This window comes from Clinocottus analis, unplaced genomic scaffold (assembly GCF_023055335.1).
Source record: "Clinocottus analis isolate CAN_PGR_092001 unplaced genomic scaffold, fCliAna1.0.p SCAF_12, whole genome shotgun sequence".
In the NCBI taxonomy this organism is placed as follows: Eukaryota; Metazoa; Chordata; class Actinopteri; order Perciformes; family Cottidae; genus Clinocottus; species Clinocottus analis.
In genome coordinates, this window is record NW_027175843.1 from 791,583 (window position 1) to 932,758 (window position 141,176).

Sequence of the window (141,176 nt, forward strand, 5' to 3'; positions counted from 1 at the left end):
TTAATATGTAACAATTATAATAATAATAAAGTAATGCATGCAAGAGCCATGTTGTACTTTGATTTTATTTATTCATATTTTTTTTTCATTGTGTCAACATATAATCCCCATCAGTAGTGTGACAACACTCCTTGTAAAGCTTCAGTTCTTTTTTTTGTAGGAAATATTTTGGTTGTTTTGTGTTAAACACACATTTTCTACACTTTAACTAGACTGTTCTAAGTATCTAAATTGAACCAAGGCCTTTGAGTTGGGATATGCAGCAAAAAAAACAACAAGTATGTGTTTGTGAAATTGTATGGGTGTGCCCTTCAGCTCTCACTCTTCAGCTTTGCTTCCTCTTTTGCCGATCTTTCTTATGTATGCATGTCAAATATGTCCACATCCTAATTTTGTCCATACTGCTGGTTCTGCATGTAAGTAGTAATTAACTGTAATTACAAACCTTTGGGTCGTTTTGCTGGTTCTCACTGTGCCGTTTTTTCTTTTCTTCTCTCTTTTTTTTTTATAGTGTCAGGAAAATAGTCAAGTTTAAATTAAGTCTGTCGGTCGTACTTTTGAAATTGTGCCACAATATACTGCTTTGTCTGCATCCTGTTTATTTCTGCTCGGGCTTCCTTTGGCAGTAAAGAGAAGCTTTAAATAGTTAAAACGAAGGAGTAAAGAAATGCACAATTCTTTACAGTAGAGACAGTTGCGTGTTCAGATTAAATATTTCACCAGACGCATTATGGACACGCACGCCGGTGTGTTTAGATAACTGATGCTCCCCCTTATAATGTGCTCCACACTTTCATTGGAAGTGTTTAAAAATATCTTTTAAGACATCCACTGTCCCGTTGGGTCACCTGTTCTCACTAACTTATTTAAACCCGCAGAATGAATCTTATTCAACATTATTTTCACAAGTGTAATGATCGTTGGGCTGTGAACTTAATTTCCAATGCTGAGTTAATTCATTAGCATATTATATTGTGTACCTGAGGAGTCTGTAACACCTGACGGTGGATGGAGGGGGCGGTGTGTACCTGAGAGTGCAACTATGACTCAGAGGTCACGCTCGCTATCCGCTAGTGAGTCCTGTGAAATGGGTTTCCTCTCTTGTCGATGCCAGGTATGTGTTTTCACATGTTGCTGAAGTTTACTGTAATTATTTTTGATAAGATATGACTCCAGCCTCCAGGGAATCCCAGTCACTGCCTGTACTGTAGTGGACATGTTATGCTGGCTGTGCAAATATAACTGGTTTTTCTAGGATTAACACCATTACAGGGTGAGTGTTTGTATGGAACAAAGTAGTTCTTCATTGGTAGCATCCCTGGTCTACGATTAGCATGAACAAAAGTTCAGAACCTCTTGTGTTTGTTTGGGGATTACACACCCGCGCAGAGTTTAAAAATATATATGTAGAAAAGGTTATTTTTAATTTTTCTCCGTTATTGATAGGTCATCATAATTGTTTTCACGGGTGAATTGGTTTTGTATTCTTTCACTACTGTAGAGATCTCCTGCTGTGTGCATGCTGCCATCGTAGCTATGTTTTATCACACTGTGTAAAGCTGTGGCACAGTGAACACTGTATTTGTAGTGTGTGTACAAGTGTGGGGAACAATGACCCCCCCGCCCGGCCCCTTTGGTGTTTATCTGGCTTCCATTTTTTTTTAAAATCGGTTTCTTAATTATGTGCATGTTGCTTGCGTAACAAAAATAAATTTCCTGTCACTAGTAAAATATAGTAATTTAAATTTAGCGTTTTCAAACTCTGCTGTTGTGACTGCAGTCTCCTTCAAAGTCTCAGTGGCTGAAGATTGAAAACTTTATGAGCACAATGCAAAACCTCAAATTTGCATGGATCTTTTCACGGAGATAAATGTGAAGGCCGCTCAGGTCTTTTTGCACAGCTCACAACATCAATGTAGATCTCCCAGGGTTCATGCTTCTGCTGTCAGGACACGAGGAGCCGGCCCAGGCCACTCTGGGTTGAGCTGATGGGTTGTCTTCGGCGGTCCTCGTACCCGATGGGGTGTATGGGGTCACTTGACCTTCAACCTTGGGGTCAGGTGACTCTTTGAGGCCATTGTGAGGAGAGCAAATGTCATAAGAATGGGTTAAATGGGCGAAGCCGTGAAGGTGGCATGTCCAGGCATGCTGCCTTAAAGGAAGGGAGGAAAACAGGGAGAGGTTATATTGATTGATGAGAACTTTTCCATCTGGACTTGGAGAAGTGATCAGCTGAAAATGAAAATACACAACATGCCATGGTTAGTAGTGGGCGTGTTTGCACAATTATTTTTAAGGATAGACAAGCTCAAAAGTTAAAATTGTACAATACAGTCTAAACATTGCCATGAGCATATGACATTGAAGATAAGGAAGTGATCGGGCACATTTTATGTTGTTTCCCATGTTTTCACACGTTACATTGTGTGGATACAGTGCTCTGCCACATTGTCAACAGGAAGGGGAATCAGCTGTTTTTAGCTGTAGTCTGTAATTGTATTTTTTTTTTTTTTTTGGCAGGGTTGTGCACCCTGACAGGTGATTTGAACCCTAAGAGCCAATGACTAACACAAGGCCACAATGATACACTCCTGATGTTAAGTTGTAAATAAACTAGTCTAATTTGTGGCATATCAAATGTCTTTATTATTGCTTACCTTTTGTTTTAAACAAACTAAAAACGCTGAACAAATATTCCTCCATATTGATCTCTGAACTAATTCAGGAGCAACATTTTATAATGTTTTTACATTCAGACGGTGACATATATTTTGCGTCGGCTGTGCAGGCATATTTTTCAGATGCTAGAAATGATTGTAAAAATGGCACTAAATGTAAACTACAGATTTATTTAGACATATTTAAGGGCCAGGCTCCCACTCACACTGGGACGTGCAGGTAATGATGGCACTAAGTGAAGCTAATGGGAATCCCAGGTAGCATAGCAAGTACAATCCATCTTTCCTTCTCTACTTCATACGCAGGTTTTATATTAAGTTCTCACCGTTCAGTCAGCTGTTGCTTTAAATGTGCGCTCCATCACAGTGAACAATTGGTGGCTGTTCAGTCAGTTATGTTATCGTTGCGTAATGTCATTTTGGTTAAGTTTGATGTTTGTGGGACGCTGACCTTTTTAAAAAGTCAGGTTACAAAAGCTACTTTTTATTTGAAAGAAACAGCCACACTAATTGTGTGTGAGTGTGAGAGAAAGTTTTGTCTGTCATTTCTTATTTTAATGTTTTGGAAGGGCCTATGTTAGATGTGTTGTTGGGTTCTGGCCGTCAGACCAAGGTCACGTCTGCAGGTCCATTGAGACCTCTAGTGGCAACACGTTTGTTTCTCCTTCAGGATTATTGTTTTAGTGACATGTTCTGTTCAAAGATATTTGTTGTAGGATTCACATATGTTGTTGTTTACAAGGACAGCCTGAAACATCTTGCTAGAAATGTTGCGCTACTTTTTTGTGGTACTTTGATACCAGTGGGCTCGTAGTCCACCTGATGGACTACCGCTGTTTACGTTACAGACAAGCTATCTCTTGTCACAACTTGTAATTTGCAGTTTCTCCCAATATGTTGAAACTCTTGCTTCATTAAAGGGGTCAAAGTGTCGCCATTGTAAAACTGTTTTGTAAAAGGTATTGACTTCATATTTCCTCCAGACTGTGATCTCTGTTGGGTGCACAATTAGCTGAGGACAGTGGCGAAGCGATTGGCTTGTAACCCAAGAGACCACTGAATGAGATACTGCACTTCCCCTCTGACATCAACCATCTTTGTGGCTCTCAGAAAGCTCACTTTACAACCCGTTGTTTTTGGAGCACCTGTCAGGAGCACAAGTGGAACTTCCACAGCATTTCGACCAACTTACTGCTTTGTTGACACAAAACTATGTGAATTATTTATTTTACCATATTACTGTTTGATAAAAAAAAAATGTAGCTCTGAATTTGCACTGTCCACTCAGCAAATGCTGGTAAAATATGCAAGAGGCTGATGGACTTTCTCCACTCACAAGCCAAACAAACCATTGTAATCTATCGAGTGGCTCACATTTAAACTTTCACTGGCCAGAGGACAAAAAGTAAATGTTGCACTCTGTTTCTAAACAGCTTAATTCAACCATGTCAGATTTGCAAATGCAGTTTTTTCCCCTCCTCGCAGTTTAAGATGTGTACAGCTTTCACTGCTGGCAAACAGACTTTTGGCCTGTGCAATGGTTCTGCTATTTTATTACTAAAAACACAATCAATTGAAGATGTGAAGCGACTTGAGGACTCGTGGACAAAGGAGTCCCTCGGCTGCTCGGTTCCAATGAAGGGGAATCCTATAATGTTACAGCAGACAATGGTGTTTTAACCAACAGTGTGTTTCCAGTTGTGTGGCAACACAAGACCCATGAGGAAAGTCTGTCTGAGGTTTGTGAGGAAGAATTGAACTTGTCTGAGATCTCTGACCTCGACCACCTCCAACTGTGGGATGATGTTGGGTCTTATTGACCCACATGAAAGTCCAACCTCACATTTTGGCTAAATTGGTGCAAATCTCCAGATTTTTCAGGAGTGGAGGCGGTTACCACAGCAGAGGAATCCCCTCAGTGTTTAATGTTCTGTTGTCCTCATGCTTGTCTGCTTCTGTGTGTTTTTTCAGGTGGTGAACCTTGAGGAGTGGACAGAAGACTTAAATCTGCTGCTGATCGTCTGGATGTCTTTAGGGAGATAAATAATGGGTAATGAGTCTGTCGCCATCTGTGAGCACGCTGTCTGGACCAGCAGCCCGAAAGAGTGAAGACAAATGACGCCGAAGACGACGCGAGTTGGAAGTGCAGGGCCCATCACTGCAGCTCTGGTGAAGCTGTAGCAGCACGGAATGGTTTGTGGGTTACACTGAGATGCAGGCCATGCTGTGCTGCCGCAGTGAAGCCTGAACATACGACCCGGCCGTCGCCTCGTTTGCTGTCTGAATATTGCCACGTCGACCATTGTTTGTCTGATGATATAAAAAAAAAAAGCTGTTTGGGTGTGCCTCTCTTTTTGCTGGTCGCCTTACTGTAGCAGCACGTAAATATTGGAGTTAAGACTCTCGCTGAAGCCTCCAGTATTGATCGTGCTGCTGAAGCAAAGCTGACCGCTCACAATGAGCTCCACCGAGTGCACTGCATCTCCCCGGAGGGGCCAAGCGGGGACGCACAGCGGGCGCCAGAGAGGACCTTCCAGGTACATTGTTTACACCTCCAACACTTAAAATACGTAGGTTTTTTTTAATTTTAATTTTTTTTTACATTTCACTATTCTGTCTGTTTTCACTTTGAGAAATAAAACGTTGAATTGGCTTTTTGTCTGTAATGTGTTTTGAACATGTCGTGCTGAACTTTGTGTTTAACACAATGCCGTTCCATTGTGTTCATGGTCTTCACGCTACACTACACGTTTTGACTTGAGGCCGCTCTGGTCCGCCGGCCACGAAGAAGAAGTCACGCACATGTAGGCCCGCGTGCCTCGCGCAGCGCTATGGGACGTCCGGCCTGTTCACTGCGGATTTATATTATTACATTCCTACTGTGGTGAACACAATTATATTTATTTATTTTAATATAAAGAATTATTTCAGTTAGTAAAAGTAGAGATTTTGTTTCCCTTTGGAAAATGTTTTATAAGAGCTATTTTTGCTCTGACGGTTTTTAGGATCTATTTTCTCGCTCACCGCCCAGCCCCTTTACATTATTGTGACCAACATGTCTGATATATTCTGAGGTTCACTGCGACGCACTGACGAATGATGTGTTGTCCCGTAACGTGGCTAAAACCCTCCATTTTAAGTGGTGTCGGATGCGCACGCAATCCCGGTGACGATAATCTCCCGTCAGATTTATCTAAATAAAAATGAAATCATGTTTTCTTTTTACAGACATTTGATACAACACGGCACCTGTACGTAAATCTGGCTCTTATAAAATGTTCTCATATGAAATGTGAACTTGTGCTAAATACAAATCTTAAAACGCCTTAAACTGAAGAGAAGAGTCCGGTTACACTTGTTTACAAAGTCGCTCGGACACTTTCCTTTTGATTAAAAAAAAAAACATGAAATGTGAACGAAACACAACTAAATAGTGATCATATTTTATATTTTGTAGATTTTCTGATGACATGGTGAAATATTAGCCTCTGATTTAAGCTGCAGCATTTCTTTTGGATTGCCATTTGGCCTTGCGGGCCTGTTTATTGATCATTCGGAATTATTGTATTTGTTCTCGCTACTATAATTACAAATAAACTGGAATTATAATATATGACAAATGTGGATCAATGTAAAAAATTATAATGGAAAGAAAACTGTCAGATTTTTGCGCATTTGAAGGATTTTATTGTTTCCTCCGCAGCAAAGCCTGCTTTTTGTTCAAATGGAGAAATATTCACCTCTACCAACATATTGTTCTATATTTATAACAAAATTAGCCTTTATACGGAAATAGGCTTTATTTTAAAATACCACTATAACTGCAATAGGAACATTTTCCATATGTGTGAATACAAACCACGTCAACGTAATTTATTACCAATTATTTAGCAAATTATAACTTTATATTTCCCTTTCTCAGTGCAGTCATTTAAATTGAACGTGGGATCATTTTGCGTATTAAAACCTTCCATCAACGTGTGGAAGCTGTCTCGAGTGATGCGGCGGGAAGTTCTCCACGTTGTCTCACATCGTTCAGATTGTTTTATTGTAAACATTTACCTGCTTTTATACCGGTCGTGCAGCTTTTAATTACATGCAGGCTGTATTTGTATATTGATTATCACGACTCTCTTGTACTTTGGTTACAAAACACATTTTTCAGAAAACGTGAACATTAAAAAAAATGAACAGGAAATAAAAAGATGCTTTCGTCTCAGTAATAATAAAACGACTCTTCACTTGAATCGGTGTGAAAGTGTGTAACAGTGTAAACACTGTGGAGGCTGTTCAATTAGTATCCGGATATTTAGTTAAGTGATGGATCGCATGCATGGGGACATGAAGTGATTTTCTATTTTAATTATTGTTTTATTACAGCTCGATGTCTGGCCGTGCAGCCTGGCGCCACGTCATTGTTTAAATCAGAAAAGTCTGCAGTTTTTCCACAATATTTGTGTGTGTGTGTGTGTGAATGAATATATATATATATATATATATATATATATATATATATATATATATATATATATATATATATATATATATATATATATATATATATATATATATAAAAAAAATTTGGATTGAGTTGACCTTTTTCAGTCTTTTGCGTGCAGTGCAAATTAAAATATTAATGCAGAGTGGTACATTTATTTTCATCCTATGTTTGCCTGGCAACAGAAGGCTATATATATATGTACATGCGTGCCATGACGTACATCCTGAATTATGGTCAGTGCTGACATCACGGATTCACTGTGTAGTCTGATTTCAGGATTTATGTTTTTTCAAAGATGCAGCTCTATCCGGGAGAATGAATAAACTAACAGAAGGATCAATGCACTATTCACTGTTTGTCCTTTTGCTCTGACCCATTTTAATAAAGACCGTTGTTGGTGATTTGCCAAAAGTCTCACTGCTCTTCCCTGGATTTGAAATCATTTGAAGAATTTCAATTCCGTTTGCTCACACACTTGCATTTTGATTTCAGTCTGTTTTTCCCAAATTCAAATGCATATAGCAAAAAATAGGCCTGTATTTTTTTTTTTTACTTTAACGGGCTTCAGATGTCTGACTTTATAGACCGGACAAGTCATGCAACGAATGAGTCACATTTACCTCCGCAAATAGCTCGTGTGTGTGGAAATAGAGCGAGTGCACGCGTGACAACCACGCAGCCTTGCTTAGGTTTTGTTGTCAATGATATAGGGGAGAAGAGCAGTCAGCTGTTTGGGTTTCAAGAAAACATCATAAACATATGAACCGTGTTCTTTTTCTTCTCCTCCTCCCTCACTGCAGCCTAGTGAATATTTCACACGCGGGCCCTGTTACGCAACGTGAGTAACCTTGAAGAGGTTGCAGCATCACCGAGGTGCGGACGCGCTCTGCGGGGAAGAAGCGAGGATTACTCTGTATATTTGGTTTAAAACACACACACAATCACACACACACACACACACACACACACACACACACACACACACACACACACACACACACACACACACACAGTTCACGTGGCTCGATCGTGTCTCTAATTTGGCTGACTTGGCATGCAGCACTTAATATTAAAAAAACACACTCACGGATGTGACTTCAATCTCTTTTTTATTTATCAAAACCATCACCGTGGACGTTTATAAATGTGTCTTCTATTTAAAAATAATAATAATGATTGAATCTCTGATGCAAACATAAGGCTGCAACCTCTGTAAGGTTTGATCATGGACTCTATGGCTTCATTGGAGGTTGGGCAAAACGAAAGGCAAAACCAGGAGACACGGTAAACAAATGAGTAAACAAGTGTTTCCATGTACTCAGGTGCACAACGGACCCGAATTGAATGCACTCTGACGCCGATGTGCAGCCGCGAGTGCACGGCGGAGACGTCAACAGCGAGTCGTGACAGCAACTTATGAATTCGCAATCGAATTGCCCAAGGAGTTCACTAAGTCCCACATATACTCGTTACCTGCATCCATCAGATTCGCGCACGTGCCAATCACTTCCCACAGGTACGCGTTGGTGTGGGTCAGGTATGAGGAAACGGTCGCGAGCAATGGTTCATACGAGGGCGCGTAGGCTGCGAGGTCGGGCGGCTGCAGCAGCAGCGTTGTTGTTGACAGCAACAAAACCACATTGAAGGCGATCCATCTCGGCGCTGCCATCCGGGAGCCGCCCGTCCGGTAGGCGCCGTTCTCGTGCGGGACCGAGATCCTGTCCACCTCACGGAGCCTCAGCGAGTCCCACTTTTTAACATCGAAATTGCGCACAACGGGGGCGACGTCCGCGTCCTTCCGGGAGGGCAGCGCAGGCGGTGTCGCGGGGAGCACCTTCAACTTCTCCCGAAACTCCCGCATCTGCTGCAGGAAGCACAGCGGATCGTCGACGCTCCTGAGGGACTCGGCGAAGCGCAGCGCCCGCTGGTGGTCCTCCATCGTGGCGCTCAGTCCGGTGATCACCGGGTCGTATTCTTGCAGCACCACCAGCTTCAGGGTCTCAAAGTCGGAGAGGATTTCACTCTTTTTACATTCGATGGTGCTGATGAGTTTGTCGAAGTAGTCTGTTACCTTCTCTGCGTCCTTGGTCACAGACAGAAGCGCTTTCTTCTTAACGGCTTGCAGTGTCTCCAGGCAGGACAGCACGTCGGTGCTCTTCCAGCTCTCCAGCCCGAGGAGCAGCACTTCAAACGCCTTCTTCTCTCGTTCGTGCGCCTCCTCCAAGGAGCAGAATGCATGCCCTTTGTGGTCGTCCGTTGTTGCGCAAAACCCACAAATTAGATTCAAGTCCGTGACGCAAAATATGTTTAGTGGCTGGCCGCAGTGTTGCTTACATTCAGACATTTTAGGCATGAGCCTTATTTTGCTGAATTTTTCCACTATCCCCCGCAGAGAGTAGTTGATCTGCAGGCTGTTTGCGCCGTTGTGAGGGGTCTCTTTGCGGCAAGTGGGGCACCTGAAAGGCGTTCTGAAAGCAGAACCTCGGTTCCCCTCCAATAGCCCCTCCAAGCATTTCTTGCAAAAGCTGTGGGAGCACAGCAACACCCGCGGGTCGTCGAAGAGACCGCAGCAGATTGGGCACGTAAGTTCCTCTTCCAGCTGCTCCATGGTCCCTGCAAAACACATCCACGCGTCAAAAGAAAGCCAAAATCAGCTGGCAACGCACCCACACGGGTGCCTCACGAGGCAACACAGGCAATACAGTACACACGACAACGCCGTGGCATCGCAAAGGATACAGGTTTTGCAGTCATGTTCCAGCTGCGCGCGGAGTATTCCCATCCCGAAAGTGAAACTGACTTGGATCGCCGTGTCCGCGTAAAAGCTTGGCACGAGCCACGCCAAAAGCCTCCGTTTGGCCGCCTCGCAGTGCACAACTCTCTTTTTGGGACGATTTATGTACCCAGCTGACGTCGAAAGAGTCGTGACACAGCTTGATATAAGTCAACATCGTTAGTACCTTTACAGACTTCAGATTGTAAAACAAACAGCCCCCCTCCCTCCCATAACTTTGCGTTACAGAGCAGCCAGGCAGAGGTGAGCGGGGATGAGCCCTAAATGACCGCCGTCCGACCAATCCAATGCGACAAATCATCGACAGACGGGGTTCGCGTTGCTCCTGTTGGCGCGGTACTGAAGTAGGGCTGTGACAGATTTCGCCAGCGCATAGTAACATGCAACCACTGGACCAAAAGAATCACTCACCAGCTGCTGAGACGCACGGCGCGACGCAATCATGGCGCTTGTTGCTGTGCAGACTTCGCCCTTTCCGGGTTTGGAGTTAACCATTTCGGTGGCGCACGGGCGGAGAATCTATTCGCACGGATTCGTCTGCTTCTGGGAAAATGTAAAAACAAAGGAGCGGGCGCTGTTTTGCTGATAACAACAAAGCCAGTGCTTTTTTTGTAAAGTTTTTGAGGGCGCTTCATTTTGGACGTCGGGTGGTTTTGCGTTCTCGTCCCTCTCGGGTAATTTGCAGAGGATCCCTGCCGGCCCGGTGGGGGAGGGGCTGTTGCTATGCAAAACATTACGGCGTGAAAAACTGTCAACGGTTTTAGTTTTGGCGTCACATGTTTTGACACTAACCAACTTCAGTCGCTTGTGTGGGTTTCGGCTCTGTTTGTCGATATATAAACAATTAAAACGATAAGAAGAAGAAAAGAAGAAAGCGCAAGTGAAGGCGCCCTGCAACGTCAACTGATTTAAACTTAAATGGCGCACCTAATTGGCACAACATCTTGGCACCAACAGAGACAAACTTCACTAAACGTCAGCAACATTATATCAGCTCCATGTTTCAGCCTCTGGGGATGCTCATCGATTATTAACAGGCATCTCCAATTCAGCATTTGCCCAGTAACAATTTATTACATAAAAAAAGCATACACACTTTCATCTTACTTGTGGTTATGTAACATCGATACCCAATAGTTACTTAGTCACGTGTGAGGAAATTGACCTTGATTTTCTTCCCTTGTTTCCATGCCATCAGGAGCAACTGCCTATCTTAGCCCCTGTGATTGGATACAGTCGGATGGTCCAGGGCTTATGCAGCGCCCGCCTCCGCCGCCGCGTGGCGCTGTTGTGCCCGCGGAAGCCTGACGTTTTGACGCCGAAGAACTCTTTGGTCCGACGGTGCTCGACTTTGTTTCCGGATGTCATCGGGAGCGAGAATGGCCGCGATGTTTACGTGTTGTCTAGGCTGCTGCGGAGACGGCGGATCGGGGCACATTCCCCTCAAAGAGATGCCCATCGTCCAGCTAGACACCCACCACATGGGTGAGCGAGCCTGCCTCTCTGACTGACACAGCCGGGGACGTCTGCACGCGCTCTGTTGGCTGTGTGCGCGCGCGCCTGTGTCATGATGGTTCGCTACTTCCGCCGTTAGCATGAGCTAACCTATAGCTGCTAACCGAGTTAGCGTTGTAACCTTTGCAGCTCAACGTGTTTTTTTGGGGGGGCTTTGAGTGGTGTAGCTTCGTGTTGTAACACTTCCCTTGTAACGTTAGCTCCTGTAACAAGACTCAAAGTGACGGCAATTAACGTTTCGTATTTCTTTAACTAAGCTAAACTTTTAATTCATTTGACTTGTGTAACTGTCTGTTCGGTCCATAGCAATATCAAAAGCCATACATTAAGAGTATGAGCAAACAAATTCACGACACCTTTTGAACAATGGACACAGGATGTTCACTGAGAAGCTCATTTCTTGGTGAAGGTGCGCTGGAAGATTTTTCTCCTCGCCCACGATCGGCTCCCACGTGACCTGTGACGTCAGAACGCCCCGTTCATGGTCTTGAACTGAGATTTAAAGATGGAGAGTCCACCGCTGCAACGGATTAGTTTGAGAAGTCTCATCTGGTGTCAAATGAGTGACTGTCCTTCAACTTCAAGCATTAAGAAGTAACAAATAGAAAACAAACCCACCTTGATGAGTTGATGTGGATTATGTACCTCAGTTTTACCAATATTGTGCAACTCAAGTACTTATAGAATCGTATACAACTTCCTCTACCCTGAGGAATATCTTCTTTTTTTTTAAAAATTGCACATGGAGATTATTTTAAATAACCAACAGCAATTGGATTGGTGCTAAAATTATTATTTGGTAAACAAATTAACCTGCAACAACTCATTTGTCATTGATCGAACGTTCTCTGTTTCCAGCTTCTCCGATGAGATTCGCCACTTCTTTTTTTTTCAGACCTTTTTGATTTTGCAAATTGATGATGTCGTTGCTTTGTGTTCATCTTTTTTTCCCCCAACTAGATATCTGTCTGACTGCCTTTTTGTTTTGCAGGCACAGACGTTGTCATAGTGAAGAGCGGCCGGAGGATATGTGGCACTGGAGGCTGCCTGGCCAACGCTCCTCTGCACCAGAACAAAAGTTATTTTGAGTTTAAGATCCAGTCCACTGGTAAGCACTTGTCTGACGACTAACTAGTCTCCTCACGCTGCCGCCTTCTTTTCCAGACAGATTGTCATTTTCTGGTGCATTACTTGTGGGAGTTATTGATGCTGACACGCTGCAGTTTTCAGTAGCGGCGCAGTCTTGTGACTGCATGCTCACTGGGGGAATTCTGTCCAGTATTTGGATGTGCTACCAACAACGCATCGCCACCAGCGCTCAGTTGTGACTGTGCTACGAGTCCAAATCTTATTGATTTAATTAAAGCTGGTCTTTGTCATGAATATAAATACATTTTAGTCTTTGTGGTTGAAAGTGCTTCTGAGGAGAAGACTCAGTGTTGTGCTTTGTGTTCCAGGTGTGTGGGGGATCGGTGTGGCTACACAGAAAGTGAATCTTAATCAAGTGCCTATGGGCAGAGACACAAACAGCCTGGTTCTGAGGCACGATGGGTCTGTGTACCACAATAATGAAGAGAAGAATCGCCTCCCCGCCAACAGCCTCCCTCAGGAGGGTGACATCGTGGTACGAGCAACACTTATTACTTCACCTCATCCTGAATTTGTGTTTGATGTCCCGCTCTTTGAAAGATGGAAGTGTTGCCGGTTACTCGTGAAGCTGGAAGTGAAGAGCTTCTTTCTTTTCTACTGCGCCTTGTCAAACACGTGAGAACTGACAGGCAACTGGAATGAGTTGGGCGAGCCAGTCCGTATGCTAGAATGGGCTGGACAGCCGTGTGTTTGAGACCCTCCGTTGGCACAGCACAGGCGTGGACACACTGTAAACTGTGCATGACTAAACTTGTGTCAAGAGAATAATTTTTCTCACGAGACCAGGTATTTTCACAAGCAGCCAAATTCAGGTCTTGAACTGAAAATATGATGTTTAGAAATAGGTACCAGTTACCAAACTACACATACGGAGGTTTCATTTTGATAATCAAAACATGTTCAATGCGTTATCACATGCATACATTCAGTGACTCATTCGAGTGTTTGTGTTCCTCAGGGCATCACATACGACCACGTGGAGCTGAATTTATACCTGAATGGAAAGAACATGCACTGTCCTGCCTCCGGGATCCGAGGCACTGTCTACCCCGTTGTTTATGGTGAGTTTATTTGTTGGCTCCATGTGATGATTAGCTTACTAACACTTTTTAATCTTGCAATCAATTTTTCTAATTGAAAAAAAAATAATAATGTATGCAGACTTTGAGCAGCTCTCTCAGGAATCCCATGAATGTAGTTGCTGTTTTATTCCACTAGAGGGGGGTATTGCACTGCTCATTTGGGGCTCATTAGTTCTTTAATTTAAGAGTTTTTCACTGGCATTTTTAACCACAAATAGATCCCACACATCAAGAGTGTGTCTACTTGTCCAAACGAAGCCTTTAGCAGGAAAGGACAGTGTTCCCTCTGAGATTTAAGACGTGCAGGTTTTATTGTGATCTGTCTCCCCCCTAACCTAAACCCTTCTTCAGGTCCATCTTTAGTTAGTTTGTGAAATCAACCCCCAATTTCATGTTGTAAAGTAAACATGTAGGCTTTTGGTAGTTTGCCTCGTCCGTTTCTGTCCCACAGCAACACTAATGCAGTCAAACTGTAACTCGTGACTCATTTGTTTGAACGCTTTGCTGCTAACACCCTCTGCTGTAAAGCACTTCTAATATTTCTGGGCTAGAACACATATCCATGTAATCAGAAAGTCACCCTGGATGTTTTCATTTATACAATCTCTCGATAGATAGATAGAAAATATACTTTCTTATATAGTACTTTCAACCAATAATTTGATGATGTGTCGTATGTGTGCAGTAATATAATATATGTTTAATGGGCATATTAACTATTTAGGAAGTGTTTATATAAACCGAACTCTACTATGGGATTATCATACTGCGACTACTTGCATTTATACTGATGCTGCCATAAACTATAGATTGTTCTGTCGTTGCACTTTGAGTATATATTTAGATTGAATTTAAATGGTAAAATGTAATGAGGCTGGTTATTAAAAATCCAGAGTTCGTAAGATACTCAACCCCAACATTAAAAGTGTTCACAAATGAGTTGTTTGAGCCGCAGTGGTACAGATAAAAGCCTCTCAGTTATAAACAATACAAGACTATAAAACATAGAGAGTACAGGTTTGGCACGTGCAGTAGTTTACAGGTCCTGCAGGACACCTCTGCTTTTACTAAACCTCAGGTTAACAACTGGAAAACGGTGTCACAGTAAATGGCCGTGCCAGTTGGCTTGGGAGAGGTTTGGTCCTGAGGGGACGCTTCTTTACCCGAGGACCGATTTATAATCCATTTGAGTTTGAACAAACATTGTATGCAGAGAGATTATGTTCCAATAGCTGCTGTCACAAGGCACTCGGCTTAATTCCTGCAGAGCAAATAACTTTGCAGAATAAACAAGAAAGAATTGTTGGAATGTTTGCTTGTGTCTGTCATCAGTTCACTTTAAGTTTACTTATTCAGTATCGAAAGGGCTAACCCAAGTTTTAACTATAAAGTACCATAAATAAAATGTTGAATGGGTCTTTTTTTGATCCATTTGAAACCAGTGTTATGTTTGGCTTATATTTACCCATCAGCACTGACTATGGATGCATAATGTGGCCAAGCATCACACATTTGATCTAATTGTGCAGCTAAAAGAACATCATGGGTTTGAATATCTGACTCCTGGTTTTTGCATTAACTTCTGAGAGTTAATGGGTTAGTTTCTGGGTTCTGTGCAATAACAGAGATGTCCAACTGTTCTCTGTTTTTGCATGATACCAAAAAAAAAGCATTTTAAGAGGTGAACGTGTATACAATATCTAAGCTTGTGCTCATGTCTTTCCCTTCTTCTGTTCCAGTGGATGACAGTGCCATCTTAGACTGCCAGTTTAGTGACTTCTATCACACCGCTCCACACGGATTTGAGAAGATCCTCTTCGAGCAACAGATCTTCTAAAGGAGCACTTCAGCCTCTACGTTGTCTCCCTCTCCACCATCTCATAGCAACCTCTGTGACACTTCAGTTTGACCTTGATTGGATAAATCTGTGTGTGGCGTAAATGCCTTTTGCTTTTTTCCCCCCCTGATTACTCTCTCTACTGATTGTCTGAATCGACGTTGGAGTATCCTCGAAGGAGTGGGGATTTCTGATCATTGGTCGGCGATGACGATGCTGATGGTTGACTGTCCAAGCATTACCTCGTGTCAGTGGTAATCCCTCTGTATTAACTGAGACACTTTCAATTGCTGCTTACACTCTCAGTCTGTGTGTAGACGCCGGATAGTGGATGTAATAGTCAACGGTTCCCCCTTTTCAGAAGGAACAGAAGCCATGTTTCATTGACATTGCTAGATACATGTGTTTTTGATTATCTCCCAAATGCCATACTGACATCAACGTATACACACTATATTTATTTGTATTTATTTGAGTCACAGACCAAAGTGCTATGTCTTTTTGGTATAAGTTTGTGAACGGAATAAGGATCAGCTGGTGACACTGAAACACCGGTCAACAATATCCCATTCACTTGTATGTTGCCTTCTTTATTTAGAAAATACCGTTAAAGTATGGACATTGCAACACTTTTTAAATTCATGTCACTGTTATAATTTTAGTTGACACTGGGGTGGTTTAAATACTGACAGTAGCCCAGGGGACAGACAGGTTGACTATTCACTGAGGTGGTGGTGCTTGAAAATGTTATACAAAGTGACAACGTTTCTTAAAAGGCCCACATTCATATGTATTGTCTTGATTTCTAAATGACTTCTCTAGATCCCTCCACTCTTCTCTCCCCTGATGTATTGTGTCCTAAATATCTGATGACCACCAGAGCCGGTGCTGGCAGTCTCTGATTAAAGATGAGTGGTTAGAAATGTCAATCTGTTGTGTTGTTTTGACATTGCATATCCGTTGCCGAAGTGTGGCAGTTAACTATTTCAAACGCTTATCTTTATTTGCACTAATGATGACTATGTTGTACAAGCGAATCCAAATACTGTTGATTCATTAAACTTTTGTGTTTTGGAGGCACGCTTTGGTTTGAGTCTCCTTTCTGCGCCACCCTCGCTGTTGTGCGGAGAAATGACGCGCGAGCTGCGCAGCTTTCTGACATCCCGCCTGCTGTGGACAACAACAAGTCAAAGGTGAATTTATTATTACTGCGTCGAGGAAACCTCGGAAACCTCGGAAACCAGCGGTCTACCCGTGCGGGAGGCATGCGGTAACTCCTCCCCTCACGCGGCGGGCTGTTACGTGCCCTGTCCCCCCCCTCCCTCCTCCGGAGCCAGCAGCAGCGCAGCAGCAGCACAGGAGCTGCCGAGCCTCGTCTCTCACGGAGGAGATCCCGAAAGCCGGAGCTAATTTAGCTATACCTCCATACAGCCATGGCAGAAAACGCCGGCTTGGATAACCACCGCATCAAGAGCTTTAAAAATAAAGGGCGCGATGTCGAGGTGAGCTGACACGCCGATACGAGCGTAAACGAGACGGACCGAGTTAGCGTTGCATTGAAAAGACGTAAGTCCGCGGGCCTCGTTGGGGAGCCTGGCCCCGGCTGCAGCTGCCAGCTAGCTAGCTAGCTAGCTTATAAGCTACAGTCAAGATTTCGCCATCAAAAGTGTCCACTGGCCTGTCTTGCTAACGGCGAATACCCCTCGCAGTTAAGCTGTTGTGGTGATTGTTGTTCAGTTAATACCGGTTAGTTCCCAATACCGGACTGTTAGTGTATGTGTAAAGACTTAGTAACATCACAGTTGGACCGTCTCAATTCTGAGAATTTAAGAGCAGGCGATGTAGCTAGCTGTCACTGCCAGCTAGCGTCGGCAAGCTAGTCGGATGGACGCCGGTCGCGAGCGCGGGTGGGCCCGACCGGCACCCGAGATCTGACGTTTGCTGTGTTTTACAACCAGCGTACCTCAAGTAACGACCGACACCGGCTTGGTAACGTCACATACACGTTTGTGGTCATCCGCAAACCATCGTTTTATGTTGAATCGCAACGACCGGTCCACATCCACCCAAACCAAACACCGCCCCTCCTTGTTAGCTCGCTGTCAAGCAGCTAGCGCGTAGAGCCAGGTGCGCTAACCCGAGCTGCTAGCCGAGCCTCCAAACGGTAACGATGCGGTGACCTTAGTCTTACGGTCTGCTTTGGAGAGGAAAACGGCCCGAATGACACCATTTACGGTCACGAACGTACTGTCTGAATCCCTCTGAGAGACTTGGACGACATCGATTTAGCAGTATTAATAATAACCTGGTCCAACGATATTATGTTATCCGGCACATTTCTCAGTGGTTACACTTTGACTTGACATTGCTGTGTTGACATAAAGGTGAAGCACATTTGTGATTTGCTTCACCGTCAAGTCGCAGAGTATCCTAGTGCCATGCAACTGCTGTCAAATCTAGCACGTTACAGTGAAACGAGGGCTGTTGCAGCCAAATTCAACTAACAAGTCTGACTTTAAGTATTTTTGGACAGCATTTGTCTGTAATTCCCATTGAGTATGATGACAAACCATTTGTCAAAGGCTGTGCTCACATAAGCCAAGATGAACGAAGCTATCAGGGTTGGATCCGTCGATGAAACTGTCAAAGTAACACATATCTAGACTTGTTGAGGGTATATTGTATATATATATATATAATCATTAGTCCTATGGGTTATGTATATACTTTGCACCTTTACCAACAATAACTCAATAAAGATATGTTAAACATGGCCCTTCAAAATCTGTCAGGATGATGCCCTTTCACCTTGAAATGCTTAAAAGAGCAGACTGATGCCACATAGGTGGTTGTTTTGAAACTTGGAGTGAGTGGGACAAGCACATGGCTACTATGACAGGCTGATTTCGCCAAGTGCATTCCTGATGCTATTTCAGGCGTCTTCGATGTCTGACCTGGGTCCCCTTAAGAGTCTCTGCATGATTTTGAGTTTTCCTAAAGAGATGAGTCAGACTACAGGAGGGGAGAACATGCCAGTTTGGGTTTTATTTATTTAGGTCAGGCATAACAGATTGCTCTTCATTTCTGACATCGGTAGGAGCAGCTTTGAATTGCAAAGCAGTAAAGTCTCACATGGTGCGGGCCATAAGCTCCTTTCTTTTCCATGATATAATATAGAGCGTGCTCATGTCTTGGATTGGTCAAGCGTTTTAGCCTGAAATATCATATATAGCTTGTCGTGTAGAAATGCTGGTTTCATTAAGTGAGTCTTTTGAGTCCTGTGCCTTGATGGGCTTCAACAATTTAGTCTTTATTGCCGTATATTCTTTGTTTTGGGACGGTTGATATTTGGGGACATAAACCAAGCACATTAGGCAAATTTAAGCCAATTAAAGTGAATTTCATTCTTCTTGACATCCAAGCTGGATGATTATTATGTTTGATGTTCAGCAAAACATCAAACATAATAATCGGTCTGTTAGTTTTAAGGGACATTTTAGTTTTTAGCTCAATGTAGTGGCATGCTTGTTTTGGAGGGTTTGGGAGACACCTCTGTGCTCCACAGCCTCTTGAGTTATGACTGCCCCAGATTACGTAAGGGGCTATTTAGGAAAGCAACATGAACCTCTTCAAACAGTCACAAGATCTTAAACCATTTCAAACTGTTCAGGATGAAATGCAAAACCACCCGGCAGTCTTTCCTCACTCGTTCTGTTTTTTTTGTTGTTTTCTTCATCTCTTACCTTCAAATGTGTCTGTGTCTAAAATGGAAAATACAAGTCATCTACTCGCCCCATGTTATAGTTTTGTCATTTATGAATGTTTATGAGAGTCCAAAACATGTTTTAGTAATGAAGTGTTTATTCTATTGGAAAATGGTACAATTGTATTTGATGAATTATTAGATAATTTTGCGTGTATATTTTACACTGGCTGAATATTTTAAATATGTCAGAGAAAGCTATTAACTTACTTTGGGTTTCTTTCATACAGACTATGAGAAGACATCGAAATGAGGTGACTGTTGAGTTGCGAAAGGTAAGAAAAGACACACGCACACACACACACACGTGCACACACACGCGCCCTAGACCAGTCGAGTTGGAAAACAGCTAAAAACTCAATAAGTACAGAGTTAAGCATTTAAGTTAATGGCATCTGGAAACTCGAGCTGTTTGTGAATAATAGTCCTTAAGCCTCAAGTGAACTGGCTCATTATTTAAACATGGGATGTATCTATTGATGGATCTATTTCTGTTGAGTTTCTTTAATTGTTTAACATTTTCTGTAATTTAATAGTGGAACCAAAAGATTTTGTGGCTTCTCTTCTGATTGCAATTGTTTGTCACAGGGGGAAATAAATAGGTTGTTTAAAAGATTTACAGAATAGAATAGTAGAATATCTTTAATGGGGTACAAGGAATTCTACTTGGCGTGTATTCAATTTGGCCAACACACAATAAGTTCCCGAATGATTTTGCGCTGCAACAAAATTTCCCGGGTTCCCGTGTTTGTAGTTGATTTGCTGCTCTCATAGTTCCAGCTCAGAGAACTAAAAGGAAAGAAGAGCTACCATTTTTTTATGTGCTGCTATTGTCTGTGTTGATTGTTGGAGCAACACATGAACAAAGGGGCACATACTTTCAAACGACATGGCACAATGTGCAGTTTGTGCACGTGACATCTTTTGTTGTTGTTGTGCTCCTTTTTAAGGTCTAAACGCACAGAAAGCGACACATCGCCTGCTGTACATGACCGGCCTCAATTCATGCCCCAACATCGCAGAACTTTAAGGTTTTTTTTTAACTTGACCTAAATAATGAAGGTCCCAGTTAAAGAATCTAAAGTGGATAGAATCAAATATTTATCTGATGTGGATGAACATTGAACTCGATAATGTGAAGTGTGTATTGGCATCACGTTATCTACTAGAGAGACTACGTAGCATTCTGTTTAAGTTGTTGGAATCTACAAAAACACTCGTGCAGGTTTACAGCGGTGTCACAGAGTGAAGCTCATAAATTCACCTTCTGCTGAGCGCACGGTCCTGGCACACAACCGACAACCAAGTTTATTTCTTGGCCGTACATCAAGTGACAAATGGAATTTCTGTTAAGTAGTGATAGCTGATGTGACCTTCTGCTGGCAATGTTGATCATTTCTAACCCCTGAAAGCGACAATATTATGCGACAGTATTATGAATGATTCATTAATAATGTATTTCTTGAAAAACATGTCGTCCTCTGAGATAAAAAGCCATAGATTTTCCTTTTAGCTCTTTCCAAACGGATACTGCGGCTGCAGAAAAACAGCTGTGGTTCGCTAGGTTCCAAAACCAAAACAAGGTTGGAGTAAAAAAGTCAAAACAACCTCCCTTGTAACACTTATGGTGCGTGTTCGGCCGTATAAAACAATTGTTGCATATATTCAGTGTGTTCGAACCTTCACTGCACCATGGGGCTTAAAAGCCAGCAATTAGATTAAAATACCAACTCTGTGTTTACATCGACTTCAGCTGAACACTGTAGGATTTTCCACATAGTTTAATTGTATATTCTTGGCAATCACAGAAAAATTGAGAATGTAATAAATACATTGAGATCATCAAGAATTTGTGCATTCAAATTGTCAACAGTCAAATTTGAATTGATGAAATCGTGAGACCGGTGAAGAGTCATATAATATAATTTGTAGTTGTTAATGTCCTGGAGTAGGAAAGACATCTGCAGGTTGTGGAAGAGGAAGCCCTCTTGTTCAGGGACGTGCTGCCACACAAAATGATATCGATCGAATTGAACCTTTTTGCACAGTGAAAATGTGTTTGTGACATCCCGTCATGGCAAAAAAGTGACAGGCTGTCAAGAAAATGCTGGCGCGTAAACACCATGTTAGATGGTGCGCAGATCCACTTGCATGTCTTGGTAGATGGCCTTCTAATGATTAAAAAAAACACAGAGGCATTCTGCTTTCAGAGAAAGTCTGAGAATAGAGGCAAACGAGCACGTAGAGACATCAGAGTAGCGCGGACGTTTTGGAGAACGCTGACAGAGCCGGGGATGTTAAGACATAGGACGTCATTGCTATGAAATACTGAGGTGCTCTCTCGTCTAGCACATTCCTTCTGGCTGGATCACAGCAGAGAGAAGCACTGCACCGGTTGATTAGTCATCAGTGACGCACATCAGCATGATGCACTGGAATGTAGGGCAAGGGAATCTCCTCCTACGCCGACGCGGATGCCCTGTTTATTGATGGGACATGCGGGTCTTTCTCCTCGTCTGCATGTGTTGTCTTGTTTCCATGCTGAATACATGTGGGTTGAGCAGGTTAGAGGATTAAGGGTCAGTGTCCCTCAAAGATGTGCGTGTTTGCTGTTTGGACTAGCCTGCAGGCAGATTTCTAACATGTAGGCTACATTCCATGAAGTAAAAGTTTCTGGGGGGGTAATTGTTTTTGAGGTGGGCATGGATTCACTGTCACTTTAAAAATTCATGAATGCATTAATGAACACTTTCATCTCCTCTCTTCATTGCCTTTCTGTCTTTTTTTTTCTTCCTCTTGTCAGAACAAACGAGACGAACATCTACTGAAGAAGAGAAATGTCCCGCAGGAGGAGAGTCTGGAGGACTCTGATGTCGACTCAGACTTTAAAGGAGTAAGTGTGTGCTGCAGCGGGAGAGATTTATTGAGACTGGACTGTGTGGTTAACAAATCAGAAGGGTTAAAATCAAGTGGGCAGTGTATTGGATTCAAGCTGCGTGTGATGCACACCGCTTCAGCAACAATGAAATGTGTCTTCAGGGAAAGTTCTGTTTCCACTGGGAATGTCTCCAAAATAAAAGCACGGACAGTGCAAATGATACATCAATGCATGTTTGTGTTATTTTTGTTGTCGGTTATTATTGGTTAACTTCACGGTGAGACTGAAAGTTAATTCTCAATCTTGGAAAGAGCAGATGACACAAACATCCCATGAAATCCCATCAGCCTCCGAGGAATCTCAAAGACGAATATCTGAAGCAGATGATTGAAGGAATATTTTTAAAGATATGTTTTGTGTAAAAAAAACAACAACAACCCTCTAATTATTTGTATTTACTGGAGAGTGTAATGTACAAATATATCTGCGTCTGTAGTGTCGGCTGTATGTGGGAAGAGATGTAATTATCTCCAAAGCCCTTGACTTTTAACTATATACGTTTAATAGATAAACTAATGACATGATGACGTCTAGCCTGCAGGGTGAGCCAGTGGTGAGAAGGGAAAAGAGTCCTGATCAAAACAATGAATGACTGTGTGCCTCCACACATCCAAACTGTTTCATCTAAAGTTATTGTTCTCTCTTGGTATTAGCTCTATGCAAACACTCTGACGGGAAACAAGAGGGTGGAGCTCATTGTAAACTGGCTCTAAACATTTTGCATGTTGCTAATTTTCATGTCATGCATCAAGGTGCTCAACTTTGAATGCAGACTTGTAAACAAAAAGCACATTTTTGTGACGCTGCAAATGTATTTATAACACCTGCTCATGTTTTTCATAACATAATAACGTGATATTATTTCATGGAAATTATATTTGTGCAGAATTATATTTTAATTTGAAACACTAACACCTGAATGGGAAGTATTCAGTGTCTTCAGATTGAGTGTTTGAGTAATTCACCTTTGACTCTGCTGATATTCCTCTACGTTTCTCTTTGTTCAGCAAAACGTGACGCTTGATGCCATCTTACAGGTGAGCGTTCAGTCTTCTGTTCATAATGAGCTAATCCCAAATGTACCAACAATGGCTCCTAAACGGTTTGTTATGTCCTTTACTACCTGTCACTGCAGAACGCTACCAGTGACAATGCACTGATCCAGCTCAGTGCTGTGCAGGCAGCCAGGTAAGTGACTGAAGGAGCGCATTCACACAGACAGCAACTGTTTAAAACATGAAATAATTGGACATGAAGTTCTTAAGGATTTCTTTTTCCTGCTTTCTGTCAGAAAACTGCTCTCAAGTGACAGAAACCCTCCCATCGACGACTTGATAAAGTCTGGCATCCTGCCCATTTTAGTCAAATGCCTGGAAAGGGACGACAAGTAAGTCTTCTCAAACGCTTTGTGTTTGTCTTCGGTGTTCGTCTGCGCTGCGATAAACTGAGCGTCCTAGACTGCAAACTGCTGCGATAGATTACTGACGCTAGTCAAGTCACAGGCTTTCTGTGTGTGTGTGTGCATGTGTGTGTCCCACTGTGTCTACACGCGAGAGTGTGTGGAAGCACGCAGGGCCGTTAGCTGGTCCTCTCAGGCCAGGCCAAGCCAAATATAACGGCATTCCTGTCTCTCGCAGTTCCCATATTCCCAGGACCTTGTGTTCACTGAGGGGTGAGAGTTGTGGTGGAAGAATTTGTAAGGACCCACCATAGCAAACAACTGCAGATAGCAAAGTGCAAATGCAGCAATGCAGTATAAAGCATGCGCCTCTATCAAGAGAACGTGATTGTCTACTATGTTGCCATAGCGTTATGGTGGAAAGCCAAGCCAGCTCGGCCTCATGATGTAACCACGATGCAAAGTACAGCATGAAGATGAGCCCCGGGAAATTCCACTATTCTCTCCTTGGCGGCGGGTTACATCACATCACACCCCGCTTCCTGCTGTCCATCCCTCGCGCCGACGCTCGAGACACCAGGAGGAAATCCAAAGGCAGTGCGTTACCTGATGAAATATTCAGTGGAACAGACACGCTCAACACCCTTTGCCACGATTCTCCAGCATTTGGCTGGTGGGTGGCGTGAGGATCATCTGCGATTGTGTGATTTCTAATATTTTGTGTTTCATACATTTAAAAAAAAAAAATCTTTTGAGAACAGTTGCAGTGCCAAACCGCTAGATATCTACACCGCTGAGCCGGTGCCGGATGTATTCTCGACCACTCAGACTGTTTTCACCAGGATTTCATATAGATAGCGATGATGAATCTTTTTTTTTTTTTTGAATAATAATGAAAAAATTTGCCGGGTTCCGATAAGAAAGAAGCTTTTGATTAAAATAGTTTTGAGACACATTGCTCTGGAAAGCCCGTTTGGTGCTGGAAGGCCAGAAAAAGATGAGTGTGAAAGGTTCAGAGGCGGAGGGGGAGGGGGGGGGGAGGGTCACATAATGGCAGCTGAGAATTCAGGAAGTTTAACATCAATATTACGCATTCTAACTATCCCTCTCTTTTCTGTCCTTCTCTTCTGTTGAATCTAAATGAGCTTTCTTTCTCTCTTTGACTTGTGCATTAACTGGTTTGGTTTCCTTCGTCCTGCAGTCCGTCTCTTCAGTTCGAGGCGGCGTGGGCTCTGACCAACATCGCCTCTGGGACGTCAGCGCAGACTCAGGCTGTCGTCAAATCCAGTGAGTCGACCCCGAATTCTGTCCTCTGTGTTTTATACATATATACTGTCTGAAATCTGTTTGTTTTTCACTCAACGAGGCAGTCAGTCTTTTTAGGGGGATTGTTTGTTTATTAGATAACTGAATAATTAGTTTTGAAGCAAAGCCAACATGACTGTCTCTGTAACAGATGATCACATGAGGGCTGATCATGGTTCCCTCCGGAGGTGATATGCAGTTTCTTAAACCACGGCACACAGTATGCAACTGATACTTCTACATATGAGATATATTTTAGCATCTAAATGACAATTCTCCACCAGATATTTTCTTATTCTGCTTGGCCTAAGTAACTTGAGTTTAGCTAATATTCGGAGGATATTCTGGGAATTGAGTGAGGTAATGAATAAGTAAGGAGGCGTGAGGGAGACCTTTTTGGCCTAAAGTCATGACGTACATGTCCAAGCTCAGCCCTCTGAGAAGAGCTTTAGAGGCAAAGGAAGAAATCCTTTAATTGTGACTCTTGGGAGTTATCACAGTCATGGATTTGGGTTTTATTTTGGCTCTCTGACTATGAGCAACAGGGTTTGTTTTTTTTAATATTGACATACGTCACCATGGGCAAATTTTAGATGCGTTGATGTTTGTTTGCAGATGCAGTGCCGCTGTTCCTGCGGCTGCTACACTCTCCCCACCAGAACGTATGTGAACAGGCTGTTTGGGCTTTAGGGAATATTATAGGTGAGTGGTATCTCTTAGTTGAAGTGTGTTTCTGCATTTATACTGCATGCAACTGTTTAGAGTAGTGTTGACCTCTTCCTCCTGCCTGCACAGGTGACGGGCCACAGTGCAGGGATTACGTCATCAACCTGGGCGTGGTCAAGCCCCTGCTTTCCTTCATCAACCCATCCATCCCCATCACCTTCCTCCGCAACGTCACCTGGGTCATCGTGAACCTCTGCCGCAACAAGGATCCACCACCGCCGATGGAAACGGTGCAAGAGGTGTGTGTGTGTGTGTGTGTGTGTGTGTGCGTGTGCGTGCCAGACAGATGGATGTGTCGGTGTCTCTGCAGGCTGAGTCACACAGAGTTTTTGCAGCATCTCATCAGAAGCCAACGCAGCCTCCTCACTCAGGGGAATTTCTGACTATAAAGCTCCTGATGTGACATTTGAAGTCTGGATTTGACAGCTATTCTCTTTGTGATTTTGTTTTGGTCTTCTCTCTCTGCCCTGGTTTCTGCCGTCATCAAATCCTCATATTCCTCTGCCTGCATGCACTCACAACCTACTTTTCTTTCCCCACAGATTTTGCCCGCCCTCTGCGTGCTAATATATCACACGGATATAAATGTAAGTATCGGAGCGACGGGACATTTTTTTTAAATCCATGGTACAGGATTGCTTAGTTTCTGTTTCACGAGTTTTGTGCGTCTGCGTGTTCAGATCCTCGTTGACACCGTGTGGGCTCTGTCCTATCTGACGGACGGAGGCAACGAGCAGATCCAAATGGTCATTGATTCTGGAGTCGTTCCATTCCTTGTGCCTCTCCTCAGTCATCAGGAGGTCAAAGTGCAGGTGAGACTTTGTGTTATTGATTTGAATTTGTTCGTCTTTTGGCTTTTGTAGCGACACTGAGATGAATCTTTGCATTGCAGACGGCAGCTCTGAGGGCGGTGGGGAACATCGTGACGGGGACGGACGAGCAGACGCAGGTTGTGCTGAACTGTGACGTCCTCTCACACTTCCCCAACCTGCTGACGCACCCGAAAGAAAAGATCAACAAGGTGCCACAGCCTCGTGTTGTTGTCTTATGGCATCGTCTGGAAGTGGCAGTTAAAGTGTCCACGGCTTCGATTTGCAGTGAAGTTCATGATATTTATGAGAGCTTTTCTCCAGTAAAGTTAGGAAGTATTTATCTGCTGCAGGTTTTTTTATTGCATTTATCCCCTTACTTATTCACTTTAGCTGACAGTCGAGTTGGTAGGTACATTTGTCATTGTTTATAATAAACAATATATATATATATATATATATATATATATATATATATATATATATATATATATATATATATATATATATATATATATATATATATATTTGAAATTTATTTATTTATTTTATTTTTACCCTGATTGATTGCAAGCTGATTTAATTGTGAAGGGGCTATAGCCAGATTATATCCACAACCAAGTGTAAAAGACGTATGGAATTGCAGGGTAACACAAAAAAATATAAATATATATTCCACAAAGTATTTGGAGAGTGAATCAACATCTGTATTCTATGTTTACTCGTCCAGTAGAGAAGAAAGACTGTGAGTGTGATGTGCAGCCGGTTCTGAGCATTTGTGATTCGTCCGTTTGCAGGAAGCAGTCTGGTTCCTCTCCAACATCACAGCTGGGAACCAGCAGCAGGTCCAGGCTGTGATAGATGCTGGACTGATTCCCATGATCATCCACCAACTGGCCAAGGTTTGTGCGAGGTGGAGGAGCGGAAAACAAATCCCTTATATTCATTTTTTCCACAACACATGGTGTAACACAGACTGTTGGCATCCACTGCGAGTGTTCGGTTGCTTTGACTCATTCTGTGTTTTCGAGCCAGAGAAGCAAAACAACTCTTGAAGAAATTAATTGAACGCTGAATTCAAACGTGGCCTAGATTGTCTGTGCGCCTCAGCGTTGTGCTGCTTTATGAAAGACGGGCTATATGCGCATCTCAGTGACAGCCTGTCTCTCCGCAGGGTGACTTTGGTACACAGAAGGAGGCAGCGTGGGCCATCAGCAACCTCACCATCAGTGGGAGGAAAGACCAGGTGAGCTGTGCTTTGGGACCAGTGAGAAAGACACCTGGGGCTTGTTTGAATACATTTACTCTTAATGTGTTTTTATTTAACCTGCAGAAATGCAGCATGTCATATCATCATGCAATAAGTACATGTTTACTCGTCCTCATTATTGAAGGATGAAACTAGGTGAAGTTGATGCTTGTGATGACATTACAAGGCGTGTTCCACACTTGTAACCATGTACCTGTGTTGTAATCAAGTATGGATGTGGTATGTGTGGGTTTGTGTAGGTGGAGTTCCTGGTGGAGCAGAACGTAATCCCTCCCTTCTGTAACCTGCTGTCGGTGAAAGACTCCCAGGTGGTGCAGGTCGTCCTGGACGGCCTGAAGAACATCCTCATCATGGCGGGAGACGAGGCCAGCACTATCGCCGAGATCATAGAGGAGTGTGGAGGTCTGTGTCTGGCTTCATCTGTTTTAATTACCTCATGAATCTAAGTTTCATTTTTATTCTGGGAAAATTGGTTTAGGTTGTTGTTTGTGTGACTGGTTGAAAGATGCGTTTGATCTAATGTGTGTTAGGATTGTTTTGAAATCTGGACTCGATTACTTTAGTCTTGATCTTTTATGCAGCCTGTGATATAAATGTGTTTATATAACTGTTGAAAGGTGGTTTGGTATGTGGTTAGAGACATCGTTTTGAATTGTTTGAGATCGTTTTGATCTCGAGTCTGGGCTTGATTGCTTTGGTCTGCGCCTTTACATAACTCGGGGGGAAATTCATGGTCTTCCCACAAGTTTTTGCTGAGGGAAACTGCTTGATCACTTCCGTGATTAGTCCATATTTCGACCGCCTTCTTGATTGCATAATTAAACTGTCTATGTTCCTGCAGTTTCCAGCGTTCATGTTGTTCCTTAATGAAATGTTGTCATTGTTTTGTTTTTTCAGGTTTGGAGAAGATTGAAAATCTGCAGCAGCATGAAAACGAGGATATCTACAAACTAGCCTTCGAGATTATTGATCAGTACTTTTCAGGAGAAGATGTAAGTTCATCCCCAGTGACCATGGGTTTGTTTTTCCTGCTCGGTCAACACATGCGATCTCACAGAGTCTGTCCCCCTTTTTCAGATCGATGAAGATCCCAGCTTGATCCCCGACTCAACTCAAGGAGGGACCTTCAACTTTGATCCGGCATCCAACATGCAAACGAAGGAGTTCAATTTCTAAAAAGCCAGGATGTTTGGTTCAAACCAGCTGCACGGGTACTCTGTAATCACCGCAGACATTCATCCATCTCTCCTCCAACCTGGCAACCTGGTACCGAAGGATTTACTTAGCATCACTTCAACATGGAAACTCACCACTGAAGGATTTACCCACCCACCTCTGCACTGCGGGGTGTTTTTGTTTGTTTTGTTTTTGTTTTGTGAATGGTCATCCTTCACCGTACACGGCGACCCTGAACAGGTGTCCTGGTCCGTCAACGGGCTCCATCAGCACCTGGCAACCCGCATCAGGAGGGTTGTCGCTATTCTCTGCCAGAGCGGCGTCTAAATATCACAGAAATAAAACCAGAAGGAAGAAAAAGCCTTCCTGGCAAGATTTATTTGCCAAATGTCAAGTCTTCACAAAGACACAACAAGACACACAAGAGCATTTTTAGACACACACACACACGCACACACACACACTTTTTGACACTTAGGATTTGTGTGCATACTTCTGGTAGAAGCCATCATATCACTTATGGGGAAGAAATACTGCTGTTTGTTTGTGGTTTATTTTTGTGCTTTCCCTCCCCTGGATTGTCCTCTGGTGTTACTTCACCTACGCGCACGCACACGGACATACGAGTACACACACGTCGACACACTTTAGTCACACAGATTCCCGATGGCCGGGCACCCCGATGACACCCTCTCACCCAGTTTAACGAGTTGATCCCAGAGCTTAGCCGCGATTAACCGCGGCCCTCCAGGAGCGTCCGGAGGAGGGAGGAGAAGGGCTCCAAGGCAAAAAGAGGACTCGACTGACGGGACTTTTGACTCGATGACGTCACTTTTTTTTAAATGTGACAACTGTTGAATTATCAAGCTTAACAAAAAAATCATAAAAATGTGAAGAAAATGCCATAATTATTTCTTTCAACCGTAAAAACCTGCTAACGGCTAACTGCTTCTGGTTCAGCAGAGCGGCGACAATTTATTATTATTTTTTTTTTACGGATGTGAACACCCGTCATGGGAGGAGGCTCAGAGACTTCAGAGAAGAGGAACATGTCGGCTCTGCAGGACGTCCCGGAGCGGCGTGAGCTCGGTCACGTCCTGTGATCCAGTGACGCGCTCGCTTGGGACTCTCCTGTAATGTGAAACTTTGAAAGGGAGGGAAGGGAGGCGGGGCTAAAACACACGAAAAAGCCAAGCTAAAATCTACCCAAATTGCTTATCTGACCTTTTTGAGCTCATTTTAATTATTTTGAATTCTGTCTTTCAACAGCTATATTTGGGGTTCATGTCTCAGCTTCTTCTGGTGGAGTCGGCGGAGCTTCCATGTGTCTGTTTTTAGTCTTATGCACACGTCTGAGAAGGCATCGTGATGTCTGCCTGCAGAACGGGACCTACGCTCATCAAGACTAGACTTGCATCACGAGTACAGGTCCCGACTACTTTTCGATGAAGAGGTCACATGTCATCACTCAATTTGAATAATTGTACAAAAATGTGATGTGAATCTCTCCTTGCCGTCTAATGAATATATGAATATATTTACATAAAGCCTGTACAAAGCTGCTGCAGCTGACAGTCATTGGATGGACGATAACTTTACTGTCAAAGATGGCTGGGGAGGGTTTTTTTGTTTTATTTTGTTTGTCGAAGCAATATTTCTTTGTTTCGATGATTTTATTTTTTGACTTGCATATGTATTGTGATGACATGCTGATGAATTGGAACAGGCTGTTTTTTTTTCTCTTCTTCTCTTCGTAGTGGTGACGGGCTGTTTAAGATGTGCCGTCCCATGTCCCAGGTGGCGTACGGGGTCGGGTTCAAGGTGCCGAACCCTGAACCCGCCCCTGGCCCTGGTCTGGAAGACTTTATGATCCTCTAGTTGGCTGCTAACTACTGAGAGGGGGTCAGATCAGGTGGGAGGGGGGTTTAAATATCGGGTGGGTTGTTATGAGAAGCCCCGGCTTGTTTTTGGGACTAGCTGTTTATTACTGAACAAAACTATAGAGGGTGTACAGTCATGAACTAGCAGACTAGACCGAGCCACTTTAAAGATTTACAATTTCGTTGCCTTGTATCTGAATTGGATACAAGCTTATGTTTGTTGCAAGATTTTTACTTGCTAATGAAAAGTTGTTTTAAATAAAATAATAGGAGAAAAGCAACAGACAGCGTTTTGGCCTCTGATTGTTTATATCTTTTTATAAATTTTAGATTGAATTTCTCTCTTTAAGGTGGCTCATTGATGCTTTCAACTCTTGTGCATATTAAAGACAAGATTGAGTTGAAAATCATTGTGCCTTTTGTTTTTCATTTCAACTAAAACTAGGTTTTATTGAATAGAAACAATTCTTTGAGCAACTGGAGGATTTTGAAACGGGAGCGACGCTAATATGTGGTCTCCCTGTTGTTTGGAGTTTGCCATGGGAATGGTCAATGCTGCTCTCCGCTGAGAGTTACTGCTCCCCTCCCATTTAACTTCACTGGACATTGTAACATGCATTTCCTCCCACTCATTTTCCCTCCGAACGCCACAAATCACCATCGCCATACTTCAGTCAGGGGATGTCATCTCATCTCACCTCAGGACATGATCTGTGTTTCTGATCCTAACCAAAATAAACTTGCTGTTTAGCCGTTGGATCCTCCGTGCTTTCAAGTGTTGTGATTCATGCATACAATTAGTCAAACTCGAGCTCCATAAGAGGGAATGTGAGAGAAGCGTTTAGCGGGGATGGAGTCCCATAATTTGTGCGAGTAGGAGGAACTCCCTTTCCCACTTGAGCTCATGAGTTTGCTTTCCCTTCTTCTCCACGAAGAAGATTATGATTGATCATCTTGTCAAACAGAAATGTTAAGTACTGCCTTTCAGTGGCACATCCTTTACATTTCAGGTGAGATCTTTGAGCATATAATAACGTATTTGCTGTTCGGCTCTTGTCTTTCTTCAGGTGATGATTGTGAACTGGCAACCCGAGTATATCGGGCTGCACTCACTGGCAGATTTGGTGCTAAAGATTTGGTTACAAACATCTCATTGTGTAATAAACATGATTGTTTTGTAAAATGCACATTTTTTTCCGTCCCCTGTGTGTGTGTTGGAGAACACGTTGACGTCGGGGACAATGATTAATTCACCCTGCCGATGCTGAATTTGGGTTTATTGCAAAGTCTGTAACCAAAATGTGCAAAAATAGTAAGATAATTTGCCTCAAAGTGGAAAATAAACGCTGCTTGATCCAGAGTCCCAGGCCCAGGTTTATGGTGAGGTAATTTAAAAGGTTGCATCTTTAGGGGTAATAAAATAAAAGCAGCTCATGGATTTTTACCTAATCAATAGCTTCTGTGTCATAAAAATCAATTTTAATTGCTGATTTGATGCCTACAGTGTGGAATAAAAAAATAAAAAAACAGCAAACCTGAGGCTGTATTTATTAAATGAGATGAACTCAGAGTTAGGATTGGAATTTTATTCATTGGATTTAGCACTTTCAACGTCCAACTTGGATGATAGGTCTTTTTAAAAAGTACAATTATGACAACTGAGCAAACCATCTGCTGAGCTAGATTATGAAAAAAAAAGTAAAGCTCCAAAACGACTGAATGGAGTTTGTTGGGAAAATATTTTGCCATTTCACTTCTGGGAAAAATATATACAGACATTAAAAACTATCAAACAAAACTCTTAATACTGTAATACAACCGAACACTGTATTATTGGCTATAAGACCATGAAATGTGGTAGAAAAAGTCTGGTGAAATTGTCCTTCACCGGCTTCGTGGGCTGGATTCAAAGTGGACCATCGAGTCTGAGCTTTTTTCCGCAATCGACTATTCTGGTCTTTTAATCACGTGACCCGATTTTTTCCCCCCCCAGCCACTTAACCACTTCCGGAAACAAGCGTCAGTTGCAGCTGAGTGTGTCGGCTCCAGGAGAGAGAGAAAACACGAGCGGACGTCCCGCCACGGACCCGTTAACGACAGAACAAGACCTTTTTTAACAGGTGGGTTTACCGGACATGTTTAAATTGCTCTTCTGTAGCCTGCACAGCTGTTGGGAAGCTGTTTTCTAGGCTACTTTTATTTTTATTGTTTTCTACCGGTTCCCGGTTGTGAGCTCAGAGTCGAGGCACCAAACCGATCCGTCTAGTAGCGACTGGGTCCACTTCGCTGTGTTGAGTCAGCTGAATACGTTGTTTGTCACACAGGTCGACATTAGCCGGTGTTAGCTCAGCAGCCCGTGTTTGCTTTACCCAAAGAAATGATGACGGAAGCCTTATGGGGTCATACGCCGTTTTTCACCCTTAACAGCCTCAGTGAAGCGTGTGTGGGTGAACATGCATCCTCAAACAGATGAAAACTTTATTTACACGTGACTGTGAAGCTGGAAACAAAAGCATCAACACTAATACTCACAGTTCCTGTTAGATACATGACTTTCAAGGGAGTTTAAATATATTTCTTAATACATTTGAATCAAATAGCTTCATTGGGTAAAATCTGAGAAAACGTCTCTATTTATTCTTTCATGCTTTTAGGTTGTAAAAAAGTAATGCTTCAAGCTTTAATCAACATTTACAGTTTATGTATGGCACGTAGATATGTATGTGTGTATGTATACACACACACACACACACACACACACACACACACACACACACACACACACACACACAGAGTCCTGATCTGTTTGAGCTGAAGTTACACCACATAACCCAATGATTCATGGGTTTAGCATGACATCGTGGGCTCTTAAAGCTTTATGGTAATATGGTAGCATTATGGTAATATGGTAGCATTATGATAATACTGACATTACATAGCTTTAAGTAAAAGGTAAAAGACAGGACCCCCTGCCTAAGTTATCCAAAAAAACAATGCTGTGTGTGTGCTTGAAGCTTGTTTGTCACAAAGTATTTCAAGTTTAACAAAAGACCGAATGCTTTGAATAACTTTGCTAATAAATGCTTCTTTTTATCCAAAGTTAAACTGTGTTCCGAATAACATATAGATATATTTTACAATCAACACTTGAAATGATGCAGGCACTTGCAAATGACACGGGAGTACAACATGTAAACCATACGTTTGGTGTTTCGAAGTTATTTTCTAAACTCCTATTTGTGTGTTCAGGTGCGTTGACTGAGTTCATGTTGATACGGTTGGACACGTGTCTCTGATGCTGCTTGACTGTGTGTATGTTCATCATCAGCAGCACTGGCAGCTCCTCCTGCCGCTGATCCTGCCTTCACATTGGGGTTCACTCCTCCACCGCGCCGCCCGCGCCTCAGACCATGGTGGATGTGACCAAATGGCCCGTTTTCAGCCTGATGGGGACCCAGGAGCTGTCCATGATAAGAAAAGCTAGTGTGTTTGGAACGTCTGCCAATGAGGCCATCTACGTCACCAAAGACGACGAGGTGAGGCGTCAGAGGGGAAGACGGGGTTGTGGAGGTAAACATGCGAGGGAAGCCATCGTCCTACACTACTTCACATTACTGTAATTTACTTCAGCACATTGTGGGTTGTGTTTAGCCCATTAAAATCACTGTTATTACTAACCACAGCAGGTTAATCCCACTCTGCACTACCAGCCCTTAACCAAACAGCAAGCAGGCAAAGTTAGAAACAAGCTGGTGAACATTATGGAGCATTTAGCAGCAGAGCTTCAAGGAGAGTGAATATGAGACTTTCATTCATCATTTAGCCAGAAACATGACTCCAAATGAATTAATCTGGCTAATGTTGCTCTGTGTCCATATATGGCTTACTATTAGCCATAACAACTTTAACGAGGCAAAAATATGTCAACGTTTTGTCTCCGGCTGTTTTCTCTGCCCTCTAGTGGCCAAAAAAAGTAATGCATCTTCAACGATATGGATTTAGGAGTTGGCTGCAGAAAAGCATTTCAGTAAACATAACGTGAATTCAGGAGCTTCTCGCTTAAAACGTTTTGCATTCTGGCAGCTATATTTCCTTAAATAATGTTAAGATATAACTTAAAATATAAAATAAACAGTAGGCCAGTGCTCAATGCATCAATGCTGTAGCTCTATTGTGTGTGTGTGTGTCTGGTGTTGATCTTAGTGTGTCTGGAATGTGACCTGTCACCTACTCGGCTGAAGGAGACGGTCTCTGCTGAGCCCTGCTTACCACTGATCCACCTTACATGTTCTCTGCCCCCCCCCCCCCCCCCGCCCATCCCCTCACCTCTCCAGGTGTATGTGTTCGGGTTGAACTGCAGTAACTGTCTGGGAACGGGCGACAGCCAGAGCAGCATCGTGCCCAAGAAGCTGGACTTCCTGAGCGGGAGGAAGGTGGTCAGCCTGAGCTACGGCAGCGGCCCCCACGTCCTGCTGGCCACAGAGGGTACTGCGCCCGCTAATCCCGCTGCCCGCAGATGGATTAGAAAGTGCTGCAGAATGACTAATCTTTTGTTGCGCTTCAGACGGAGAGCTATTCGCCTGGGGTCACAATGGTTACAGCCAACTAGGAAATGGGACAACCAACCAAGGAGTGGCGCCGGTGCTCGTCTCTGCCAACCTGCTCAACAGGAAGGTCACAGAGGTCGCCTGTGGCTCGCACCACTCGATGGCTCTGACTGACTCTGGAGAGGTGAGAGTCTGTTTGAAACCTTGTGTAACGACATGTGATTCAGCTTTTGCCGAAGGCAGTGCTGAGTCACACAGACCACCGAAGGACTTTAAGTCCAATCGCAGCAGGAGCTGATCCCCCTGAGCTGAAAACTTATGAAACCAGCTCAGCTTTGAGGACACTATTGTGCTTCAAACTGCTCCAAACACAGTCGACATTATACTGTAACGTGCTGTCATCAACAGCCTGTTCCTATTTGTCGTGGTTGAAAAGAGGCTCTTGAATTGTTGGTATGAATCAAGAAGGAAAATACACATATTTCCCTAAATTTAATTATTTTTTTCTTTTAGTTACAGTGATTTTTTTTTTTTTTATACGACTACATTTCACCACATTGTGTGAATTTATCTGACACAGTCGGTACAGCAGAGTCTATAATTCCAGTTAAAATATATGAAAAACATCATTATGTGTCACATTGCATCAACAGGCTGCTGTACATGTGACGATGATAATAGTTGTTGTGTCATCATAACGGTCTGCTCTTAGATGAGATGATTAATCTTCTCCGCTCTGCCAGGTGTTTGCGTGGGGCTACAACAACTGTGGTCAGGTGGGCTCCGGCTCCACGGCGAACCAGCCGACCCCCCGCAGAGTGTCCAGCTGCCTGCAGAGCAAAGTGGCCGTCGGCATCGTGTGCGGGCAGACGTCGTCTCTGGCCGTGGTGGACAACGGAGAGGTGGCCGACTGACACTGCGCCGCTGGACGCCGCGTTGTCGCACGCCGGCCACCGCACGGCGCTCACGCTCTCGTCCCGTCTCTGCAGGTGTACGGTTGGGGCTACAACGGGAACGGACAGCTGGGACTTGGGAACAATGGGAACCAGCTCACTCCCTGTCGCATCGTAGCTCTGCAGGGGTTGTGCGTGCAACAGGTGTGAGACTACACGAGCAACTTAACAACGCATATTTGTGCAACTCACTCGGAGAGGAAATACATTGTATGATCATTTTTTATGAAAAAATGTGAACAATTCATTCTGTTTTTTTTTGTTCTGTGAGGGGATACAAGAAGTCTTGAGGACAAAATGTAATTTTAAATCTTGAAAAAAATGCATGTGAGTTTAACACTCAAACACACGCGTGTGATGTCACCTTCTGACTGAGCTCTCTCCTTTAAAACAAGTAAGATGAAAACCTCCATCACATGAGTCATAACTTCCTTTGCGTAGGCAACATTCAAAGATATTCAGTTCACAATATGAATCCTCACGTTTGAATGCACACGTATGACAAACATCTTTAGTTTTATTCAGTGTTGGAACTGTTGGTGTTGCATCTAAAGTCCCCCGCTTCCTCCAGATCGTCTCCGGCTACGCTCACTCCCTGGCGCTCACAGACGAGGGGTTGCTGTACACGTGGGGCGCCAACACATACGGGCAACTGGGCACCGGCAACAAGAGCAACCAGCTGAGTCCGGTCCAGATCATGACGGAGAAGGAGAGGTGAGCAAGACGCCGCCGCCGCACACACACACACATAGACACGGCAGAACAAACCCGCCTCCTCATCTTCTTTCGGCGCCGCCAACTCTTCCTCCTCTTCCTCCCCTTGACAGGATCGTGGAGATCGCCGCCTGTCACTCCACGCACACGTCGGCTGCTAAGACTCAGAGCGGCCAGGTGTACATGTGGGGTCAGTGCCGCGGTCAGTCCATCGTGCTGCCGCACCTCACGCACTTCACCTGCACAGACGACGTCTTCGCCTGCTTCGCCACGCCCTCCGTCATGTGGAGGCTTCTCTCCATGGGTAAGACGACGGGCTCGCGTGCCCATAACGCGCTCGTTAAAAGACCTTTCACACGTCTGAGTCCACACCTGAGCTTCCTGTTATTGGTGCTGCATGCTAAAGCTAGCATGAAGAGTTGTTCCTTTGCACAGGAATGTCCTCGTTCTTCGTCCACAGGAGACATTTGTACTTGTCATAGAAGGAAAAACAGCTGACGCTCCATTCAAATGTCCCAGCATGCATTGGCAGTGAGCCAGCATGCACGATGCTGCGGCATCATAATTCATTTTGTTTACATCTGTGCATGTTTGCTCCGGTTCAGCCTTCGCTCAGAAGTTAATTGGAATGATTCATTAATTGGAATAATTAAATTGATAATTTGACGTATAATTAGGATATTTTAACTGTTTTGTAAAGTGACTTTGAGTACTTAGGAAAGCACTATATAAATAAAATGCATTATTATTTTTGTTATTTATTTTTACTGCCAAATTGCACATTTCTTAAACTCTTAACTTACATGAAAATGATTCATTATTATCTCATAAATCCTCATTTAGAAGATGAGAGAAACTGTGGTCCTTCCTGTTTCACATTCAAACCACTGCTGGTTTCTCCTGCGCGCTTAATGTGTGTGTGTGTGTGTGTGTGCGTGTGTGTGTATGTGTGTGTGTGTGTGTGTGTGTGTATGTGTGTGTGTGCAGAGCACGATGACTTCTTGACCGTGGCTCAGTCTCTAAAGAAAGAGTTTGACAACCCCGAGACGGCCGACCTCAAGTTCTGCATCGACGGCAAATACATCTACGTCCACAAAGCGGTTCTCAAAATAAGGTCGGGGGCGTTTCATGTCACAGCTGTCGGTTTAAGTTACGACACTTAAAGAATATAAATCATTTAAGTTAACGACAACATCTTTATGTGTCCTGGAACGACCCGCCGTGCAGGTGTGAACACTTCAGGTCCATGTTCCAGTCGCACTGGAACGAAGACATGAAGGAGGTGATTGAGATCGACCAGTTCTCCTACCCGGTGTACCGCTCCTTCCTGGAGTTCCTCTACACGGACAATGTGGAGTTGCCTCCCGAGGACGCCATTGGTCAGCACAGCACACGCGTCACAGCCTCACCTTTCCTGATTCACCTGGCGGCGTTGCGCGCTAACGTGCTAACCTGCCTCTGCTCCCGCAGGGCTGCTGGACCTCGCCACGTCGTACTGCGAGAACCGGCTGAAGCGGCTGTGTCAGCATATCATCAAGAGGGGGATCACCGCGGAGAACGCCTTCTCCCTGCTGTCGGCCGCCGTGCGCTACGACGCAGAGGTCAGAGGTCAACACCTGTCTGCCGGCTGTCATCCGTTTGTTTGCATTTCAATGAGAGATTCAGGGCTGTCGGTTTGAAACCGGGATAGAAACGTCCGTTAGTGAAACAGAGAAAATCCATTGTCCTCGTTAACTACACAAATGCATCCCAGAGTTTATGTGACGCTAATAAGTTCAGGTTCAAGCCCTGTACGTAATAATGTTCAATAACAGAACTGGAAAAACAATAAGCAATGTCATATTGAAGAGACTCATTTGAAAGGTATCCACCTCATTTGTTGATCTCTGGTAACTGAAGCCTCACATTATCTTCCGATATGATTTTAGAAAGTATTTTTGCACAGAAGGAGGACTGTGTGCAGCCGGCACGGCTGGGTTCAGAGGTCAAAAGAGCAGCCGGCTGTTGTTTTTGGACGGGCCCATATGTCAAGTATGTAGACGCTCACTCATTGTGACACCAGCAGGAAAAGACCAACCGGCCCCAGAGCTGCTGGCGCTGGTCACAAAACCGGCTCCTGAGTTATTCTTAGTATCTCGTGAGACCGACAAAAAGCTCTTTTATGTTCTAATGGCTGCTCTTCCCTCTGACCTTCAGGACCTGGAGGAGTTCTGCTTTAAGTTCTGCGTGAACCACCTGACTGAAGTGACCCAGACCGCCGCGTTCTGGCAGATCGACGGCGACCTGCTCAAAGACTTCATATGTCGAGCCAGCCGCTGCGGCGCCTTCAAGAACTGACTCAGGAGATGAGACTCACACACGACAGCCTTCACTGACGGGCGCTTACACAAACTTTACGTCTTAAGATTAGCGCCGTCGCCTCATTGCTGACATTCACCTCATTCCAGCGTGTTTAGTTCAGTCTGTGCAGACTGACGCGAGGCCGCGCTGCTGGACAGGTGGAGTAGTTCTTTGCCTCGCTGCCTCTTCGTCTCCACAGCGTGGAGCAGGACGCAGCTTTCACCTGATCATCGCGAGTCTGTTTAACTTGAAGGATTCCCACCGGGCGTGTCGTTTTCCTGTTACTCTGTTCAACTGGCCAAGTCACTTCTTTAGTGTTTGCACTTTGCTTGAAGCCGGATCCTGGAGCAGCTTGGATGTGCCATCTGGAATCCAGATTTTTTGAGGTTTGAGGCTGTTTTTTTTTTGCACTTTTAGATGTCTGGATGGATTTTGAAGACTGGACACTGACATAAAGAATACAGATTCACGCCTTTTATGAAGTCTGTTCGTGACAGACTCTCGTCAGTGGTGGTTGAACCCAGAGGTCTCGGCTGTAAGGAAACCCAAAGAGAAGGAACTCGGGTTTCATTCCTGTTCAGAACCGAGTGACTCCTCCGTCTGTAGATGTGAAACAGATCGCCTGCGCTGCATTCGCTTTATGGAGTCTATAGGTTGGAAAATGCTAATTTGTGCAGCTATAACGCCATTGTGCTTCTTTAGTTTAGTATTTCTAGAGCTCAACACAGTTCACAGGCAGCTGAACCTGCTGGTTGCCAGCTGAGATTAAAAGCAGCCACTGCAGTGAGTTTAAAGAAGTTCATGCTGCTGATACTTTTTCATCCATTTGACACGTAATGTATGTTAAAGAATGTTTTACAGAGTTAAGAGTTCATGAAGTTGTTTAGTGACATCTGCACTGCTGCTGTGAGCATTTTAAAGAATATATAAGAGCAACATTTCTATGCAGGAAGTTTTTACATAAAAAAATAATGATGTCGATGGATTGATACGGATTTTTATGAAATGCCAGTAAACCTTTGTGACCTTTACAAGCAGATGAATAAAAAGACATTTGTGTTTTCTGTAAAGTCTTTTTTTTAAGTGTAACATATTACAATTATGACAGGATGTTCATGTGTTGTAATAATTTCAATAGATTGTTTCACTGGATGAATTATTTCACTGACGTGAAATGAAGCACGGAGATGAAAAACTAAATGGCAACAAGTTTTAAGGAAACAAACATTAATACAGTTGTTTATAACAGTTATAAAAAAGTACCTGAACAAAACTAAACATGAATTCTTCTTTTGAACAATAACGTAAAACAGATTCCTGGAGCTTTGTTTCTGCTCTTCTTTGGTTCAGAGTAAACGTGTTTAAGTCTTGATTATATTTACTCCGTTTGAGGAGGACGGACCTTTTGAGAGAAGAGAACTTTGACTTCTGACATTCACACATTCATTCACACATTCATTCACACAGTAGATTCTTCTACTGCAGAGCTACAATAAAACTTCTTAAAAGTACATGAAGACATCCTAGTAAAACAAAAGGAACAAACCAAAGAAAAAACAGTTTGGTTCGGATCATAATGTGGAACTTTTTCAAGACATAATTAAACTCTAAAATCCTTAAGTACAGGTTTTTAAACATTTTGGATTATCAGTGCTGTATAATAGTGCAGTTTTGCATTTCCACATTTATCACATTACATTAAGGCTTAATCAATCAAATATATTTGTATCTATATTAACATATATAAATATACAAATTGTATAAAATGCTAAAAAAAAGTCAATGCCAGTCATTTCAAATAGAATCAGACAAGAGAAGCGTGAACTAAACGCTGATCGTTCTCACGGTTTCTGCTGCCGGCCGCGTGTCTGCAGCGCGGAGACGACTTCCTGCATGGCGGCCGCCGCCTTCAGCAGCGCCGCTTGTTTCCTTTGTAAGTCTGTGGAAACAAGACGTCGTTCTTTCAGAGTGCAGCGCTCACACGAACAATCGTAACTGTAAGTCAGAGCGCCGTCGCAGAGAGGAGGAGCTTCACGTCACCTTCCTGCTGCTCGGCCACGAGCGCCGCCAGCCTCCCGGACGCCGTCATCACGGTGAGAGCGCGATCGTAGTCTGTGGAGAGAAGAGCGAGAGCTTTCATCTTGCGGCGTTCAGCGAGGCGACGAGTCAGAGGCGACGCGTCTCTCGGGCCCTCACCCTCCTGGCTGGCTCGGTCCGACTGGATCCTGCTGGAGACGGCGTTCATCTCATCGATGAAACCGGCGAACAGGGCCTGAGTGCAGCCCGCCGCGTTGCAGCTTCTCCAGAAGCTGGAGGACTGGAAGCCGGGCTGCAGGTCCGAGGGAGGCGGAGCCAAAGGAGGGGGAGGGGACCGCGGGAGGGGAACGCCGACGGGCGGCGCCGCGGAAACGAGCGAGCTGGTGCACGGAGGTGAGCGGGAGGGAGGCGGAGTGGTGTGGACCGGACTCTGAACCGGACTCTGGACCGGACTCTGGACCGGACCGGAGTCTGGACAAATAAAATGAAGTTACGTCATCACAGCTCAGATAGCGAGTGACAAAACTCCTGTTTGTTTTTTGCAAACTTCATTCAACAAAAACAGCATCCAGTTTCCCAAATATTATTCATATCAAAGGCCATATTCACACACACACACACACACACACACACACACACATTTGAGTACATGTCTTACGTGTTTTTTTAAATAAATACATGTAATGTGAAGGTCTAACATCACACATGTGGATGTCTGCTGTGTCAAACTTGGCTCAGTTTGTACATTTAAAAACAAGACGTGTACATAGATTTGCACTGACAAATTCGGTTTGTACATTATTGTAGAATTTGGCCAGTATTCATGCAGTTTATTAGTATATTATAGTTTGTTCATATTAACAATAGCTGGCTGACAAATAGAGAAAGGAGCTCCGTTCAGACTACGATTACCTCGAGGGAATCTATCAGAGCTGCGCTGGCAATTCTTATTATTTTAAAGCTGTTATTTCGAGATCATGAGTTAATTATTTAAATTCCCTGAGATAAAAAAAAGCTAGTTTCTCATGATAACGGGTTCATTTATGGAGAATCTCAAGGAAAACTGCAATTTTCTGCCAATTCCTCAAGATAATGCGATGAGCACGTGGTTCTAGGAGGAGAAACAAGGAGAGAGAACGAGCTGCTGGTTTGAACACGTCGCCTCGAGGTGATGGAGCTCGCTCTCTGTACCTGAAACTGGACCTCGGTCTGGTCCCTGTGCCGATGCCTCCATCTTGTACAGAAACACGCACGGGGACAGCGACCGGGTTGAGACGCCGGCTGAAGACGAGCGAGACGCAGGAAGCAGCAGACTCTCCGACTCGGCATCCTGAGAGGAAGAGAACAACGTCTCATGTCGGGAGAGTTAACGCCGCTCGAGTGACGAAGCACCGAGTGAGAATCACAGGAACAAGTTTAAATATCTCTTATATGTAAATATAAGAGCTTCAGGACGAAATGAGAAGAACTGCTCAAGTGTTGAGAAGAAAAACATCCACGTTGCAGACGATACAGTCTGCAACAACTCACTGAAAGCACGGCTGGTTCCTCTCCATCATCTCCACGGACGCTCCGGTCCACTGGAGCTGCTACAGAAGACACAAGAGTCAGTCCTCATATTATTATTATTATTACATAAACACTGAGACGGCCCACTGTACCTGAAGGGGACCCAGTGGGACTCTCGCTGTCTTTTCTGTGTGTGTGAATGACATCAAACAATTATTATAATAAACACTGCTGAAATTAAAACCGTTATTTCATTTGAAGTAGCTGTTAACTGAGATTGAATATTAATGTAAAATGAAGGACTGCAGTAGATTAAATGGAAATAAATGGAACTGTGTTATGTGTTTTGTGTCGTGTCAAAGCGAGCGTGTGCGATGTGGAAATCACACTCGCTCAGTATTTTTCAATGATGTCTCTACGAGGAAATGTGACTTAGACGTGTTTTTCAGGAAGATAATTTCAGCTTTTAATTTATAGATATTCAACTGTTTTCCATGTTTGAGCTGCAAAGTCACGAGTAGCTAATAAATAAATAAAGCAAATAAATGCAGTTTGTTTCCTTTGGAATAGAAACTTCACTGTCTGAGTGTTGTGTGACAAAACTATGCACACACCCAATTCATAATAATATCACAAACTAATACAAATCTTGCAAAAGCTAAAAACAATAATGAGTACATAAATATGCATTTTTCTTTTGGATTAAATTATGGTGTATTCAGTAATTGAGGTGGAAAAACAATGTGAATGCAATTCATAATTTCAGTTCAGAAAGGTTTGATCTCACCTGCTCAACTGACGCACAGCCAAGAGAGAGGAGGAGGAGAATAAATTAAGGAGAAGAACAAATATTGTCAGATTATTGAATATCTTCTTCCTCTCGTGACGACGTCATGATGAACAGGAACAGACGTACTTGGGTTTCTGGAACAGACGTTGCACTTTCGGCGAAATCCGTGTCTATGGGGGCGAACGCGCCCATGTCGGACTCAGAGTCCTCATCTGGAGCAGAAGAGACATGGAAAACATCTGGTGAGCGCTTCAAACGACAGTAACACACCGGTTACAGTCTCCTGTGTGGAGGAGCGCATACCCGGGTTTGAAGAATCATCCGTTTCCTCCTCGATCAACGCCCGGACTTTACGCTTGATGGGCCCGCCCTCCCTGCGGCAGAGAGGTCAGACGGTCAGAACTGTTCGTTCTGTTCGCTGATGAACAGCTGATGGGAAGCAGGAAGTGACGGCGCTGCTTTAAACCAAAGCAATGACGCAATGACAGAGACAACAGTCTAGGTAGGAGGTGACCCGGAAAGAAAGCAAAGAATTGTGCACGCGGTCCGTCACTTGAACTCACTTCACTCCTCTGACCTTCACGACAAAGGTCACGAGGTCACGCTGCAGCGAGCATTTAAAGGCCTCAGGCCCTCAGTCGCCTGAGAGCAAGACTTCCCATCTAATGTCTGATGGTTATGTGCGTAGATAAGAGCCAATGGCCTGTATCTGTAAGCAGTTTGTACCGTAGATCATGAAGGTCTGAGGACCAACACAGTTCAAGACATGGTGCAGGATTCTGTTTCCTTTCCTGTTACTAAAACTTCACGTTTTGAATTTGCAAACAGAAGATGTACAGTGAACAATCTGGAGGAAGTCACGCATTCAAGTGATCTCACACTTACTTGTGTTTGAAGTTCAACTTCCTCTGTTTCAAAAAGCAAAAACAAAATGATCATAAATCACTGAATCACTCCACAAAGCAAATTTTAAAAAAAGCACTGAGAATCTGTATGTCAGGTGACTGTGAACCGTGGTCATACCTTGACAGATGGACGCGTGCCGATGCTGCACGAGTCGTAGTCGCTGTTGTACACGGCCGGCCGGCCGGCTGCCGTCCGATCCCCTGAGAACACAAACACAACCTCAGTCACCTTGCAGACACCTTGCACCGTGCAGATTCTATGTGTGTGTATGTGTGTCAGTGAGTCAGAAGCTGTCTGAAGTGACACTCACACACTTTAAGGAAATGCCTGGACAAGAAATATATCATGAAGTTGTGAGAGAGAAACATGGCACCTGGAGGAAAAGTGTCCGAGGTGGAAGGCGTGATGACAAACAAATAAAGTTGAATAAAATAAGTTGTGTCTTCTGAGACTCACGTACAACAGATGTGTTTGAAGTTGTTATTATTTATTTAAGACAACGTGCGGCGGCGTCAGGACTCACCGTTGGCGATGCTCTGATGTGACGCAGGAGCGTGTTGTTGACAATACAACCTAAACACACACACACACACACACACACACATGAGCGGCTGTTACCACGAGCAGAGTAGAAACACACAGATGTCTAGTGACACGCTGATGAAGAAATGTTTGCAATAGTTTGAACATACTTACATGACAATGCTATGGGACAAACTGTCCAAGCTGATATTTCCTTCTGTTTTCTTACAGGCAATGCAATACACCTCGTGAACAGAACGGACATCATTACTTTCTAAACACGGACTCTCGACCAGGACTTTTGAGATTAGAGAAATAATAATTCTGTAAAGCCTAAAAATAATCCCAACGCTGCTTCATTACTCATCTTGAGCCAAACATGCACCTACAACATGCATCCGGCTGCCTTGAAAACTCCCTCAGGTGCAAAAAGTGCAGAAATCCGCCGCTGAAAATAGTCCCCAAACGTTGCTGAAACGTGCATTAAAAAGAGTTGCTGACCCTTCATTTAAGCTTTGAAGTTCTAAGTGATCTTCTATCCATGTAACAGATCTTCAATCTAACCTTCGAGGATCCGGCTTCACTCGCACTCTTGGAAGTGGAGGCACCTCCGTTTACAGGGAAGCTGTGTCCTGGGAGGAGTAAAATATAAATTCAACACACAACACATAATATGTTGTACACTTAAAACGTGTCGAGAGGAAGGAGGGCACCTACTTTGTGTCATTTGATGGTGATAGGAGCAGAACAACCTGAAGATTGTTGAAAAAAAGAACATTTTAAAACTGTTTAAACTGTGTTTCAGGGTTTTAGATCTCAACATGTAGACGTATGAACAGTAATGTTGGACTGACCCGTATTTCCCGTGCTCTGCATCCTCTACGTTCTTCGCTCCGTCTTTAACAGCACACGGGTAGTGGTAGGACTTCTTGCAGCGTTTGTTTTCACACCCCGCAGTGGCACCCTTCTTCTTGCATTTGTTACAAATCTAATGTCAACAAATTAGAAAAACACAACATAAAAATCGCTTCCGGCACATTATCAATGGATCAGAGGCCAAATCATGTGAAAAAAAAACAACCTAAAATCAGCATTCTTTACCAGTTTGCTTCCTCGTTTCACCTCGGCCAGCACATCCTTCACAGTGAAACCAAACAGGTCGTCAAACTGTGGAGAATGACGGCAATAAAGGCCAGAGGAGAACAGCTGGAGGGAAAGAAAAAACACAAAATGTCTCGGACAATAACACTGAAATTCAGAGACCGACATTGGAGGTTAGGTTAAAGGAGGTACATCCGAGGTGTGTAACAACTTGTATCACTAAAATGATGCACAACCTGTTTATGTCACACTTTACAAATGTAAGGATCTGTTTTTATAGCAGTTTACATATTGAAAATTGCGACATTTATGAATATCATTATGTCATTGAAGCTGACTTTGATGTCACTTTTCTCCAAAACTGTCCAGTAAAATCTCACGGGCATGTTCATGTGCATGACAGAGGTCAGCATAAACAAAGCTGCATTGTAAGTTTACTTTACAAGTTTAAGGATTTGTTTTTATAGCAGTTTGAATATTGAAATTGGTGAAGTTATGAAGATCATTATTACATGTAAGCTGACTTTGAAGTCACTTTTCTACAAAACTGTCTAGTAAAATCTCATGGCCATGTACATGGAAAGAGCTGGGGTCAGTCTGAACAATGCTGCATCGTACTTTTACTTTACAAATGTAAGGACTTCTTTTTATAGCAGTTTGAATATTGGAAATTGTGACATTTATGAATATCATTATGTTATTGAAGCTGACTTTGAATTCAATTTTCTCCTAAACTGTACAGTAGAATTTCAAGGCCATCCACATGGACATAGCAGGGATCAGTCTGAATAAGACTGCGTTGTAATTTTAATTTACAAGTTTAAGAATCTGCGGTTTGAATATGAATAATATCATAATTTCATTTGAGCTTACGTACCGCCCCTTTACTCGGCGGATGTGTGCTCACTGGTCTGCAGTCTCAGGTTAACACACTCGCTAGAAGTGAATGATTAATCAAAGCGACAGACGTGTTTATTATATTTACCAAACAGTTTTGGTGAGCCGTGACGTCATCTTTCGTCGACAAAGGTCCGGTCGCTTCGGTCTCTTCGCGCCGCAGACAGAGTGCGCAGCGCACCGTGTGACTGCCGTCCATTTCTGTCGGCGAACCGCAAACACAAACACACTCTTTGTTTGTCCGAGATAAAGTTCGTTATTGTGTAAAAGTTTTTCTTTAAAAAGTAGCCGAGCAGCGGCCGCGGCGTTACGTCGGGACGTCCCAAACTATCGAGTCCCTAACGACTTCCTTTGCCTTGTTTACCCGCCCTTTACCTTGCGGGCGGTTGCCAGGTTTGATCCGTAATATCCCCCGATCTCCAAACATCACACAGACCAATCGCTTCTCTTGAGCGATGTGGTCTTTTATATAGTCTTATATATAGTCTTTTGTATATATGAATGTTGCCAGAGAACTTATTGTTCTCATTCATATCATAATTCAACTGTCAACAGATTCCCTGTTGTAATGAAGTAAATGCACATTTTGACATCCGGTTTTTGTCACATCCATATATTACTTTTTTTAAATTGTTTTTCCACAGAAAACTGTAAGTGGAGTTTGCATGCTGTAGTCAACAAGACTAGTTCGTTTTTTGAGATTTTTATTTTTATTTTTTTTTACTTTACTTAGGTTTCCTGGCTAATTTCAAAAAATAAAATGAAAACCGATTTCAATCGGATAAAGGGAAAAGAAACGCATAAATTAAGCATAAATGGTAGGTTTTGCAAACCTGGCAACCCAATTGGCCAGTTTCATTTTCGTTTCCGATCCAAAGGGGGGTGTGTGTGTGTGTGTGTGTGTGTGTGTGTGTGTGTGTGTGTGTGTGTGTGTGTGTGTGTGTGTGTGTAATACTTAAAGTAAATGCTTTGTTTCATCCCCAGTGAAAGACATGAGAGCAGCTCTCAGCAGTCAGCTGACGCGCCTTCACAGATCAGACAAGAGACCAGAACTGAATTGAAGCTGTTTATGTAAAAAAAAGAAGAAGAAAAGTAACAAGTCACAAAGTAGTGACGTCACCAAACTAAATGTACAATATAGCATCTCAAATAAACATTTCATGACAGACTTAATGAACAATATCTACATTCAGAACGTGATCCTCCACAGGGAATAAGTTAGCGCTATACAGTGATCTCTGATCATCGACACGGGGAAACGTTTTAAACTGCAGCGTACATGAAAACTCACAGAGTTAAGACCATGAGGCCAACAGAGACCCCGAAAGACAAACCTCAGACACAACATGTGGGCCGCTGGTGGCAGGACAGGTTTCTAATGACCACAGTGAGACCAGCGACAGACAGGCAAAGTAAAAAAAAAAACAGCGAAATAAGCACAAAAAAAGGGTCTAAATATATGTGGGCTTTTTCCATTTCTTCAAAATAAATACAACTTGAAAAGGGAAACGCAGAAGACTCCCAGAAGACATTCATTCAAGCTCAACAAGCTGTACACCTCCGTTGTATTTACAGTAACAGTAGAGTTATAAACTCCTGCTGGGGTGAAACGGTGCAGATGAGCAACACAAAGACAGCTGACAGACACACAACCACTACGCTTTCTTCACTTTCAATGTGAACACAAATAGATGCATTAACTGAGATCAGTCCCGCTGGCCCATTCATACATCTATTACATTAGAAACACAGGGATCCCCAACAAAATGTACAGACAAGTGTATGACGAGGAAGATCGCTTCGCCATACAGTGAAATGACTCTGATGTCTTCATCCATCCAGCATTCGGTGTCTTCGCTGCAGCACAGTCAAGTCTAAACCACGTGCACGTGTATGGCACATCATCTTAACAACTGGTGCATGTGTATGATTTGAATTTTCTTTTTAAAAATACAGCTTTCTGTGGAAACCTGACATGATTCTTAAGGGTACCGATGTTGGCAATACAGCACAGATAGCAACGTGATGCTCGTGGTGATGAGGGCAGTTTGGTGATGTTTGGTGAGAGTCTGAGGGTTCAGGGTTTGACCTCAGAGGTCGTGTAGGTTTCACTGCAGCTGGACGATGTGCTGAGGTTACCAGAGCCGCTGCCTTCTGGGGGAAACACACACGTACACGTTGAGGATTAATGTCCGACGTACTGACGCTTAACACACACCTGATCACCTGTCACGCTCTTTATCTGGAGCCGTTTGTTTGAATACCTGAGCTGGTGAGAGACTGGCAAGACTTGGACTTTTCAATGAGCGTGATGAGATTAGCAGCCGCGATCCAGCCCTCCGTCGAGCTGCTCAGGTTACGTACAAACCTGCAGAGCCACACACACACACACACACTTTCACTGCAGTGCAATGCAACGTCACTACTGTTCCTCACGGGCAGCAGCAGGACCGTGTTCTCACCAGCGCCCGTCATCGGCCTCTCTGACCAGTTGCACCAGCTCCCCGCTCTTCACCGACAGCTGCTGAGCGTCGTCCTTCTCGTAGTCAGCCGTCACTCTGTATTTACCGGCACACTGTTGGAGGTTGAGATCAGGAAACAGGGAAAGATGCATACGAAAATGAGATATAGGTTGCATTAACACGTGCCGTAGTATTGTGCTATGAATGGACGAACCAATCATGTGCCAACTTTAAAGCTGCTCATCGACATTTTAAGACAAAGTTAGCAAATAGTTGGTGAACATAGGGGATCATATGTCAGCTTAAATATTATGAATCAAACCAGAGTTCACCTGCGGCTATGAAGCGGCCGATTGTGTAAAATGTATGCACCTCGACAGTGTGTCCTATCGTCTCAGTGTTTTATGTTTGAATAACATCTATTTTGTCGGAGCATCGATGAAAAATCAGTGTTCAGTTGAAATAGATGCATGTTTTATTATTTGGAAGAATACCAATTCATCCAAATCCAGATTGAACACTGTTGTGTACCCATTGATTTTCTTTAGTTTTAATGAGAAACTATTTCTACACTTTAATGTGTGATAACGACAACGGCCAGCAGATGTCGCCATCTCACCACTAAGGGATCTCACCACTAAGGGGCGATGCCTGTGTTATTTTTATATATATATATATATATATATATATATATATATATATATTTATATATTAGGCGTTCACCCAGAGTTAACCCCGACTGCCATCATTATGTAGTCATTTCACTATCTTTTTTAACCGTTAATTGCAATTAAATCACAGAATAATTGCTCTTCATACAGCTGACGTCTTGCTAGTTGCAGTAAATACACCTCGATGAACACAGAACAAGGCGGCGCTTAGTTTCCTGATATATGTGGGACTTCCACAACAAGTCAAATTCATAAATAGTGGTTATTTTTTCCATTTGTTGATGATGGAAATAAGTGGAATCAAACGCGAAAAAACACGAGTAATGCAACACGGAAATGTGCATCCGACTCACCAGCTTCTTGCCGTTGTCGTCCTCCGGGTCAGAATTGAGAGGATCGTCGGCGCTGGAATAGCCGTCGTGCTCCTCTGAGGCGTCCAGCGACAGGGAGGTCTTGTTCCAGCCTGATGGGAGGACGGAGACGCAGAGGGTTAGTGCACAGCAACAACTACCTTCAGCTGCTGTCAAACACCTGCAGGGAGAGAGATACGCTGTGAAAGAGGCAGAGGAAGAACCACAAAAAGCAAAACAGAAACCCCAGCTTGACACAATCAGCTCCACAGCGTTACCCAGAACTCGCGCAGAGTCGGGAGGCGGGGCATGCACGGACAGATTCATAACGCCGACTCAAACAAAGAAAAAAAGTGGCAGAAAAGTCCTCCATGTCAGCGAGTACTTATATGATTTTCGCTGAGCCTGCAGGAAACGTGGAGATGTGAGAAAGGCGGTGTCTAAAGGGTTTGTAGGGCCCAACACAGTGTACCTCTCCACTTTGTCTGTAAGAGACTAGGAGTGCTGCGCCACCTGTCCCTGCTCAGCTGGAGGGGTGGAGGACCTGCATCAGAGGAACAGGACAATAGAAACACATCACTCACCCCGCAGCAGCCTCAGCCAATGAAACTCATCGTCGGGACAGACTGAGGCTGAGCTCGGGCGTCGGGGGTGAGCCGCTAACCGGACAGGCAGAGTACGCACGTGAAGGAACTACACACCTTTGAAGCCGAACGGCGTGGGGTCGCTCTGGCGCTTCGTCTTGTGATCGGGACTCGGGGGAGATCCTGCCACGAAGAAGAAAGAGGGAAGAGCGTGTTTGTCAAGGCAAAGAAAAGTAACTGGCCATCAAAAACTAACATGTTGATAAGAAAAGCACAAACGTCACATAGTTAACAGCAACGTTTCATCTCAGACGACAATGACACAGACTAAACTGAGATAAGACGACTGATACGCAGGTCGAAAGTTGATTATGATACTGAGAAAAGCTGCAAAACAGCTCAATGTTGTGATGCCTCTTGAGTGGAAGAGACACCAAAAGAGCATCAGCAACACTTTTACCTCCAACTGGGCTTGTCCTACTACTACAAGTCAAAGCTGTGTAAAGAGTATTAAATCTAACCACCAGGGTCTCGAGCTGTGTGATACCTGCTGAGGGGAAGATCATCGTGGATGGTAAAGTAAGACTTTTGTCGTCAGTAGTTGAGGACTCTGTGGAGGGAAGCATGCAGGGTTTGACCTACTGAAGTATATCTTTAATCATGTTGTCCTTCAGAGGACAGCCGACTTGACTTAAGTTAAATGAGAAGTTCGATACCATTCTTATGTCTGAGCAGTAAAAATTAAGCTACTGCTTCATAGTAGCCGGTTAGCTTAGCATAACTACTGGAAATGGGGAAACGGCAAGGCTGTTAATTAAATCTGCAGAGCCAAAGCTCACAGGCTTTATGGTACGAGCCGGACGGTTTCCTGGCCGAGATCATAAAATAACTTCCAGTAAGTTGTCGTCTCCGTACAGACAGTTGGAGCATCCTCTAACTTCTCATTTAAGTCTCGGCAAGAAAGCGAATAAGTCTAAATGATGATGACGATGTGATATGTTGGGTATGAAATGGACTGAGTGGCCTCCGGTTACCTTTCTGGGCTTTGAGGTTACTGAAGCCCTGTAAAGTAAAACGCTTCTTAGCCACAGCAGCTCTGTCTGAGGCCGGACTCGCCACGGCCTCCTCTGACCCCGAGAACCAGACGGGAAGGGGACGAGAAAAGAGGACGTTAAGATACAGAGGAAGACAAGGAATACACAGGAAGCATGGTACAGGATTCAGTGGGAAAGACACAAGTTAAGACATCTCTCGTCTCACCTTTTCCTGCAGGCTTTGGTAACGAGGAGGAGTTGGCGTCGGCGCTGCAGGGCTCAGCTTTCTTCTCCTCTCCCCTCTTCAGGCTCCTCTGTCCAGACCTGAACGGGCTGCAGGACGACAAAGTGCAGCATGAGCTTTGTCATAAGCAGATTCATATGTAAAAAGGCCTTTCACAAATCAAACTCTGCATTTAAGTGGTAAGAGAGAATAACATTAGGCGGGCAGTCCAGACTTACCTGAGACTGACCGCTCCACTGGTTGCAGGAGGGGACTGGAACACCTGGTCTGGCGCCCTCTGCTGGCTGGCTTTGGAAACAAAGAGACGGAGAACGACCGCTTCAAAACACCCACGATGCAACATTTATCAGAGCCTGTCCTTCTGTCATCATGACTGATAACACTGTAAGAGGTCCAGTTTGTGCTTGAACATGGATATCAGTGTGAACATTGACTCATTAAACGTGTTTTAACGCGTTCTCGCGGTACCTCTGCAGGCCTCCAGCTGGGTCGTCAGAACCTTCCTGATCTCGTTCACCCAGGTGGTTTTCACTTCAGCCGTTGGCGCCTGAAACAGGAAGTTAAGAAGCTGTTTGATGCTTACCACTGTTACCTGGAGGTACACATCCAAACATAGAACATTTCACTTCAAAAAGAAGCCCTCTTGTTATTTAGTATTTTTCTATTTTGCAACAGATTACATAAAAAAAAGACAAAACAGCGCACAGAGCTGATGGCTGAGCTGCACACAGAGGATTCAGGCTTCGGCTACAAAGATGCTACTTGTCAGAAACATCAACACTGTTGCTCTCCAGGTGTTGAGGTACCTGAACGATGTAGACCTCTTCTCTGGAGTTGCACCAGATTTCAAACTTCTTGTTGTCTCCCTTTGCGTTCTCAGTGATGCCGACGGCGCTCATCTGTTAAAGAAGACGGGCGTGGTAAAAACATTTCATAAACACAGACAGACGGCCGTGCAAGAGGCGCTTCATGCGCTCACACTCAGAGACTGCTTGAAGCTGTACGAGGGAGCCTTCTCGTAGCCTTCGCCGTACTCCTCCCGTCTCTTGCAGAAGAGCAGGGCCTTCTGGTGGAGGAAGAGGTGCCTCTGCATGGGCTTGAAGCGCGCCAGGTCCTTGACCTTGGCGTGACCTTTCTTGTGCTCCGTCCACACGCTGAAGGAGCCCTGCATCAGCAGCTTGCCCAGCTCCGTCATGTTGCCCTGAGAAAAGACAGAGACGAAGCTAATGGACCGCATGCTGCTAAAGTTCTGTTTAGAGGTCATAATTTAATATTCAAACATGTCTGCGTCTGTTTTCTGTCTGTGCTCCATGTCAGTGTTCATCTGGAGTCACATAGATTGTAGAATGTTTGGTTTGATTAATTTTTATGTCTAAAAAAAAATGAAACCATGTTTTTTAAACAATATTTGACCTGTTTATACTTTGTTTTGTCATTTATTTGTAATGCAATAGTAAAATCCGCCTTTTCCTTGTTGAACGTTTCCATCATTAAATCACAGAAGCTCCCCATGACATCATACTTATGCATCTATCTGCCTTTATATACATTATATTTGTCAGAGCCCTACATACACTGTTCTGTGATTGATGTCTCACCTCATATCCTGTGATGGCGATGAGGTGCATGGAGTCATTGACAGCCTTCAGGATGCCCAAGATGGAGGTCAGAGCCTCCTGCAGGTCGTCGGCGCCCTCGCAGCTCCTGCTGTACTTCAGCATTTCCTGTGGTCAGAAACACAACGATGGAGCTCAGACATACGCGAAGACCAGAAAGACCACTGATGGCATCATACTGGTTGTATCATACTGGTGGCATCATACTGGTGGCATCATACTGGTGCTATCGTACCTTCAGGAGCAGCTGATATTTGGTAATCCTCTGAACGGGCTTCAGCAGGTAAGAATCCAAGCCGAGTTTATGCTCCAGCTTCTTCTGGCACTCCTGATGGAAACGTAGGGAACAAATGTGTAAAATAAAACAAACCTATTGACTGAAAGCCTTGATGGTGCCGACGGTGCTCACCTGGATGAAGGCGCAGTCGGAGCACTGCCTCCAAAGGCTTTCAGAGCGAGGCTTGTTGTGACAGTACTTCTCATAAATCTGCAGGTCTGTCATCTGGAGGAGCAGCGACAACAAGTTGTATTCAGGATAAACCCTCTTCGTCGTGCGCAGTGGGATTCACACCCGTGTGCTGAACATCTCATAATTCACTCACCCTCTCTATAAAACACCTCCCGACCAGCTCGGGGCAGTCGGTGTACTGCTCCAGCTCCCTCAGAAACGTGCTGGAAACAAAACAAATGGATGAAAAAGACGATGAAAGAATGTGAAAACAAGGGATATTTGAATAAAATGTGGATTTGAAGGCGGACAACATGTCGGCGTCACCAACGACAGGCAGGGGGCGCCGCTTCACCTCTTGTGGAAGTGGTAGATTTCGGACATGTTGCCGAACAGAACCTCCTTCTTGTTCTGCAGGGGAGCGGGGATGAGGTGAGCCATCGCTGCATTGTCCATCTCAGAGGCGTAACCCTGGAAGACGCGAGCGCAACACAACATCATCACTCACGAGTCGAAGACGGAGAAGAATAAGCGTTTATGTCGCGGAGTGAATTCGACACCTGTAGGACGCAGAGCAGCTCTTCCACGTAGGCTCTCTCCGTTTCCAGCAGCTCGTTCATCACATGCCTGCAGACGAGCAGAAAGGAGAGCGGGGGATGAACAGAAAGGCACAAATAAAAGTGGATGCATGCACGGGACTGCAGATAACGAGATAACTGATCGCTCACCTCCTGAGCACCGCCAGGTTCTCCTCCTCCTCCGAGAGAGACGCATGTCTGCTGCTGCTGTCTCCGTTCTGCAGTTGGCCGTTTTCCTGGAATAAATAAAATAAATGATAAAAACATCGGGTCACCGTGACGAGAGACGCACAAACGCACAAAAGGCAGAGGCGTGACAACACTCACTTTGTCACAGTTGTTCCCAGAGTCGGTCTCTGAGCCCTTCGTCTGCGGCGCTCTGTGAGCTGCGAGAGAGCAGAACCAAGTGGGTCAATATTACGATCATCTACGGACGTCAGTGCATGAAAGATTATCCGTGCAGGTGTGTGTGTACGTGTGTGTGTGTGTGTGTGTGTGTGGGACGGACCGGGCGAGCCGACGGGGGATTTGATGAAGGCTTCCGGTCTGGGGGCGACCGGCTGCACCGGCCGGGTCTGCTTGGCTGCGAGCTTCTTCAGGCTGACCCTCCTCTTGTCGAACATCTCCTGCATGGACGCCTGCTTCTGGAAAACCTTTTCCACCTGATTCTGAAGCAGGAGAAGCGGGCAGAGGAGCGTCAATACGGGCGTGCAGCATATACAAGAATCTTTTCTCCCAGCAGATCATTTGATAATGATGTAAATGTGTCATATCGAGCACTATAACAAACATCTGATACAGTGGGCCATGATTTTGCAAGACGTTTTTGGGAAAACTTTACAGAATAAGTAGAAATCACAAAAGTACAAATACAACATGTGGTCAATGTGCATCATACTGATGTTCAACATGCGCAAACAATATTATGGACACACCAAAAGTGCAATTATTATAATAATCATGCTTTGCTCGGTCGTCTCCTCACTCTGAACTGCGGGTTGAGCACCGGCTCGTATTCCCTCCAGACGGTGCCGAGTTCTGTCAGCTGGTTCTGGCCCGCGTCGTCCAGGTGGCGCTCCAGCTCCTTCAGGGCTGACTCCGCCCCCTCGTGTGATTGACACTTGTCCACTGGCTGAGACGCCAGCAGGTATATACCATCGTCGACCCATTTGGACGCCTGAGGAGGACAGCGGAGGAGGAAGAATCAGTAAAAAACGAAGCCAGAGCAGCGGGACCAGGAGCGTGAGGGCGTTCTTACTCGCTCCAGACAGCGGTGCAGCTCCATGGCTTTGAGGATGCGCTCCTTCCTGGCCCGCAGGTCACCGCTCACGTCCTCAGCGACGGCCCTGAGCTCTCTGCATTTGGGCTGAATGGAGTCGTCGGCGTAGTGGGAGTTCTGGATCAGGTCGTCTCCGACGGCGGCCAGCGACGAGGCTCGGTCCAGCACCTCCTGAGGAGTCACACTTATTGAGTCAAAGCATATTTTACCAAATGCTTCAGACCTGGAGGAGCCAGAATACACTGAACTGTTTGATTTCAGATGTATTTCATAACATTTTTCAATACAAATGTGATTGCATTTTGTCCACAGGTGGCGCTATACAGGATACACTTAGGTATCCATGATGCCGTGGGGTTAGGTGAGTTTTTTGCGGACTTTCTTCTTGTACAAAGCCCACATATTCCCTTACGGTAATGAAATATTACTCCATAACCATGGCCACCATGGACCAACCAGCAGCACTGGAATGTGCATTTCATACAAACTTCAAAGCAGATCTGATAATCAGATTATGATCTAAATAATCTCAATACATGTCGGTGATTGTGCAGCTGGCAGAGACAAACATCAACGCTTTCTCAGATTAAATGAAACTCTGCTCGGTCAAACCTTTTTCAAGAGAGTACAGTGCAGTTATGAATAATAATAATAATATTTTTGAAACACCGACTGGCTCACTGAAGTCATAACACGAGATATTATTCATCTGTTCGCGGTGAAACGACGCGGCATCACTTACACGGACTCTCTCCTCATAGCCGCTGAGTTCACAGAAGACGTGGTCGGCGTGGGCCGGGCTCATCCCCGCCTCAGAGAAGGTTGCGAGTTTCTCAGACACCTGATCCAGCAGAGCCCTCACCTGCAGCACAAACACCGCCGTGGGGTTTAAACGGGGAGCACGCGGCCTCCGCCGGAGGCTCGTGTGCGGACAATCTGGCCGGCGCTGTCGGGCTCACCTCTCGGTAGTTGTGCTCAAAGTGGCGCAGCTGGAGACATTGCTCCAGTTTGGTTTGATGCCTCAGCCAGAACTCATCGAAAGCCCTTTCCGTCTCGTCCAGCTGGGACAGCAGCCTGAAGAAAGAGAGCAAGGAAAGTTAAGGACGCGGTGAGGCGGAGAGCGGTCAACGTTTAAAAACAACTCAGCAGAGTCGACCCGAAGCCGAAAGACGTGAGTGAAGTAGAACAAGCAGTGGGGAGACCGAGGTGTTTGGATCTCTTTTCTGTGAGTGTTATGTAGAGCTAATGCCTGTTGACATGGGATTCAGGGTCGCTTAAAATACCGTACCGACTGACCTCAAAGCAAAAATGCATCGCCAACTTTTCCAGCTACACTGACAGTGGAGCTGAAGCAGCTTCCAACAGATCAGCAGCCGAGAAAACTAAATAAATGTTCGTTTGCTTTAAACTTTGTTAGACGGAGAAATCTGCAGAAAATTAAGAGACTGAAATCTGTTTTATGACAGTCAGAGCGCTTAATCTTAATCCACACAGTGTACTTTATTCCAATTGATCTTGAAAAACTCAAAAATATAACTTTTTTTAGATGTAATGGAGAAAAAAAATCACAATGTGAAGCTTTAAAGTGAAAAGAGCATTTTCTTTTAACATCATACAGCATCTCTTCCACCTGTCTGCTTCCTTTGTGTTGATGGTGGACTTGTTTTCAGGAGGTTAGCGGTTCTCACCTCTGCACCGTGGCCAGATTCTCCAGCTCGTCCTGGTTCATGTTGTGGTCCGGGTCTCGCACCACCGGCTCATTGATGCTCTCCAGCAGCCTGCTGCCCTGATCCAGAGCGACCAGCAGGTCGTCCTGCAGACAGACGGATGTGATCCAGATGCAGAACTATTCACACCTGTCTACATGCACGTGATCCAGGCGGTACCTTCATTTTGTCCCTCTTGCTGGTGTGCGTGCTCAGCAGGGCGGCCGTGGCCTGGATTTCGTTGGGGAGTTCAGTTTCAGCCAGCACGGTCCCGAAGGCCTGCAGGATCTGAGCCGTTTTCTTCACCATCAACGCAAAGCCTTCAATAGCCTGAAGCACGCGAGACACAAGCAAGACTGTTGGAGCGCAACGCTCACGATGGAGGCGGGGTTTATTCTGCTTTTATTGGATGACATGCAGCAAAACAGGAGCTGGGTTTGAACTCCAACTTCTAATGGTCATCCTAAAGTAGTGACCATGCATTGATGATGTCATTACATTACGATAACATATATACAAGACACAGCCAGACTTTAAGCTTCTCAAATTAAAACTATAATCTTGTTTTATTGTTAACCCTGTGCATATAAGATACATACCAATAACAATCTCAGCTCTCTACATAATGAAGCACCTTTGTCATGAGGTAAAAGTGTAAAGAGAAAGATTTTCTCGAGTGTTCATTGGTCAGTTTTTTCACAAAATGTCAAATACGAATTGACAAATCACAGTGAAGGATTTCTTGTGACGAGCAACTTTCTTTTGGCTCGATCTCGCCGTGTGAGTCGTGTGCGATGACGCGAGAGGAAAGCGGCGAAGCAGGAAGTCTACTCTACCCGGTAGAAGCCAAACCATATTTCTGGGATGCATTATCGAGAAGTATGAATATTGTTCAAAACATTGTCAAAACGCGGCTGTTCATTGTCTTCACCGTTTACGTGCACATAGTTTATCATATTCACATCTGAACTGGTGGGTCACACAGCGTACATACAGTGCGGTGAGAGATCCACTTGTCGTGGCAGTACTCCTGCGTTCCTCCCAGTTCCCGGGTCAGCTGGGAGCGGTCGATGTAGGAGTGGAGCTCCGTGATTGAGCTCAGCATGATCACCTGAGACAGAAACACCTGAGACTATTACAGACACATCACTCCACAATACTCATGTAAACTAGCACGTTACAGTGCGATGAATTCTTCTTGGGAAGAAAACAAGTCGCAGAGGAGCAGCGACCGTACGCACCGGCACCTTCATCTTGAACTCATCCTTGTTGAACTTGAAGAGGATGTCCGACAGCGTGCGCTGCAGCAGGGTGGTGGGCCTCAGCACCAGAACCAGCTGGAGGTTCCCTGGGAAGGAGCCCTGAAGACGGAGAGAGAGAGACGATGGAGGCCGTCATTTACGCAGGAGTCCATTATACATTACACACTTCAGTAGGAAGGGGTTTTGTTCTTTCTGCTGACAGACAGCACTTCCTTTATATCCCTGCCTTTGTGTCTCACGTGGAAATCTCGCTCAAACACATTACAGCGTGTTCGTGGAGTGTGTGTGCAGCGGTACGGGAGATGTGGGGGATGTCGGGGTATCGTCCTGTGGAGGCGGGACATTAATCTTCATGTCGCTGCGATGCTGCTGCGTGAATAATGAGGCAGAGTCACCACCAAGTCATACATGTGTGCAGGCTTTCTTTACCCAGTATCATCCAATACTTTAAAATGACGCACACAAAAAAGTTGCAAATATATTCATCTTAAGCAAAAAAATGGTTTGCAAAGATCCTTTTGGAACATTCTCCTCATATTCATCATGCTAAGCTACATCATGCTAGCACACAGCTCAGCTATTAACCAGTAAAATGCCAATAAAATGGTCTTGAATGACACAGACGCAGAGTGAGTGTTGCTGTGGAAGCACAGTGATGGTTCAGGGTGAACACTGATCTCCTCTCCTGAGGCAGTTCGATTGTTAATGCCACTTTAATTAGCTAATGACCTAAACGGCTGCTGCGCCTGAGCGGCCGGCCTGAGCGAGCGAGCGAGTTGGGGAATGCTGCTCTCAGCAGAAATGACAATGAAACCCTCCTCAACAGGAACCTCTTGGGATACGCACTGTTAATGGAATTAATACATCAACTCAGGGTTTGTCCTTGTTGACCGGCCGACACGAGGAGGAAAACTGGGAAAACGGTCCCGTGCCGTCTGTAGAAATGATGATTGTGGGAGTTACTGCTGTCTTTATAACATGGCAGTAGTATTACCATACAAGGAGCTATTATATTCACTGTATTTATGGACTTTGACATGGTGTGCAGCTCACTCAAAAAGTCTATTTTCCTCTTTGGCAACAAAGAAATCTCCACAAACGGATCCTCATTGAGCCAAAGCCTGATTTCCTCTAACTGTGTGGCACATAGTCTTTTATTAAAACTATAAAACACACATGAACCACACTGTTCTCTTATTACAATGAACACAGACACTGGACTTTATTTTTGACTCGATCCCACAAACACACAGAACCATAAATAGTCCAATAAACAACAACAACTGTTTTAGAAAATTATTTAGCCTCTTTTTAACAATAAAACGCTGTATTGATGATCACAGATTCACATCTTCTGTCACCATGAATGGACTTAGAAATTATAAATATTAAGGAATGCACTAAATAATTGTTGGTTTTCCTATTTTCATGGATTTGTTGACAACAACAACAACACTATATAATATCTCCAGACCTTTAAATGCAGATTGTAGCTTCTAACCATCCAACCCTGCAGCTTGGATGTGTGGTTGCTGGCAGTCATGGTCATGGTCTACTTGCTCTTTGTTCTTTGTCAATTGTAGGCTGAGAGATGCACACACACACACACACACACACGGACACACACACACACACACAAAGCCTCAGAGAAGAGCCAGATAGATGACACTAGAGGAGACTTCCCTTCAGGGACTGTCAGTAACTCTGCAGTTGTAATTGGGGCCGGTCCATGAACACACTTCCTGTCTGTCATCAGATCGAACAGACACACACACACACACACTCACACACACACAGACACACTGACCCACATTCATATGTACACAAGTGTGCTCGTATAAATAGACACACAACAAGACAAAGGGAATCCTTCAACTGCATAAACATTCAATATCCTCTCGCACACAAACACACCCCCATGACATGCACACACACACTCAAAAACCTGGCTCACAGTGTGTTTTGACTACATTACACATATACGCAGCAGCTCTCCTGTTTTCATCTCAACATCATCATCATCACCAATTTAGCAGCTGAATCCCTCCAAACAGGACATCATTGACTGAACGCCTCTTATTACCAGCTGTAAAAGTCTCCCTTGTGGGATTAATAAAGCTTGATTTAATTTGAAATGAGCTATGTGGACTCCCGTGTCTCTGGAGACCGCGCCCGGTGATATTCATCTCTCATTCTCTCCGAGACGTTTCATCTGTTCCTGCATCTCTCTCTGTGTCGGGTTATTAGTCTGCTGCCGTCAGCGTTAATGAGAGATGGGTCCCAAACGGTCCCGTCTCCTGTAAACCAGCAGTTTTAATGTCTGTACTGCAGCTGCAGGGCAAAAAAAAACGGCATGTTGATATGAATGAAGCTGGTAAAGCTGTGAGAACTCACCCCGTTAGAGCATGAATCATGATTTTACCCTGAAGAGTGTGTGATTACGAAGGCCATCCTCCCCCCCCCCACACACACACAGTTCATCACTTCCCGACACAAAACACACAACACAGATGAACAGACAGCTTTTCGCCTCCCAGCGGAGAAGAAGAAGTGAAATGAGCAGAATAAAGCACGTCCTTAAAAACATTTCGTCTCAACAAAAGGTGCGACAAAGAAAAGTGATGAGACAATAAATGATGTGCTGTGTGTTCATACAGCGGCTTCACTTCCTGCTTAATCATAACACAACATGTGTAAACACATTGTTGTTGTGCCTCTGCTGGTGCGGAGACGACAAGTGAGACATTTAAATGACTGCTCGAACAAAAGCAACATCATCTGCTTCTGTCTGTTTTCTGGCACGTGGCTGTTTATTTGTCCCTGTAGCCATGGAAACACACGGCACTGTGATGATGGGATGGAGTTCAAGGATGAGGTTGACTCATATCCACCCCCCTCAGGGTGGAAGGGATAAGGGAGATGGAGACGCTCCAACACCTCTCCCCGGCCCGACAGACACCGTCGCCCTGCAGGTCCTCGGCTTTTGAACAGCTGACTGAAACAGTTGTTCCTCTCACACGAAGACTTTATGAAGGCAGGAGAAAGCAAGTGCACGGTCAACTCACTGCGATACGAAGCAGGGTCCCCTTGACGGCCGCCCATCGGTCTTGCCGGCGGTCGATGACGAGGTTGAAACCCACGTCTGTCGAAGACAAACTGAGGCACACAGAGACACAACATGTCAACACAAAGTGCAGCGCCATGGTGGGAAGAGATCAACTTTTAACTCGCATTGACAAAAACAACATACAATGTTTGGAGTGTGGAGCAGCACAGACACAATCTAACAGTGTAAAGACACTTTTAACAGCAGAACAAAAGAGACAAGACACAAAACATACATGTAGTTTCCAGCTGCCGTGTGCACAGTACAGCAGCCGTGAGCCTAAGTGCTCGTTCACAGCTCCTTGTTTTGCTCTTTATCTTCTTGGACAGCTGGTGTGATCCATCAGAGGAGCTGCTGTGAAGTACCTCCAGACTCCCCCCTCCCTCCCTTCCCCTGCCGTCCTCTCTGGTCCCAGAAGAGAGGAGAGCTGTATGCTTTACACGCCGCCAACAATCAATGATAATCCCATGTGCAGACTCCCCCGTGTGCACTTGAACACCCGATGCAACCACAGTGCTGTCAGGACCTCGCGGCGAGGCCACAGCACTCCTCAGGTATTTGATTTCATGTCCATCATCCTGCAACCACTGCACAAGCGAGATACAAGACCTCCTCGGGACAATAAAGCCAACGTGAAGACACAGGACACAGCGCTGCGTCTCAGAGGTAGAGCCCAGTGTGCTGCCTGAAGGGGAGGGAACCAAACGCTGCAGACCACCACAGCCTGACCCCCCTGCACCGCATCCATCAGCCAGCCAATGGGACGCTGGGAGCTGCAGACACGGGAGCCTATCACAGGAGGGCTGCAGAGTGACGGACAGCTGGAGAAGCCAGTCAGCGGACGAAGGGGGAGGGGCCAGACTCTGTAAGCACGAGGGTTTCATTTATTAGGAAAACACAGAATGTTAATTCATGTCTGCCTCTCGACTTTATCTCACTGCAGCATTTACATTCTTAGTGCCACTCATCCTCTTTTCCCTTCACCGTTATCTGTTCCTCTTCTCTACCTCCATCATCCCCGTTTCTAAGCTGTGTGCTCAGTCACCCACAGAAACTCGTACAGCCACTCAGGCTTTTAAAGCACAAACTGCTTTAACCAAAGCCAGGGAGGAGAAGGAAGAGGAGGAGCAGGAGGAGGAGGAGGAGGAGGAGGAGGAGGAGGAGAGCTCTTACTGCCTCCAAGACATTTACGGCTCCGGAGATGAGACGGGGGAGTTTATGGTGAACATGGAGCACCTGAGGCTGAAGAATCAGAAGAACACAATGAAATAACTCTCTGCTGTTGTGTGACAGAAGAATATCTATTACTTATGTCCCATTTCAATTTTAATAATACAATAATAATATTGATCTACTTTGTTATTCTATTGGGACTGTGGGTGTAAATTAGGCCTTCAAAATGTAAATGTTGATTCGATGCACTAAAACAAGTTAGAATTTTTGTTCTGAAAAGGTTATTCTGAATATATAAAAGTGCAATAGTATAACGTCTTGTGTGGTTATCGTTTGTATCGTGAACAGACGCGTCTCGCTGTTTATTAAACCGTTTAATTCACCTGGAGATGCTGCACATGCATCAGTGTCCTGACAATAATTGGATTCCTCAGGACAAAGTGAGAAGCTGTGAGTTGTAAAAAGGCTTTGCCTCATGGCGACGCAGTGATGAGGGACATGAATGCATGAATGCTTTGCAGATGTAGCATCACACACACACTGCTTCTGCAACACACACTGCTGCAGCAACACACACTGCTGCAGCACACACTGCTGTAACACACACTGCTGCAGCAACACACACTGCTGCAGCAACACACACTGCTGCAGCATCTCCTGGTGTGATGAGCAGTGCAGAGAGAGATATTGCTTGAATATAACAGCATTCAATTAAAATCAGATTAAGCCACATGCATTTCCATTTAATAGGTTTCCATCTTCCTGCCAATGGCACCTTTTTAATATAAAACCAATCAGCAAACCTAAATGCATTTGTGCACGTACTTGCAAAGCCAAAGAGCGATGCATAAGAGGAGGGACAAAGGACCGAGCTATTAATTCATTCCTGAGTGTATTTAAAGATGCAAAGCCGAAAGTAAACGTATCAGGATCCAGAAAATCCTGCGACAAGACTGAAATTAATTCAACACTAAACACATCTAAGCTTTAATAAAAATAGACATTTAGAGGGAATTAGGGTAATATGTCATGCTATAGCATGTTTTCTGGTAGTTCAATGAATAAATAATTGATTAGAATAACCATATGGCACCATGAAGCCACCATTCTAAAACATGTCTGCCATTAATATTGATCCAAAGGTATTTGTTTCAGAGCAGCAGCAGCTGTTCAAGGGCACAGCGCAGAGTTGTAGGACGTTTGGCCCCCAGCTGTGCACCGTGAGCCCCGTCAGGTCCCTCAGGTAGCGCCGGCCATCTGCCGCTGAGTCCAGGACAGCTGGAGGCTCCGCCCCCTCCATTTAACACGGATGCAACATATATCTGCATGTTAGCTGTTTTTTTTTCATTGTCCCGTAAAACAGTTTATTAAAGAACATTTTGAAAAGTGAAATCCGAACACTGATGCCTGAATACGATAAGGACATTTGATTATACAGCTTGTTACTTATTGATTAAAGTGTAAAAAAGAGGCTGTGTTGACAGATTATTATTAACATCTTAAAGGCCTATAAGACATGAGCACACGGCGGCCTAAATCATGTTAATGCGAGACTTAATAGTGAGGAAAATATCAAAGAAGTAATGAAAGGGTAGAAACACGAGTCAGAGGACGGCTTCCAGGAGGAAGAGTTGGAGAAATGGTTTTGTACATTACCCCCCCCCCTCACCCTCCATGTCTGGTCCGGCTCTGTCCATGTGTACAGAGACAGTCTGCTGAAGACTGATAAGAAACCCTGGATTGGATTATTAATTGGCCATTTCATTAATACAGGAACCGCTCTTCCCCTGAAGATATCTATGCAATACACACCGACACTCCAACACACACTGACTGTCCCGTCCACAAACCCTCAGCCGCTTACGTCTCAGTGACGTTGTGTCTCAGTGTTCGCTGCCACCTGCAGGCGGACTTCACACACAAAGACTTCACTACCTAGAATCTTCATCTTTGACTCTGACCTGCATCCATCTCTTTGTATTTAACTTGATGTCTCTGCGTGTCTTTGGAGTCCAAACCCGGGAAACCACTTCTACTTTATCACACGAGGTCTCAGTGGATCCATGAACCCACACCATCATCGTCAGTGTTGTGTTGCTGCATTAAAAAGGGACAACATATGTTCCTGGTGGTGTTTTAAAAGTGTTACACGAGGGAGGAAGAGCATCGGTGGAGCTGCGGTGAGACGGCGAGCACAACATTTTACCTCGGCACGCTCGTCAGGTAGGTCAGCACGTTGTGAAACTCTCCGTCTGTGATCTCTCCAAACGCCGGGAATTCTGGGAACACGATGATGGGGCTGCCGTTATCTCCTCGACCGCCTAGAAAATTGAAAAAGGGGAAGATTAAAAATTGCCACATGAATATTTAAGGATTATCTGCATTGTGCATATCTCCTTTTGGATGATCAGTGAAGCAAAGGATAGTCTAATTTATGAGGCAATTTATGAGGAAAAAAACAACATAAACTCATAACTTTCATGCTGTGAGTCTCTGGGCTTTAAAAAAGAAAAGTGCCTTTTGATTTATTACAGTTAGAATAAAGGAAAAGAGAGCAATGACCACATGAGGGCACTGATGTTAAAGCTGCATTACTGATGATGGAGAATGAACAGAAAAACATGCAATATCACACATTTTGTCTATTTTTTCTCCTTTTAAAAACAAACAAAGAAAACTGTGGTTTGAAAATGTATTTTCTTCCAATGTAGATAAATTGTGGGGGAAGACAAGGTACCCAGTTGATTTATTATTAATAAACTACAATGTTTGCACTGAACAAATGGTATATTTATAATTATACATCTATATCTTTCCACAGAGTTTTACCTTAAAGCTGATGGTTTAATTCTGAACATTATAATCTGCTTCCTCTGGACTGTGTTTGTGTTTGTATTTCATAAACAGAGGACAAGCAGCAGTCCTTAAATTCTGATTTAAACATCCCCAAATCTTCATTAGTTTACAGAAATATGTGACATCATCACAAAAACCAGTGAGAAGAGCGCAGAGAAAAATATAAATCATGAAAAATCTCTCGTTGTCAGAAAAGTGTTTTGTGTGAGACTCCATTGCTCATAGTGAGAAACACACACACTCTCTCTCTCTCTCTCTCTCTCTCTCTCTCTCTCTCTCTCTCTCTCTCTCTCTCTCTCTCTCTCTCTCTCTCTCTCTCTCTCTCTCTCTCTCTCTCTCTCTCTCTCTCTCTCTCTCTCTCTCTCTCTCTCTCTCTCTCTCTCTCTCTCTCTCTCTCTCTCTCTCTCTCTCTCTCACACTCTCTCACACACACACACACACACACACACACACACACACACACACACACACACACACACACTCTGCCAGCACGTGTGACTGGAATATCAACCGGTCGGCCCTTTCTTCTCTCGTCACTATAGCAACAGCTAGTCATGGTTTCAACGTCTGCTTCAATATTTGTTTTGTTGGCTGCGGCCACGAGGTCAGCACACAGCACTGTACAGATTATACAATGTGTGTGGCACATAACAGGTGACCTCCGTGAAACGCACAACTCATTAGAAATGCTCTCGACCTGCAGATGCAGAGCAGGAAACACGGAGCGGAGGAGGAAACGGAGGCGCACGCGAACAGCTGATCATAACTGCAAGTATTAGCCCCAATTAATAACTAGACCGACACAAACCTCCGTACAGACTGATGAGCACAGGTAGATGTGGAAGAGTCACCTGAGAGGAAGGCAAACTGCTTCTGGAGGTCGGGGGCGATGTCGGCAGCTCGCAAGGGACTGCTGTCCATCTGCATGATCTCATCTGGAGGAACCAGAGAAGAGGAACGTTAGTGGAGATGTACAGAAAGGAGGAAACCTGACAGCCGTCAAAGAGATGCTGTGACATGCGCACAACAGAGAGAGAGGATGACAACGCAAACACACCTTCACCTTCATTGTATGGTGAATAAAGTCTTCAAAGTAATTGAAGTAAATGAGGGCGGGAGCTGCTTTACCTTCATCAAAACTTTAATTAACAATCTCCTATACTCATGCAGTATAACACAAGTTGAAGTTTATTCATCAGTCCTGACTCTTCAGGAATCAGACGGACGAGTAGCGTGATGCTCTTTATGCCAAAGTGTTTTAAATAGTATGAATATTCATGTGTTTTATAAGTGCAGAGTAAATAAATATGTCTGGGCTGATGCTGCGTGGTTCTATGAGAGTTTGTGAACTGATATATATATATATACACCAGTATATATATGCTTTAGTTTTGCTGTTTAACGCAGCACCCCTTTACCTCCATTCATTTGATTTTAATCCATTTTTTGGATTCTTTGCTGACCGTGAGAGCGTCTCTGAAATGTCCTAAAGACGGGCTGATAAGTGATAAACAAATGCTCACGTTGTGGTGAAATGTTCCTCGTTGTAGATAACGTACAGAGTTGATAAATCAACAGGCTTTTGTTGGTCCCCTCGTTCACCTTCTACAGCTATCCATCCCCCCCATGGACGTCCTTTATAAGGATTAAAATAATCAGATTTAAGGTTAAGGAGATGGGATTGTGGTTATTAAAGGGATCAAACTGGCAGCAGACACTCACACGGCAGAGGCAGTTTAGCGAGAGACTTTTGGGCCAGAAGAAGGACTGAATATGTTTTTATATCATCAAAATAGCATCACACATGTTGAACAATGTCACAGTGAATGTGCAAACTGAAGCACAGTGTATTTCCCGTGCGGTCTGTGGCGAGACACAAGTCGAGATATTTGCTCTGGAAAAAAAGATTGTGAAAAAGAGGCCGACGTCTCCGCCAGCTGCTCGGCCTCACGATTATGCATTCAACATAAAAGCCCCCTACAATATGGAGCGCATGCATTGATTTGTGTTGGTGAAACTGAACAAAAGATCTATGAGGTCTGTGCGGTTTCATCAGCTTCAGATCTCATTGAATAAACAGTCACGAAGGCGGCATCCAGAGGAGCCCGAGGGACAGAAGTAATCCAGAACTTTGTGTTCAGACGCCGCTGTGAGAAGCTGCTCACGTAGGTTTCGGTATCAATCCTTGAGGCATTTTTGGTGAGCAAATATTTGTGTATATTTGGCATCGATCGGGGCGACAGAATATCAGAACCTGAAAAACCGCTGCTCCCTCGCCAGCACATGGTTCAAGATATTTTAAGTTTAGTTACAGGCTCTGGAGTCGTCTGTGCCTTTGAACCTAAATGACCACATGGAGGCATGAAAAACAAGACGCATTTCTTCAGCTCGCTCTTTAATTTGACATAAAAGCACTTCCACACCCGCTATTGAGGTCGCCGAGGTCCAGACCTCTGTGTTTTCTGACTCAAAATAACTCGACTTATGCGCAGCGAAGAAGTTGCACAATGCCACGATGACCGACTCGCTCATGTGATCTCCGTTTGGAGCTCTTGAAACACTTCCCTATAAAACCCAAACGCACTTCCTTTCTTCACCGAGACACACGAAAGGAACGACGGCCAATCAAACCTCAGCTTTGAGAAGAGAAGAGGAGGCTGAGGAAAAGAAGGAGAGGAGGTGACGGAGATGAGAGGAAGAGCAGGTTCTGTATCTTCAGATTGTCTTGTTGATTATTCACAACATTTAGGACTGAAAGTAGTTCTGTTTAACTGAACATTCATGGAGTTTTTAATCTATCGTTATCCAATTATTGCACACTTAACATCTTAAAATGCACACATTCGATCACAAAAATGCTAAATATTTTGGATGTGCATGCCCCAAAACTCCAAGGTAAACTACATTTTTGGATCTCTGTATTTCTAAAATAAAGCATGGTCATCTATGAATGAACCAGAAAAGCCAAGAAAACACAGGAAGTACGACATTAGCCTGTCAGCATGGCTACAAACACACAATAGGCTGCACGTTAAAGTAACTATTTTGACTTTTTTCTCTATCTTTTTTGTCATAAGTAAGTATCACCATGTCATGCCCATGCTGGAAACATGTTAGCATAGTTAGCAGTTAGCAGCAGTGAATATAAAGGTTAGCAACTTTCAAAAAAGGTATCTTAAAGCTCATGGGACGCAACACCTGGGAGTCTAACTCGGTACTCACTGGAGCTCGGTCCGTCTCGGAGTATCACGACATATCGATCATTGTCATGTGGATTCGCTCTTCATCCAGTCAGCGTGTCTCTTTACAGACGCAGAGCTTTGACTGCGAGCGCTCCTCTGACTGCACTTTTAACAAACCGACGAGTCTTCCGTTAAGTCTTTGTTTGGTCATACCTATCAGGTTACCCGGCCTCAGGGTGCATTGAAGTTTATTGCACGCACACACTCATGTGTGTGTTTGAGGACAGGATTCATTCAAGTGTGTCTTCTTGGTCTGGCATTTTCAGTCTCCTGCCTCCTTTAAACCCTTTTCGTTGGAGACCAGCTGGTGCCATGTCTGTTGTGTCAAAACAACACCAATCAAAGTTTTTAGCTGCTCAGCGGACTTAAAGGACCACACCTGTGTTTCAACATGTGTAAGCCCCTTGACTCTCCAACACGTCACATGACTGGGATGTTACAGAGCATACCAGTTTAGATCATCTCCCATCTAGCATCATTTTAAACAAAGTAGTGCTGTGAGAATCATAAATGACATTCATATGGCCGGCGTTTTTGTCCAAAGCAATTTATAATAAGTGCATTTATAGGAACAAAAACTAATAATACAAGAGCTTTAATTCCTCTCCTGGTGCAGTAGCTAATACGTGCAATATCCATTACATTTAAGTTCTTTCATGCACATTTTTATTCCATCTGTATATTTAATATTCTTGTTACGGTTCTACTGTTTATTTATATTACTTGAGTTTTATCTTTATTTCCTTGTGAGCAACACCTTTGTTACTTCTGCACAGCTTCTGTTGACCTCACATTAAACATTAAACTGTTCTACAAAGACACACACAGACACACGTGAACACAACGTCTAGTAAATTGTACATGTCACACACAGGCTGATAGTTAAAATTACTCATCAGAGCAGCAACCTGTTGCCTCCTCTCCTCCACTGGAAAGGTGTGTGAGATGCAAAAGGTTGCACAGGTTCATCTATAATACATTAAACCCAACCTGTGGCTGGACAAACGCTGTAGAGCGCGCAAGCTAATGGACGGTAGTTAACATGTATTGATTCGGGGGAGCTGAGTGGCTCTCACAGAGATGATATTCGAGACAGTTTCCTCTTCTTCTTTTCTTTCAGTGTCACCTCGAGCGTGGGTGTGCGACCCAGAAGGCCTCGATGACAGAAGCCGGGCGAACGAGACCAGACAAACGACCGCATCTTTGATGTTTGCAGCTCGGTGAAGCGGCGCTGCTCTGTGAGTAATGGCCGCTCGCTGCCTCGGGACACAAAGCTGCGACTGTCTCTCCACCTGCAGAGCGCCCACAGGCCGCACATGGAATCAGGTTCACACAGAAACCTCCACCAGTTTCCTCTTTCTGACCCGGCCTCACGCACTCGGGCAGCCACGCCTCGCCGCCAGCGACTCCCACACATATCAAACCCAACGCCCCCCCCATCCATCCATCCAGGACAGCAGAAGGATATTCTGTTACTGGGAGGGAGAAAATAACCTCCTGAAAGACGCCAGGTTTGAGTTTTAGCCCCTTTTTTCACACTCTTTACAGTTTTCCTGTGCTCCTTTCTTCCTGCAACTCTACGTTACTTCTTACCAAACGTCCACTCAAACGGTTAGACAGTATTACGCAATCAATACCTGCCCAGGTAACTAAGCCAGTTGTAGATATTCCTCTACATAGAAACCACGCCAGTGTCTCAGGGATCTTATAAAAGCACAGTAATTAGTGATTATGTTAAAAAAAAACATGTGTAAATACAAATTATTGTATACAAAGGTTGCAATGAAGGGGGGAGGCCTCAAATTAATGTTGGTGTGTATTTTATGAATACTTGTACTGCATATTTCATGGTACACGATTAGAAGATACCAGTATAAGTATTTGGTGCTTTAACCGTGCAATAAAAATGGCAGATACAAACTATACTATACTTCTTCCTGCTAAGACTATTCCACACACACACACACACACACACACACACACACCACCTGCTGGTTGAGGCGCTAATGGTCTTTAAAAGGCTTAACGATGGGGATTAGTGTCCACTCACGCTCACGTTTGTGGGCGACGAGTCAAACATTATTGGGTCACAGTCACACACCTGGACGACTGACACAGTCACACACCTGAAACCTCTGATTCAACAGCTCATAGAGACCGGACGCCTGATGGTACTCTGTTCAATGCTCAGTGCTGCACAGGTCAGGGTCGGGGGTCGAGGGTGGGGAACAGACTGGACACCCAAAAACAAGAAAAAAGTGGGGGCATCAAGGGGAATTAGGGGCTTACAGTCATGGTCAAGGAGGAGGGGGGGGGCCACCAAAACAAAGCACTAAAGAGGGCTGAATAGAGACAGATGAGTCCAAATCAGCGTGAGAGGGTTCAGATGAGGGTTAAAGAAGTCTCAATAAATAAATAAATAAATAAATAAGGATATGGTTTGTGATCAGAAAATAACAATCTGAATGAATGACTCCGAAAATCTATATGAAATCAACAAAACGCAGTAGAAGTCTCCTCTGTACTCAAAACGGGAACATAAACACATTTACCACTGGTCCCGTCTAAACATAGTGCAGTAATGCATCCCTCTTGATCATTATCATCATGTTATCTACACCACATCCTACACACACACAGACACACATTACACACACACACAGGACACAGAGTGTCTGTGATTTACAGTTTATTCTTCTGCATGTACGTTTAAAGAGATGGAGGAAACTGCACAGCCGAATGAACAGAACAGGTGAACTCAAACAGGAAAAAGGACACGTAGAAGATGTGCACAGAACCAGATTGTGCTCCATAGAATAAAGGGATGAAGGTATAAAGCATGGGAAACCTACCACGCAGCCAGTGGCAGCAGCGAGCAAAGCGGGAGAATCGTTCCACTTCCTCCAGAGAGATCCGAACATGAGCTCCACTCGTCTCCACTGGCCACAAACACACATCCAACGACCTCCTCGTCTCCTCCTCTGTGACCTCTTCCCTTTCATCATCCATCTCTTCTCCTCTCTCTGCTCCAGTCTCCCCTGAATCCGCCTCCGTCTCACCTTCCCCTGAAGCTTCATTTCCCCCAACTGCTGCTGGACTTTCCTCTTTCTGTTCATTGCTAGCAAACAGGGAATCAGTTGCGTGTCCTGTACTCACACACCGGTGAGGCTCCTCTTCACCTGGGCGCTCGTCTGAGCCGCCGGTCACCTGTCGGTCTGAACTCGGCTCCAAGTCCACGTTCACGCAAAACCCGGAGTCCAACTCCATCTCAACGTCCTCCTCCATCAAGGAGCCTGAATCTGCCATTTCCTCTCCCCCCATCCCGCCCTACCAGCCCACGTCTTGCTCCCTCCTCTTCTGCAACGCTTGCAGCTTTGCAAAACGCTACCGCCGCGACGGCTCCCCTCTCATTCTGACTCCACCTTTTCACCCGACTCCGCAGTCGGCCTCCCGCTCGGTGCCGGGCTGCAGGTGCTGTACAGCCTGCAGGACGTCACTCAGTGACTGAGGGGACTTCCTCCTGCAACCTCGGGTTACCTTCCTCGTACAGACAAAAGCAACAGTGTAGCACCCGACCCCACCCGCGCTGCTCATTCTGCTGCCCTTTCCCTCCCCTGAAGAAATAATTACTTGACCCCTCTCGGTTGAACAGCAACGCCTGCAACCTGCTAATGATTGATGAATGATCTCTGAAAAGGCATCCAGCTCTGACTCTGGAAACAGGTATGCATGCTAAGTTATGTCACGTTGTGTCACGGCGTTATAGGAAACTGCTCCCAGTCCGTTCCCGAGCGCTCATTTACCTCGGCCAACAAAGCGCTCGCTCCTTATCAAGGGAGATGTGGACCAAAAGTACAAAGCCTCCATTCTGACCCGCAGCCCATTCAAACACTGCCTGCATCCCCGTTTAACCATTCACAGACTGTATCCATTCAAAGCCCCTATTCTTTTTTATAAAAGACCCCATTCTTACATATTTACTGAAAGACTTGCTTCTAATGAGACGTCTCAAAGAAAGACACTGTGTCTTAGCAGAATGTGGTGATTTAGCTTCAATTTCAATGAGTTACGTAAAAGATTTCATCTAAAAACAAGCTAATAAACACCAATTTCAGCTCAAATCTACAAATACTAGCTCAGTGTGCTAAAAGGTTTGGTGTGTGTACATGTATGCCTGCATGTGTGTGTGTGTGTGGGTATGAAAGCTTGCATCTGGAAGTATGTGTGTGTTGTGTGTGTGCACGTGTGGGGGTTGGGTTTAATCTATGTGTTTGCTCTATGACCAAGGGCAAGCACGAGGTTATCAGTGTCATAAACCTGGAGATAAACACGAGAGCCATTAGGTTAAAGAGCCGAACAACTCAACGTGAACAAGAGGCTCAAACAAAGAGGCAGAACACTCAGCGTCTCGGTCCCATAACACACCGTCGATTGTGCTTTTTGTGACATGAAGCCAATGAGCGAGTAGCAAGAATGAAGCAACGAGAGCATCAGGTACACCGAGGAGATGCATCTTCAGTCTGCACAAAATGCAAGAATACGACGTTTAACATAACTTGTGATGAGCGTAGCTCGAGTCAGCGTCAGGCGGAGCAGAAAAATACAAAACAAATATGACAAAGAGTTAGAAAGGAGAGAGTTGATGCCCTTCATCTCATCTTGAAGCTAACAGCTCAAAGCTACGATCACAAATAGTAGGAACGTTTGTTTTTTCTGACCAAGAGCAAGTACTTACATTTAAGCACTTGCTAACACACAGTACCGATATGATACTTCATAATACCATTAAGCTCTATCAACTACTTTAAAAACATGCTTCTGCAGCTGGGTGGCTTCAGAGTAGCAGCATCACTACGAGTACATCAGTATTGGACCGGTGCATCTCCACCTCACAGCGCAACACACAGACTCTTACCCAGAACCCTCTCTGTGTATTTGCATTGCGGGTTTTAGAAACAGCGATGCCAGGATCAAGACAGAGACGTCGTCGGTATCAAATCAGTAAAATGATAACGTGGCAGAGAGACGCCCACCCTCCGGTTGCCCCGAGGTCAAAACCGTCAGAACTGTTGCCGATGTCGTCGTTAGCGCTCTTGGCACCGCTAGTAGCTTTAGCTGCGAGCCGCAGGCTCACCTGTTCAAAGCTGGGGAGGTTGTAACTGTTTCAGTCACTGGCCAATCACACGTCTCCTTAAATTTGAAGAACGCTTGGCTGTGATTGGCTACGAGCAAATACACATTTGTTTTCCTAGATCTGGGCACACAAAGGATTAATTGCAGGTATCGTTTGACTGGAGAAGTTTCCATACTCAGCTCGCAGGGTTTTGGCAAGAAAGAATAATATGTGTACGAAATAAAGAGACGTCCTTGTTAAAGATGTTTGTTTCGAGTGTCAATTCCAGAACGCACTGCATTACATTTTTCTTTTTTCCGCCAGAGACAAGTAAAGTTTCTTTGGAAACAGTTTAATTTGTGCTTCTTATGAGATCATTTTAAGAATCAGTCGTATGTGGAACAACTTGCAGATCAATGTTTTGTTATAAGTGACTTACATATGCAATCAACCACACACACACAAATATTACTTAGCATTGCTAAGTGTCTTCAGCCGGTAACAACGTCTAGGTCTCCAACATAGTTCTTCTCTAGTACAAATTCCCCTCATGGCTAATGATTTTAACAGAGCTGAAACCCCTGAAACTACACCGCGTGAGGTAAAGACAACATGCACACACTGTCCTGGAGCTGCAGACACACACATGCAATGCAGAAGTGCCACGCACAGCAGTAGCTCTGAACATGAAGTCACCTTCAACCGGGGACAGAACGAACATAAACCTCAGTGAGAGACCAGAGACATGTACATTTAAAGTACGTTTTTGTACATACGTGAAAAGGAAAGCTCTAAGAAAAATATCCTACAGACACAAGATTTTTTCCAGACATTGCAAAATACACAAGCATCCTACCCACACAGACAGACACACAATTTCCCCGTATAGGTCTCCTGACTCACTTGTCTTCAGCGGGACCATCGGTATCCCGCTGTCCCAGAGAGAAGCGCTCCTCCTGGCTTTGCTCACCATGCTTTCCTCCCTGCGTGTTGTAGTGAAACCACAAAAAGTCTGTTTCTATGCAGTGGAAAAAAAAAAGTGGCCACACTCTTCCTGACAGACAGCAACGTGAAAACTCAGCAGCTTTAATCAGCAGTTCCCGCTGCTCTGCAGCAGCTCGTCTGCTGGGAAGCTGCCGTGCGCTGCAATTTCTGCATATGTTGAAGAATCTGTTACCACTACAGAAAAAAAAAAACCTATCATTGCAGCTGCAAAGATCTGGGGGCTGGAAACCGAAGCGTCTGTTTGAACTGCGCAGTCACGCACAAACCGTTGCACACACAAGAGACACACACAAACAGCCCAGTGGGGAGCAAGGGAAGCCCACAGGAAACACTGTGTGTGTGTGTGTGTGTGTGTGTGTGTGTGTGAGGCTCTGGGCGTGATGCCCTGCAGAACTCTGGCCAGAGCTTCAGTTGGGAAAACTGCACACAAATGCACACACACATACACACACAGGCATGAACACTGGAAAATTGCACATAAGCATGCAGAGTGCTGCATCACACACAGGCTGCTGTGCTCTTTTGCTCTTACCATCCCAGCCCCTCCAGGAGCTCCTGCGGCTGGCCGGGCTGAAGGGGAACGCAGAGCCCAGTCCAGAGACGTCCAGGTTCTGGATCAGGTGACTGAGCCGGTTGACCATCCGGCTGGACGCCTCGCCGCCCTCCCGCAGAAACTCATGCAGAGACATGAGAGCAGTCTGCTGATCTCAGGCACTCTGTCATCCAGCGAGACCCCTCGCTGCCCCCGCAAAGCTCCGCTGCACACTCTTAACAGACTCCAAGTCGCAGCCCCCAAATGCCGGCATGGGAAGGACCTCACTTTGATGCGCCGGTTCACTCGGAAATCAAGCCCACGTGATCTCACACGCCTCCTCTGAGGAGATGTCTAACACATTGTCCTCTGCAGTGCCCCATTGGGGACTCGGGACCCAGCAGTGCAGAAGCAAAAGAAACAGCTGAGTCACCGTCTGCACCACCTCTGAAACAATCCGTGTTCACACTGGAGGTGGGAACGGGCCCGGTTCTGCTCCCCACAAACACACACGCTCACTCTGAATGCACACGCATACCTCGTCGCAAGTGCAACTATTGACGAATAAGAGGAGCATCGGTTTCCAAGGAAGGAAGGAGGGAGGGAAGGGGGGGAGGATGGAGGTGAGCTGGAGCAGAGGGCAGCCGGTGGAGCACAAATCCCCTTCTGCTGCTCGGGCTAATTATATTCCTCCACTCCTTAACTAATCTGCCTTTTCTTTCCCTCTTTCTATCTCCCCCAATTCTTTCATGCATTCAATCCTGCATGGAAATTGCAAAAACCTCCAACACTGAAACTTTGTGAGGACGTAAACCGCTCAGAGTGTGTTAGTTACTGAGGTGGAGGAGCAAAGAGGGTTCTCTTTGATGGGAGAGTGTTGGAGGTTGCTGGCAGGCTTTTCAGTTTGTGTGTTTGGCGAGCAAAAGGCAGCTTGCAGTTTATAGGCTTAGAATAGCGATGAGAGGCACTGCACTCTCACACTGAGACACAACACCATCTACTACCCATAACCCTCCATCTCTGTCTCGCTTCTCCTCTCCTGTTCCCCCGTTAATCTGGTTTCTCATTACGGCATCACCCACTTCTCATGTGTTACTTTATCTGTAGTTTTGCTCTCACAGGTCCATAAACCTGCCTGTTTGGAGACACACACACACACACACACACACACACACACACACACACACACACACACACACACACACACACACACACACACACACACACACACACACACACACACAGCTCATGTCTGCCTGTGCTAATGTAATAACCAAAGCTGCTGAAATCAACACCACAAATCATTAAAACATGACTAAGAGTCTACAGCTATGCTAGTGACGCTAGTTGCCACAGCAATGATTTGAGCTAAATATTAGTCTTTCAGGTATTTTGTCATAAAACATCTAATTTTTGATCTGACAATATGAAAAGCCATGTCCACTTTTTTATTGAAATGTCTCTAATATATCAACCTCATGGTGGCGCTAGAGAAAAAGAATATCAAGGTCAGTAAAGTCGGTAAGATTCCTCCTCTGGGAACCATGAAACTCCTGGACATTAGCATTTAAAATAAGGCTTTAAATTCCTCTGCAGACAGTTTAAATTATATTTAGTTTGATTAAAAATACATTTCAACCCTCACTAAAATGCAAAGACATGAATTGAGATTGTTAAGTATTGCTGCACGCTTCCTGGTGTCTTGCTGCTGACGAGCCTGCTGCATCCATCTGGCCGTACACCTGCCCTGCCTGTAGGGATAACAGCACAGCTCACCTAGGCAGGTTGAACCCCTGACCTTGAGCTGATAAGTAACCTGACTCTGACATCATGGCGGCAATAAAGTCTCACGTAGATCTGATTTATAAACAAGCTTCCTTGATGTGCTTTCAATCCAAAACTAGGCCTCAGGGGAGCGTTTGATCGATAACAAACGACTGAGATTGAGTAGAAACCATGAAGTCACGGGACAGCTGGGCAGCCTGCAGCTCAGATGCTTTCATAAACCTCAGCTCCTGCTTCCTCTAACAGCAAACACACACATACTCCCACATATACGTGCAAAGAGGTGTGAATACATACTCGCATGCACAAAAAAAACGCCAACACACATGACACTATTCCTGCACATCGTATGAACGGCTCCCCGAGCGTCCCCGCTGCAGACGAACACATTCCTGCTGGGAAAGCTGAGACCTGCGACTCACTGAACTGGATGTGTCGCTTTAAATCAACTGGAAGTAGGTCAAATGCCCAGTCAGAGTCCTGGAGAGGACATTTTTGATTAAGGCTGCAAGTAACAATTATTTTCATTTCACTGATTAATGTAGAAAAGACAAAACCAAAAAGCTCGCAGCAGAGATGAACATGCATCAGGGTGTACAGCCATGCTATCACGGTGCTATCCCCGTGCTATCACGGTGCTAACACGGTGCTATCCCTGTGCTAACACGGTGCTAGAACCGTGCTATCACGGTGCTATCCCTGTGCTATCCCCATGCTATCCCCGTGCTATGCCATGCTATCCCCGTGCTATCACTGTGCTATCCCCGTGCTATGCCCATGCTATCACCGTGGCGGTCCAGGCTGAAATATCTCAGCAACGATTGGACCAATAGCCATCGAGTTTTGTACAGATATTAATGGTTCCCGGAGAGAGGAAGCATTCTGACGTTGGGGATCCTTTTCCTGTAGCGCCACCAGGTCAAACTCAAAGTGATGTATATTAAATCATGAAGGCACATTTCTCCACACCCTTGGATTATTGTTGTATCACCTGAGCACAGATAAGATGTGCTAAACATCTCTGTCCACTTACTGATCAACCACACTGAGATGGATCGATCGGATCGCTGCCACCAATTAGAAATAGAAAACACGGGCAGTGTGGGATGAAAATAGATCTTCCTGAATTTTCATCAGTTTGAGAATATTGCATCTTCAGACACGTCAGTCAGAAACCATCCGATCTGATTAAGAGACAAGAACTTGTTCTCTAAGGGACCAGAGAAGTAATTTACAACATGACACCTCCTTTACGGCGCGGGAGAAGCTATCAGTGCGCCAGATTAGACGATGATGAATCCTTTTCATCCTCACTTGACTTTGTTTCCCCAGAGTTTCTCTGAATCTTCCTCTCCCTCACTCTCCCTTCCTCTCTGCTGTCTTCAGTGATCAGTGTTTTGTTCTCTCTGAGCCGATTACAGCTCTCCTCTTCCTGCCACGGCACAATCCTGTCACATTTCCTCCCAAACAAAGCGCTACCAACGATGTCTGCAAATGTTCACTAGAATGTTGCACACCTACTGCCTGCACATATACAAACAAATACCGTTTAAAAAATATAATTTTCATGGAATTTCTTTTTTTGCATCATGTCTGGAGTCATGCAGCTCATGGTTGTCTTTCAGAGATGTAGTTTGTTCTGTTTTATTCCTCCAGCTTCGACATTTTCATGCCCCCTCCTCGCACAAGTCCACCCACTCACTCACTCATTTACTCACTGCCGCCATACTTTCACCATCTGTGGTGGAAAGGAAGAGACACTATTCAGAGCCCACTACGCTGTATTCATGATGATTGTAGCAAGAGCCTCATCATTATTGGAGATAAAAAAACATGCAAAAGTATATACAATATTTCTCTTCCCTCTGCATTCATACTGTAGCTGCACATACAAATACAGCTAAAAATAATCATGGTCTGAAAAGTGACCACCACATATGAGACTCAATGGCAGCTGTGGCCTCGAGATCCATCCAACATCACTGATCTCCAATGAATCTTTATAAATGGATCAGAAAAGAAAGGAGACGCTGACAGATTCCTGTTAGTGCATTTGTTAAATTAAAGAGAGAAATATGTCCTTCAGTCCGTGAAGTCCAGAAGCAACGTCGAGACATCACCTCTGCAGTCTGGAAAAGCTTCCCGTGTCAACTCAAAAAGGCTCCGAAATAGCTTTCTTTTTTCATGACTGCGTAATGACAGACATAAAATGTTTCCCTGCAGCCGCTTTGACTCCTCAGAGCAAATATGAAAGGCCAAAAATAAACCCACAGAGTTCAGCTCTGCACAGAAAAGCAGAGAAAAGCCTCGACAACTAAAATCTAAGAGGTGATGTCACTCGTGAAGTAATCAGTACAGGGTTACAGTGGAAATAGGACTATATATATATATATATATATATATATATATATATATATATATATATATATAAAAAATGTAACCCATTAGGGTGGAGCACTGAGAAACTGTAGTCAGTATTACATATAACATATAATACATATAGAGCTGTCTTTAGTAGATGTCATCATCGACGTTGATGGGAAACCAAAGATATTTTTTCCAATTTCAGTGTCGATATTACAAATGAGTATTAATGCAATTCAATATTTGCAATAAACAATTATAACAAAGGATGCTTTGCCCTTCATAACTGAATTATCTGACTGCGATACAAATGATTTCAACGCTTGTCACAACACTAGGTTTTCTCGTCATAGATTAAATAAAATGACTCAATGTCACATTTTCCACAACAAGCTGAAACTGTGAAAGCCAGTCTCGTGACAAAAGAACAGTTTAATGGCAAACACCACCCTGGCTCGAGGCTGAACAGCAGGTTCATGCGCCTGTTAAAACTGGTGTATTTTCCAGTAGAAATTAATATTTGTGGCTCATGATCATCCTGCATTTTCTTTTATAAATAAACACTTGTTTCAAATCTGATGCAGTTTAAATTTAACCAAACCAGAGGTACAATATTGTCACGTATTGGGGCTGAACACAGATTAGTAATTCACCTATAATCATGTTTCAGACAAACGTGCATAATCCTCAGCAATGTTAAACACAATGACCGGGGATTATAGCTGTTGTTGAGCATGCTGTTGCCACCCACCTATGCTTTGAGTGACTGTCCTCAGCCTCTCCAGAAGCTCGCCCACAGCCATCTCCTCTGTCTTCATCCATAGGATCATCCTCCAGAGGGACAGTGGAAGACCAGCTGCCCAGCCAACAGACACTATTGCAGGAAAAAGAGACAGCTTGCCTGCTTTTTACCTGACCGGCACTACGGAGAGTAGATGATGCTGAAGAGGACGAGAGAGGGGGGACTGTCGTGGTGGCAAGCCGAGCCGAGCAGAAGGGCAGAGGGGGGGATGCAGAAGGGTAAACCAGCCCAGGATGCGACTGCCTGGGAGCTGGCGGGTACGACACACGGCTGCTGGAGGAGAGGAATCTGGAGGAGAGCGAGGGGTTGTGTGCAGCACGGGGTGCTTGTAAGAAATGGATGCTTTCGAGGATGCTGCCGAGACGGACGAGGGGAGGATGCTGAAGCTGCTCCGGCTGTCACAGCCCCAGCTGCAGCGACGAGTCCTCCGCGGGGGGGAGCAGAACGCAGGACGCCGAGGATGGAGATGGAGATGGGGAGGAGGTGGAGGTGGAGAGGGAGGCAGCCTCAGTCGCACAAGCATGCTTCAGCCTCAGCACACATGATGGTGCAAACCTGGGCAGACCTGGAAGACATAGAGGAGGGGGGAGGGGATTTGAAGGTCAGCCTTACAGTATCACACAAACAGCTGATCCAACAGCGACATCCAGTGTGGAGGCAAAGCACTACAGCTGCGTCATGAAACATCTTCAACCACAGAAACGTGCACAGCACGAGCACTCGTCATGCAGCATTGATTATGCTGCATTGCCACCATGTGACGACACTTAGCTATGACAAAAAAAAAGGAGAGCAAATTCCAGTTGCATTTGAATGAAGGTTTAGGCTAAATTCAGTTAAACTCTACACAGATCAACACATCATGGATGCTGAACACATGATGTATAATGTTTACATTTAAGTTGCACACTACTTCACCAGCCAAATAACAAAAGTATGAAACCATGTTATGGATTATACTATTTATACAAAACAACTTTATTCTATATCTACACATATCTCTCTGTGTATATATTCTCTGCAGGTTCTGTAAGTGTGTAAATTAAGTATGACTAGATGAATGGCACAATTAAAATTCATCATCTCTTTTCTGAATTAGTGCCTAATACAGTGAAGTTGATAATGCATACAAGGGGGAGGAGGTGTTGAGTTGTGAAGACGTCATCTTACCAGACCTCTGTGCTCCCCATCTGTGCATGAGACTAGCAGCTCGAGGTTAGCCACAGGAACTGCGACTAGCATAAACACCTGTATTTCACACCTGTATTTGTGCAAGTATCGGGGGTCGAGTGACATCAGGAGTAATATAGGCGCAAAGGTTGAACAAGGAACACGAATGTGTGCAATAAAAAAAAGACTCTGCATCAAATGTGATAGTTTTTAACTGTGTAACAATGTTATAGGAGCTAAGCTAAATTAGACGAGCTGAAACGAGGCTAACGTACCGATTGACAGGAGATGAGGTGCAGGTGTGCTGGCACGTGACGATCACGTGACTGAGGACCGGCGGAAATTGACTGACGGTCAGGGATAATGGCAGATAAACGTGCAGAAATGATATGAAATGTATTCAACACAGGTCACAAATGTTTTCACTCTTTCTTTTTTATTACAAGCAGAATGACAGGACAGCGCTCTGCCCCCTTTGCTACAGTCAGGCTGGCAAAAAGTCAATAGCTGAACCTTTTTAAAATCTGGATCCAAAAACAAACAAAAAAAAAACCAAGTTCTCAAAAACCTGTTTAGTAATACAAACAGTGCTGTACTGAAGGTATGATGTGAGGCGCGCTGCTCGGAGCACAGGAGTCCACATTTTTAGACGTTTGCCAAGCTCGAGGAGTGACAGGATGAGCGCCTGCAGCTCTGCTGATGGACGTAGAAAACGCAGTTTGACATTCTGGTCAGCAGTAGAAAGCTGGTGCGAGAAACCCAGTTCAGATAGAGGCTACAGACAGTCCGTTCCTAGTCAAGTTATTTGGTCACTTTTTTTTTTTTTCTCACCCACTACATTCTTAGAAAAATAACTTGTGAGGAAGAGTGAACACGTATAGGCCCCGAGACATTAGACCTTGTTTTAGGGGGAGGAAACAAAGTGCAGTGTGTGTGTGTAGACCTATTGGTACATCTCTAATGAATCATATCATGTATATGTTGCTCTAATTTTGGTTACAAACCTGAACACACATTCTAACACAGTTAAAATATAGTCTTCTCTCTGGGATACAAAAGTAGCAAAAGAAATATTCAATGTGGACAACAAAAAAAATGACAGTCGTGAAAAACGGAGCTGTGAAGGGCTCAGATAGATAAACGGTGTCTGAAGAATGGCTCCAAAGAATTCCCCATTACATTGTTAAAGTAAAATAGACCTTGTATATATAGCGTTATCATGGTAGTGTATGTGACATGTAGAATATGTCCGGATACAGTATGGCAACGGCACAGTGAGGTGGGACACTGCATAACAAGCACCAAGGCCCTTCGTCTAATCTACTGAGGTCAGGACGTTGAGCCGCCAAGTCCAAACACTTGTGGAGGCTTTTGAGTGAAAACTGAAAGAGACAAATCCAGACCTCCAACCAAACTGAAAAATCACCCGTGCCCCAGTAAAAAAATACCGATCACCTGTTATTTGAATCTATACATGTTGGCAGATGGTGATGTGTATGAAAATAAACTGTACAAACATACAAAAATGCTTCTGAATCTGACATTCAAGACTTCCAGAGTCAGTCACTCACTCGCTGTGCAACAGGACAGATATGCTTTGGACAAAGAGGACTTCGGATGTTAGAAATGCAGAAAAGCGGTTCATCCATAATGAGCTACAATCTTCGGCTGGAGGACATGATGGACAAATCAGTTCAACATCCTACTGATTTGATTGTGACATCGCCGCTTCAAGTCTCCCTCCTACTAACAACAGGCTAAATAACATCCCTTCTCAATACAATATATATATCAAAAGTATTTTTTTAAGTTACATCCATACATCAACAGTGACCGCCATCAATAATTTTAGAACAATACAGAAGAACTCATAGATAAATGCGACACATAAACCCTTATAATGACAGCATGACATCAGCATTCTTACATTGACTTTTGCATAACACGGAGCATGGCAGCAAACACAAGCATAATGCAACATGGGGGACCAGCAAGTCATTGAGGACATCCATAAATAAAGACTTGGCGGGAGCGGGGGTACGATGTGCTCATTGTCGGGAGAAAGAAAAGGTGCAGTGATATGGTTCATGGTGGATGACGTCCGGGACGAGGGAGGATGAGGAAGAACCGAGAGAGAGGAGCAGATCCGCATGCTGCAGGGAGATCCGACATGCTACACTGGCAGATAAGAAAAAAAAAACAAAAGTCCACACAATCGTGACGGTACAAGAAGAGGAACAATCGACACACTGTACCAGACATGTATGCCCTCTGAACCTGACAACTCACACACGTGTGTGAACTGACTTAGAAATATAATCTACTAAAAATCCGTATCTATGAATTAAGGCAGGGTGGCGAGTATACTGCACATCCCTCTTCAGATTCCCCCCATTTCCCTCATTCAGCTATATGCAATTATGTGTGTCTGTGTGTGTGTGTAAGGCTTTGTAATACACTTCTACTTTTTTATTGTTATTTTGTCTTTTTATTACACCTTTCTCCTTTGGCTCCTAGCCTGCTGCTGTGTGGCTACCTGTAAGGCAAAGGTGTGTCACATACAAACATACAGTAAACGGGCAAATTCATGCATACACTCGCTTCACATGCACACGCACACACCTAAAGGTGGGTGAGCTCGATGGCCGCCCCCTTTTACTTGGCCAGACCACAAACTGTACATGAATGTTCTCAACAGACATCAACGAAGAAGCAAACGGGACGTGGAGGAACAGGCAAGAATGTGAGACTGAAGATGAGGACAGGGAATAGAAAAAGGCCTTGACGCGTTGAAACAGTTCATTAGTGCATGAAACAAAGCACCGTCGCCCCTTTTGTTCTTACACTTGTTCAAGTAAGAGTTTGGGAAGGAACGTGGTTGACACTACGCTGAATGAGATGTACCAAAGTATGAAGATGAGGCGTCGGGGCTACGACATGTAAAGGGTTGTTCGCTCAGGTGTAGCCCAGAAAATGCACATGGTGAGCTCGGCATGGAGGCGGGAGGATGCACGTGAACCCTTTTGTTTGTGTCTCGCTCTATGAATCCTTGATGCCGTCTCTCGGTCACGCGGCTTCTGCGTCTTCAGCCACGCGAGATCCACATGCACGTAGTTTTTTTTTTCCCCGAGCTCGCGCTTTGCGTTCACACGGAGGTCTCGGGCCCCGGAGCGTAGTAGGCGAATCCTTCTCCTGAGAGACGGAGCATGTAGGGGCTGAGCGAGCACAAGTCTGCTGCCCCTCCAGCGTCCGCCAGGCGGACCAGTAGTTTCTGAGGAAGCGGGTCCGACCCGCGGAGCGACAGCGTCTCCGCGGCGCGGCGCTGGAGGTGAGAGGAGTCCGCGCTCGGGCCTTTGTAGGATCGGTGAGAGGACAGCGGCGTCGACTCGGCCGCGCAAGCCAAGGACAGCTTCTCGTCGTCCTACGGAGAGATGGAGATGGAGGAGGAGTCGTCACGAGAAACATCCAAAACCACAGAATCAGGGGGGAAAAAAAAGGAAAATCAGAAGAATTGCAGCATGCAGATGAAATCACGTGTGAGTGAGAATAGATGTGAGATGGATTGATGCTCGAGGTCAAACAGCTGGGATTTATTCAGAAGGTTTAATGGGTTTGTTTTATGTATCCAGATGTTTTGCTTTAATGGTTAACGACACCCTGTTATAGACGCCGGACATAATTTACTGATCAATGATGAGGAACCCTCTGAATGTTCCCATTGTGATTAATAGTTGTGACAGATTATGAAGCGAAGACATCAATTACACTTGCTATTTCCTCTCTCAACACCAGATGTCATCAGTATTCCTGATACGAGACGGTTCGACTACAAGCTGCCTGGGCAACCTGGAGTTTCATCCGTGACATCGACCTCCTGGTGACCCCGCCAAATAAAATAACCTAAGTCACTAACTAAATGTTCGTCAAATCTGTATGAAACTATAAAAACCAGCTCAGACATCTCAAAGTTCACAGCTAAACCTTCAGCGTGAGCTCCTCTGGCTGACTTTCACATCAGTCTTGAGCACCAGAGAGGAGTCACAACAAGCCTGGAGTCCACCTGACAGGTGGAAATAGATGTTAAGTATCCTGCCAAATTCCTCAATTGGCCGCTACCAACTCCCATCCCACATTCAGCGGAAAGCCCAGCATGCTTTGCAACCCGCCAGTCCTGGAAGTAAATTTGACGACAGGAAAACGTCTTGTGTGGATGCAGGTTATTGAGGCCCAACCCCCTCAGCCGGAGCCGTGCAGCACAGCAACATGCCCATGCGGCGCAGAGCAGCAGGAAGCATCGCGGCGGCGGCGGCTTCAAGCACCCGCTTCCCTTCGGGAAAACGCCCCCTGTGGCCATTACCATGGTGTCCCTCGCCCACCTAGCGGGGCGCTCTCTGGGGTTTGCTGGGCGGGGCGCTGAGACCGCGTGACGTGGTGGAGTCATAGTTCCTAGCCGCTGTTTCTCCACTGTCTCCCTCACAGGTCCTACCAGGGTGGAGCGGGTTCCTCTCGTCGCTGGCCCCTCCAGGGGCCAACGGGCCCTCCGGGGCCCCCGCTGCCCTTACCTTCTGTGGGTGACGTCAGAGGAAAGTGAGGCGGTAAATGAACCCGTTCAGACCTCGGGTCGTGTATCCAGACACACTCACTTGCCATCGGCTAGCCGGGTGTTTGATATTTGTGGAAAACTGTGACCACGTCAACTAAAGTGAAACTATGGGTTCACAGCATTAGCTTGAAGCTATTAGCACATCGCACGCTCTTTACACTAAGAGTTTGACGCGGCAGTCAGCGATAAGACTTTTATGTTCAGGACGTGAACCCTGAATGTGACTTCAGATAAGAAATGTTTTGAAAGAAAGACATTCTGCAAATTCGACTGATTTGTTTCTGGCAAACAATTTCAGAAAAACTGCCAAAATACACAACAAGGTGACAAAATAAAAGGTATTAAAATTCATGGCATGCATAAACAGTAAATAAAAAATAGAATAAATATAATATAGTAAATATAAAACAAGACACACACTACATATAATTGAAAGGGTGACTTCAAAAAGGAAAATACACATTTCTAACCTTCACAAAGCGAACACTGTTTCACTATCTTCATCACCCTGGTGGTTAGTTTCACATGGAACAGAGACATACGTGGTTCACACCGAGGAACAGGACCATGCATACAGAGACGAGGGCTTAAAAGAGAGAGTCACCTCCTCTTCCTGCTCCTCTCTCGTCTCTCTGGGCCAATCAGAAACTCATTCTGCTGGAGGACTGAGAAAGCATGAAGATGGTGGACGGCTCCACAGTAAGGCACGGGCGAGCGGACTGCCGTCGCCCCGAGAGAGAGCGAGCGAGTGCGGAGTCACAGGAGCAGTGTGGAGGGGTGGAGAGGGTGATGAAGAGGGGGAGGAAACAGAAAGGAGGATAAGGCAGGTGAAGGGAAAGGAGAAGGGAGCGATGGAGGGCGGTGTGGATGATGGTGGTCCATCGGGTTGCAGCGAGAAAAGAGAAAAAAGGAGGAAAAAGCACAGCAGGGAGAAATCTGTCAGACCTTTCATTCATTTCGCCGTTCACGGGAAGACGAGGCAAAGCCACAGGGAAGAAGAAGTCACTCTAAATCACACAGCTGCTCCAAGCTATTAGGATGCTAATGGTGTTCCTGGGTGATTCATTGATGTGGCTTCTTACTGTCTTACTATTAAGTATCATCTAGCGCAGGAGGGGATTGTACTTCATACTTCTGCAGATCATTTCAGTTCATGAACTGAAATGATCTGCAGAAAGACACACATTAAAATAATAAGATAGCATTAATTGGTTAATGATTTTAGCAAAGCAGAAGTCACACGCTAAACCGGGAAGAAGACACTTTAAAAAGGTCAAACCTGTGCACGTTCGGTCGCTGTGGGACACATGGCCCTGCAGAGGACCTTCTTGATGACATCTGGCAGCAAACTGACCGTTATGAGCAGGATGATGCTGAGCCAGGCCGGACCGCTGGACAGCATCTGCATGAACACGTAGTACATCCTCTGGTAGTTCAGGAAGGGCCTGAGCAGCGACGGGGAAGACAGAGAAAAAAAAAAAAGGTTTCAGAAAATGTCCGAAGCCACAGACACGGTGCAGAGACAATAATAAGAGCATCTTATACCAAATGATTCCTCCCCAGAGAAGAGAGAAAATAACGTAGAAAAGTAGTGACCCCCAGATGACAAAGTGATTGATCCAGGTCCAGTGGTGTGTGTCCAAGGCAAGCTGCAACACACAGAACACACACAGTCAACACTCGGCCCGTCAATGAAGTCAATGGCGCTGCCTTCAGGGTTTAATGTCGTGCAGACTGAGCGGACAGTGTGGTCGATCCCTCGCGTGCTCGTTAACGTGTGTGCAGTGGTGTTGTTCACGCATACGATGAAGTGGTGAACTCAACCTTTTGTAAACTATGCCCCATTCAGACAAGCCTTTGGCATAAAATACGTAATTCTTCCATTTCTGAACCGAATGACACAGTTTTTTGGACTGAAACTTCTTCCTAACAGGTCAAGACTTTGTTTTACTGTGATTTTTGTTGCAGATTCTGATTCTTTAGGTCCTAATCTTTCCATAAAGGTGTCTTATTGACGCTCCAGGAGGCTTTTTGGGGGGAATCTGGCTCATATCATGCTGGATGTTCATAGTTAAGATCAAAATATCTTTTAAAAGTGATTTTTTTGCAGATATACATTTTTTTCCCTTGCTGAACAAATACACACAATAAACAAGTATTGGAATTAATTTGGAGTTCCTACGATGACTCAAACAGGGAAAAGAGGTCTGGAGACAACACAGTTTTTAACGGGTTAAATGAAGAGATTATGCAGTATAATGACATCGTGTGTCTCCTTTCATTCCTGTTTCACTTCTGAAACCCTCACACACCTTGAGCGTGACGGTGAAGACCAGCACAGTGAAGACGAGAGTCCCGAAGGTCCAGTTCCCAAACATCTGCAAGGGTAGAGGGAAGGGAAGAGGGTTAGCCGCCGCGCTATAGGCTCACATCCCTGTCACCCAGCATCCATGGATCAGTGCACATCCTCTGGTCTCGCAGTGCAGAGAGCAACAAAGGGAGAGGTGGTCGGTTTGAATAAGAGTCCTGTTTATCTGAAGCTTTGGAGCCAATCGACTGAGAATATTTCACCTCTTTGCATCCAAATCTTTCTAGCTGCTAGAACCGGTTTATGCACCGGGGTGACAGATGCAATGAGAGCTGAGCGGGAGGGAATGAAAGAGGGAGGGAAATAAAGGGAATTTATGTGATAACCAGCTGGTTGTTGGTACCAGTGCACCTTCTTTGCAAGGGTGCCTAGTTCCAGTCATTATTTTCTTCATGGATGCAATAAACGGCGAGAGTTTCCATTTTAAACTTGCTTAATTTCGTTGTGTTTGCACACAAAGATTACAGGATGGAAGCAGTCAAGCCAACCCCTGGATGCTGAAGCAGTGAAATTAAAAACAACCCCAAGAAATGCCACCACAAACACATTGGACACACAAATACACACACAGATGCACACACACACACGGTAAACAGAACAACAAACAGATGTTAGATCTTAATCTAGTGCAGACTGGCATTACTCGACTCACTAGCACAACAAAACACAAGGATAATGTGGGGAAGCGTCTACGGTTTCTATTATGTCAGAGGAGTTGTTAAGATCAGGTACGGTGTAGGATTCAGGGCTTTACAGAGATTAGAGGAATAATGGAGCACTGGAAAACTACACATTCAAATGAAAGGGTTGTGGATGGTGAAGTGAGGAGGGATGAAACGGGATGAAACGGTCAAACTGAAAGCTTAAACGGTACGACAGGAACTCAAAAAGCGTAAAAGACAGAGAGAGCTGACAGGGAGGGAGACAGGCTTACCATCTGTGTGTTGGTGGTCATGAGCTGAGGAAGAAGAAGAAGTAGAAGAGGTAGAAGAAGAAGTGGAAGAGGAGCAAAATAAAGAGAAAGGAAGCAGAGAGAAGGAGGGGGAAGAAAAGAGAAAGGAATCAGGACAAAGGGTAAAATGAATTTCAGGATGTTTCAACTTAAAAAACAGGACCAACGGTAATTGAAAACAGTTGACGTGATACAAATCAACAATACAGAGAAAGATGCTACTGCGTCGTCGATATGAATGGAGATCCGATGTTGACCGACAGAAACCTTACTGTTACACACCCGAAGTGACAAAAACATGAGCACAACGTCACCATGTCACACTTAACTCCTCTTTCATGAGAATCCAATGGAGATGGATGAGTGTTCTGGAGCACTGACTCTGTGTCCATTATTCTCTTTTAATTTCCCTAAAGGACACCTGGAACGCCCCACCAGCTGATCTACGTCCCCTCCCCCGGCCTCACACAGTAACGGGGTCTCGCCGCCTCTGTCGAGGCTCACCTGGCCGTTGCTGGTGAAGGTGGTGTTGTCAAACAGGAAGTAGGCACCGAAGAAGAAGATAACAGCGTCGAACACACCCAGGCACGTCCAGTACAGGAAGACGGGCCAGCGGAGGAGGGAGTTCTTCGCTATGTCCCTAGAAGAAGACGGCAGAGGAAAAGGAGATTGTATCGGGAAAGGTCTGGGAAAAAGACTCAAGCGGTATTTATTTTCATGTGAGCGGCGCCGACCTGTACAAGGAGGGATCCCTCTTGAGCTTATCGATGGTGACGTGCTGCTCCACCAGGCTGTAGAGCAGGATGGGCAGCGAGGTGAAGCTGATGTTGTACAGCGTCAAGTAGGCGGTGTCGTACAGAGGCTGCGGGAGGGGGGGGGGGGGGGCGACACACACCGGTCATCTGCAGCTGGACGCCATCTTCATTCAAAGTTACTGGGACTCATGTGTTTTTGGCCACTTGTGGGCAGCAGAGGAAGCTGAATATGTTGGTTTTTTCGCACATAATTGTAGGCAACATGAGCTTTAATTTACTGTTGTGAAGTCTCTTTTTTTAAGCTTTAGAGACCAATAGCAGCTTCTTTGAGACCAGATAGTAGTTAACTCAGACATTTGGTGCTTGCCAGATACAGTGAAGTGTGTTTATTAGAGCTGGAAACAAGATTGATGACGATGGAGTTTGCAGATCGTGAGATCAGAATGGAAAAGGGGTGAAGATGCTCAGTGGAGCCGAGCGTTGAATCTCTGACATTAACTCATGCAGCTTCAAAAATAAAAGCCTTCATTACGACGTGAAGCCAGTTCATTTGTGACGCTGTCAGGACACGTGACGCCGCTGCACAGGCGACACTGACATGTGCTCACCTGCTGGGAGAACCCACAGAAGAACTGGTACAGGAACTGAGGGAAGATGAAGCATACATTCTGCAGAGGAGGAAATAAAACACAGAGAGAGAGAGAGAGAGAGAGAGAGAGAGAGTGATCGGCTTGTGACGAGGACGCGTGCAAAAAGATTTGAAGCATCTAAAAATGCTGCGATCTCCGCATTTCTGTTGATGCAGACTGTTTGCTATAAGCTGCCTGAGTGGGCCGCAGAGCGCCGGCCTGCCAACGGGGAGCAAAATGAATGAGTTGGCAGAGCGCTGCCGCCCACGCCGACCACGCCGCCACGAATCCAGGAGAGAGCGTTTCACCGGGAAGCCGGTAATCTGTCAAGAGTGTAGCTGCAGAAGTCTTTTGAACTCAGTGTTTCTCTGGGAATTAGCATAAGGTGATTAAAAGTGTGAGCCGTCTCCCACCTTGTAGAAGAAGTACTGAACGAGTTCAGCGATGCGGATGTAGTAGTAGTGGCCGTGGACCAGCAGCATCTTCTTCAGGTGTTTGAACTTGGGGATGGCGTAGTCGCTGTTCCTCGCCGCCTGGCGGCCCTCTTTCCCCATGATGCCTTCAGGGGGAAAAAGACAATTTGGTTGCATAAAATATGATTAGGAATACAACACAGCCATGAGTGTGTAAGTTATGAAGACTCGAGCACAACTAATAAACTATTATCACAAATATATTGCACCGTTGTACGTGAGATAGTCAAATATAAATCAATTATTAAATTACTTTGTAGGTTTATGTGGCCATTTTCTATGAATCAAATTGCATATATAATTTATTTATATAGTTACCAATTGTAATAATTTATTCAAGTGAGGATTTCTGTTGAAACACTTTGATAATAAACGTTTACTCTCTCAGGACATATCTAACATGGATTCTTTCTAAAAAATGATTGTTGACATTGTGTGTCTGTGTGTGTGTGTGTGTGTGACCTCTACATCTCCATCGTCCATCGTCACGGCGTTGAAATGTACTCACCGATGCCCACATGTGCTTCCAGGATCATGCTGACATCATTGGCTCCATCGCCGATGGCGAGGGTGATGGGGTGCTCCTTGGACGCTTTAATGAGCTTCACGATCTGCAGAGACAGAAGACGTTGTGTCAGTCGCTCAGCGAGGAGACGCTCCTGGTCTTCATGTCTGTGGAGCGAGGCGCCGCTCTCTGACCTGAGCTTTCTGCAGCGGCGCCATGCGGCAGCACAGCACGGCGCTGCAGTTGCGGCAGATCTCCAAGAAGATCTCCCTGTAGTTGCCGGAACCGGCGCCATCTTGGTTGGACTTCAGCACCGCGGAGAACGTGGCCCCGTCGATGATCAGGCCGAAGTCGAGGCAGTCGACCGACAACCTGGAGGAAAAATACCACAGATGCATCAGCAGGGAGCTTTGGTTTTAGCCGATTGTAGATCAGGAAATATTAATCATCATGATATGACGCATGGATCCTGTCAGGCAAACACTGTCACGCTGCAGCTGGAACCAGAATCAGCTTTAATGACCATGCAAAAATGCACATACATGGAATTTGACGCCGGTTTACTTTGCTCTTCGTACTTGTATACATACAATTAGCAAGATGAATATAAAAAACACATTAAACTACTAGTTGAATAATCAATTATTCCGTCATAATATCAGCAAACAGTCTGACGATCGATGAACCATTAATTCAAAGTTGTGATGAAAAGTGTGATCGTCTGCAGCTTGTTCTTGGACTCTAAACGTGTGTTCACTATTTCCTAAAAGAACAGAGCGTCATCTCGTACCCAGAGATCGAGCGCTGTCTCAGGACCGTCCTGTTGAGCTCGAACAGGACGTCGTGCAGACTCTGCTCCTCCGTGCGCTTCTTGGTCAGCTCCAGGATCTGCGTGCTGCGGCGGAACAGCTTGCTAGCGTAGCATGTGGCCGCCGCCGTCTCCATCTTGTCGCCGGTCAGGACCCAGACTTTCATCCCGGCCTTGTGCAGGGACTCGATGGTGTCTGCAGCTTTCTCCTGGAGCCTAAGCGTCGATAAGTCGATAACTGTTTCAGCCTCCGGAGAGGGAGGTGGGTTAAAGCATCCATCCAAACTTCAATCAATCGACTACCAACGCGTGACCAACCCTGTCCTGCCCGTCTCCAGTTTATCTACGAGGACGTCAAAGCGTCAGCTGATGAGCTCGAACGCTTCTTCCAACAGAGCAGAAGATAAATTGGAACAAAGGAAATAAAAAAGGTGCAGAAGTAAACGTCGTGAGTCACCGATCAGAACCCGGACTGGATCTTTTTTTACCCTCATGAGTCATTACTATACTTTGACGACGGCATCATGACTCATTAATCTTCCCCTTTGTCCTCCCGCTGCTGCTGCTGCTGCAGTGTTTTTAAATATTTCCCTCTCTCTCTCTCTCTCTCTCTCTCTCTCTCTCTCTCCTTGGCGACCAACCTGTCCTCCACCGCCGTCGCTCCCAACAGCACAAAGTCCCTCTCGATGATGTCATAGGCCTGCGCCAGCCTCTGCTCCCTGTCCTGCAGGGCCAGCTTGGCTTCGTTCAGGTGATGGCACGCCTCCTGGTACTCGGACTCCGACAGCTTTCGATAGGCGACGCACAGAGTCCGCAGCCCCTCCTGCGCCACGGCGAGGGATGGATATGTAGATTATTCAATAGATTTAATCCCCCAAACTGGGCTGATATACATACATAGTGCACCAAAACCTGCAGGCTTACGATAGCGTTCTGCTCCACCCGGGCTTTCACCTGCTCCACCTTCCCGGACACGACCCGAGGAAAAATGGAGGAGTCTGCCCCTTTACAGAACAGCAGACGATCTCCTGAGACGCCAGAAAAAACACAAACAAAGAACATTTCAAGAGTCTGGTGATGGATTCATGAACCGCATGAAGACGCTCTGAGTCCTCCTACCTGAGCTCGACTTGACGATGACGCTCATCCGCCTCCTGACGGAGTCAAAGTTCAGCACATGGAGCAGCTCGAATCTGAAGGACAGACAGACTTTCAGTGATATCCTTTTTTTACAAGAGAAAATGTTGATTGAGGTTTAAGGTTGTGATGAAAAAGAAGGAAAATTATCAAAAACTTAAAAGCAAAACAGTTATTCCAGAATGATTTAGGGGGACTTCAACAGACACCTTGATCTGCATTACAATGAGGTTTAATAATGTTTTATAATTATTTTTTTGTGTCATTTTCTACTATAATTTCAAAAGCAGGTCACTTTGTCACTCTCGCCATGTCAACACATCTACTTGAATGACCCCCTCCTCCTCTCTGTCTCTAGTTTCTAGTTAATATATGCAAACTGTAACTCAAGTGAAGTAAAACTAAAATATCAGTCGGAGGTTTGAGATTTGAATGAAGTGCACTTTCGGGGAGGGAGTCTGACAGTTTGTGCAAAAGGTAAACGTTTGGTCAAAGCAGCAAGTGTGAAGTGAGAGTTGAACCTTTTGCCTTTCTATTCCCTAAAAAGCTTCACATCTGCTGGATGCCCCCCCCCCCCCCCCCCTCTCCTCTCGCCTCCTTAAAATAGCTCCCTATTGACGGGCCACCGCAGAGAGAGATGCCTGGAGAGAGACGGCGGCGACGCGAGCACTTCCTCCAGATCAAAACATCCGACACTTCCCACAAAACCGCTCTCTAATGGAATCTCGCCGCCGCTCATTCTTCCAGATCAGCCGGAGCGTTTTGATCCGATTGAGCGGTTCCTGTGTTGTAACTCGGGTAACGCGACCCGAGAGCCCGTCCCCTCCAGGGAGCTGCATAACCACGACGCCATCGACTGAACGACTCGCGTTTTATCTCCTGTGGTGAAACCAACCAACCTTTCAATCTCATCGTCTTTGTTGAGGATCTCCATGTAGTTGTCCTTCAGTCTCAGATAGGTGTAACCCAGCCTGCACACACAGACACACAGACGTTGTTTAAACAAGTCTCAGGATCAACATCCACCACGAAGCCACTCGAGCTCTTCAGGTAGCGTAACCTGAGCACAGACGGTTCTCCACGTGTGTGAGAGGCTTTCACACACGTGGAGAACCGTCTTTCACTGAAAGCCGTGTGTGAAACGTGTCTCACATGTGTCTCACATGCGTGTGCGGCCACGTGCAGAGCAGGAATAGCACAGCGGTGAAAAAAAAACACGCAGGGGTCCGTGTCGGAAACACGATCCAGGAAATTCGGTTACATACAGAAACAGTTGGAGTCTTTTATTGTGTAGCAGTGGTGTGTGTGAACAGTCAGTGTGTACTTTATCTGTTGTTTGTCTCACCTGCTGAAGAACAACCAACACATCCAGCTTTTGCTAATGTGTGTGTGTGTGTGTGTGTGACTCCCTGGAAATATGATTTCCAGCCAAATATCAAACACAATAACTCCTTCCAGTTGAACTTATCCTGGCCGTCTTACATTGGGGGGCTATGAATATAAATAGCAGCCGTTATCCGACACTGTTCATGTAAACGCCGTCAAATTGAAGCTTGAAATCTAAACTGACAGCGCCAACAAAGCCCCGTTGTGTTTTAGTGCGTTCACCTCTTCATTCCCTCCACCAGAGCCACCTCATCCGGCGAGGAGGAGATGTAGAAGGAGGTGGGCTTGCCCTGGTGGATGCCCCTCTTGATGCCGTCCACCGTCTCCTCCTCCTTCACCTGCACCGTGTGGCACAGGCACAGCGCCCGGAAGAACAGATCCTCGTGCTCCTGCGCGCACAAACGCACGTTCAGCTCCACAAACGCAACCGTTACCTTCATTTCAAAAGGTGCAGAACTTCTTTAGAAGCAACATTACAGGTTATCAGGTGGTATTAAAAAGAGTGAGATTGAACTACGTTGCAATAACGCAGCATATTCATAAAAATCTGCTTTGGCAGGGAGCGTCTCTCTCTCTCTCTCTCTCTCTCTCTCTCTCTCTCTCTCTCGTCATCTGCGGTGGCTTCTGCTGCTCATGCTGACTGCACACATTTTTCTTCTATTACATCTAAACTAATTACTGTTGCCACCGCCAGAAGCGCGAGGCTCATCACTTTTCTGTGTACCAGAGGACTTTTTTTTTTCTTCTTCTCCCCCCATGTAAGACACAGCAAACACTTAGGGGTTACAAAGACAATGTCAAAGTGTTCATGAACTGGATACGCCGGCTGCATCGCCGCTGTGTCGATCAGCAAAACAAACATTTGTCCTCCCGCCCGACGACGTGACGTGTTAGTTAATCGTTTTCTACTAAAACACCTCAAGAGTCGCCTTCATTCTCGTCTCCTTCTCGATTCAATAGTTTACGACGCGTCCTTTCAGGCTGGATTTAGAGGCCCGCGTACTACTCACTCTCCGGTATCCTCCCGGTGAGGAGTCGATCATGTCTATGCTGGAAGCGGCGCTGAGGATCTGGCCGTTGCAGATGGCGTGCGGGACGTAGACGTTCCCATCGACGCAGCATTCGATAAACTCCATGTTGTTCTCCGTGAGCGTGCCGGTCTTATCAGTAAACACGTACTCCACCTGGGAGGGGAGGAAGATGCTGTAATGCAGATACTGTATGCATCTGTGTGTGGGTGTGTGTGTGTGTGTGTGTGTGTGTGTGTGTGTACCTGTCCCAGCTCTTCATTCAGGTCAGAGGTGTTGACCAGCGCTCCCTCCCCGAGCTCTTCGTCGAACATTTCTTCATCCCAGGTGATGAAATAAGAGCCCAGGAACTTCTGCATCTCCACCGTCACGTACATGGACACCGGGATGATGTAGTTGAAGAGCACCATGAAGGCCAGGAAGTCGGTGAACGCTCGGATCACCTGGAGGAGGGAGGACCACAAGACGCCGGGCGTGAAGATTTAGGGAGACGAGATTTTGGGGACGTAAAGAGGTCGGAGAACTGACCACGTGGCGCTGGCGCTCGTTCTCGGTCCGGTGGTTGTACCAGGGCTCGTCCCGGTCCGGAGACCACTGCCACGCGTACTTCAGAACGGTGTTGATCACCGCTTTACTGATCAGGATGCACAGATACACCACCAGGAAGGCGTTCATCGACCTGCAGGGAGGCCAGGGTCAAGATCAGGAAGAGGAAGCGGGAATCGATCCCACATTCAAAATGTGACGGGACGTTAAGCATACTTTTCTACAGCCGAGCGCTTCTGAGATTTAGACTGGTAATTAAGCGCCATCTTAGTCTCCATACCAGTGTAGACTGCAACAGCTGAGGGGAGAGAAAAACCCTGAGTCATCAAGCCACATCAGCCTTTCCTCAGCGCAAACATTCATTAAACAGTGAATCTGCATATTACTACCATAAATATGTTGTGTGTTCTTCAGTGTGGCTCCTCTAAGGAGCAAATTCTCAGCCCCAAGTGGTCTGCAAGAATGAAACAGAAGCCTTGGCTGTTTTTTATTTCAGAAAAACTATTAAAGACATTTGATTAATTGAGAAAAAGAGTCGGCCACGTCAGTAAACGCTACACCAGAGGACTAAAAAACAGAGAATCTGCCTCCGATGGAATTACGCTCACCTCGCCACGGGCTCCTCTTTGTCCTTGTAAATATTGATGCGTCCCACAAATCTGCAAAAGAATCACAGCAGAGTGAAATCAACGGGGAAGATCTCCTCCTCCGAGGTTGTGGGTGGTGATGTGTGTGTACACAGATGCGTCGCACTCACTTGTAGAGGTCAGGCTGTGGTTGTTCACATTCAATAGTGGCGTGTAGAGAGTCCACCTCCTGCTCCGTTCTAAAGGCCAAGGTGTCTTGTACTGCATAATAGGTCTGAGATAGGGAGGTGGAGGAAGGGCGATGAAGAAGCAGACAACAGAGGGAAATGTCACCTGCGGGCACTAATGAGAGCGCAGGGTTCATGTGACGCTTCAGTCCGGCTTTCAGAGGTTCAGAGTGACTGGACGAGCTGCTGCAGAGCAGCGGATCAGCAGAGCAGCACAGCATGCTGGGACGGCGAGCACATCAGGGGGTCGCCCCGGGGGCCTGGGAGCGGAGAGAGGGTGGAGCACTCCACCATATGCTGTGTGTGTGTGTGTGGGCGGGTTTGACCGGTCTTGTGGGGACATACACAGTCACATTGTGGGGACTCGCCCTGATTTAAACTTAAATAATGTTCTTAAATACAAACTGCACAGTTATTCTATTCTGTTGTGTATTGATATTTTACACATATTTGCACATTTTGCACACTTTGTTTACATTTAATTGAATTTCCTTAATACACAAAGCAGTTAATTGTATTCTATTGTATGTATATATTTCATTTTGTGTGTTTAGTTTATTCCATTTGGTGTTGGGGGCTACTATGACAACAAATTTCCCCTTGGGGATTTATAAAGTACATATCTGTCTATCTATCTATCTGATTTTGGGGGCAAAAGGTCACAAACCCATCGTGTAAATCGTTATATTTTAGGGTAAAGACTTGTAATAATGCGAGGTTAGGGTCAGGATGAGGTCAGTAGTGGTTATTATTAGGGTAAGTCTCCAGGAAATAAATGTGTGTTAATATAAATAAGTCATGAAAACACAACCGTGTGTGTGTGTGTGTGTGTGTGTGTGTGTGTGTGCTCAGCCATGTGTGAGGTCATGTGAGTGACATGGATGAGCATCAGAGGGGAAGTGAAACGCCGTGCTTACATCATTCTGCATTGTTCGTGTGTTCAGAGTTACTTTCATCAACGATTCATCTACAGATTATTTTCTAGATTGATTGAAGCCCGAAAAAAAAAGGAAATTGCGTCGCAGTTCATGTGATGTTAACAAATGGTTTGTTTTGTTTGATGAACAAGAATTAAAAAAGCACCAAATTCTCACATTTTGGGGGCCTTTTGAACTATTTGGCATTTTATAAAGTGTTAAATTAATTATGAATCTTCCCTGTTTTCTGATCAAAGACGGTTAATTTAACCCGCCTCTAGTTCTCTTTTTCCCTGTTTGAGTCGTCGTATGAACCCCAAATTAATTCCAATACTTGTGTTTACTGTATGTATTTGTTTGTCTTGGGAAAATAATGTATATCTGCAAAATAATCACTTTGAAAAGATATTTTGATCATAACTATAAACATCTAGCATGATACGAGCCGGAGTTTTTCAAACTGTTTGGTTAAGGGCCTTAACAACAACCCACATACTAATAAAACACATTTTTCTAAAGATTAGGACCTAAATAATCTGAATCTGCAACAACATACACAACAAAACAAAGCCCGGGGGTGTTACGAAGGAGTTTCAGTGTCGTTCGTTCAAATTTTGGCGCACGGTTTCCAAAAGGTTAAAGGTGAATTATATGCCGTCCAATCAAACGCCTGCTCTACAGTCCTGGCACCTTGTGACTGGACTCCCCGTCCAGGCTGGCAGTGGTGACGTAGCAGGTCCCGTCATGGCGGCTGGAGGAGAGCAGGATGAGGTCACAGGGGAAGGTCTCGTCCTCCCTCACCACGACGATGTCGCCCACCTGCCGGACGGAGCGGGACGTTAACGCAATAACACACCAGAAGCCTTGTGAAGAGAGCGTCACGCAAACACGGACGCTGAGACACAAACACGCAGACCTGCGCTAAAGCGCCCGCTCATCCTTTAGCATTCCTGTTTAATATGTTTTTTTTTTCAAAGGATTGAGAAATTGCATAACGGATTATGCTTCGCGGAGCAGCTTAAGCTCTGATAAATCCCATCTCCACGGTGACCATACACATGACACACGCTCTCTGATTTTGCATGATTAATATATTCATCATTATTCCTGCTCCCAATTCTCACACTAATCCTCTCCGTTTGATCTCTGGTGAGAAACCTTAAGACAGAAAGCGCCGGAAGACAGACAAAGAGAGACGGAGCGAGAGTCTGTTTCCTGTTGTAAAGAGTCTGTTTCCTTATGTAAAGAGTCTGTTTCCTGATGTAAAGAGTCTGTTTCCTGTTGTAAAGAGTCTGTTTCCTGATGTAAAGAGTCTGTTTCCTGATGTAAAGAGTCTGTTTCCTGATGTAAAGAGTCTGTTTCCTGTTGTAAAGAGTCTGTTTCCTGATGTAAAGAGTCTGTTTCCTGATGTAAAGAGTCTGTTTCCTGATGTAAAGAGTCTGTTTCCTGATGTAAAGAGTCTGTTTTCTGTTGTAAAGAGTCTGTTTCTTGTTGTAAAGAGTCTGTTTCCTGTTGTAAAGAGTCTGTTTCCTGTTGAAAGGAGTCTGTTTCCTGATGTAAAGAGTTTGTTTTCTGTTGTAAGGAGTCTGTTTCCTGATGTAAAGAGTCTGTTTCCTGATGTAAAGAGTCTGTTTCCTGATGTAAAGAGTCTGTTTTCTGTTGTAAAGAGTCTGTTTCTTGTTGTAAAGAGTCTGTTTCCTGATGTAAAGAGTCTGTTTCCTGTTGTAAAGAGTCTGTTTCCTGATGTAAAGAGTCTGTTTCCTGATGTAAAGAGTCTGTTTCCTGATGTAAAGAGTCTGTTTCCTGATGTAAAGAGTCTGTTTTCTGTTGTAAAGAGTCTGTTTCTTGTTGTAAAGAGTCTGTTTCCTGTTGTAAAGAGTCTGTTTCCTGTTGTAAGGAGTCTGTTTCCTGATGTAAAGAGTTTGTTTTCTGTTGTAAGGAGTCTGTTTCCTGATGTAAAGAGTCTGTTTCCTGGTATAAAGAGTCTGTTTCCTTATGTAAAGAGTCTGTTTCCTGATGTAAAGAGTCTGTTTCCTGTTGTAAGGAGTCTGTTTCCTGATGTAAAGAGTCTACACGTCTACAGAGACGTGATGGAGTCCGACACCTCCATCAGATATCTGCAGAGTGATGCGCTGGCTCAGTGAACTGGTTCATGTCTTTTTGTTCTGGAGCGATCTTCCCCCCTTCGTCCTCACCAGGAAAAGGACCACTGAACAAAACAGAAACCATATTAATGGACCTCACATTGGCTCCACTCTGCTGTATTGTGCTGAGCTCGGCAATCTGTCCAGGAAAAGTAACACTGTTGGATTTATTCATCTCCGTTTCTGCAGCGTTCACCACATCAAGTTTTAAAGACCCCTTTCACACCATATAGAATGCAATTTAAGATACTTTTCTCACTTAAACCCGTCAAAGAATCACAGGAAGCTGGTCGACATTAACAAATAAAAATACCCCCAAAACAATAAATGAAAGCTTGGTACATCAGATATTCCAACATGTAAATGAGCCCACAGCTGTAAACACGAACAATAATCCCCACTCGATGCTTTTCACTGCTATTTGAGTCAAGACTGCAGCTGTTTAATATGAGGTTATTTCATTTTTCTTTATAAAGTATATATTTGTGACACATTCTTGAAGATGCACGGACACAGACGAGGTACAACAGGACTAATGTATTCATGCTTTTCATGGGATTTGTTGACAATAAGGAGAATATATAACAATGCCACTCGTTCCTGTCAGACTTTCATCCTGGTTGACTTGGCAACACCTGTGTTTACATGTGCGAGCTGCGCGAGCTTATTAATAATTCAGCTCCCAGATTTCCTTTGTGAAAGAGGCAGCAGACGAAGAGCAGACCTGTGTGCTGCTCAACAGACAAAACACGAGCCAAGAGGAGTCATTGTGACGCCTGATGAAGAGGAACTAAACATGTTCCTCTTCATGTTTGTACTGAAGTCAAGAGCAAACGTCTGCGTTAAGAATGAAACGTGTTCTGCATGGTTCTCCATTTGAATTCAACACCATCAGCAACAATACAAACTACTATAAATAGGCAATAACATATAAATAAATGAGACATTCACGAGAATGAAAACACTGACATGAGAGCACATCACTGGATGATGAAACACATCAGTCCTGCTCACTTCCTACGAGGCTCTGGCGCCACTTCCTGTCCCAATGCTACAGTTTCAGGGCAATTAATTGGTGGGAAAGAAAAGAGAGGAAGCGAACAAAGTTTGAGAGGAAGGGAAGAGGGGAGCGAGAGAGACGGCGACAGAAAAAGATGCAGCAGCGAGCCGCGGCGCTGCTCGGTGGCCTCAGGTGCTGCGCTGCTCTAATGAGGCCATTCTTACCCGCAGCTTGTGACTCTGTGTTCTCACCACCTTCCCCTGCTGCACCACATCCACCGGACACTCGTTTATGGAACAGTCAGCCTTGTGTCTGAGCCAGTCCTCATAGCCCTGAGAGAGAGAGGGGGGGGGGTTAGGAGAGAGAAAGACAATGTGTTTGTTGGCAGCGGGGTAAACAGAGATTATAGATTATTGTGCAGAAGGAATGGAGGCCGCAGCGTAGTATGCGATCAGAGAGGTGAAAGTCATACTCAGTAATTAATTAGCATCGTGCTCCCCGGGGCTCAGTGGCCGGTTGGCTGGATTTCCAGCCAAAAAACGTCAACTTTTAGATTTATGTCGCAGCAAAGCTAGGGCTAGCTTCTGCAGAACAGCTCTCTCTATCTATCAGCTCCATCCATCTATCATCCCTCGGCACCGGGACGCGGCGGTAGAGAGGCTGCGTCTCCCAGGGGCTCTGGATCTTCAGCGATTAACAGAGGAGGCCATTCATTATCATATTTCTCACATCACCAGACATAGTCAATGGCATGTCCTTTCGCTGGGAGAGGAATGTGTATATTCAGATAATAGAGCAGCCGATTGGTGGAGAGTGAGTGAGTGAGTGTGTGTGTGTGTTTGTGTGTGCGTGCATGCGTATTTCAGGCCGGGAGTTGTTGTGTGAGCGGGGGGATCGTCGCTGGCATGATTTCCCGGGAATGTGTGCCTGTTTTGTTTGTGTCCTACCTGTTTTATTGCGGTGACAGTGATGACAAAGAAGAGGGGCAGGCCGCTGGTGACCGGGCTCGTGGGGGTGTCGATGATCAGCTGCAAGGGAGAGGAAGAGAGGGAGGAAGAGCGGGAGGAAGAGAGGGAGGAAGAGCGGGAGGGGGAGGGAGATACAAGAGGGACGACAGAAACGACGCCAAGTAACGCTGAGTAAGGAAGTGCAGCAGGGAAAAAGCTTCTGTATCAAGGAATCAATCAAATACTGTTTGTTTCCTCCATCTGCAATGCATTCTGGGATAGTTTACATGTGCAAAGTACCTATGCATCTGCTGAAAGTACTAACAAAGCAGGACCGAGAGGTGAACAGACTCTGCTTTCATGCCGTTAGCCCCGTTAAGACGGTGCAGTATTTCACACGCTGCTGATAAAACACACAGAGCTCAGCTGTGGCCCTGTTGCATTCTGGTCTACGAGGGAAACTTCAGGTGAAGAGCGAGCTGCATCGTCCTCCTCGAGGACGAATTTGTCCTTGAATGTTTCTTCAACATTTGTTGTAATTTAGTAGCTCAAGAAAAATGCTGGTGAGGATTTAATGGTAATCTTCAGGTAACTGCATTTATCTTGAAATCAGGAAACAATGAGTGTTTGAACTGCCATCAGCACTCAGGTGATTGGCCTTAAAGATCACCTTTTACCAGAGTGAGCTAGTTTAAGCATATGAGGATCTGGAAATATAAAAATGTACATCATAACTGATCATTTCCAGTGTTTTCCTCAAGGTTTTACACATTTTAATTAGATCAGAAACTATAAGAACAATGCCCTGAACATCGTATATCTGCATTTTATTTGTATGTTTTCATTTTTGTTTGTTTTCAATAACATATAGTCCAATTTCCTTCAACTTCACGGTGTAAAAATGACCACTGTTTATGGTTTTTCATAAAATAAATCTCACCTGGACCAGAAATATGAGCAAGAAGTAGAAGTTAGCGATTCTTCTGAACTGCTCGAACAGATTCTTGGGGATGAAGTTCCAGGAGGTGTACTGTGGGACGAAGCGACAGCAGCGTTACTATCGCACATGAACACTGAGAGGGAGAGGCGGCTGCACGTCATCACCCAGAATCCTCTGGGGCGAGAGACGCTGACGCACAACGAACACACGCAAAGACAAACGTGTCATCCTTTAAGAAGGAAAAGGCACGGCCACAGAAGAGAGATCCCACGCTTGTCTCCGGACGAAACTAAAGCACGAGGGAGACGAGGATGCTGAGGCGCCGGCTCGCGCTCACCTTGGAGGAGACGATGCGGTTGTCGGGGTAACGCTGAGGGATGTAGGCCTCGGCTCCCGGAGGAGGTTCTTTATGACCGATGTACACCGTCCGGCTGTCCACCCAGATCTCCTCCCCCACACACTGACGGAGAGAGAGAGATATACGTATGGTTATAAATAGCATTACAGGAGAGAGGAGGGAAAGCATGCGGTTGAATCTCAGTGTTCAGTGCTCACTTACGACACTGTAACCAACACTTCCACTCCCATCAAGATTACACTCACAACACCTCCACTGCCCTCACACACAGCGTGCAAGCAAACGGCTTCACGGCCGCGCTGCAGGCGCCAAAAAGGAGTTCAATTCTTTATCTTCTTTTAACCTTCAGAAACCGCCCATTTTAAGTCCCAGCATGCCCCATTCAGACAATCTTTTGGCATAAAATACGTCATTTTTCCATTTTTGAACCGAACGACACAGTTTCTTGACTGAAACTCCTTCCTAACAGACTAAGACTTTGTTTTATTGTGATTTTTGTTGCAGATTCTGATTCTTTAGGTCCTAATCTTTCCATAAAGGTGTCTTATTGACGCTCCAGGAGGCTTTTTGGGGAATCTGGCTCATATCATGCTGGATGTTCATAGTTAAGATCAAAATATCTTTTAAAAGTGATTTCTTTGCAGATATACATTTTTTTCCCAAGACTTTGCTGAACAAATATAAACAATAAACACAAGCATTGAAATTAATTTTGGGTTCCTACGACGACTAAACAGGGAAAAGAAGGTCTGGAGACAGATTTGACTGAATATATAATTTAGTCTTTTGTTTCAGCACCAACGCTGAAATAATTTACAATTAATTGATTAGAAAATGAATCATCAAGTCCTTTATCGGACAAAATAAAGGTTATATTTACTATTTTAAGCTTTTTAATTAGAAGGATTTGCTGCTAAAAATGATAAAAGCACTTTGATAATGTCATAATGGAAATGGAAAAACATCCTCCACTGATTACTTTACTCATAAACGAGGTCCTAAACAACCAAATAACATTAACATTAATGAAGGGCAGTGGAACCTGCACACGCGTGTGGTTTCATCTCCTATCTTTGCATTCCTTCCTGCAGCGTCGGCTTCGTGCTCCCAGAACCACAACTATACTATCAGAGCCGGATGCTGAAAAACAAAACAATTAAAGCACATTTTAAGAGATAAACTCAGCTTATCTCTCATCTATGTTCCCTGTGAGTAGCTCCCAGGGGCCCGACTGGTGCATTGTGGGAGCACAAATGTTTTCCAAGGTGTCCTTCATCAAACACGAGGAAGCGAGCGCTAAAAGAAACAAAGCTGGGCATTCGGCTGCTTGTTTCCATCTGGCCTGCTACATGGCTCCTAATGCTTTGGCCCGAGCCGGCGGTCGGAGCGCAGCCCGCCCGACAGCTCACAGCAGAAGTGTTGACCATTAGCAAAACGTTCTGGAACGAGCACTTCAGCGGAAGCAGCGCTTCACTGCTTAAAATGTCCTCATTTTGGCAGAGCCGAGGCTCACCCGGCCAATGACATCGTCTTTTATTGTTCAGCGTCTCCTCTGCAACTTTGTAGCTTCAAATACAAAACTGGAATACGACCACGAACTTCCAGATTTAAGTCTGGACACACAAATCCCACGAGGGAAACCTGCGATCACACAATCATAACGTAACGGGGGAGTCGCAGATCTCAAATCATCCGCAGTGATCAACAGGTGCTCGGCTGAGGGATAAAAATAGACGCGGAGGCGACAGAGTCAGCCGACTGGAGGCCTCTCCAAAACATGGGGGGAAGGAGCCGTGACGAAGGCAACAAGGAGGAAGATCGATGGGAAAGAAGACTGAAAGAAGGCTGAGGTGTTGACCAGATGATGGAGCACGAGTCATTTTAGTGTAGAGACACACAATCTGTCGTGCAGAGTCACCTTCACTGGTCCCAAAACTAAACTCTGTAGGAAACAACTCAGCTCGGTTCCTCTGACACAGATCAAAAACTCTTTCCTCGTATTATTACTCATCCGGCTTCACTCGTTCATTGATGCATTGAACAGATCTTGATGGTTTGTCAGTAAGTAATCTGTTCTTCATGTAAACATCGTGAATATAATCCATTAGAAATCAGCTTGAATGCTAAATGTATAGATTTTGTGTAAAAAAGTGACGCAAAAATAAAGTTTGTGGCAACGTTGACGTGGTTGATGTGTTCGCTTTTGCCAGACGTGTATGATGTTTTGCATTTTGTGGATATGTTTTTGTTTGTAGCTCAATAAAGAAGGCTCATCCATCCATCCATCCATCCATCCATCCAATTCATAGATCAATAACTGTGTCTGAACAATGGAACAGAAACTGTCCGTCATAACTTACTAAAGTCCAACGTGACGTCTTACGTCCAACCAACAGTCCCAAACTAAAACCATTCATTCAGAAATGATAAAAATCTGAACCGAGCAGCGAAGATAAGATCAAACTGAATTCATCTCGAAGGGAAAGTGTGCAAATAAACATAACATGAAGAATAATGGAGCAGTGATGATGCTTGTTAATATCCTGATTATGGTACAACACATCCGCTGTGTTCCACTTCATCTGTCACAACGTTTACATCCTTTTCTTCCCTCCGCCTCTCGGACAGCGTGACGGCGGCGGCCTGACGGAGGAAGACGCAGAGAGCTTTGCATTGTGGGTTGTCGTTATCCAACCATTAATCCTCTCTGATCCCTGATACCTCCGGTCCACTGGTCTTTGTCTTTACTGACATGAGAGGCTCTTACATCCACTACTGGACCTTCTCCTGTTGTGTGGCCTCTTGTTCAGATAAGTTCTCTGGATTCAACATGAGGGATTAAAAGTCCAGCTCTGCCTCTCGGCCCACAGCGCTTTACAGGACCGGTGGTGTTCATGTCTTCACTGAGGGAAAGCTAACCCGTGATCTCTCCACAGCTTCTTTCTGCCGCAGAGGTGTAATAAAATGTATACGCCATTAACCGTCCTGATTAAATGGTGGGGTCGCGTCCCTCCGCCGCCGTCCGGCCCGCAGCGCGTTGAGCCGGCGCCGCTCATTAACCACGGATCAAACGTCTGTGAGGGAGCTCCTCCGTAATGAAGGACTTGAGTTAACTGGACAGAGGATGGAGAAACAGACACGTCACGACGACACGATACTCGTGTCTGCTCACCGACACGAAACACGTCAGATTAGAGGGTCAAATACAGATTATTGTCGAATTATCTGACCTCAGACTTCATATCCTGCTGTTTGATAAGGTCTGGAACTGAACAAAAATTGAAATAATATTTTTTTTAAATAACACGGATATCCAACTAAATATTATGCTCATATTTGTTTTTGCAGCTTCATCATGCAAAAAGCTGCATGAGGTAATTAAGTAATGTATATAATGAAATGTTCAAATGTGTGGGATTTTCTCATTAATCTAAATCTGTGGGATTGAATTTGACAAGAGGTTTTATGGCTTTATGAAAAAAATCAATATTTATTTTCAAGACAATATATGTAGAGATCTTTGTGGTGCTTTTATTAGGTTCAAGTAGGTCTGTGTGTGTGTGTGTGTGTGTGTGTGTGTGTGTGTGTGTGTGTGTGTGTGTGTGTGTTTTCTCTGTGGACAACCTTTTTTTTGGAGCCAAACAGGATGAAAGAGTGAAGATCAAAAGCGGCAGCGAGGACAAAACTAATGACCTAAGGAGAGAAGACGTGGAGAGGAAGCTATTATAATTATTCATGAGGCAATAATATTTGGGAGAAAGTGATACACAACAACAATGTGCCAGTATTTTGGTTGGAACATGTGATTTAAAAACATGGCATCCTTCTTGCCTGCATTCACTGTCTCACCGCCAACGATGACGTAAATAACTCATTCATACCTGCAGCGGGATTAAAGGGTAAATATGAGCAGATTACTGTGAAATGACAACATTTGTATTCTGTTGTTGCTCCGGCTTCCTCTCCCACTTGACTCGCTGTGATCCAACTGTTACATAAGTCTTTAATCCAGCTGTGCTACTTCTCCTCTCCCCTCCCACTCCATTCTCTCCTTCTCTCTCCCGCCACTGGAACATGAATTATAAACAGGAAAACACGTTTTTTATTCTCATTTCATCTGCTTTCAAACCCGGTGTCATAATGAAAGCTCTGTGTCCCGGCCCGCTGCAGGACACGAGACGATTCCCATGAGCCGGCAGTCCGATGCATGGCTGTTGTTGACACACACACACACACACAAACACACACACACATGCGCCAGCAGGCTCAAAAACAAATCCTGTGTGTTTTTGTCACCTCCAGCCTCTGTCTCTCCGCCAGGGCCCCCTCTCTGAGGGGGGGGCGGCCAGGAATAGACTGCCCTTAACCGTTTGCAGCAGCTAATGTGGCACACAGTAATCTAGCAGGTTGTGTTGCGCCTTTCAACGCCGGCCAGGCGACTCAAAGAGCTGTAAAGTTGCTAGAAACCCCGTCGGAGAGCCTTTCGGCGCGCCGCGACCCGGCTGGCACCGTTTGATCAGAGTGAGACACGGCTGGCCTTTCTCTCTTTCATCCGCTGAGGTCGTGAGAGGTCGAACAGTCATGTGTTTAGATAAGATGTAAAGGAGGGGGGGGGGGAGTAAACTGAGGGCGGGAAGAAGCCGGGGCAGATATGAATCTAACTGGTGTCACAAGAGAAGCTTTTCAGAAAAGGAAAAGGTGGATGTTATAAAAAATGAGAGGATGTTTCCGCCCCTATGAGGTGTCATGTATCTTTAACACGACCACCGGCATCCCTCTCATGCAGAGCATGACCTCATGCGCTTATCACTCTTTGCGCCACTCTGAGGCATCACGCCATCGCTATTATTATTACCAGACGACCAAAAGGCTCCCAAGAGGAGGCAGTGGACAAGTACATGCACTGACTCACCAATGCACACACACACACACACACACACTCATTTTACACTGTACAGCGTATTGCATGAAGGTTAGTTGTTCTTTTATGCCAACAGGGGGAAAGAAGTTTCACAGGTTTAGGTTATTACGCAACTCATTTTCCCATTTAAACTCCCCGCACTGCCAAACACCATGACACCTTTTGTTCTCTCCACAAAATCTATTTAATAAAACTACACAGGTTTAATTCACCGGCAGTTTTTCTTGAGCCAGAAAGTCGGTTTATGAGCAGCAGAGAAAGCTTTGCCTTCAGAAGATGGCATGTCCTTCTCATCATGTGCTGGATGGATGTGTTTCAGGAGAGTTTCCACCTTCAGAGACGTGAAGGTGAAGCGTGAGGAACAGACGCGTCATGGAGTCGTCTCAGGTAATAAACACAGCTCTTGAACAGAAGGTTATCTCAGCATCCTGATCTATGATGTGCTCGAACTTCTGCTTCCTTCGTAATGTTTTGCTCGTTCATATGAAAACATTTCGGATGTTTTTTTGTTCCCACTTTTCAGGGTCAAACATCAAATGCCCGTCTCCGTCCTCACAACAGCCGCTGGACTGTTTAAACATCACAGACGACGAAGGAAGTCCAGAACTTCATCACTCGGTCCACAACAAAGTGTAACATGTTGTATTTTAAAGGTGAATGACAATGTTGTCAATGCACCAGATCCAAAAAACAAGCAACACAACTGAAAACACACCGAGGACAGCTCATGTGTCAGTAGCAGGGTGTGAACACGGGCTGAGACGGTGGAAGTAAAGAGCATCCTGTCAGCGCTGAAACTTTACTAATTCAGCTTTTTTTGTTTTTTTTTGAGACTATTAAAATCGTGAACGTCGGAGCGGCCGGCTGCGTTTGGACGGTGACCTTGACGGGACTTTCCTGCTCTGTCCAGAGGACCGGCTCAGCTGCCTTCCTTATTACATGTTAATCACCTTGCATGATGTAATGTTTGCTCTTCTATGTCGCCTCATTACGGGAGCAGCTGTTCAGAAGATGGCGGGGTTAATAGAGGGTGAAACGTGAGTAATAGGAGGACCAGACACACGTCAACCAACCCTCTGATTCTGATTCAATAATTGAATTAATGATGAATCCCTCGTCCACTTCATAATGTGGCAGAGTGGGGATGCGAAAAAAGAAAAAGCAGCGCGAGCGATGAGGGGCGTGTTCATGCATTGACCCCCATCCCTCCCACCTCCCCCTCACCTCCGCCTCACCCGTGGATCTGATTTCCCCTGACGGCCCTGCTGGAGCATCCATCAGGCTCCCTGTACACACTGTCACCACACACACACACACACACACACACACACATTCACTCACCAGTACTAGCCTGACATAAATAAGCACACAAAAGCATGGATGCACCTGCACACACACGCTCATCCGTATAGTTATCCTCACTGCACCTGAGCCGGTTGTAAGGTCAGGTGAAAGGGTCGCAGACTATATATATATATATATATATATATATATATATATATATATATATATATATATTAAATGTGACGACGCCCAGTCTGAGCACCAGACCTGTCAGAGTTGCTTCCCAACAGACGCTTTACTCTCTAACTAACTCAGCCGCCAACCAACCAGCTGCTTCCTGCCCCGGCCGATGAGCTCGGCCTGCTGATGACACCGGCCTGCTCCCACCAGACCGAGCAGTAATGTGGTTACACATCACAGCGGCTCGCCCTCGTGTCATCGTCACTGTGCGTCCCGCTAACAGATGAATCACTGATACTGCAAATGATGACGAGGCCTTGATGGACTCTTCCTCAAAGTGTCTTCTCCTCAGAGTGTTAACTTTGAAGTGTCTTCAGTTCAACATGAACTCATCGCTGCACCGGGCTGGAGGGGAGGATACAAGTGTGTTAGATTCAGTGCTGCAGAGTCCCAGCGAGGCCCGAGTGGGATTTATCTCCTCTGCAGACCAACAGCGACGGCGAGCAATGACATAGTTGATAGTGTGCATGCATATTGTCGCTCACTAGAGCAATTTAACTGAGCCAGCCAGGTTAATTCCTATTCTGCACATTCACCGGCCGTCACGGCATCTGTAGTTACTGGCACAATCCCCATTCAGCCACACAGAAGAAGAAAAAAAGCCATTGTAAAGCCGGCAGCCAATGGCCTGCCAAAGCACTGAAATGTTTATCATTGGAGATGAGCAAAGTGTTCATCATCATCATCCTCATCCTCATCCTCATCCTGCGGGTCCACGCTCACCCGTCCGCAGGCAGCAGCAGCTGCTGGTGTGTGTGTGTGTGTGTGTGTGTGTGTGTGTGTGTGTGTGTGTGTGTGTGTGTGTGTGTGTGCAAGTTCATTTCCGACACACACACACACACACTGCACGGTGGACTCACAGCTACAAATGTGCACATTGCAATCGGGACGCGGCGCTACAGTTGTGACGGACGCGGGGCCCTTACGTATCTGCTGATGATGTTCCGGAGCAGAGTGAAATCCATCCTGGAGACACCACCGGCCGCGACACCGACCCGTGACAGAGACGTTCAGCGGCTCCTCGGATCTCTTCGGGCTCGCTACCTAACGTGGATCCTTCCGCCGGGACCCATCGCTCACCGCCGCCGCCGCCGCCGCCGCCACCGTGTCCGTGATAGCGAGGGAGCAGCGGGCTCTCAGTCGGCTGTTCTGGTTTTCATGGCATCCCTGAGAAGAGCCATGCAGGAGACCGAGCGATCACAACCAGCCCGCGCGCGCTGCTGGCTACATCTCAGGAGCGACGTGCCCGCGCGCAAGCCGCCAGCAGTGAGGCTGGTCCCCGCTCGTTGAAGCCGCGTTACTCCGGCAGGACTCGGTCCTTCATGGAGGCTCGTCCGCGTCCCGCTCCGTGCTGCAGCGGTGGCCCGTGATGTAGCGGCACCGCGAAGCGTCCACAGCTCTCCCCACTCCGTCAGATGACTGCGCTGCGCATGCGCGCTGGGGTTCCTTTTCTTTTTGCCCCTCACCTCTCTTGGAGTAGCCCCGCTGCTGAACACTGCACTGTAAAAAAAAACAACTATTACCCTCCACATGTAACCACACTACAACAACCACAACTACACAAACTCACTGTTGCTGTGGGCGATTTGAAGAACTTGTATTCATTTGTAATACTTACATGGTATTCAGACAAAGAGAGTAAAATACTCTATGACAAGTGAAACACGCTATAAATAAGATAAGATAAAATAAGATAATCCTTTATTTAAATTACAGGACTAATTAATAATTAATTACAGTAAATAAAGAGAACATAAATAAACAATAGAACAGTAATACAACTAAATTAAACAGTAGGAAGAATATTAAATATACAGATGAAAAATAAAATAAGTAAAAATGTGTATAAAAGTATTGCACCAGGTGATGAATTAAATTAAAGTGTCGTATGTTGTATACAGTAAACTGCTGCTGTATAATTCACTGATTAACGATGCAACATATTTATACTGATTATAAGTTTTTATACTCTTAATCTGAGAAGTAACAACTCACAACATTATTTCCTTCTTAAACGTAGTGGAGTCGGCTTATGAACTAAGTTAAATACTTCAGTAAGGTACCAGTACCACAGCATACTTCAGTACACTACTTGATGAATGCACTGAGTTAGTGTGCTAAGTTGTGTTTTCTTATGTTATGGTCTCACTATGTGACACAGCTGATGTTTCCCTACAGCTTAACACGTGCAACAGAATGACCTCTGGGTATATTTAGGAGACATTTCCCCATGCTCTAAATACCAGACACTTTCTTCCACAACATACTCTGACTACACACACACACACACACACACACACACACGCGCACACACACACACGCTCTCTCCAATGCACAAAAGAAAAGTCATTTTAATATTTAATTAGGATAGTAAAAGTCCTACACGACATGCTCGGCGAGGTTTTTTTAATCTTGTATATTAATGTTCTTTGCTCTCTCTTTCCTTTAAACCTTTAAACAGCAACACATTGTTGTGACACAAAGTGATTCACAAAGTCTGTCCTAAACCCAAACTGCATGCGTGGAGCACAGAGAGAAACTCCTCTGAGCAGCGTCTCCGTGTGGATGCCGTGGCAGCCGGGTGGCGAGGCGTGTTGTCTGCCCCAGACGCTTCATTTGCGGAGTTATGACTTTCAATTAGCGCAGACGCTATTAATAATAAATATGGGATGCGGCTCTTTTAGCTCTGACCTACTAACGCTTGCTGCTGTGTTTACCGCCCTCCAGACCTCGGGGCACTTAGTGTGTAATGATGATTCTGCCTCAGCGGACAGATTACAGCATGCGCTTCGTTTATGGGCTGTGACACTTATGTGCATGTTATGTCATTGTCGTGCAGCGGAAGATGGACAAAATTAAAAAAAAGGCACCAGCTGCGTGGGGTCCAGCTTCAGCATGCAAACATCTTCGAGCATGTGGTCTGCGTGCAGTCTGTGTTTTCTCATGTTTTAGGACCTTAAAGGGCGCTGCATTACAAGGGCTCTATGAAGGGCCCTGTTTATCTAGTACACAGGCATCCAAGAAGGCCCTTAAGTTCAAAACAAAAACCCTCTTTTCTCCCCAAATGTTCACCACTGTTTCCATATCGGGAGTGCCTCTTATTCTCCTTTTATCCATTCGTCACCACTACAGAAAGCGCCATGTAATCACAAGTTTAAGATAGCTCGTGTAGTGCCACCTCAGCAGAAATAAGAACACCAGGAAAAGCTGAGTTTTTGGCTGGCAGCAAATGACTTTTCCACCCTGCAAATGAACCATCGAGTGTGTATCTGTTTCTCACATTATTTATGTGCACGTTCATGTACAGGTCAGCAAATGATTTGACTCATCGCTCGTCCTCCGAGAGCAGCGGCCCTTCTTTTGCAAATGAACGGGGCTGAAATGTTCGGTTTGGAGCATGAGCCGGTGTTTCCACTGCTGTTGCTGTGATTATCACATAGCTGGCTGACGATTACCGTTCCATGTGAGTGGAGGAACTGGGTCACTGCTCCTTCCTTCTGTGTTGTGTGTGGGCGAGGGAGAGCTGCATATGGGGCAGTGGGTTACTTTGCCATCAGTCCTGCGTGGGAAGAATCTTCCATCAGCATATCTGGGACATTTCTTTCCCATTAATAAGACAGAGTGATGAGCGTTATGGTAGCATTCACGACATGTCAAATGACTTTACAAATAGATGTGTAAATCTACTGCAGGTGGAGGTGGAGCAGGACTAAATGAGGCATGTTTTCGTGCTATTATAATCTTTCAAATGTGACGCGTCAGGTTTTAGTGCTCGTGATTGGTGCCGTAAAGAGTTAACTGATCTGATTAACTGCAAGTTCATTTAAAAGATAACTATCAGCATGTTCTTTTTAATCAAACAGCTGAATGTGACATTCAGGTCATACTATTCCAACATGGTGGTATTCTAGGATGTGGGGCTCACAATGAAAGCTCCATTTATAGTTTATTTTGTACACTGATTGTATTGAGAACTTTGGCACAAATACCCTGTAAATAGGTCGGGGCGGATAAGGGTCAACACTATTTTACAAAAGGCCGTCTATACTGTCACAGGGTTGATATACATAGCCTTTTTTTAAAGAAATAAATATATAAAACTAAAGAATTGCTTAAATTTGAGACAATAACAGTTCAATCAGCCGACGTCGACACGCTGACATGTTGGTTATTGAAACTTTGAATGTTTTTTCCAGTGCTGAGTTTTAGTATAATTCTTTCCACATCTACTCGTTCCAGCTCTTGTTGCAGCTGACGCTGTACTTTTGTCAGCACAAACAATGGATCCTATTATGCTGTAGATCTGAATTAACTCCTGTAGGAGAATAAAGAGTAACGGCAGTTTGGATAAGCAGATATTACTGCAAGGCCAGGCCGGGGATCCAGAGGAAGAGGGATGAAGACGACAGTAGATTTTAAACACAGCTTCATCTCTACAGCTTGTAACAGGATGCATGGACATCAGATATCTCCTATTTGTGATATTGGTAACAATATTGTATATAACCAAGTCTAAAAGGAGATGTTACAACTAATATCATTACCACTGTTATTTATTTTTAGTTTTGTTATATTCATGTTGGGATGATAAGGGTCTGAATGAGATCTGAAGATCTGAATGTCATTAACATGCATCATGCACTTTATAAGTCAATGCAAATGTGTATTATAAGAGTGTGTTATTATAAAAATGAAGACAGTACTTGATGGCACTTGCAACAGAAAAGTAAAGCTAAGTATTTGCTGCCATCTTGTGGTTGTTCATGAGAAACACATCAGTTGCCTTTAGAAGCAACGTGCATCTGCTGCTCTGCCCTGTTGGTGCAGATTCGGGTAATTTGGCAGCTAATTAAATGCTTTGATTAGTTGTAATTGGAGTGCCGTTAAAGCAGGAGTTCACCCCGTAACAAACCAACACCAGGTGACAATTAGACCTATACTGTTGTGCCTACTGGTTATTAATTGAGTTTTCGAGTGTGTTCTCTGATTGCTTGATTGATAGGTGATGAGTGAAAGCGTGTGTGCATTTGAGTGAACCGGCTTTACCGGGTCATGTGTGACCTCTCGACTCGTGTCGGAGGATGCCGAACGTCTCCGACACGGTTTGAGAGGCTGAGATTGTGTGAGTAAGCATCGCACACGCTGCAGGACGCCGGCCCCTCTCTGAGCAAATATAATAGGTGTGTTTTTGTCTCTGGCGGTGCTGATTTGTGTCACATGCCTTCTCTCTCCGTGCCCAGTTCGGGTGCCAAGAGAGGGGCTTAAACCTGCGTCTGGAGATGGGAGCCGGGGAGATCCCAGGGAGCGGATGCTTGGCACCGTGAAATAGGATTTGGGGAGGACCGAAGCAATGAAGCGAGAGGGAGAGGAGCAACTGCCAAGTCCTCTCTACGGATTTGATGCCCCCCTCCTCACCCCTTCAACATATTCAGTTTGTGCACACAAACACACATACTTGCATATATGGAGAGAAGGAGAGGGGGATTGTGGATGGAGAAGGAGAGGAAGGCAAAGCAAAGAGGGGAGTTTACGAAGAAGAACAATGTAGGGAGCACTCACCGAGTGCAGTCAGAGAGACAGCGACCTGGACATGTGTTCCTCACCGTAATCAACTCGTACAACTCTCTAATCCTGCCAGGGCTTTCACCAGGTGCTGGTGAGACTCTGTGCTTATGGTTTCCTGCATGCATGTTGGAGATCATCCTCTTTAAGTGACAGGCAGAGGGTGAAAAAAGAGAGAAACAGAAGGGAGGAAGAGGGGGGGAAATAGAGGGGCGGGGCTACTCACATGGCTGTCACAGGGTGTGATTGATTTTCCGCCCCCTGTTATCAAGACCAGCAGCCACCAGGACCCCTAATACCCCCCTGTCTGTGACACACACACACACACACACACACACACACACACTATCAGGCAGCTCAATACCCAGAAAATAGGCCTATCAAGTGTCATCTGTCTTTCTCTCTCTCACGTGGTCAAAACACATATCTAATCAGCATAGTTGGCTCCGTCTGCACGGAGCAGAGCGAGCAGAAGAAGAAGAAAGGGAAAACATAGTTGGCTCGGTTCGCCGGTAGCTGACAGCGCACAAGAAAGGGGAAAAACAAAATCAGATACGAAGCCGAGCACAGATGATTGAGGAGCTGAGATGATTCAGGAAAGCAAGATGGATGTATCTAAGTGGATGCCTCTGAGCATTTCTATTCCACATCTTTCTGCTCATCTCTGTGCAGAATTCTGATCGGGAGAAAGCTTGAAAACCTCAAAGTTGATAGCTTCTGAGCCAGACTGCTGTAAACGACGTTCAAAGCAGGGAAATCAGCACAGTGCGGTGACAAAAATGTCAAGACAAAACGGCTCTTTTCCTCACACTTCCTCTCTCGCTGCCTACCTTTACCTCCTTGCCCTCTCCAACCCCCTCTTAAATGATTCCTTCTCTATTTTTTCCTTCAATTTTCCACAAAGGACTTGTGCACTTTTGCCATTACTCATATTATTGCTGGTGGCTGCAAACCGAGTCTTGGCTCCATTCCTCAGGGGTAATTGGAAACTGCAGGTGTGAGAGGGCACATTAGCATACACAAGCCTCGCACAGCATACAGCTTCAGCCCTAATGGCAGCGAGAAAAATATATCTATCACGCTAATGCCGAAGAGATGGATGTGTACTGTAGTTACACCACTGAGAACAGTCATAAAATGTGATATCCTGCGGTGTTAGTGAGCCTGTGCACTCTTTTCCCTCCTCTGTCTCTATGTGTTTGTGTACCTGAGGCACAGAGAAGAGGAGAGTGAGCATAACGCATGTTAGTATCAAGAAAATGGATCCTCAAAGTCCACTCATGGCGTGGATCCCACGCCATGAGTGGACTTAAAATGTGTTGACGTGCCGAAATAAATGAGTCATGCAGAAATCCCATTCTGACACGTTTTATTGCACTTTGGGCAACTGAGTTTTGCACCTGATGCAAGTTAATCTGAGATGAAAGCTGCAGGTTCCTGAGGATCCAGAGGAGGATGTCAGTGAGACAACATCAGCCTCAAGTTGCAGGTCTTGTGATCGTGTAATGAAATAAGATAAAGATCTTATCTTGAGCAAATGTTTCCCTTCATGAAGGCGAGGCAGAAGCAAAGGCCGCCTATGATGTTACATGGGATGCTAATTATAGTTTTCTTATCGTTTTTGGCATTTATAAATCAGAATTCATTATTAAGTCATCATTTAGTTGCACACACGTGTCACAATATTTGTTTACAACATTTTGAGGGTATGAAGTATTGAGTGTCTCAACTTTGACGTCACTAATCTCTAATCCAGCGGTTCTCAAATGAGGGTAAGTGTAAATTATTAAATTGTATTTATATTAAAGCAGACGCTGATGGCACAGTGCTGCGTATTACATATTCAACCAAAGATGCTTTGCGCTGGTTATTGGGTATTTATTTATTGGCTACTTATAATTAACATTTATGTCCATCATCACTAAATTAAGATACATTATTATTTTTGACCGCTGACGACTGCTTTTTCTGGAAAAATACAAATTAAATGATTTTATAAAATGTACCATTAAGGCTGAGTCATCACTTCTGTCCACGTCATTGTCTCTCTCTCTCTCTCTCTCTCTCTCTCTCTCTCTCTCTCTCTCTCTCTCTCTCTCTTCTCTCTCTCTCTCATTACCAAAAAAAGCAGAAAATGTAAAAAACACACAATGTGATTCATCATTTTTTACATTTTCTGTAAAAATAAAAGTGGATATCTGGGAATTATTTCACTACGCTACTCTTAAATTACTCATGCCCTTCAGTGCAACAAAACATGAATACAGTTCACTTTTCATCAGTGTATAATCACCTAAAATGAATTCATTAATAATGAAGTGTTGTATTTTTGACAGCTCAGGAGTCATTTCTATCTGCACAGGCACTGGGTCCTCTTCCTAGTCAGCATGTTGCTCTACTGAGAGTCTTTTTAACTTAAAGGCCACCATAGTTTTCTAACAGGCTTGGAGTGGAGGGACAGCGTTTCACCCGTACCTGGTTCATCTAAAAATAAAGTCAAAAGAAAAAGCTGATTACTTGTTAACAGCAGCTCTGAATACTCAATATTCAACCAAACCACTGAAACTCCTCATATGCATGTTTACATCAACTATCTGTGTGTTGTATTCGCTTCCAGCTTATTGTTATTATTAGCTTTTGTTGGTGATATAAGAATAAAATCATATAAACTCAGCCCTCACAAAAGTATTTATGTCAGTCTTCTAGACTTTACTATCGGCCCGTTTCTCTGTGATTTATTCCATTTTTGAGTTGTTTTATGATGTTGATAACACGGCAAACAAGTCTGTAAAAGGTGAGTTTCCCGGTGCTGCGTTGGCTCGTGTGTTTAACCAATAACTCAACGTTCATGTCACTCATGGAGACTCTCATAGAGGAGCTGAACAAACGTCGTAGCATTCTAACTTCTTGGGACGTGGACACAATTAAAATGAGTTGACCAGTCGGCGGCCTCAGTAACTTCTGTTCCTGCACAAACCCATCAGCTGGCGGAGGGCCGGGTCGAACTTGTGGACCAGAAAGTTGTCTGTTCCGGTGGGAAGTCGAGACCAGACCCCGGGATCAGACCCCCGGTGCTGCTGAGGTTTACAGCGGTGGAATTCAAGCTAACTGCTAAGAAGCTACGTCTCCTAGAGCTGCAGAGAGCTCCACTCCTGAAGGATCAACCCAGAAGGACAAGGTGAGCGTGCAAGTCGTTTTTTTATCACAGACTATGGTGTACAGGTCCGTTTTCACAGCGGCCATTTTGAGGTGACATAGCAGGATAAATTGATGACATGATTTGTCCCCATTTTCATTGAGCATGCACATCCAGAGCACCACCTACATGGAACAGTCATTACACCTGTGTTTACCTGGCAATGATGAAATGGATGATGTGAAAAGAAGGTTTTTATTGACAAGAATCACTGCGTGCAGCTCCACTTCTTTGTTCTCTGGACTCGCTGTCGCCTCTGGAGGTACAAGTGGTATTACAGGGCTAGCTGGTTAGCATGCCCTTTAAAGTAGACATCTCTGCAACGCAACACGCAGACGTCACGTCACTGCAACCTCTTCACATATTATTTATGTAGAACAACAAATCTGTCCATATCCTACTCATTGCACCTTTAATCAGCTGGACTATAGCCCCGTTCAGCCCAATCAAGGCAGGACTGCAATCTATTCAGCCCATAAGAGGAATCTATCTTGAGTATCACAATTGTTTCACCCGTGTGTTTATGCCTTGAGTGACAGGAATAAAAGAACAGCAGGAATATAACATTTTCGACTATTTTCACAAAATCCAAAGTGTCAGAAGTAATCACAGCTATATCTGGATATAAGGAGAGCCACTGGGGCTCACTTTGCCACCAAAAAAAGAGAAATTAAAAGCAGGGCAACCAATTTCTTCTAAGGAGGTGAAATAATGACCCATTTGGACCCCCCATGGTGTGAGCATAGGGTGTGCACCCCTCCAACATGCTAACCATAGTCTTTTGTTATTTCCATACACACACACACACGCACACACACACGCACAGAAAGTCTTGCAGGGTCTTTCTTTGTCCTGTCTGTAGTCTGCAGTTTTTCCTGACAACAGCGCCGGGCTGAGGCAGCTTGTTAAACAGTGACATCCATTGACTCCCAGACGGAGCGGCTCTCTGTGCAGTTAGAGCTTCATGGGAGCGAAGCAGCCGTCACTCCACCTCTTCAGAACAGCTGTAGTCACCTCACAGAGCAGCAAGTGCACTAAACACAGGGCGAGAGGAGAAAAGAGAGAACGCTCTGCTCGTATACTGACATGAAACCCAGCAGGACTTTCCTCTATGCTTCTACACTGATGAAGAAGAAGGGTTTACACACACATATATATGTAAATATATATATATGTGTGTGTATGTACATCAAAACACGGAGCCAGAGTCAACTAGAACATTATTGGCGTTCAGCCCAGTGAGACAGAAATGTCTCTGCTGTGTATAATTGCATACTTAATGCTGAGCCGCGGGTCACGACCACGCCGTCCTCCTCGTTACAATATTTAAATACGTTGCTGTGGATTCTGCTGGAAATATAGAAAGTATATAAGATGCATGAATTTAAATGAATTTCATGCAACTTATATGAACTTCTCCCGCTGTGTTGCACTATGCGTGAGCTGCTAATGCGTGTTCTTAGTGGACTTTGTAATACAAATTATGAATTACAGAAAGAAAAAAAAGGAAATAAATTTGTGCAAATGAATAAAACAGCTGGCTCCGTCGTACTGCTGCGGTTTCTGATCATATTTAAGATCCTTTTTACAGCTTTATCCAGATCACAGTATTAAAGCTAAACTCTCAACTGACTAGTCTTCAAACAAGGAATAATATTACATAACAGGAAAGTGATTGCATTACAAAAGTTATTACATGAGCTCTATATTATATAGTATAATATTGCATAATACAGGAGAGGGTCTTATATTGATTCAGGTACAAGAAACAGTCTGTAAAATGTACTCAGACATACTTATAATGTACAATATCTACATTTCACAACCAAATAATCATTTGCAAGTTTTTTTTATTTTACTTTAAATCACTTTCCAGTAAAGCATATATATATAATATATATATATATATATATATATATATATATATATATATATATATATAATATATATATATATATATATATATATATATGTATATATATATATATATATATATATATATATATATATATATATATATATATATATATATGTAGAAGGATATATTATAATATTAATTATAAATTGTCTTCAACTACTTCAAGTTCACTGGTCCAACTGAACTTGAAGCTTCATGGGTTCACTGGTTTTCTTTCCCTGTGGGAACGGACAGACTTCACAGCTGAAACATCAGATGTTGTCGTTGCAAATGAGAAGCAGCAAGTTTCTGTTTCAGAGCTTCCACCAAAGTTTGAAGTTTATTCTCATGAACGTACGAGACCAAAAGAGACAAAAACACATGAAGCCGCTTTATGTCTGCAGTCATTGTCAGAAACAGAGCGGCACAGGAAATACTGGTGTCAGAGTTGTGTAGTCTGTGTGTGTTTGCATGTGCATGTATTTGTGTGTGTGTGTTGTTTTCCTTGCAGGAGGTCAGAACACTACTTTGCTGACTGCCTGTGAAGGATTATTATGGGATTAGGGGTGTCTCGGTTACCACGGTGAGATGATAATCACACAGGCCGTCCTCTGATCTCGACAGGGATAGCGGCGTCAATCAAACCGGAGACACTCGGAGATGAGAGGGAGCTGCTGGGAGCGCCAACACGTGTGTGATGTTGTTGCCGCGCCGGCTTTACGTGTTGCGCTCATGTGATATTTTGTGTGGAACAGATGTCAGGTAGAGGGAGAGGATAGGGGAGGGGAGGGGTGGTTGGTTTTTTTCATCTCGCCAGCAGATAAGTGAATTTATGTTTTATGGAAATAAAATATGGCCCTGGCCTCCCTCCCTCCGCGCCTCCAGATGGTCCCTGTGGAGAGAGGGTGATTATCTGGCCCATCTGAGCCAGGCAACCTGAGAGTGTTGATGTTGGGTGGGCAGTGCAGTGCCACGCCAAGCCTCCTGTCCCCAGGAGCCTGAACACGATCCCCTCTACCTGCCCCCTGTCTCTGGCCCGCTCCCTCCCTCCTCCACCCCTCCACCGGCTAGACTTACTGCAACTCCCCCCTCCCTGCCTCCCCCCCTGGCCCCCGGTCTCCACCCTGGGATAGACTTTCTTCCACCTGACAAGGCTTGGCCTGGATTACTGGAATACCTGGACAGGTAAGTCTACTGAGGGAGGTGTCAAGTGCATGCATGTGTTGTGTACGAGGCCGAGCAGGAGGGAGAGGGAACGAAAGAGTTAGCGACGCTTAGCAACCTATCAGGAGCAAAACAGCAACGTGGTTGCTGGGAACTTGGCAGGCCGCTGTGTTCCAAAGTCCTCTTTAGTAATCCTATGAATAAATAACCAGGGGTCGCCAGCTCTGTTCATAAAGTCTTCCTCGTTTTGATTTTCAATCTACTCTCCTCTCCTTTCCCTTCCATTCTCTCTCCATCTTTCTCGTCCGCTTGCTAATTAGGCCAGGGCTTGGGTTTCCCCGTCATGTGTGATATGAGTTTATCAGAGCCGCCTGTCAGGCTTTACAGAGCGCTGCTGGACCGGCCTGCAGCCGGAGCCACGAACAGCTACTGCACCAGAACCAGGGATAAAAAACAGTCCTGTTTGTTTTGAGCTCAGAGACGCTGCAAAGAGACTCAGCCAAAGACAACAAGTCACTTCAGTCAAAAAGTATAAACCGTTATTTCATTTCATCTCTCAAAGCGCTTGATGCGACTTTAAAGACACAAATCCACCTGCGGAGGACTTTGTGTGTTTCAGGGCTCCTCGTGTTCACTGGATTTCATCCCTGAAAGGATTTTTCTAAATGCTTTTATTATATATTTATTGTTTCTTTCTTTCTGAAGCACTATTCAAAGTTGGCGAATTTCCATTTGGTGAAAAAAACTGTGAATAAGTTGACGGTCTTATCGTTTCTGGAACTTTACTTTCTTTTTGTTCTTATTTGAAGGTTTTATTCTCCGATCTCAGAAAGATTTAGATGAATGAATTCTTCATGAAGAAATGCAACATGCATTTCTTATCAACTATTTATTTTCTTCTTAGATCAATATATATATATATATATATATATATATATATATATATATATATATATATATATATATATATATAGTAACGCTTACAGCTTGAGAAACATAATTATTATTAATAAACGTCTTTAGATGTCATTATAACCTGAAACCAAGATTCAAACTGAAGCCTGAAATATGTATTTTAGTGGATTGTTGCTGTTAATCCAATAAGAAATATGTGCGCTTATTTATTCTTATTGGATTTTTGTTTTTCCAAAATCTGGCAATTTCCATGAAATAATAAGGTTCTTTGGACAAATTCAGTTTTTTTTTTTAGAAACATTACAAAATTCACACTTGTCTTCATAATCTTCTTTCTTTCTCTGAATGTATTTTAATAATTAAAGTCATAATGTCATAAATTACAGTTATATTTATAACAAATATCTTTCCCCAACAACAAATTAAAAAATAGATTTTTTTTCCATCTGAGGCACATTTTGTCTTTTTTTTCTCTGATTGGAACAAAATGTTTCTGCAACTGAGGAACAAAAGGTTTCTTGTATGTGATCAATGTGTGACAACTTCCATTTACTTTCTTTCTTCTTGCTTTCCTCATTGATATGATCATTTCCCCTTAAAGATTCATTGCATCTTTTTAATTTAAAATGACCAGTTGTGTTGGATTTCCATATAATCTGACGTTTTAATTTTCTTCATTTTGGCTGCTGCGGCGCGTCACCAGGATGCAGTGCCGTGCATGCAAGAGAGGGCAGTGTAACCACACATGCGGCGTGTTGAGGCTTTCCTGTGTTTCCATCTCTCACATAGACAACGTTACTCCACATGAAGACTCCATCCACAGTCCCACTCCTCATCGTCGCAAATCAGACTTTACGTCTTGTTGTTTCCAGCATGACATTCACCAAGAGAGGGAAAACGAAACGTACACCAAACATAATTTCAACAGACATTTCCACAGTCAGAGTGAAAAACGCAGTGGTCAAGCTGTGAGGAGAAAGCTGCGCCTGGTAATTGCTGCAACACCCACTGACCCCTGTGCACACTCCACCACTATACGTGCAAGAAAATTGCTTCATAGTCAGTGTATTATTGTTTCAGTGATCACAGAGAGGTTGCCTTTCCTGGCCCTGGGAGGCATCATTAACACAGTCTGGAGTAACACGTTTAAATCAGATGGCATTGTCACAGGTGTAACTACTGCTGTTCATGCATATGATTAATGTCCCCTTTTTTGATTAATTTCCTACGTTGGCTGTGAAGCCTTCGCATTTGTGATTAATGAACCTGCAGCCTCATATAATATAATGGTGGCGAGGTACATATTTTGTGTGTGTGTGTGTGTGTGTGTGTGGCTGTTACCAGTGTGTAGCAACCTTTTAAAAAATCCCAGTTCAGTCAATGGTCACATCTCAGGCAAGAGAGGAAATCAAGCACAGCACTTGGACTCTGCCTGTGTTCGCTTGCATTGTGAAGTCGTGGTAGGGGCGACGTTGTGGGCTTTTCCTGCTGTCGTTCACCTCGGAGACAAAGACACAGAAACCGGCACGGCCCTTGTATGTGAAGTTAGTCGCAGGCTGATACATAAATCCTGGTCCCATGGGTCTAAGCTTCTGTGTCGGCCTGAGGGCCGGGAAGGGTGCGACCGGGATGCCGCAAACCACAGCCTCACACTCCTCCCCTGCACACAAAAAGTGAAGGGCGAAGATGCGTTTACAGCTCGGTTATCCTCCCTCCCTGTTGACCTTCTGATGTCTAAGTCAATATCCTCTCTTCCTCTCCCTCTCCGGCTTCTTCTTCCCTCCCTACACCCCACCTTCACCCATCGTGGTGACAGAGGCGGAGGACACAGCGGCCTGTAATTAGCTGGTTGACCCCGGGGTTGGGTTGTGTGACCCTGGCAGCCGCGGAGCGCAGATCCAGCCTGATCAGATGAGTAGTTCTGAGGGATCAGTGGTTGAAAGACAGCCGCCTCCTCGCCGCGAGCCAAAAAGCAGTCACATTAGCCAGCGCGGCCGAGACGGGCACTGTTACAGGAGCCCAGCTGCCGAGCCCGAGCAGAGTCACAAACACCTGTCTGGGTAGAGTACAAACATACAGACACATGCTTTTCAACATCCACGGACACCCGTGTGCGCTACGAAACACGCTACCTGCCACCACTCAAGGAAAGGAGTCGGAGGGGGGAGGAGAGGAGGAAGGGGGGAGGAAAGGAAGGGGGCTGAGGCGTAACCTGACCCAGGTAGGGGAAGGAGAGGGGGGCAAAGGGATGGGAGGGGAGGGCGGAGCAGCGCTGGCCCTTGGTCAAGTGCCTTGTATCACAAACAGGCCGCATCCAGTTACACTCTACCTGAGACGCCGAGCCCGAGGAGAGGATTCAAAGGAAAAGCATGTGCACCTCCCTTTCTTTGGTGCAGCTTCTTTGGCTAATGGAGATTTCCCCTCTCAGAAATAGACATTCTGATTTGCTCTCAGGTTTTGTGAGAATCAAGACGCGCTCCTTTCGCCCGGGTCCGTTCATGCGTGTTGGCTTTCGTCCGCTGCAGACGTATTAAAAAAGCATCGCAGACGTTTCTTTCCCCGAGCAAGTTGATAATTGGTGGATGTGGCTCAGCTGTCTCTACTAGGCTCATTAAAAGCACCGCGATGGGAGGAAAGGGAGCGAGTGTCATCAAGGACACGCTGGGAGACGTTCACCTGAGAAGGCGCAGTCACCGACGCCGCCGCGGGCCCGTCGGTGTGACCTGAACGCCGGCGCCGTTTGAAGTTGTGACAGAAAGAAAGAGAGACAAAAGTGTCTGCATCTGAAACTATACTGCCCTCGGGGTGAATAAAGAGGGAGGAAGAAATAGAGAGGAAGCACATGAAAAGAGGGTGAGGAGCCGGGGTAAAGAGAGAGAAGAGAGGAGGAAGTCTTCTGCCTCGCCGGTGTGAAAGTTAAGGCCTCCTCTTTAGGATACTTATTATTTAGTCTCACTCTCCGTCGCTCGGCCCTCGTTGGTTTCTACCTCTTTACCTCTCTCAAGTCTTCGTGTTTACACAAGCTGTTACTGCGATTTCCCTGTTGTCTAACCCTCTGCTGTTTTTCCTCCTTCTTTCCCCTCGTCCTTTGTCTTTTTCCTGCCGGTTGGAAATCTGCAAGGCTTGCTCATCGGCGCCAGCCTCTGTTAATCCCCTCCCAAAGCACCTTAGCAACGCTAGGAATTTAGAGATGCTAAAAAAAAATAAATAAAAAAAAACACGACGACAACGACAACAACTGTTCTTAACACTGGGCTCGTATTGGCAAGAGCGGCCACATCTTGAGATGTGCGTGTGTTTTCCATAAGTAGTTGAGAACAATCTGGAAGGGTGTGATAACCAAGGATCTCTCAAGAGTGTGTGTGCCGGGTGTGTGCGTGTGTGTGTGTGTGCATCTGGATGTGTGTGCACAGAGTGGGAGTGTATGTTTATGTGATATAGTTCCTATAACAGCAGCAACCTGGTAATCACTGCATGTAGTCACCTGAGATGCTCATTATCTAGTCCCTGTACACGTTGTGTTTGTACCTACACACACACACACACACACACACACACACACACACACACACACACACACACACACACCCTGCTGGACTCTTCTCTCCCCGGTGTTCGTCTTTGTGCGGTTGGTTGCACACACCTGACGAGTCGGACCGAGAGGCTGAGTGAACAAAACAGAAACGATCACAGACGACTCGCGTTATTACGGCCAAACTTTGATGGAAGCAAAATGCCTTGATGGGAAAATAAAATCAATAAAGCAAGGTTACAACGCTCACGGCAATTATGCCGTTAGTTATTTTTCATTTGTTGGTTTTCACACATCAACACACATCACCCCCACCTCTCTCTTTCTCTCTATCTGAAATCAATTACTTCGGGCCAGTGGTAAATTAATTGAGGGCGCGTTTAAGCCTTGAAATTAACACTTCATTTAAATGTTAAAACTTTTCTGTAACTTCTTACTTTAAAGTAATCATTTTCCTCCCAAATTGAATGTTGTAAAAAAAAAAAAAAAAAAGACGAGAAGCACAATATTTTATTCTTAGGCAGAAATAAGATGCAAGATTTTATTTAACATGTATTCTCTTTTTTTTTCAGCTAAAGCTAACACAACAGTAAAACAGATTGTACAAGAAAAGTGAAGAATAAAAGATGAGTCTCACAAGAGGACAGTTGAAGAAAACTGCACAGATTGTGGTTTCTTTTTTGAAAATGTAAAATAGAAATATTCATGACGTGTTACTTCATGCACTGGAAATATGTTAGTTGACACCTAAAATGATACGTGAATAACATGTTTATTTTCTTTCTGCTTCTTTTGATAAAAGAGGTTTGTGTTCAAATGAAAGCGACGTGTTTCTGTCTGCTGATGCTTTGGTCCCTCGTATCACTGCAAGTTTCTTATTGGTCTGGTAAATACACTCAAGGCTGCAGAAAGATTCATTACAGGCATTTTGATGGATTTTACAAATCTGAAAATGCAGCGGGGTTCTTGGAAAACATGCCAACTGAGGGACTAAGAGTATTAAGACAGTGAAGCTGGCTCCAGTGAAAGGGAACGGGGAGCGAGAGCTGTTTTATTGTTGTTGCTGAGATGGGTGAAATATAGGGCTGGGTTTTTTTTTTTTTCTATTTTTATTGTGGATGATTTTCATGACCTTTAGGTAAGCGACACAACATAAAAAGATAAAATCTCCACATACTCCGAAACCAGACACTGTACTTAGATACAAAACATTGGTCAATAGGAGAAAGGGGTTGCGTAATTAAGGGGTTTAGAGGAGGTAGCGTCACATGGAAAAGACTGAAAGGAGGAAATTTGGGGCTCTGACTGTCGCTGACATTTTCCTAAAGGTCTTTTTCGCCCACAGCACCTATGTTCTAGTGCTCGTCATGATGATGGCCTGCCAGCCGAGGAGACGAGGCGCTATCTGTTAATCACAGGCCCGACCGTGATCCATGTCCACTGGTGATAGCCATGATGGACAGTTTGCTGGAAGAGAGAGACAGACAGAGGAAAAGAGGGTGGGAGGGGGGGATGGACAAAGAGAGGATATTGATTTGTAAGGATATCAAATGTCAAAAGTCAATAAATAAAGACACAGCAGAACACAGCTATAAGCACCCTGGGGTGTGAGGTTTACGCTATAACAAATACAAACTGTGCACAATATGTACATGTAGATGTAAAGAGACACACAGGTACAGTCGACTGAATGCTTCACAGCCAGCAGGCGATCAATTAAATTACAGATTCTACGCCTTAAACAGTCTGATGGCTGACAACCATCTAATGGCGCAGGAAACAAATTGAGTAGGGTTATAATCATTAGAAACTATTTATCTGTTCCACTCGGACATATTGCTGTGACAAACACATCTTTCACTTGTTCAAATCTGACCTATCTAAACAACCCAGTTTGTGGATCACTTGACCCCGCAGAGGTCAAAGGTCAGCCGGTCCAAACGGCTATCAGCGCGCAGCAGGCGCCGTAAAACCGCTGTTTCTTATTTGAACCATTTGACCCCACATTAACCTCATTCTCTACCGCACTGAGAGTTATCACCTGCCACGCTGGAGGGAAAAATCCTTTACAGCATCTGGTGGCTACGCATGTGTGCAGGCCGGCGATAGAGGAGCGCTGCAGTTGTGTTGTTCAACACACTCTATTGAGTGAATTGTTGAGTTAGTGAGCGCCGGTGAGACCGCCGGTCACACAGTGAGCTATGTGTGATGCGTTCAAGACCACGACGGAGAGTCTGCAGCTGTACTTTAGCACAGCGGCGCGTTGAGTGAAATGCTAACGCGCTCACATCACGAGCCGCGAGCCGTGGAAACTAGCAAGCGAGTAAAAGTCACGGGAACGGCGAAGGATTCGTCGTTTGGCGACCATGGATTCAACCCGCTTTGAGATATAATTCACTTATGGATCAAAGTGGTGGACACAAAGCGGTGCCACACAGAGAGCTACGTCGCTAGCATGGCTAAAAACACCATATAGAGGCCAGAGTGAAGCATTTCACCTGCTGAAAAGAGTCAACTGGGAGAGATGGAAGAACGAGAAAGAAAGTAATACTAGTCTGCAGGAGCCTGTGTGGCCTGCAGCCAGTCGCCATGCGATGTCTCTGGAAATCTCAGTTGTCTGAAGCTAACTTTTTGACAGCTAATTGCATCTAGAAAATGGCCGCTACCGCTGCGTGAAGCTCTGTGAGTCCTATGACATGTTGGCTTGTAATGAGAGGAATTTCTTCCCGACTGAAACACATGAACATGCTTCTTAGCCGCCGAAACATTTCATATAAAATTAAGCTGTCTGAAAAACGGATACGATCAATGCTCTCGCTGGTCGGGAATAAAAATGATGGTGGTTCAATTCTGAAGTGAAGAGCAGGAAGCCACTCGGCGTCATTAACATTTTACTCTAAATTCTGACTTGAACCTGTAATAGTTCGACCCACGCTGTCAAGGAAACTGGCAAACTCCTTCAAACTCATTTTGGAGGCACTTGTGATAAAAGAGAGAAAAGAATATTTGGCAAAATCTCCTTCCAGGATTGTAGAGGATACTTCTTACTTATCATTTGACCCTCCTTTTGTTGTTCTGATTGCCACAGACGATTGGGACACTGACACCCTGAGAAAGTCGAGTTTAACTTTAAAAGATCCACGCTCCTGTCATTTTGAACTTAACGAGGATTTCCAGTGTTTGAAGAGGGAAGTCCCACGTCTTCATACGAGAGCCCTGCATGTTCGTGTGTGATCCCAACCAGGGAGTCGACATGAGAGTGTGAGAGTTTCCCCTCCGACGCACATCTCTGCACGACGAGTGCGGCTCATTCTCATGCGATTCATTGCATCTTCTTGAAGATCCTCTGGCGGGGAATGAGCGGTGCGCTCGCTGTAGAGGCGCTGATTACTTGCCTGAGTGACTGGTTGCGAGTATTTCTTGCCCTGTTGGACGTATTTTTAGCGACGTAGCTGCATTCTGACATCTCAGCAATTACTCTGGCGAGTACAAAGTTATTACTGTGGAGCTGAAGGCCAGAGCTGCCGAAAGTATGACGCAGAGTCGTATGAAACGCCGGTTTTCCAAGCACACCTGCTAAGACCTGCACGTACGGTACGAAGGGTGAAGTGGAATACAAATTGAGGGATATGACGAATAATAATACACATTGTCGCTCCATCACTTAGCCGGCGGGGGAGGCGGCCTCGGAGCCGAATGGACGTCTTTGAAAAAAGGGACAGGACCATATGTTCACACACTGGACGCCATTTTGTTGTGTTACACGTCAGTGGTGCAAAAAAACAGACGCTGCGCTGACGCAACCCAAAGGTTGTGAACTTTTTAACACTCGCCAATGTCTGCTAATCAACTCATTGTTCATAACAGAATAGAGCAACTAACTTTCATCTTATTTTAGAACCGCCACCGCGAGAAAACGCGTTCTTCTTGTATTTAAATATTTAGCGTATAGATCGATGGAGGCTCTCTCTCTGACTTTGTTGTATGCTTTAATAAAACCAACAATATGAGCCATTTATACAACATTGTTCAGTTAAAATGGCTCTATACTTCTCCATGTATACTTCAGTAAACATTGTGAACATGAGTTTATGTTCTCAATTGCTAATTTCAAGTCTTTAATCAGTCAGGATGTTCATTGAGTAAATTATAATCCCATTTAGAGTCAAATATACCATGAAGCTTGGATGCTACGCTAACCAGAGCCGCATATGGCGTCTCTCCATCTCTCCTCCGCAGTCAAAATATGGTCACTTCTGTTCACTGGATGCAAAACGTCAAGATGGCGACGGCCAACAACGCCAAACTCAAGGCTTTAAAATGGCCACCAACCAACGGGTGACCTCATGACGATACATCCACGTCTCACATCCAGGGCTCAAAGCGCCATCTAACTCGCGGAGGCGCCACCTTTGCTGAGGCGCCACCTGCACTTTAACCTCAGCCATCAGTGTTTTAGCAGGAATGTCAGATTCTGTATTGATCCTCTTTCAGTTTCTTTCAATCTCAACCTTCCAACCAGCAAAAGGTTATTAGTGATAGTAGTGTGCATTAAAGCACCTCACCTTTCTCTCTGGTTATAAACCTGTTCATATGGCTGAAAACTACTTCTTTACTTTGTTGAAATTCACTGACTGACATGAAGTTACGCCGGCTTTGCTTTCTGCACTCAGCAAACAGCAGCATGAAGCATAAACCCAGGTTGTGATTTTTGACAGCATGCTGGCATTTAGGAAGCAAAATGTGACGCGCATCCACCTCGCAGGTGTTCTGGTATTACGGCTGCAGGGCGTCGGTGGTCATGACGAAGCCTTCATGGCGTTGAACCCGTTGGACCTTTATCCAATCATCCACCGCGCTGCAGACTATTTCAAATGGAACCAAAGGGATCTGACTTCCAGAGGGAAGTCCGATGATAATGGAGGTAGGTTTTGGTCCGAGAACATTTGTTCACTTCTCAAAAGGATCTGCACAGTCCGCCCGGGGGACTCAAGCAATGGAGGAACGGTTGCATGGTTGATGGTTGATGGTTGCACCATAGTGAGAGGATCATGTCCTGGATCCTCTCCCTCGTGCTGCTGCCTCACCACTCTGCAACCAACCTGTTTATGATTATATTGTTTACAAGAACACAAAGCTCTTTGTGGATCTATCTCTTCATGTTGCTCTCAAAGCAGTCGGATGCTTCTAACTTTAAAACGTATAAAGTTTTCCTCCAGGTGAGCACGACCCCAAGCAAAGTGGGCCACTCTGACTGAGGTCATCCAACGCTGCATGTCACACCACGCACTTCAAAACTCATTCTGCCGCTGCTGTGTGTCACACAACAGGATCAGTGTGTGTGTGTGTGTGTGTGTGTGTGTGTGTGTGTGTGTGTGTGTGCAGTCCCACCATGCTGCCTTTCCCTTTTACACTGACATGGATTCGGCTCTGTCACTTCCTTGCAGATAAAATAAAGTTCTTTATTATGTATTTAATAAAGTTTATTTCAGGCAGCATGAGAAAATGTCTTTGCTTCATTTAAACAAACTTATTGAGTCTGTTGAGTTATTTCAAAGCAGGACTGGTTGAGTTTCATGGCCCTATAACAAAGCTCCTTTATGTGATGAGGTTACATTTATATCACCTGCAAAGCTTGGACTTGTTTCACTAGGCGAGAGGTTTTAGATCGCTTTACAGCCTTGGGTTTTTGAGTTTGAACACATTAAAAATAAGTAAATGTCTGAAAATCAAAGCATGTAGTGAACAATATTTCACCTGACTTACCTTTGGAACACTTTGGAACATATAATAAAGTACAGAAAATATAAGGATATGAGAAAGTCTCTGTGTTTTTAACCAAACGTCCATCTGGTTTGGGGCTGCGCGCCTTTGGTCTCGTGGCTTCAGCCCTGATGGAGTGTCTCCTCGTCCTTTCATGCGGTGATGGACAGTGAGGCCACTCAGTATGCTGCACCCAACCCCCCAAACTTCCATCTTCTTCAAACTTATTCTTTCCTTTCTCCTCGTTCCTCCAAAAACTCCCCGGTTCCCGTGGAGCGGCTGGTTTTGTGTGCGCGCCCCAGCCCTGTCCCGTGTTTATCACTTCTGTGACGGGTTGCCCCGGTCCCCCTCGCACCTGCGCGGCTCCCAGGTCCCTACAGGAATGCGCTGGGGCTTGTAATCGCCTTTGTGGGGGCCATTGAGTTGTACGGCTGACTGAAACTTCCCAACCTCACAGCGCGCTGGCCGCTGAAAGGGGCTCAGCGTGGGGCAGCGCTCCAAACCGCGGCCGCTGCCAAATTCCTACAGTGGCGCCCACAATCACTCCCACACAGGCCCCGATGCAGGCTACCGCCAGGCAGAGGGGGGCGGGGGCCGGGACGTGTGTGTGTGTGTGTGTGTGTGTGTGTGTGTGTGTGTGTGTGTGCGTGTGTGTGTGTTGGTCAGAGAGATGGTAAAGTCTACATTTAACTCCATACGAAACTGTCACCTTTCGCTCTACATTGGTCATCTATAGATGGTCATGCAAACATTTCATTTTTTGTGTGTGCACTGTTCGATCAGTCGATATGAGAAACATTAAGATGATTTAAGGCAACAACACACCAAATATATATGTTTCTCTCTCTTTCATTTTGATATCTCACCTCTTGTCAAAAAGTTCCAGAGTAGATGTTATTCCAACAACGGAGAAATCTGAAAAATACAAATAAAATAGAAAAGAAAAAAGGCGTTTGAATGCTTGACAAAGTTTCAAAAAATAAAGCAATTTCTCATAACTTTCAGGACATTTGTGCTGCGTTTCGGTGCATTAGGTCTGTGTGCCGGCGTACAGCGTGTGTAGCTGTGGGTAGATAGAGCAGCACTGCAGGATTAAGAGGCAGCAAGATTGTTAAACATGTCAACGTGTAATTGCACGATAAGGCCCCTTCCGAGGAATCCATTGGCCCAGTTGCTTTCTCTATTCCGCGCTAATCTCGCGCGGCACATTCGCTCTGTGCAATCTGTCTCCATAATCTTCTGTGACAGAGCGGGCGACGAGAGCAGCCTGTTTGGTAATTTTTTTTTTTAGGAAAGGAGGGAGAAGAGGGGAGAGGGGGGGCGCGGAGAAAATATGCAGAGGCGTGATAAAGTGACGCTAATTATCCCCATTTAGGACAGGGAGTGCAAGGGATCGGGGCTTTACGAGCAACCGAGTGTGCGCCGGTGCTGATGGCCTCCTAGCACGGAATATATCGCTGGCTACAAGATAAGAAGCAGCGCGCGGTGGAGAGATTTATTGGCCGGTCAGCTAAACACAAGCATACACACATATACACTCTCACACACACACACACACACACGCCGCTGCCTCGCCGCCTCCACGCGCTGCACCCTACACTTACCCCTCTTCCACCTCAAGGTGTAATTTATTCGGGTTAAATTTGCCAGAACGCTCCTCTTTTAGCCCGGCGATGCGCCGTGACGCGCTCCGCCTCTCCAGGCTTTTCAGTGCTAATCCGCATCTCTTCACATCAACAGATAAGATGGAAACAGATGCTAAACGAACGAGGAGGCCATCCCCGTGCCATCCCGTGCGCGCCAGTGCGGAGAGATGTCTCCATAGATGCGCGCTTCTTTTGGGGCTTTTTCAGAATTGAAAACAAATGTTCGAGACATTGTTCCTCTGATTTCTTTCAACAGATTAATGCTCAGCCAAACGTTGCACGCTTTACTGTGAGGCCTAACAGGTTTAATTGACGCGCCATGCAAGTCTTCATCAGTGTGAAATAGGCCCTTTAACTATGTATTTGAGATTAATTGATTTTAAAATGCTTAAGTAGGCATAATTTTCCCTAATTTGCATGTGTATGGCTATTAGTCTGTATCTACACATGAGACCTACAGGCAATAATAAAATATACATGTCAAACCCAGCTGCGGTCTGTCAAAAAAAAAAAATGACGTCATTTTCAGAGCAATTTGTCATTATTTAGAAAAGTTAAACAATGTGAATGACGTGGTATTGGTTTTCTAAAATATGTTTGATAAGCAGTGAAGGAGCTTTTGGACCAATAAGTCATCTCCAGTCCAACATCTACAACTTTGAACATTCTGATGAGTCATCATAACCCCACTGGCACGAGCGCGCGCGGCCCAAGGTTAAGTCCAGTGTGAGCATCGTTCAGGCTGCAGAGGTTTAGCTGTGCACGTTGCTGGATGCTCGTGTTCCATCTGGACTCATCTCACGCGCTGCTGTGTGAGTGAAACCACGTTAAAGATTATTTATTGTTCTGTAATTCCCCCCAAAGTCTCTTGTTCATATTTTATTGTTCAAAGGAAACTTTAATGCTTTAATGTTTCCTCGGTTCCCTTCACTGCCTCTGAGCTAAAAGTGGAGAAACCCGTAAAATAACAGTTATTACATTTCTCATTTTGAGCAATATTAAATAGCAAGATTTAAAAAATACAATTAAATATATGGAGACTTTTGATTTTGAAGATGGACTTATTTTTCTCGGAGGTCTGTTGTATTGTTGATCACCATGAAGGTATATGTACTACATTTATATATTTAAACTATATCATATTTCACTTGAGGTATTTTTACTTCCAAACAATTAAATTCCTAAAGACAGAATTATTTAAACTTCATGTTGATGTTGAAATAAACCAGTTCACTATAGTATTTCTTATTTATTAATGCTTTTTACGTCTTATTATTTCATTAAGTGTTCAAAACAGAAGCAGTGAAATTATAAAATAGATTTCTCTCAGTGCATCAAAAATATATTTATCTATTTGAGTGTTTTTGTATTATATTCAGATTGTTTTTTAAGGGCCTCACATAAACCCAGCCAATATTAAAGCTCATGAGTTTTATGGCCTTGTGATGTGTTGTTATATTTTTAAATAACATTTCGTTATGTATATTCTGATGTGATCTAATCAATAAATATAAGTCTGACACGACCTTGCAATGCGTTAGAAAAACAGAAATATTGAATTAATGTCTATATTTCTGCTGCTTAAATAAACTATAAATACTGTCAGCTCATAATAAATTACAGGAGAAAAGTAGGTTTGTTCATAGCATAAATGACGTATTGCCTGTTATTCACATTAATAAATGAGGAGGTTTGGTTAATAAAACTAACAGGTTCTTATGAGGCGTTCAAGTGTCAGATTTGTTAAGAAATTATAATATAATATGTCACTTGAATATATTTTGGCCTATACAGCAAAACTTCTTCATAATCTATGAATACATGTCTCATTACTCACATTAAAGTGAAGCCCGTGAAACATCATCATCCAACCGAGATGCTGACGTTTCCTCGGAGGCCAAAGTCTGGAAAGCTTTTACGCGCAATTACGCACAAACAATTAGACTATTTAAAAGCTCCAGGGATCATGTGGTGTCACGATTTAAACAGGTGGCTATGTTTTTTTTCTCGAGAGGAGGCTGGATGATATTTGTGTGTCCTAAAACGTGAAAACAATCCTGTAAGAACATTGTGAAAATAATCAGTCTAAGACGTTGTCTTAAGAATCAAAGCAACATCTGGTGAAATTTATTCAATTCTTCTTCATTGCAATATCCGGGCTTTTCACTTGCAGAAAAGCACTTAAATTACAACAGCAGTTGCCCGTCATCCTTTGAAATATTAAAATTATTCACAATTTACAATAATTAGAGTGTTACAATAAAAAGAGATGGTTTCCAAGAATTAAGACACAGGCTTCTGCAAATGAACACAAATGTTTAAAGAATGTGATTTCCCCCATTTCTTTTTAAAGCACTTTCTTAAGATTATGACACGTTATCTCATTTTCAATAACTTACAAGAAAAGTATGAGACAATTGAACCAAATCCCCCCCCCCCCCCATGTGAACCTGGCGTAACCCTCAACTAAGACTGTGAAGTAATGGACAAAAAGATGGGAGCACAATCACCAATATCTCAGCATCATATTCGTTATATAATTCCACTGGTGGCTATTAATTTAAAAAAAAATAATTAAAAAAAATTAAAAAAGAAAAGCCGAGATGAATTCGCTATGTACCTTCATTTACAATATCATAAACATTCTGTACAAAATGCAGGTAGTTTTTCGGGACCGGGGTTATTTAGAAAAGAGGTAAATATTTGGTTATGTGTTCGTTTGCAGTTTTCAATTATTCTGTGAGTTCTAAATGTGTGTGAGAGGGACCGTCCCGTTCACTCCCGCCGCGGCGCTCTGGTAGTGCTGCGGCAGGGCATGGAGTCTACTTTGCATTGACGGGTCCCCCGGCTCTCCGGTCGGTAAATACATGCTTATCATCTCTCTCAAGTCACCGGGGCACGGACCCCGTGAGTGTGTGCTGCTGACGGGAGGGCTTACACTCGGCTCCGACTTCACCAGCGACCCTAACGTCCCCATGGCAGCGGAGGAGGAGACGCCGGAGCCCTGGTGCTGTGTGTAGGTGATCCCGCCGTAGCCGGATGGAGAAGCGTTCATGTAGCTCTGAGAGTTCGAGATGGGGCTGTACTGCAGCGCCGTCATGTCGTAGCGGTGCATGGGCTGGGGGTTGTGTGAGTGATGGTGGTGTGAGTGGTGGTGGTGGTGCGCTCCGCTCCCCGGGTGCTGGCTGTAGGCGAGCTGCGCCTCCTGCATCATCGCCGCGGCCGCCGCGGCAGCAGCCACCTGCCCCGAGTACGCGCCGTTCGCCCAGCCGTTCATGTGCGCGTAGCCGGAGCTGGCGGAGCCTCCGTGACCCCCCGGGCTCTCTAACCTCTGCCCGACCCCGGACGAACTCATCCCGACTCCCAAACCAACTCCACCGCCACTGTGCCCGGAAAGCAGTCCACCGGCGAGGGAATATTTGTCCTTTTTCAGCAGCGTCTTGGTCTTCCTTCTGGGCCGGTACTTGTAATCCGGATGCTCCTTCATGTGCATGGCGCGCAACCGCTTCGCCTCGTCGATGAAAGGGCGCTTCTCAGCCTCGGACATCACCTTCCACTCGGCGCCCAGCCGTTTGCTGATCTCAGAGTTGTGCATTTTGGGGTTCTCTTGCGCCATCTTCCTCCGCTGCCCACGGGACCACACCATGAACGCGTTCATCGGTCTCTTCACCCGCTCCTGGTTCGCTTTGGACCCGCCGTTCGGCCCCGTTTGCCCCGTAGTCGTGTTCGTTTGGGGGCCGGGGGAATGCAGGTCAGTTTCCATCATCATGCTATACATTCACCTGGTTTTAAACTTCGCCACCAACAGAGAAAAAAAGTCTATTTCAAGAGAGGCGCGCGCGAGATCGGGTGCGCACAAGTTGCCCGGGGTGCAGAATGGATATTCTAACCCCAAATGATTCAAACACGAGACAAAAAATAATCCGAAAAGGGATATAAAATGTTCTCCAACCAGTATTTCACGCTGTCGTCGCCTGGGTTGGTTCACATCCACTGTGATAGAATGCGCATTTGAGCCACTTTCCCTGTCGAAGTTAAGAAGTTGGTTAAAGCGGCGGCCATATGATGCGCACTGACAGCGGTTAAATGAACCACAAGCGGCCAATGGGGCTCTAACAGCAGAGTGATTTGCATGGCGTTTGGTCAGGTGACTAGAGGACCATAGAGGAAGAGCACACCGGGGGAGGAGGAGGAGAAGGAGGAGAAGGAGGAGGCAGGAAGGAGGGCCAATCCCACAAATAGAAGGCATTTGAAATTTCCAAACACGCTCTCAGAGACATCAGCTAAACAAAAATAACTAAGATTTGTGAGCAGGGGTGCAGTCTAATGAGTCAACCGTCTAAAAATATGTTGCAGATGTGGTTTCATTAAGAATTGTTTAAACAGATTCCAGTTGTTAATTCGCTTCAGCAAAAGTTCGGATATAAATCACTTTGCTCTCCACTTATTTTCTGTATCAGTGCTTGGACTTCAGAACATTTCCTCTCATCTTTAACACTTGTTCTCACATCGTGCGTCCTCGCAGCCTGGGCCCAACTCTCTGTGAATTACAGCCTATAAACCAGTTCAATATCAGGCGACTTGATGCTCAACCGGCGCCTCTCAGCCCTTCTTTCAGACCACCTCTCTTTCTCTCTCTCTCTCTGTCTCTCTCCCTCCAGGTGTGTAATTAAGGTATGTAGTAATAGCAGGTGTCAGGGAGAGAGAAATTACACACACTCGGCGCAGAGGATGCCGTGAAAGAGGTTTGGTAAAACACCGTTTGGTCTCAGAGCAGAAGCCCCTCGAGCACAATGGCGTGACGTCGCCGGGGCAAAGCGCCGGTATCGCCGTCTGCTGGCGGTGGAGATGCTTCCTGACTGAGCCCGAGCTGCAGCTGGACACGCGCAGAAAGACCACACGTATACTCTCATTTTGTCAGTGGACTTTTTTTTACGTGGCTGATACACTTTAATTCCCCCGTTTAACACCTGCAGGAAGCCGTGAGAGGGAGAGAGAGCCGATGCATGTGTCTTCCGCGCATGTATAATTCAGATTTCACAGCTGACCTCCCATGAAAAGCCCAATCAACCCCTAATTGAAAGGGAAAACGAAATACCACTTCCCGCGGCGAGACTAACGATTTAATCATTCCATCGTCCTTTGCTGGTTTTTATATTTTAATTGGGGCTTAGCTTGAGATGCTCTGTGTTCAGGGCCCGAGGGAGCGGGATCACTCGGACGGATCCATGCGCCTTTGGTTCAGGGGTTAACGGGATATCACTGCGGTCAATACGCGGCTCCAGTGCCGCAGCCCCGCGGCCATGTGGCTGCAGGCCCGAGGACGATGACAATATAATGACACACAATATAATGACACACAATATAATGACACCTGCAGAGCTGCAGGGCGGCGGCGGCCGCGAGGAGCTGTCACACTAATACACTCAGATACAGAACATGACGGCGCACTGGCCTCTTTTAATAAAGAGAGGGACATAACACCGATACGAATATGAAAACTTATCACACGACACGTTCATAACATGTATGGTGGTGTTACATTAGGGAGTCATTTATTGACCAATCCAGATTATTTCAGTAATACAAAAAAATACTAAAAACTACTTGTTTTAATACATGAGGAAATATCTACATGAATTAAAGCGCCACGAGCATCCATTGTTAGTTAAGAAACACATGATTGATCAAAAATAAACACAAAAATACACTTTTGTCACGGTGTTGATTAAAGTATCGATCGAGAGAATTCATGACATTCTCATAATTATTCTGATAATAATAATTATTACTATCATCATGACGTGTTTGTCTCATCATGAAGTGGATTCAGGAAAGTAGAGGATCAGTGTGTGTGACCCCGGGGCCCCGGCGGCCCTGCTTGCGCTCCCTGTCCCCCCATCAGTTACTCCTCTTTTAACAAACCTCTTTTCAGAGCTGCTCGCTCCTTTGTGCGCGGCCTCTGCAACAGGATGTGCGCGCTGCGAGGACGCTGTACGGCGAGGGGCAAGGGTCAAAGCAGTTATCACCCCTTCCCCCTAAATGAATAGATAAATAAGAGACGGACTGGGCATAAATACACAACTCTCACTAATTATTCTGCACAGCGGCCAGAGGGTGCTTGTGCCTTTTCATTTCAGAAAACCTACAACAAATATATATATATATATATATATATATATATATATATATATATATATATATATATATATATATATATATATAT

At 44.9% G+C, this 141,176-nt stretch overlaps 8 protein-coding genes across 26 annotated transcripts in view; 3 read left to right on the top strand and 5 right to left on the bottom strand.

Moving 5' to 3' along the window:
- Positions 1–1,625: 1,625 nt before the first annotated feature.
- trim13 (tripartite motif containing 13) lies at positions 1,626–11,334 on the bottom strand. 3 transcript variants are annotated; one of them, XM_068571835.1, is made up of 3 exons: positions 11,139–11,334; positions 8,653–9,792; positions 1,626–2,152 (listed from the first exon to the last, which is right to left on the bottom strand). In XM_068571835.1, the coding sequence occupies exons 1-3, from the start codon at positions 11,161–11,163 to the stop codon at positions 2,109–2,111; spliced, it is 1,209 nt and encodes a 402-aa protein (XP_068427936.1). In that variant the 5' UTR covers positions 11,164–11,334; the 3' UTR covers positions 1,626–2,108. The 3 variants fall into 3 exon arrangements, with proteins under 3 accessions (XP_068427936.1, XP_068427935.1, XP_068427938.1); XM_068571834.1 differs by lacking the exon at positions 1,626–2,152 and having other exon boundaries at positions 7,261–9,792; positions 11,139–11,333; XM_068571837.1 differs by lacking the exons at positions 1,626–2,152; positions 11,139–11,334 and adding an exon at positions 10,385–10,631 and having other exon boundaries at positions 7,261–9,792.
- Positions 7,970–16,636, top strand: spryd7b (SPRY domain containing 7b). The gene is made up of 6 exons (XM_068571838.1): positions 7,970–9,761; positions 11,172–11,458; positions 12,480–12,596; positions 12,946–13,112; positions 13,596–13,698; positions 15,459–16,636. The coding sequence occupies exons 2-6, from the start codon at positions 11,335–11,337 to the stop codon at positions 15,554–15,556; spliced, it is 609 nt and encodes a 202-aa protein (XP_068427939.1). The 5' UTR covers positions 7,970–9,761; positions 11,172–11,334; the 3' UTR covers positions 15,557–16,636.
- Positions 16,637–16,831: 195 nt separating this feature from the next.
- Positions 16,832–29,579, top strand: kpna3 (karyopherin alpha 3 (importin alpha 4)). Its single transcript, XM_068572164.1, has 17 exons — positions 16,832–17,058; positions 19,550–19,594; positions 22,123–22,212; positions 23,265–23,294; positions 23,393–23,445; positions 23,549–23,644; positions 24,858–24,943; positions 25,577–25,663; positions 25,757–25,926; positions 26,230–26,274; positions 26,368–26,499; positions 26,580–26,708; positions 27,294–27,398; positions 27,671–27,742; positions 28,006–28,168; positions 28,664–28,758; positions 28,844–29,579. Exons 1-17 carry the CDS (start codon positions 16,990–16,992, stop codon positions 28,940–28,942), a joined length of 1,566 nt encoding a protein of 521 aa, XP_068428265.1. The 5' UTR covers positions 16,832–16,989; the 3' UTR covers positions 28,943–29,579.
- Positions 29,580–32,841: 3,262 nt separating this feature from the next.
- LOC137782781 (RCC1 and BTB domain-containing protein 1-like) lies at positions 32,842–40,410 on the top strand. 2 transcript variants are annotated; one of them, XM_068572398.1, is made up of 12 exons: positions 32,842–32,942; positions 34,151–34,358; positions 35,157–35,307; positions 35,387–35,553; positions 36,113–36,271; positions 36,359–36,466; positions 36,894–37,036; positions 37,150–37,340; positions 38,024–38,150; positions 38,264–38,415; positions 38,507–38,637; positions 39,233–40,410. In XM_068572398.1, exons 2-12 carry the CDS (start codon positions 34,233–34,235, stop codon positions 39,371–39,373), a joined length of 1,596 nt encoding a protein of 531 aa, XP_068428499.1. In that variant the 5' UTR covers positions 32,842–32,942; positions 34,151–34,232; the 3' UTR covers positions 39,374–40,410. The 2 variants fall into 2 exon arrangements, with proteins under 2 accessions (XP_068428499.1, XP_068428498.1); XM_068572397.1 differs by having other exon boundaries at positions 34,154–34,358.
- Positions 40,411–43,750: 3,340 nt separating this feature from the next.
- Positions 43,751–47,811, bottom strand: LOC137782782 (PHD finger protein 6-like). 4 transcript variants are annotated; one of them, XM_068572399.1, is made up of 12 exons: positions 47,227–47,811; positions 46,242–46,346; positions 45,995–46,128; positions 45,858–45,892; positions 45,705–45,772; positions 45,315–45,385; positions 45,142–45,191; positions 44,929–44,991; positions 44,736–44,818; positions 44,598–44,620; positions 44,016–44,086; positions 43,751–43,924 (listed from the first exon to the last, which is right to left on the bottom strand). In XM_068572399.1, exons 1-12 carry the CDS (start codon positions 47,335–47,337, stop codon positions 43,782–43,784), a joined length of 957 nt encoding a protein of 318 aa, XP_068428500.1. In that variant the 5' UTR covers positions 47,338–47,811; the 3' UTR covers positions 43,751–43,781. The 4 variants fall into 4 exon arrangements, with proteins under 4 accessions (XP_068428500.1, XP_068428501.1, XP_068428502.1 ...); XM_068572400.1 differs by lacking the exon at positions 44,929–44,991; XM_068572401.1 differs by lacking the exons at positions 44,929–44,991; positions 45,315–45,385 and having other exon boundaries at positions 45,142–45,154.
- Positions 47,812–48,206: 395 nt separating this feature from the next.
- Positions 48,207–81,602, bottom strand: mcf2lb (mcf.2 cell line derived transforming sequence-like b). 6 transcript variants are annotated; one of them, XM_068572229.1, is made up of 33 exons: positions 81,300–81,602; positions 67,359–67,442; positions 65,858–65,972; positions 62,438–62,528; positions 59,352–59,471; positions 59,105–59,221; positions 58,291–58,440; positions 58,093–58,217; positions 57,364–57,478; positions 57,147–57,266; positions 56,384–56,575; positions 56,111–56,302; positions 55,634–55,793; positions 55,453–55,511; positions 55,276–55,361; positions 55,108–55,174; positions 54,903–55,018; positions 54,702–54,771; positions 54,509–54,601; positions 54,335–54,427; positions 54,082–54,207; positions 53,463–53,684; positions 53,290–53,382; positions 52,952–53,030; positions 52,702–52,771; positions 52,466–52,572; positions 52,240–52,332; positions 51,324–51,388; positions 51,094–51,172; positions 50,625–50,734; positions 49,601–49,713; positions 49,403–49,506; positions 48,207–49,292 (listed from the first exon to the last, which is right to left on the bottom strand). In XM_068572229.1, the coding sequence occupies exons 1-33, from the start codon at positions 81,376–81,378 to the stop codon at positions 49,216–49,218; spliced, it is 3,582 nt and encodes a 1,193-aa protein (XP_068428330.1). In that variant the 5' UTR covers positions 81,379–81,602; the 3' UTR covers positions 48,207–49,215. The 6 variants fall into 6 exon arrangements, with proteins under 6 accessions (XP_068428330.1, XP_068428327.1, XP_068428326.1 ...); XM_068572226.1 differs by lacking the exon at positions 51,094–51,172 and adding an exon at positions 51,753–51,815 and having other exon boundaries at positions 48,207–49,289; positions 51,323–51,388; XM_068572225.1 differs by lacking the exon at positions 51,094–51,172 and adding an exon at positions 51,753–51,815 and having other exon boundaries at positions 51,323–51,388.
- A 1,383-nt stretch (positions 81,603–82,985) lies between these two features.
- On the bottom strand, positions 82,986–112,667 carry LOC137782673 (phospholipid-transporting ATPase IH-like). Of its 6 annotated transcripts, XR_011077301.1 has the most exons (32): positions 112,202–112,667; positions 104,810–104,932; positions 104,473–104,562; positions 103,533–103,613; positions 102,810–102,917; positions 100,132–100,260; positions 98,468–98,571; positions 98,319–98,369; positions 98,100–98,164; positions 97,927–98,008; positions 97,693–97,843; positions 97,410–97,607; positions 97,147–97,320; positions 96,359–96,525; positions 95,650–95,721; positions 94,733–94,806; positions 94,538–94,641; positions 94,255–94,436; positions 93,596–93,829; positions 93,000–93,177; positions 92,809–92,911; positions 92,241–92,386; positions 91,807–91,866; positions 91,178–91,305; positions 90,948–91,083; positions 90,426–90,449; positions 89,436–89,501; positions 88,669–88,772; positions 88,403–88,568; positions 87,728–87,842; positions 86,878–87,085; positions 85,860–85,941 (listed from the first exon to the last, which is right to left on the bottom strand). XR_011077301.1 is itself a non-coding variant. In XM_068572182.1 (31 exons), exons 1-30 carry the CDS (start codon positions 112,238–112,240, stop codon positions 87,765–87,767), a joined length of 3,417 nt encoding a protein of 1,138 aa, XP_068428283.1. In that variant the 5' UTR covers positions 112,241–112,667; the 3' UTR covers positions 85,887–85,941; positions 87,728–87,764. The 6 variants fall into 6 exon arrangements, 4 of the variants coding, with proteins under 4 accessions (XP_068428281.1, XP_068428282.1, XP_068428284.1 ...); XR_011077302.1 differs by lacking the exon at positions 90,426–90,449; XM_068572182.1 differs by lacking the exon at positions 86,878–87,085 and having other exon boundaries at positions 85,887–85,941.
- A 15,401-nt stretch (positions 112,668–128,068) lies between these two features.
- The window catches only part of sox1a (SRY-box transcription factor 1a), a 69,939-nt gene continuing 56,831 nt past the window's right edge, over positions 128,069–141,176 (bottom strand). For 2 of the 3 annotated variants that reach the window (XM_068572460.1, XM_068572459.1), the window contains exon 3: positions 137,406–138,975. In XM_068572460.1, the coding sequence (XP_068428561.1) occupies positions 137,697–138,728 (1,032 nt within the window). In that variant the 5' untranslated portion in view covers positions 138,729–138,975 and the 3' untranslated portion in view covers positions 137,406–137,696. Of the gene's footprint in view, positions 129,009–134,170; positions 134,220–137,405; positions 138,976–141,176 lie in introns of those variants that run through there. The other variant, XM_068572462.1, reaches the window with a different exon arrangement.

Excerpts from the sequence above, each read along its gene's own strand:
- LOC137782781 (XM_068572398.1), top strand. The coding sequence starts at position 34,233 with ATGGTGGATGTGACCAAATGGCCCGTTTTCAGCCTGATGGGGACCCAG. Across the intron at positions 34,359-35,156 it reads ACGTCACCAAAGACGACGAG|GTGTATGTGTTCGGGTTGAA; the intron begins GTGAGGCGTCAG and ends TCACCTCTCCAG. Across the intron at positions 37,037-37,149 it reads ATCATGACGGAGAAGGAGAG|GATCGTGGAGATCGCCGCCT; the intron begins GTGAGCAAGACG and ends TCCCCTTGACAG.
- kpna3 (XM_068572164.1), top strand. The coding sequence starts at position 16,990 with ATGGCAGAAAACGCCGGCTTGGATAACCACCGCATCAAGAGCTTTAAA. Across the intron at positions 23,446-23,548 it reads AGTGCTGTGCAGGCAGCCAG|AAAACTGCTCTCAAGTGACA; the intron begins GTAAGTGACTGA and ends GCTTTCTGTCAG. Across the intron at positions 25,664-25,756 it reads GGCTTTAGGGAATATTATAG|GTGACGGGCCACAGTGCAGG; the intron begins GTGAGTGGTATC and ends CTGCCTGCACAG.
- mcf2lb (XM_068572230.1), bottom strand. The coding sequence starts at position 76,556 with ATGTCTCTGCATGAGTTTCTGCGGGAGGGCGGCGAGGCGTCCAGCCGG. Across the intron at positions 54,208-54,334 it reads AATATCAGCTGCTCCTGAAG|GAAATGCTGAAGTACAGCAG; the intron begins GTACGATAGCAC and ends TTCTGACCACAG. Across the intron at positions 51,166-51,322 it reads CACGCCGTTCGGCTTCAAAG|GTCCTCCACCCCTCCAGCTG; the intron begins GTGTGTAGTTCC and ends CCTCTGATGCAG.
- trim13 (XM_068571834.1), bottom strand. The coding sequence starts at position 11,163 with ATGGAAACAAGGGAAGAAAATCAAG. Across the intron at positions 9,793-11,138 it reads AACAAGGGAAGAAAATCAAG|GGACCATGGAGCAGCTGGAA; the intron begins GTCAATTTCCTC and ends TGTGTTTTGCAG.
- LOC137782673 (XM_068572180.1), bottom strand. The coding sequence starts at position 112,240 with ATGGATTTCACTCTGCTCCGGAACATCATCAGCAGATAC. Across the intron at positions 102,918-103,532 it reads CTGTCACCGCAATAAAACAG|GGCTATGAGGACTGGCTCAG; the intron begins GTAGGACACAAA and ends TCTCTCTCTCAG. Across the intron at positions 89,502-90,425 it reads TGACCACCAACACACAGATG|ATGTTTGGGAACTGGACCTT; the intron begins GTAAGCCTGTCT and ends CTACCCTTGCAG.
- spryd7b (XM_068571838.1), top strand. The coding sequence starts at position 11,335 with ATGTCATCGGGAGCGAGAATGGCCGCGATGTTTACGTGTTGTCTAGGC. Across the intron at positions 11,459-12,479 it reads GCTAGACACCCACCACATGG|GCACAGACGTTGTCATAGTG; the intron begins GTGAGCGAGCCT and ends TTTGTTTTGCAG. Across the intron at positions 13,113-13,595 it reads CTCAGGAGGGTGACATCGTG|GGCATCACATACGACCACGT; the intron begins GTACGAGCAACA and ends TGTGTTCCTCAG.
- LOC137782782 (XM_068572399.1), bottom strand. The coding sequence starts at position 47,337 with ATGGACGGCAGTCACACGGTGCGCTGCGCACTCTGTCTGCGGCGCGAA. Across the intron at positions 45,893-45,994 it reads GCAGAGCACGGGAAATACGG|GTTGTTCTGCTCCTATCACC; the intron begins GTCAGTCCAACA and ends AACAATCTTCAG. Across the intron at positions 45,386-45,704 it reads GTGAAGCCGGATCCTCGAAG|GTGTATTGCATTGCCTGTAA; the intron begins GTTAGATTGAAG and ends TCTGTTCACGAG.